This window comes from Saimiri boliviensis, chromosome 2 (assembly GCF_048565385.1).
Source record: "Saimiri boliviensis isolate mSaiBol1 chromosome 2, mSaiBol1.pri, whole genome shotgun sequence".
Taxonomy (NCBI): domain Eukaryota; kingdom Metazoa; phylum Chordata; class Mammalia; order Primates; family Cebidae; genus Saimiri; species Saimiri boliviensis.
Window position 1 is genome coordinate 74,233,228 of NC_133450.1, and position 124,938 is coordinate 74,358,165.

The following is a 124,938-nucleotide window of genomic DNA, read 5'->3' on the forward strand; positions in this document are numbered from 1 at the left end:
GGCCTTTATTTATCTAGCTCAAAGTATACACTATCACAATCTTGTTACTCCTTTTACTAAAATAGTTCAAATCAGTGTTTTTACCACACTATCAAAAAGTTCTATTTCTTTTTGTCTCCCCACATCAGAGTGGTTGGATAGAAGGTAGAAACAGGCCGGGAGTCACAGGCTCCCAGCTCTAAACCGTGCCAGGGCAGGAGGATGGCTCCAGGTCTCACGGGGGCACGTTCTACAGAAAATAGACATAGCTGCCAGGCCCAGGACAGAAAGCAGACATTCCAGTCCATCTCCAAAAAGCAGCGCAAACGCCCCCACAGTATGAGAAGTAAACACCTCCACCGCTCTGCAGTCATGCGTTTTGTTTTCTTTAAGAAAAAAAAAATCAGTAGTATGTATCTTGTTTCCTCAAGTTTCAAGAAAAAAAAATGAAAGGTCACTTTTTTCTCTTTAAACACTGGTGTGTAGCTAGTAACTTGGATAAGAAGGTGCCCCCAACAAAACGTGCTCAGCATGTTCTGGGCCAGGATGGGCCCGGCTGCCTGGCTGAGGCGAGAAAGGAGACCGTCCGTCACAGTGGACACTGAAGCTGAGTGCCAGTGCTGCGGCCAGCTTCACCATCGAGACTGAGCCTTTGAAATGGGGAGGGGGCATCTGAAAGGGCACCCCCACTGGGGGCTTTCAGAGCTAGGAGTCACCCTGAGCTGCAGTGTCCCCAGGGTTCCCCCGTGGGAGGCCCCATCTGACTCTCTACAGCCCACGGTGCTCTGCAACTGCCACCTGTCCTCAGGCATATGGCATCACTACTGCTGGCCTTTAAAATCAGCTATTAATTTGAGATGTGACTGTCACTGACAGAGTTCTGTCCTGAAAAGCCATCCCAGTGCCATGTTGGCTCAGGGGGCACCAGCTTTGTGCTGTCTCCGTAACAGGCAGGAGGGTTCTCAAAGCAACATTCCACTGATCCCTGGACGCCACTGCAGCATTAAGGACAGGGTCCGTCCCCTTGAGGGGAAAGGTGGCTTCAAGGCTGTTCTCTGGACCTGTTTGCAGGACATCCACAGGTACCAGGAGCCCATACTTATTGCTTATTTCAGTGGTGGCCAAGCCAACCTGACCCAAACATGACGCACATGGGTTCCCAGACTTGGCTCCCACTCATAATTGACCCACACTCCTTGGGCTGCTCTGCTCTTCATTAGACGCCAAGACCCAGAAGGGCCTCTGCCCAGCTGTCCACGTGGGCAAGAATCACTGGGTACAATGACCAGCAGGTGTTCACCCAACTTCACATGTACACCCCTGGTGACCAGGAGAGCACCACCTGACCGGGGCACCCTCCTTCCCAAAGAGCCTCCTGGTGACAGCCACATCAGGAGCGCCATACCATCCCATCACCAGCGCCCACTCACTGCCCCCCGCCCCGGGCTAAGATGGGGGGGTGTGAGCTTTCCCCTGAGAGCAAATGGGCAGCGAGAACTGCTCAGAATGGAGCCGCCGGCTAGGGAGAGGGACAGGGTAGCCACCTCCCTCCTGCCTGCATCCCCAGCCTCAGGCCTGCGGGAGACCAGCTGGGTAGGAAGACAGCCTCTTTGGGCTCTTCAGGTCGGGCTCTGAGCACCCCTGGAAGAGCAAGGGAGTCTGACGAGGACCTGGTGAGGTCCTGGACTCGAGCCAGGGCTGCTCACAGCAGCATGCGGAGGTGGGGAGTGGCCTGTCCCCGCTGCAGCTCTAGGATCTCACCTGTCATGTGCCACACATCACTTACCCCACTAGGCCTTATTTTCCTCACGCAAAATTTTCTATTGCACTTGACAGTTTATACATGGTCATTTACAGGAAGAGCTCACTTGATCCCCAGAATCCTGTGAGGAGGGCCTTATGCTGCCCATTTAACAGCTGAGGACACGGGCTCAGAGCGGGGACGCAACTGTGCGCCCGCAGCGAGGACGGCTCCACCCGGCCCGCCCTTGGCCTCCCCAGCAGGTGGGCCAGCGGCTCACATGCCCCCAGTGAGGACCCCTGCCCTGTGTCACTGGATGGCCTGGAGCCATAAGCAAGGCTGAAAAGAACCTCAGAGACCTGTTTCCACCAGGGGCCCAGAGAGGCTGCGTGAACTGCTAAAGGTCACACCGCAAACTAAAGCCAGGACCAGACCAGGCCTCCTTCCCAAAAAGAGCAGAACTCTCATCTGCAACCCAGACGGCTCTGTCCACAGGGACCCAGGGTGCAGCCAGTCCCTGGGGGAGGCCACAGCCAACCAGAGCCCCAGCTGAGGCCTAGCACTGCCCACCAGGAGAATCCCATGTGGCTCAGCCCGGAAGCTCCCCCCAGGCCCTTCGTCATGTAAACCACAGAAAGGGGCATGCCTCAGGCATGGGGCAGGAGGAACCCAAAAAGGGGGCGGCCTGGACAGGGTGATGGGGGACACCGCAGAGACTGTGTGTGTTGGGGGACAGGGTGGCGGAAGACACTGCAGAGACTGTGTTGGGGGAGGGGGGTGACCGCCAAAAGCAAGGAGCAGCTGGCACGGGGTAGCTGGGGATGGATCTCCAGGTGTGAGGGGACCCTGAGCTCCAGGGCTGAGGGTCACAGAAAGGGCCCAGGGCAGCCTCCAGCCAGCCACGGACACAGTGAGCACCCTTGTCCACGGTGCCGGGGACTCAGTGCTGGGTGGGCCTGGGGCCAGGCCACGGCAGGTGGGCGAGAAGTGCTGCCACCTGCAGCAAGACCCAGGTAGTGGTGGTCTCCGTCCAGTGGGGGTGGCAGCCAGGAGAAGAGGGTTTGATGAGTGGCCCCTCCATCCCAGGCGGGACACAGGAGCCTGGACGGCCCCTGAGCTGGATCTCAGAGGCAGCCTGCGGCCTCTTGCTCATGGAGCCCAGGGCCCGGGGCCCGGAGGGAGCGAGGCATCCAGGCCGATCTGCTGTAGCTCCGGTCGCAGCGTCTCGTCTTCCCAGGTTGCTGGTGTGTGAGGTGGAGATGGCAGCCTGGGCCAGGGTGGGCAGCGTCCTATGTACAATTCACCACAGAGAAAGAAGACGGGCTCGGCCGGAGGTCCTGCAGTAGCTGGGGCCAGAGACTCCCCCTGGGGACCCCCAGTGGGGCCAGTCCACGTCCACACAAGAGTGGCCCTACAAAGGCCCCTTGAACTGGTTCCCAGACAGGTGCTGCCGTATGGAGGGCTTGGAGCTGGCCGCGTCTCCCAGCTTTCTCCAGACGACCTGTGGAGGGGAGCAGGATGTGAGGGGCTCGCCCACGTCCACGCCCCAGCTGTGCACACCTGCCGCCTCATCACTGCAGAACTGCCACGTCCTCAGAGCCATGGGGCCAGGAGGGACACGGAGGCCACTGCAGACCCAGAGACACCCACGCCAGGTTTTTGCACGCCACCCTCACTATCAGGCCTTGCAACTGTCCAGCGGGTCCACGGGCCCCACCAGGTGATGCGGGGAGGGCTGCACAGGTCAGAGCTCCCGTCCCACCCCCATAAGCCCTGGGCTCAGACCCCATGAAACCCCTTCCCCGACGGCCCCTTCCCCGACGGCTCCTGCCAGCACCCAAGGAGACCACCGATGGTGCCCAGCTGGGTGGGGCACTGGGCTCTCCTGGGTAGCCCCAGCCTGGCAGGCCGGAGGGTTCCACCTGGACCTCCTGCTCTGAGCACCACCTGCCCAGCTGGCAGCCACAGGCAGCACCGGCAAGCTGGGAGGCCCAGGGGCCAGACACCCAGGAACATCCGGGGCAAACAAGACCAGTCCCAGGGAGTAGGGGGCTCCGGCTCTAACCCAAACCCCGGGCATGGTGCTCCTGGGGAGGGCAGATCTGCAGACTAGGGGCCCTCTGGGAGGGGCGGGGGCAGCGAGGTGACGACTGGCTGGGGCTCGCAGTGCCTCCAAAGCCATCCCGCTGTGGCCGAGCATTCGAGAAGCAGAGTCCCACTCAGGGAAGGGTGTGGCCATGCTGGGTGGCCCTGGGCGCCCTCCCAGTGCCAGGCCTCGCCCCCCCCCCCGGAAGCCTCACGTTGCACATCTCGCGAACGATGGCCTTCTCTTTCTCACTCAGGTCCTCCTCGCAGCTGTCCTGGAGCTGCCGGTCCAGGTTCTCATGCACCTCCAGGACCTGAAGGAAATAGGCCTCAGGGTCAGAGGCCGCCGGCAGACTTTGGGCAAGCCGCCTGGTCCCTGAGCCTCAGCCTCCCCGCTGCAAACCAAAGCTAAGGACCCTGAGCTGCGGGGACCCTGGAGACAAGCATGGAAAACACTGAGGGGCAGGTCACCTCCTCAGCCTGCTGACGTGTGGATGCCCAAGGGAAGCAGCTCGTGGCTGGGCCACCTGCGGGGAGGGAGACAGGCAGGGCAGGGACAACCCTCAGACAGGTGGACTCACTCCAACCCAGGGCCCGCTGGAGACAACGTGAGGGGGTGGGAGTATGTGTGCGCATGTCTGTGCACACATGAGATGTCTTGGGGCCCGAGAATGGGGACTGTGCTCAGGTGTACACAGCCTGGAGAAACCGGAGCCCATCGGACCCGCTCACCGGGGCCTGGGAGACCTGAGCTTGGTTCCAGCCCCACTCCTGCCCCTAACTCTGGCTTAGTGGGGCGCCTGCCCTCCCAACCCCAGGCCTCAGTCTTGCTAGCTGCAGTGGCTCAGGGGTGGCAGACAGGTAACACTTATGACTGCCACCTCAGTTCTGCCCTCACAGTGCTCCAGGCAGCCATGGTCACCCAGCCACCCATACACAGATGAAAGCCCCCACCCCTGCCACATGGATGCCCCCAGGTACAAAGGTCCCACAGTCCCATGGCACACCCAGAATCCGGGGCTCCTGAGTGAGCGGGTCGTCGCCCTCACCTTCATGGCGTGCACGACAGCCTCCGGCTTCTGTCCTGCAGGGCTGTAGCTGGCAGAGGAGGGTGAGGGCAGCTCAGGTACAGGGCAGGCTGGGCCCTGGGGGAGGGAATCACAACTCAGCTCACCCTGGCCGGCTCCCACGTGGTGACCACAGGCATGACCAGTGGCTCAAGAAGGCACTGATTCTCAGGGGCCAGGGCCCAGGCGGAAGGAAAAGGGGACGGAGTGAGGCAGAGGAGGCGGGTGTGAGCACAGAGCCCCAAGGAGCCCACAGCCCCACCTGCCAGTCCTGCCACCAGGTCTTTGCAGATCAAATGGTCCGACAGTACAGAGGCAAAAGGGGTGGTCTGGGGTCCACCCACACCTCTTGGGCTCCCCTACAGCCTCCCACAGATAAGACCAAGTTCAGCCCAGGGAGGGCAAGTAACCCTAATCGCAGCAAGACCAGGAAGGTTTGGACTCAACCATGGCACCTGAATCCAAAGTCCCTTCCCCTTCCCACCCTGGTGCCGCTGTGGGCAAGGCCAGCTCCACTCTGAGCACCCCAGGGCCCTGTCTCCTGCTGCTACCTCCCAGCCCTGTGGGATGAATTGGCTGCCAGGTGCCCGGCTCCCACATTAGGCCTTGGGGAGGGGACCCAGCCTCTGTCAGACAATGTCTGTCTACCCAGGAGCAGGCGATCCCACCCTCAGCTTCCTGCCTGCAAGGGTCCATGTGGCTGGGAAGCCAAGCGCAGGGCTTCTGCTTCCGGCTGCAGTGGGGACCACGGGGGGCCAACAGGAACTAGGAGGTTGCCAGATGCTGGGACAGGCTTACGGGGAACTTACAAGTGCCCAAAGCCAGATAGAAAACCCCCAGCGGTGCCCTGTGGGCAGGAAGGGAACAGGAAGCGGGCTTTGCATTAGTCTTCAGGGCTCCCCACTCTGGCAATCCTTGGGCCAACCCTGGCAGCTGAGTCTGCTACCCTCTCTGTAAATGGGGCCTGGATGACACCTCCCAACAGCCTCGAAGGCTCAGGGAGCTGGGCTGGAATCCCGCCTGCCCAGGCCTGGATCAGGGGCCACCTAACACTGCAGGGCTGGGAACCTCCTGCCAGCCTGGCAGCTGACCCCTGGGGCCTTCCCCGCCCACCTTGGCCAGGACCTGCTCCCAGGGCTCTGCAGGCTGACCTGCTCCTGCCTCCAGTCGGACACCAGGCCCCACCCCTGAGGCTCGGGGGCCTGGGAGCTGCCACCTCCGGAGGCCTCCCCAGAGCACTGGAGTCTAGGAAAGCATCACGGAGTTGGGCCCAGCCCATGCTGAGACTCAGTTTCCTTGTCTGGACAACAGAAGGGGTTCTCTGCCCCAGGTTGTGTGCAGACCCCTAACTCCAGCCCAGGCTGTCAGGTCTCTGTGGTGTGGGGACCCAACAGGGATGCCGGGGTTCCCACTGGGGCAGTGCAAGGGGGTGGTGCCCCAACCTGACATAGAAGGTGGCACTCCCCATGCTGGCCAGCAGGGGGCGCCAGTCACACACATACACGGCCCTGAGAAACCCAGGCACCCGCACCTGCCTGCACCTTCCCCTACAGAACACAGTCCATGTGCCAGCCGGCCCCTGGCACCTCTGGCCTTATGACCCCATCTGCATCAGGCCCCTGGGCTGCCTGTCCCGTTACAGCCCCCAGCTCCAGGAGGCTGGGATTTCTGCAGCACAGGCAGGAGGGAAGCCAGGAGTGTGGGGGTGGGGCAGTACAAGCTGCCCCTCTCCTGCCTGCCTCACTGGGCAGTGGTGGGTGCCAGCAAGGGCGTGGGCCTGGGATGGTGAAAGTGACAGCTGAAGTAGACAAAGTCCCAGTGTTACCTCCAGGGCCTTCCCGGGGTGCAGGGGCCCCTTCTGCACTGGAAGTCAGCCCCCTCGGGCCACACACACCTCCCACTGACTAGGTGCCCACTTAGGGTGGCAGTGCCCACCGAGTGCTTGCTACACTGCTCCAGGCGGGCGCCATCTTTCTACACATCCAAACATGCCCTTTTTCTTTTTTTTTTTTTTTTTTTTTTGAGACAGAATCTCACTCTATCACCCAGGCTGAAGTGCAGTGGCACAATCTCAGCTCACTGCAGCCTCGACCTCCCAGTCTCAGGCAATCTTCCCACCTCAGCCTCCAGAGCAGCTGGGACCACAGGTGCACACCACCATGCCCAGCTAATTTTTGTATTTTTTGTAGAAACGGGGTTTCATCAGGCTGGTCTTGAACTCCTGGACTCAAGCAATCCTCCTACCTTGGTTTCCCAAAGTGATGGGATTAGAGGTGTGAGCCACTGTGCCTGGCCTAGGTGCCCACTTTACAGATGAAGAGAGTGAGGCTAAGAGAATGGCTTGCCCAAGACCAAACAGCTTATAAACAATGGGGCTGGGCCTTGAACTCAAGTCTGTGGGACTCCCGAGCTGGTGCCCAAAATGAGGATACCAGCGTGCACCAGAGAGAACTGAAAATATACATCCATAAAATACCTGTCCCCAAATGCTCAGAACACCATTCATGCGAGCCCAACATGAAAACAATTCAAATGTGCAGCAAGGAATGAAGGAAGTGCTCTATCCATACGAGCAAACAGTGTGAACAGAGCGAACAGCCGTGAAATGCAATGAGACCAAGGCAGGGTACCTGTGGCTGGACCCTGAGAACAAGATCCGGAGTGAAAGAAGCCAGACACGAAAGGCCACACGTCATGCGACTCCATTTATATGAAATAACCAGGATAGGCAAATCCGTGGAGACAGAAAGCACCAACCAACCAGTGGCTGGGAGGAAGAGGGATGGGCGTGACTGCCAATGGGTACAGGGGTGATGAAAATGTTCTATTGTGAATGTCCTCCCACCTCCCAGCCTCCACTGGGGGCCAGCCTGGGCACCTGCCCTGACAGCCAGCGGTAGGAGGGTAAGGGTAGCAGTGGGCAGGGAGGGGGTACCCACCCCACAGAGTCACCTGCTTTAGCCAGGGACCCTTTTTGGCATGCCCTCACAATGCCCATGAGCCACAGGGAGCCTTAAAGGAGACCTGCCCGGGTCTGGAAGGGCCCAAGTCCCAGGCAGTGTCTGAACCCAGAGAGGGCCCTCCCCGGCCAATCCCCTCACTCTCCCCGGGGGTCCGAGTGACCGACGTGGGCTCTCCAAGGCCCACAAGGGCCCAGTGCCCTGTGAGCACTGCACGAGGCCCGGCCCCTGGGCCGCTAGCACTGTCCCCTCCAAGGCAGCTGCTTCTGCAGCTTTCGTGGCAGCCCCTCCCACGAGGCACCTTGACCTTCAATAATCACTCTTGGGGGCCTTCCCACCAATCAACCCCGATCCTGCCCCCTGCACCTCAGTTTATAACCCGGCCTCCCAGCCTCATGGAGCAGAGACCCCTGCACGGCCCCATGTTGGGCCCTGACCTCTAGGCACGCACAGGCACTAATACACACTCACCAGAGGGGCTGACCATCTACCCCACCCCTATGGGCCTCAATTCCTCCTCTCCAAAGTGAGGGACAGCCCCTCATGCACAGGGCCATCTAGAGGAAAAAAGGAGGTAAGGGGCATGAAGCCCCTCCCAAGGCTGCCTCCTCCAGGAAGCCTCCCCGAATACTCTGGAACTCTGACGGCATATTATCAGTACTGTGAGGCCCTGAGGCTGGGCCCATGCACAGGGTGTGCTCTCCGAGGCCTGCAGGGCGACAGTGTCTGGCAGGCCCAGTGCACATGACAGCTGTGCTTGCACAGAACTTCCCAACCTGCAGGCCGCACAGAGGGGAGGACTGCGGGTCACAGCACCGAGTCACTGAGAGCTGCTCTAACTCCCAGCCACAAGCTGAATGCATTCGAGGCCCGGGGTATGAAGGCTAAGGAGCCAGCCCCGTGGGGGCATCACTTGGCTTTTCAGAGCTCTTCATTCTGAAGCATTAGCCTCATTCAGCCACAGGACTCCTGGATAAATACTTGGAATATCGGCCATCGGCAGGCTTTGCTGCCTGCACAGGCTCAGCAGCTGCACTCCTGGAGGAAGTGGAAGAGCTGCAGAGAGAGATCGCAGAGCCAGCAGCCAGCACTGAGGTCCAGCCAGCTCTGCAGGGGGGCTGAGGTCAGCCTTGCGGGCGAGGGGTGAAGGGGAGAGAGGAGGAAGGGGTACAGCTGCTATGGGTGCACACGCTGCCCAAGAAGCACCTCCACACGGCTCTGCAGGTGCCGCAAGGACAGCCAGCGCTTTCTGAGCAGTAGCGACTCGCCCGCCAGGGCTCCCCCAGGCGGAAGCCCCACAACAAGGTGAGGCCCTCATGCGGGCAGAGCAAGTGGACCTGGACTCCCACTGCTTCCCTCCCACTGCCATCACATCCATCCACGGGGCGCAGCCCCAAGCTAGGGTCCACTTCCCGGGAGCTGGCTCCATGTCGCCTGTCCCATTCCCTCCCGGGCAGGTCAGCCAGGTTATTGGTTATTTCGTGGCAGAATCCACAAACCTGAGCCCCAAGCTCCAGGGCTGGCTGGGCACCGTCTCCCCGCTGTAGCCAGGGAGTGGCATAGACTAATGAGCTGCTCAGAGGGGCAGTGGCTGGGCACGGGCAGCCTTGCGCATGTGGCCTCTGGACACTGCCCCGAACCTCCTGCAGTCACCCTACTTGGGCCTCCACCTCTTAACTGCCACGCTGAGCAGGACGCAGGGACACAGGGCCTCAGACCGGGGCTGAAGTCAGGCACCCAGATCCTCATGCCCCCAGGCAGGTCACTGGCCCGCCTGAGCCTCAGCCCCTCATCAGGAACACAAGGGCTTCTTTGGAGCACACACTCACATTCTGCAGGGAGTCCTGGTAGGAGGGTGGCAGGGACGCGAGCTGGGACTCCGAGTGGTAGGGCGAGAAGCCTTTCCGCAGCGTGCGGAACTCTCCAGAGCCGGCCTGCTGCAGGGGAGAGAGGAAAAGGGGTTAGAGGGAGGGCCAGGCTGAGTTGGCCAAGGGCCCTGGGCACGGCTCCTTATGCCAGCAGGGTCTGCTCAAAGGCACAGCCTCAGAGGACCCCTCTACCCTCCCCTCCACTCCCCTGATTCTTCCCCCCAGCCAGAATCAATAGATCTTCGCTCTCCCCAGCTCAAATCTCAGCAATTCACTCTCCAATGTGACTTCATAAACATGTGTTGGACAGCTGAATAAACAGAATGAATGAATGAAGGAGAGCCAGTGAGAGCAAGTCAGGATAGCACTCTCCCACCGCTAGGCCCACCCTGGCTCCTCCACTCTGACATCCTGCCCTTGGGTCCCCGCATAGATGGCACTGTTCACAGGCCTGGGCCAGCCACCTGCAGCACCCAGGGCCACATCCACAGGCAAGGCCTCCCACCTCCCATGGCTCGGGACTCTCTAGGGAGGCTCTGCCCAGGCTGCCTCTGCCTTGGACAGGGAGCTCCTGAAGCAGGTCCTGGATGTGGCCTCTGAATCCCTAAAAACTCATGCAAGCTGGGGTTGTAAACTACTGCCCTGCACACAGGAGGGAGGGAGAGAGGGAGGGAGGATTGGCCTCAGCCCTTGGCTCAAGAGCAAAGCAAATACCCCCAACCCCCAGGAGCTGGGGCTGGGAGCTGGGACCAGGAGCCAGGATGAACAGGTCCCATGAAACTTCTCAGTGTGTGAAGGTCAGTCCCGCAGTGACCCTCCCCTGGCCTAGCCCAGCAGAAGGCCTTTCTTTCTGTACCACAAAGGGGTTTTGGGTGTTTCTGGCCCAAACAGCCTTTTCTTTTTCAAAGGAGAGAAAAGGGCTGCGCAGATAAAACCAGCGGAATGTCCCATAAATCAGCAGGCTGTAGAGTTACCCAAACAAAGTTTGGGGGCAGAGGAGGCCCAGGATGGGGCTGGGCTGGGGCGGAGGCAGGGAGGGTGGGACAGGCTGCAGCCATGTCTGGGTCCCAGTTCCACTCACCGGCCCCCGGTCTGGCCATGAAAGACCCCCCGACATATCCTGCTTGCCTCCCTCAAAAGCTGGACCTGGCCCTGCACTTCTCACAAGCCCCAGTCTCACTAAGGCCAGCTCTGTGTTCCCCCAGCCCCATCAGAGCCCTGGCCAGGCCCCCCACCCGGGCTGGGAGGTCTCAAGAGCTTGGCTCAAGGGCCAGCAAACAGCCATGTCCTGCAGGGGGTGGGGCGTGAGGAGGGGAGCGAATGCTCTATTACCAGCTCCCACGGAGGTCTGCAGAGCTAAGGCAGGAGAGCAGGGATCCGGCCAGTCTCTCCCTCATTAAATCGACATCACCCTCCAGACACCTGTCAGCCAGGGTAGTCGGGCACTGGAGGCTGGGGCTGCTTCCTGGGTCCCCGGGAGGACCTGGTTGTGGTCTTAGGTCAGGGAGGGCACAGGGGAGAGGGAAGCAGGAACCAATCTTCCTGCAGGCCCCCGAAGTGTGCTGGGTTTTAGATGCCCCTGGCGAGCATCGAAAAGGGGTCTCAGCACAAAGGGGGCCTTGGGCACAGCCCTGAACCATCAAATGGGACTGCCACACCCCTGACCTCCGCATTAGTCCTGGCTGACCCTGCCTAGGTTAACCAGAGGCACTCAAAGGCCCCAGCTGGGGGTCAGATCAAGGAAAGCCCCACACCCACCCACCAGGTACCAAAAAGAGGAAGAGGTCCAGCACTCACTCGCCATCCCCCAACATGAGTGTCCCGTCCCCACTAGAGCCACCCATGCTTCCCTGGGTCACCTCTCCTGAGGGAAGTACCCTAGCTCCACTTAAGGGCAAAAATTCCTAACCACTTGATTTTCTTGTAAGAGAGTTACAAAATCCTCTCCAATGGAGAATCCATTCTAAGCAGGCACACACTCTGAATGTGTGCATAAACACACACACACACAGTGACTCCTCTGGGCCATGGAGCCAGGAAGGGAACACCTAGGATTGGAACCACTGCCCTGCCCTCCAGCTGGCCCTGTCCTGCCCTGCCCAGCATCCAGATTCTGTTTGGACTCAGGCGTCCCTTCCTCCACATCCTCTCTGGCCCTCAACCAATGGGCTCCTACGTGCTGTTACTGAAAACTGAAAACGTGGGTTTGTGCTGCCATCCCCTCCCCTCCCCCAGACAATTTCCCTGGGAGGAGGCGTGTGTGCGTGGGCATGAGGGAGGGTTTTAATTAGCTGCACGCAATTCGCAATTCCCACCCTTGCCTTCGGTGAGCCTCTATAAACATTTGCATGTCCATAGAACTTTATTAGTAAGCCACAAAGCCAGGCAGGAAAAACGCACAATCTCTCATTAAGGGGCAATGTGACCAATGACGCATCAAATGAGTAACCATTATTGCACTTAAATCCAAATTAAAAATCCTTCTATGAGCCACGTCGCTCCCTTTGCAGAATGAGACTCCCTAGGATTTCACCGAGGAGCAGAAGCAGGAGCTGAAATCACCTGCTGGGCTTGGTCTGCCCACAGAGAAGAGCTCACAGCTAAGGAAGGCGCTGGCCCTTTTGGGCGGGTGGGAGCGGGGAGGGAAGGGTCTGCTGCCGCTCCCCAGAAACACCCGCCTGCCCAGAGTCTCCCTCAGGACCCAGGGAGAAGGGATCTTAATATGAAGAGCTGCCCACTTAGAGCTGGAACAAGATTTCCCAGATCCTAACATGGCAGGGCCCAGCTGTGCAAACACTCAGCATGGCCCCTTCCACCCCGGCCTGGACCAATCCCCGTCACCCACTTCTAGGGCTTCCAGAGGGCAGCACAAGTGTCCTGGACCAGGGAGGAAGAGACCCAGGTCACAGGGACCCCGTTTCCACTGGGGCCCGGGGTTCAGGCCACCCCCAGCCTGTATCTGGGGCCTTCACTGCAACCCTGTCCCACTCGGGGCCCGGTGGGGACTCACTGGGGAAACGCCAGGTGTCCTGCCACCCTCTCCGGGCCTCTGTGATGCCCCCAGCCTCCTCCACAGCAGGCGCACCCAGTCCTTCACCTTCCTGACTCCCCAGGAATTCCTGCCTGCAAAGCTGCAGGACTATGTGGGGTCACCCCTAGGATGCACTGTCAGGGGGGTGCTGAACAGAAGAGGATGACGACAGAGCCCGCCCCTGCCTGCCCACCTGAGGCTGCTCGTTTGGGAGGGAAGCGTGGGGCACTGCGGGTAGGAAGCCCTGTTCAGGGCTCTGCTCTAGGGAGCTGCTCTCACCTGGCTTCCTGCTCCCAAAGAGCCCTCAAATGTGCCTTCTGCTGCATGGGTTATATGTCCAAGAGGCACACACAGAGCAGCTCCTGTGTGCCAGGCGTAGTGCTGTGCCCCCTCAGGGAGGCAGCAGCAAAAGGGGAGTGAGGGCTGGAGGTGGGGGAGGGTGGAGGCAGGCACCAAAGAGGGGGTGCCCTGTGTCCCCACATGGGCAGTCTGCAAGTGACCGCTCAGACCACCAGACTCAGAGCCCCAGGCTGACTGGCACAGAATGCCCTAGGAAGGAGTCTCCTTGGAGGGACCATCTGGCATGGCTCTGGACCAGTCTCTTAGTGCTCAGTGCAGGATGGGTGGGCACCTAACAGGGCACTGGGCACCTGCGGGGCTCTTCCTTCCTCAGCGCCCTCCAGGATGCCTGACTGGTGAGCATGGGCCCTTGGCACCATGTGGCACAGCACAGCTCGGCTCAACTGGACAGCCAGGTGCAGCCAGGGCCAGAACCACCACGAACAGCAAGGCAGTCACATCCCTACCCCCCTCCCAAATGTAGGTCACGCCAGGGCTCAGGAAGAGGAGCCCAGCACAGGCCTTCCTCAGCCCCGACTCTCCTGGGTCAGGTGCCCTCCTGCTTCTGGTCCAAGAGGGCTCCAGGGGGTCTGTCACAGAGGCTGGTTTTACCGCAGCTGAAGAGCTGGAAGGTGCCGTTGGCAGGGAGGAGCCTCCGTCCACCCTCAGAGCGATGGGAACCCGGGCAGGAAAAAGCCACGTGCACCCAGGCCCTGTGCAGCTCCTGCAGGCACTAACAGCGCCTCTGCCCTGAATGTGTGCTGAGGTGGTCTCCAGAGCCCCGTGATCACCCTGCAGTCCCCAGGCTGGGACTGGGGCCAGGCTGGAGGACAGGGAGCTGGAGAGAGCACAGTTCGCATTTCCCGCCAATCCCACTCCCACAGATGAACCATCATCCCAGGGGCTACAGAGGCGAGAGGTAAGACCCAAGGGCAAGGCCAGGGCTCAGTGACCAACCCGTCCCCAAGAGCTGGCAACCTCCCTCCATGAAGAGGAAGCACTGTGGGAGCTCCCAAGGTCGGTCGATGACACGTAATCCATGGTCTGGGTGCTGAGTAATAAACCCAGGGCCTAAGCACCCTGTCAGGCTGCAACTGCCAGCCAGGAAGTGCTGGAAGATGGCACACTCTGAGCTGGCTGGGCTGGGGGACCCATCTGGAAGCAGAGGCTCCCATGCATGACTTGGAGAGATCATTCTCCCACCAGGGACCCCAGCAGTTCCAGGGGCAGCTGGGACCACAGCCTGGCCTGGGCTCCACCGTCCTGCTCCAGACTAAAGCCCATTGAGATCTCAGCTGTCATTCATCCTCGAAGGGAGAACGCGGGGAAAGCAAAAGGTGCCATGGGGGCGGGCACGATAGGGCAGGGGACAGGGCGGGCAGGATAGGGCAGGGGACAGGACTATGCAGCGCAGCGGCCTCCACAGAAAACAGGCCTCAACCTGACCCCACGGGGATCTGCACCAGAGTTGTTCCCATGAGGGCAGGCAGGAGGTTCATGTCCACATGCCAGTCAGTTGTGCCTGCGGGCGGCTGCAGAAAGGGGCGGAACTTGGCACTGTGGAATGCTGTAGGTTTACCATCCATGTGGCTGGACAGGTGTGGTTCACCTCCCAACCCAAGCCCAGGGCTGGCACACAGTTGGTCGCTGGTTCTCAAATGGAGGTTACTCTGCCCCCAGAGGACAGCTCACAGTGTCTACAGACACTTTTGGTGTCAGCTTGGGCATGGGGTGGAAGAGACCTGCAGCACAGGTATTCTGGGGTGGGCAGTCTCAGGACTGGGAGAAGGGGACAGAGATGAGACCGTGTGGGTGTCCTGAGAGCTGGCAGAAGAGTGGCTGGTGCCTGAAGGGCCTGGCTTCCCGGGGCTCAGAGCTGGGCACAGGTGCGGGCTGAGTTCACCCAGTGGCTCCCCTGCCCCAGGCCCTGTCCAGCAGGGATCTGGCTTAGTCCAGGGAGCCTGGCATGGTGACTCTTGCTGGCCCTTGGGAATGTGCAACCCATGCAGAACCCTCAGCCCAGCACCCACCCGGCTCAGCAGCCCCGGAGACCTTCTCAAGGACGTGGGCAGCTTCCCGCTGGGAGCCACAGCTGAGTGGGCATGTGGGCCCTGGCCTCATCTCCACCACTAACTCATGTAGCCTTGGCAAGCCTCTCCGCCCTCCACGGACTGCAGGGGCCTTACTTCAAAGTGGGGAAGAGCACCAGCCCTGCTACCCTCTGGAGGTGGGAGGGCCCTGGGCACCTGGCGAGGTGCGTGAGAGGGGCCTGCACGATGGGGAGCCCTGGGGAGGTGGTCGCTCATGACTCTCTTGCTATTATTTTGCAAAGCTGGAAGTTTTGCCAGTAATGCCAGCTCAGAGAGAGGGCAGATCCCAAGAAGACTCCGAAGGTAGAGTCAGCACAGCCTGGGAAGGAAGTACTCCCAGGAAAGAATGGGGGGGTGCTGGGGAGTAGGGGACAGAGCACACAGCAGCACACAGCACTCAAAGCAGCCTCCAGGCCCCCACAAACACCACTGCAAACACCCCTCCCTCCAGACAGCTCTACCTGAAGCCAGCTTCTCGGGCGGCCATAGGGGCGGGGCAGCTGGAAGGAAGGAGAACAGTGTCAGGTGGCAAATGCCAACCATGCCCATCACTCTGTCCAGTGCCCTCCCTGGACAGCTATCAGCCCAAAGCCAGAAGGACCCCAGCAGAGCCGGAGTGGTTTCCCACACCGAAGGCCAGGGTTGGGACTCACCAAGGCGACTCCCAGGAGCTCCGTGTCTTCAGAAAGTCCAGATTCGCCAAGGACTCACTGAGCAGCAGCCATGCCCCTGGCACTGCGTCCTTAGGAGCACCCCAACGCCCACACCAGGTGGAGCCACCCTATGTACCCCGCTACCCTCCCAGGGAAAAGCAACCCCGTGAGAGGCCCTGGGATGGGATGCTCCGGCCTGGAAGCACCCCAAGACCCCCGCAGCTCAGAGAGGCCAGGGTGAGGATGCACGCCCTACCTGGCCCCTGCTGTAGCCTCTGCAAGGTTGCTCACAAGAGCTACATAGTCACACCAACTGGACTGACTTTCTTTTTTCCTTTGTTGTTTTGTTTGGTTGGTTGGGTTTTTTTTTTTTTTTTTTTTTTTTTTTTGGAGATGGAGTGTGGCTCTTGTCGCCCAGGCTGGAGTACAGTGGCACGATCTTGGCTCACCACAAGCTCTGCCTCCCAGGTTCAAGCAATTCTCGTGCCTCAGTCTCCCAAGTAGCTGCGATTACAGGCGCCTGCCACCACACCTGGCTGATTTTGTATTTTTAGTAGAGATGAGGTTTCTCCATGTAGGTCAGGCTGGACTCAAACTCCCAACCTCAGGTGATCTGCTCGCCTTGGCCTCCCAAAGTGCTGGGATTACAGTTGTGAGCCATTGTGCCCGGCCTTTTTTTTTTCTTTTAATTTTGAGAGAAATCATTTGTGGGGGCGGGGGACAACACACACTGGGGCGTGTTGGGGGCATGGGAAGGGAGGGCATCAGGAAGAAGAGCTCATGCATGCTGGGCTTAATACCTGCATGAGAGGCTGATCGGTGCAGCAAAACCATGGCACGCGTTTACTTACGAAACAAACCTGCATGTCGTGCACACATACCACGAACTCAAAATACAAGTTGATGGGCGAAAAAAAGGAAAATAAAAAAGAACAAAGGGGCTGCTGCTTCAGTTTAGAGTCCAGAGACATCTTCCCAGTCTGTGCTCAGATCAGGCAGTGGAGATGAAAGGTGTGCCAGGTGTGGCCGATGTCACTTACCCACGGCTGGCACTGCTACTCCTAGTCCCATGTAACTTCACACCCTAAATCCCATTTTTCAAACTTGGGTGTATGCACCACTCAGGGCCATGTGGCCTGTGACTGACGAGGTAACACGCAGACCAGGTCTTGGCTGCCCTCCTGTCCGGGTCCCTCTGCAGACCCATTACTTGTCCTAGTGAGGTGAGTGAGGGACAGACCTGTGCGAGGCTTTGGGGGGGTTCAGTTTTGGTTTTTTGGTATTTTTTGAGATGGAGTCTCACTCTGTCTCCCAGGCTGGTGTGCAGTGGTGCGATCCCAGCTCACTACAACCCCCGCCTCCTGGGTTATAGCCATTCTCATGCCTCAGCCTCCCAAGTAGCTGGGATTACAGGTGCCAGCCACCACGCCCACCTAATTTGTTTTTATTTTTTAGTAGAGACAAGGTTTTACCATGTTGGCCAGGCTGGTCTGGAACTCCAGACCTCAGGTGATCCACCCACGAATACAAATTCAGCAGCCCTGCGGTCCTCCCACAGTGCTAAGATTACAGGCCGGAACCACTGTGCCCGGCCGAGGGGTACAGATTTGCAAAACCCCAATCTCACCTTGGCTGAGTAAGCCAGAGCAGCTCCTCAACTTTCCAGGCCTCTGTCTGTTTCCACATAAGCTGGGGTCAGGCGGAGGGGGACCGGAGGCTATGGCTGGCCCACAGGGGACAGGCAAGATCACGGAGGCTAAGCCACCACCCTTACCGCTGGCCACTCCGACTCCCAGTACTTTCCACAGTTTGCCTTTCCATCCTCTGAACAATGTATGTGGCAGACACCATTAGTGTCCCCATTTTGCAGAGGGGAAAACTGAGGTGCAGAGAAGTTAAGTGACCTGTCCAGTGCCACTCAGCTGCACCAGTGAGACTTGAACCAGGCCCTCTGGCACTAGAGTCCTGTGCGTGGCCTGTCAGCCCTGGAGATTCTCCCCCAACGTCTGGCTCACGGTAGATGCTCCTTACGCTGCTGGCGCTAGGCACAGAGGTGGAATTTCCCGTCTTCATTCTGCCCATGTTGTGAGACTGACCATCTGTTCATCGGCTGGAAGGTTGGAAAGAGGGGGTTTCCTCCCTGGGCGAGGGAGAGGCTGGACTGACTCTGAGGTTCAACTAAGGAAGCACTTAAAATCCTCCAGAGACCCAGAGACTGCACTGCCCATGACAAAGGTGACAGGGGCAAGGCGGCCAACCCCAGATGGCAAACACGCAGAGCAGGGAAGGGCTTGGAACATGCTACCAAGGCATGGAAACACTGACCAACAGAGATGCCCATGTGGGCCACCGTGAGCTAGCATTTCCAGAGGAACCCAGGCTCAGGACAGCCCGTCCTCCTCGGGACACAGGAAACAGAACTGAAACATTAGCCATGGGTTGAGACGGTGGCAGATCAATCCTCTTTCCCCCAGCCTCAGTGGGCTCAGAACTCAAAGAACAAAGAGCACTCGTTCCCTCGGGGATGGGCCAGGCCCAAGCGGCAGCAGAGGGCACATGGTCAGCCAGACCTTGAAAGCTCCAAGGCCCTTGGGACCACCTGGGGTGCTTCCCAGGGGCCACATCACACTGTGCTGGCATCACCATCACCCGGTCTCCCAGGTAAGGACACTGAGGCGTTGGGAGATAGAGGATTTCACCTGAAGCCACATAGCAGGTGAGCGCTGGAGCAGGGGTATTGCTTTACAGAAGAGCCTGTCTACAAGCAGAGGAGAGAGGCCTCAGAAGGAGCCAGCCCTGCCGATGCCTTGATCTCAGACTTCCAGCCTCCAGGACAGTGAGGAAAGCAATTTCTGTGGTTTACGGCCCCCAGTCTGTGCAACTCTGTTATGGCAGCCCCAGCAGACGAATACAAAATCCACATCAGGAAATCCACCTCCATCCAGACCTCAGTTTCCCCATCTGTGCCTGCTGTGAATTCTGGGTCACTTTCAGCAGCCCTGTAGTACATGGAAGACCAAGGGAGAGGTGGGCACAGGGGTGAAGAGGAGGAGGGTGGGCGGGGGCCTTTTATTCACCAGCCGGGACCCAGTCTTGCGCCCCAAGCCAGCCCTCTGGCCTAGGGAAAGAGAACATTAGGAGCGCGCCTTGCTCTTTTGTAAAGCTGCCTTTTTGGCGCACAATGGAGGCTGCATTTATCAGCCCAGCAGGGGAGTTAACAAGAAGCCCCAGCGTCAATTATAGCCGCCCCCAGCCCAGCCTGGCTGGGCACAGAGAATCCACAGGAAAAATAATAACGCACACGGAGTCTTGAGATGAATCATCACGGAGAAAGCAGCTGTGTTGATGAAATTTTAAAGCCAACATGAGAAAGAAAATACGAACAGCAATACAGTAATTGAGTCTGTGAACATGCTGGCACATTTTTAATTAAAGCTATTTTGGAGTTAAACAGAGGCCACGGGCGGAGGGGTGGGACCATGGGGAGTGGGAATCCGGGGAGGCTCCCCACCCTTCCACCCAAACCCCAAAGCCACGTCACCTTATGATATTCCAGAGAAGAGCATTCTTCTCTCCTGCTTTTCAGCGACAGGAAGAGTCCCTGCTTTGCGCAGAGGTGGGGGTTTCTGTACAACTTGATTTCCCTAACAAGATTTAAATGTCAGAATCACAGAATCTCACAAGCCAGAGTCCATGAGGCTTAGGACAGCATCTCATTCAAGGCTGCAATCTCTCTCTTCAAGATTCCCAAACATGGTCACCCAGCCATCTCTTGATTATCTCCAAAAATGGCACCCTCACTACCTGCTGAAGCCCTCCCTTGGTTAAGCGGGCCTTCCTCATTCCGAATAAGAACAGCCTCCCCTCTAAGCCTTGGAGACTGGACAGGGGTCAGCGACAGGCTCCCCAAGGCACATCCACCCAGTTCCACCATGCTGAGCACTGGAGACACAGATGTGACACTCAGATCCTGCAGCCCTGTCCTGGAGAAGATGACAGTCCAACAGGGGTGGGGGCCAGGGTCCACGAGGGTGGGTCTGGACACCCTGTCAGCAAAGGTGCACAGCCTGGGGACAGAGAGAGCTCACAGCAAGCCTGTGGGTGGTCAGGGAGGGCTGCAGACAGGAGGCCAGGAGGACGGAGACTAAGTCAACCCCATCTTCCCGGCGCCTCCCTGAACATGGGGCCGCCAGTCTCCTCATGGGCAGTGCCCTGCCACGAGCTCTCTTCACCTCCCCTATTCTTCAGGGGCCTCTCTGTGCATGTGGGTCCTGCGGGCTGGGCAAAGTGGTCAGGCAGGAACAAGGGTGAGACTGGCAGCTCCCTGAGGGCAGGCCTCTCCCTGGCCAGCCCTGCATCCCCAGGGCCACATATCTAGTAGGTTGTCAGTTACGCACTGAATGAATGAGTGCCCACTTCTCAGATGGCAAACAGAGGCCTGGGAGAGAAAGTGGCTTAAGGATCCACATAAAGCTGGTGTCACTGAAGCTACCTCAGGAATCCCAATGCAAAGGTGGGCTTGAGACCCACACTGCTGCCGAGAGCCACGGCCCCACTGCTGCCGAGAGCCAGGGCCCCACTGCTGCCGAGAGCCAGGGCCCCGCCTTCACCCGGTCTTTCCGTCTCTCTCTCCTGCTTGGCTCAGAACAGCACTGCCCTCCTCCACGGCCAGCAGGAGCCCTGCCCAAGATCCCGGTTCCTCTGGTTCTTCTTTTTTTTTTTGAGGTGGAGTCTTGCTCTGTCACCCAGGCTGGAATGCAGTGGTACAATCTCAGCTCGCTGCAACCTCCACCTCCTGGGTTCAAGCGATTCTCCTGCCTCAGCCTCCCAAGTAGCTGGGATTAAAGGCACGTGCCACCATCCCAGGCTAATTTTTGTGTTTTAGTAGAGACAGGCTTCATTGTGCGGCCCAGGCTGGTCTCAAACTCCTGACCTCAAGTGATCCACCCACCTCAACCCCACAAAGGGCTGGGATTACAGATGTGAGCCACCAGGCCTGGCCGTGGCTCCTCTGGTTCTGCTGATGCCATGGGCTCTGGGGATGCCACCAGCTCCTAGAGCTTTTGTTGTGAGGCTCAAGGCCCTCCACTGCAGTGTGGCGACAGGGGCAGGAGACCACACAAGCACCAGGGGCCGAAGCCCCTCGCAGCACAGAGCTGCCCCTTTCAGGATGCTGGGTGTGTCCTGACACCACTTGCTGGGAGCCCGGGGTCCAGACCTCTGCCTGCTGCAGACGCCATGCTGAGGAAGAAGCTAGGGGTGCCACACAGAGACACAAGAGACACAACCACACGCCACACAGAGACACAAGCTCCTTCAGCCACCACTCCAGCAGCACGGCCTCACTGGGCTTCATCTGGGGAGAAAGCAAATTTCTGCTAAAGAAACGAAACACCTGAACTCCTCTGCACTGGATGATCTCTGAGTTCCGCACCCTGGTTTTATGTAGCAACATGCAGACAAAAGCAGGTTTCTGTTCTTAAAACCCTGTCCAACCGCCTGCAGCCAGCAAGCCTGTGTCCAGGCAAGGGCCAGCAGCTCCCCAGCCATCAGGGTCTCATGTTGGTACCCTGCAGGCCTGGCTCAGGGATGGGGATGTGAACAGAGCCCTGCTGCTACCCCCAGGGAGCAGGTCGGAGCAGGCCTGGGAGGGAGGGGGTCCTGGGCAGATCCAGCTCCTCCACGCTGGGGCTCAAGGCTGAAGCTCTCATCCGCCTCCACCTGTGCACAGGTAGGCTCAGGGCAGGTAGACATAGCTATGGTGGAAGCCCGAGCTTCGGCCACCCGAGCGTGGTCCTGACCCTCGTTCTGCAGAGCAGAAGCCACCTGCCAGCACCTGGAGGCAGGACTCCCTCGCCTACACACTTCGTGGGATGCTTTCCAAAGCAAAGGTCCCTGAGCCACGACCTTCCCCTGGTGTCACTTCTGCCTGCCGCTCCCACAGCCCACCCCACACACCCTCCTTAGCAACCGCCACGGCCCCGCCAGGCCCACATGGAAGGTTTACGTCTAGGGAGCCCCGCTCCACAGGCAGGTGAGACCCCAGCCCCGCCTGCCCCCACCTGCCCCCAGCAGCCCTGTGAAGCCAGCACCGCCTGTGGCCAAAGCCCTTCGCCATAGAACACCTGACAGCAAGGCATGAAATGACAAAAGCCAGCCTTGCAATTCAGAGCCTGGCTATGCGCTTGAGCATGTGTGGTGGGGGTGGGGGTGGAGGAGAGTTTGGAAGAAGCCGGATGAGGACGTGTACTCTCCTGAGTCCCGCCAGGCCCTGGGAACCTACCCCACATGGCCCACGCAGGGATGAAATGTGGGGATGACGTCCGTGGAAGCCGTGCTCCCTGCTGGGGCCGTAAGCCTCCCAGCAGCTGCCCAGTGGGCAGAGAGGGTGCCGTGGAATTCCTGAGCCAGGCAGTCAGCACCAAGCCTGGCTTGGTCACCTAGCAACGGGGCCAGGCAGCTGAGCCATCCCTGGGGTTGGTTCCCAGAGAAACGCTTTGGGTATCCCAGCCCGGCCACCCATAGCCCAGTGGGGAGAGCAGGGAGAGGGAGACTGGGATGAAGCCGGGGATGGGCCCAAGGGGTCGGAAGCTGAGCAGCTTGAGGGGTTGCCAAGCCAGCTAGACCCCAACACCCAAGCATGGCTGCCCACAGCCTCCTCTCAGCAGCCCCCACGCCTGCCCCACCTGCAGCAGGGAAAGCCCTTGTCCCGGCAGTCACAGGTCCCCTCCACACTCCAGTCACACTGAAGAGGCACAGCCCCTCACCCAACACTACCTCCCCCTGCAGCCAACGCCTCCCTGCTGTGCCCTTGCTGCTAGACTCTGCACAGGGGTAGCAGCCTCATCTGTCTGTGGGCAGGGCCAGGCCGAGGAGGGAGCAGGGGACCCCAGCCCAGGGAGGAACCAGCCAGTGAATCCAGCATGGCAAAGGCGGGAGGCTTCTGTGTGAGCCTGCCCCATCTCCTGCCTGGATCTGCCTGTCTGCTAGAGGAGTGAAGCAGCCCATTTCTTCACCAGCCGGATGTTGTCCCCAGGCAGCCCCCAAGGAGTTTGAATACTGGGTAGTCAGCCTGGAGGGCTGGAGGGAGGGCAGCCCAGAGGCATGGGAGCCAGGGATAGGCCCCTGACCCCACTTTCCAGGAGGTGACGGGGAGGGCATGGGTCCCAAGGGGAATGGTGCCCCGGGTGAGCTGGAGGGGTGGCGCTGGGACGCGGTCCTCAGGGCAACGCCACCCGCAGCTGGCCTACCTGTGCGAGGAGCTTGTCACCCTCCAGCAGCCTGACTTTGGTCTCCAGTTGCCTGATGTAGGTGGACGAGGGATCTGGAAGGATATGAGAGAAAGGGGGACATCAGACTCCAGCAGACTCCACCCCAGTGCACCACCCCGACTGGCCCCAGGGCCGGCCTGGAAAGTTTGGGTCTGAGGAGTCCCAACCTCAGCCAGGTGAGACCCCAGCCCTGACTGCCCTTGCCCGCCCTGGGGAAACAGCACAGCCTGCAGCCAAATCACCACCCCCAACCCGGCCCCACCATAGAGCATCAGACACCAACACACAACACACACAGGCCAGCCTTGCAGGACCCGCCCGCTACCCTCGCCAGGGGCCTCTCAGCTATTGTCAGAACCTTCAGGACCCATAGAAAGGTAAGGGGGTGGCTTCGCCAGCCTGCCCTGGAGCAATTCCTTCAGCTTCCAAGACGCTGAAGGCTCAAATGGAGCTCTCATAAGCACAGCCAGGCCGCAGCCCACCTCAGGGTCAGGGTCAGGGAGCCCCCTCCCCTACACCGTGGGGAAACAGGCTCCTGAACTTGCGGACTAGAATCAGCATCTGGATCCTTCAGTCCACCTGGCCTGATTGCCCAGGAGCTTCTCACAAGCAAAGTGTACCCATAGCATATGCCACAAGTGAGCGGCCACCTTCCCCACAGGACAGTTGGGCGCCCCCGAAAGACACCTCGTGGACCCCCCTCCCCCAGTCACATGTCACCAGGTTCCGAACTCAGGCCTATCGAGGCCCATCCGTGCAGACCATGGCTGCAGAGTGAAATTCACCACCCTCACCACACTGACCCTGCTTTCCAGTCACCCAGGAAAACAGGGAAAGATCCTGTCCCCACGCCCAGCCATCCCATCCCCCTGGTCCTGCCAGGTGAGACCCTAGCCAGGATGCCCAGGGCAAACCCTCAGGGCAGAGGGCTGGAGGAAGGGAGGGAAGGCAGGATCGGGACCCAGACCATGGGGGTGCCGGAAGACTACTCAGCAACAGCAGGTTTGGGAGGCAGAGGCAGGGGGGCAGCAAGGCCTGTCCCAAGCACCCCTGTGAGCAACGAAGACACCTGGTAAGGGATGGGCTATTAATGCCAGAGATCACCTGGCCCAGATGCAAGCCCAGACCCCATCTACCCCGATGGCTGTCCGCCCACCGGCCCACCCTACAACAGAACACAGGGTCTTCCCAGGTTCATGCCGCCGACCCTCAATCGCAGAAGCAGAGACATCAGCCCCTTTGACCACACACAGCCAGCTCTCGCCCTCATGACCACCTCAGGGCCAGGGATGGACTCTGCAGGTTGTTAGCATGCCTGGCCAGGCGAGGGCTTTGGTGCTGCCGGGGACAAGCCAGGACCACTGTGCCAACCACAGGACCAACGAAGCGTCTGTCTGCCCCAGCATGCCAATAACGGGATGCTCGGGAGCCCCCTACTCAGCCCTGGACCGGGCCCAGAGCCCAGCAGAGCCACTGACCCAGCCATGGGCAGGAGCAGGTACTGCAGCCCTGGCTGGCCGCACTCACTGTTGGGAACAGCGTGAACCAGCCTCCCCTCCTCCTCCAGCCCAGTCACCTCCCAGGAATGTGGGGCCTTCTAGAGAGGCGAGAAGGGCAGGGCGAGAAGGGCAGGGCAGCTCCCCAGCCAGGCCCAGCCTCCCCATTCTGCCAGGCAAGCCACTCCTCCCCTCAGGTGACCTCAGGGCCTCACACCTCACCAGCCCTGGTCCTGCCCTCCCTGGCCTCAGTTTACTCATCACTCTAGCAACCCTGACAAGCAGTTCCCATCCCCACCCCAAGCAAAGAGGTGTGGCGGGAAGAGGCCTCAGCATTCAGGGTGTGCTGGTCCCTCTAAGCATGGGAGATGGGCTCCCCAAACCTTCAGGTCCTATACCTTACCCACAGGAGGGCTCCCTGGAACAGCAGCTGGGAAGCAGTGACCAAGTAAACGGCAGAGATGTCTCCAGCTCCCTCACCTGCCAGAGCTAGGAAAAGAACGCTCAGTGACTGCAGACCAATGTGTGGTCTCCCCTGGGTGGAGTCGGGGGGGAGGGGTACCCACCGTGCCATGTGGGATGCATGGTACCCGCTGCATCTGGTGCCTTGCAAAGGACAAGAGGCCTCCGTTCTCATTTTCAGATGCAGAGGCCATGGGGAACAAAGCGTCCCCACCACCAGCAGTGAGCCTTCCAGCCCCTCTCCCCACCACGCAGGCCTACCCCACGGGTCAGGTTTTAGCCCCTTTGAGCACACACAGCGTGTTTCTGGCTGCCCCAGGCAGAGCTGACAGCCCCAGCCTTGGAGAGAAGCTGGCAGAGATTCAGAAAGACGACGCCGTTCCGGTTACGCTGCTGTCCTCAAGGCTCTCTGCAGCCAGTCCTCAGGCACAGGCACAGATGCAGGGGTGCTGCCCGCCACAGCACCCCATGGGACGAGGAGGACCCAGCCACTGTGTGTGACCAACAGCCCAAGACAGGCACTAACGTGTTCTCTGAGCTTCACGGACGCAGAACCATACAGGAGGTGGGTACACTTTCAGCCCACCTGCCCGGCTCTTCCAGTTCCCACAGGGTGAGCAAGGGCTCCCAGTGCTTGCCTCTCGGTTCACCCACAATCGGAGGAGGAGGCTGAAACCCGAGTCCACAGCAGTCCCATCAGCCTCTGCACCCTTGCTGGGTGCCCCTGCTCCTATCTGAGCAGTCTGCCCCCTCAGACACAACCGGGGTACCTCCCAGGAAGGGTTAAAGACACCGATCAGGCTGGCACATGGCATCAGGAGAAGGGACGCCGACAGGCCATCCCACAGTCACAGCAATGCCCCACAGGCCTACAGCTAGCACCTCACCTCAGGGCCCACAGGCCACCATCCTCCCCATAGGACCACCTGTAGGCACAGACAGGAGGCCACACCCATAGCCCCAGACCAAGGAGCTGCCCCTGACAAACCCATCTGTCCAGGTTGACTCCAAACCCCAAGCAGCTACGCAGAACAAAACACGCTGTAGACCACCAGCATCTGTTGGGTTTTTCTTTAAATTTTAAAATAACAATCTAACAGCCTTAAAAATATTTTAGACCATCAAGTAATTCCAACGGAATCTATTCTAAAGAATTAATTCTAAGCTGGGCATGGTGGCTCACACCTGTAATCCCAGCACCTTAGGAGGCTCAGGTGGGCAGATCACCTAAGGTCAGGAGTTCGAGACCAGCCTGGCCAACATGGTGAAACCCCATCTCTACTAAAAATGTAAAATTAGCTGAGCATGGTGGCAGGCACCTGTAATCCCCAGCTATTTAGGAGGCTGAAGCAGGAGAATTGTTTGAACCCAGGAGGCAGAGTTTGCAGTGAGCCGAGATCACGCCATTGCACTCCAGCTTGGGCGACAGAGCGAGACTCCATCTCAAAAAAAAAAAAGAATCGGGCCAGGTGCGGTGGCTCACGCCTGTAATCCCAGCACTTTGGGAGGCCGAGGCGGGTGGATCACGAGGTCAGGAGATCGAGACCATCCTGGTCAACATGGTGAAACCCCGTCTCTACTAAAAATACAAAACATTAGCCGGGCATGGTGGCGCGTGCCTGTAATCCCAGCTACTCAGGAGGCTGAGGCAGGAGAATTGCCTGAACCCAGGAGGCGGAGGTTGTGGTGAGCCGAGATCACACCATTGCACTCCAGCCTGGGTAACAAGAGCGAAACTCCGTCTCAAAAAAAAAAGAATTAATTCTAATGATGAAGAAAGCAGACTGTTAGAGTGGCCAAAACTGGAAATAACTATTTGTCCAACAACAGCTGAGGGTTCCACCCTATCATCATTAAAATGTTTAAAAAGAGTCTGTCTCCTAAACAATATGGAGAACACTTAAAATGCCAGTGGAAAGAACTGGACACAGAATGACACGTGCAACGGCTGGGACGATTAAAAATACCGACGCACTGACACGAATTCAAGAAGAAAGTCGACAGGAATGCTGACTGTGAGTGGCCCAGATGAGGGAACCAGTGGGTTTTTATTTGTTCACATCATTTCTCATTAATTTTCAAATAACGTACTTCTAATCTAGTTCTAAAATCCTCCTTTCAGAAAAAAAGAATGGCGGGGCACAGTGGCTCACGCCTGTAATCTCAGCACTTCGGGAGGCCAAGGCGGGCAGATCACCTAAGGTCAACAACGTTCAAACCAGCCTGGCCAACACGGTGAAACCCCATCCCCTACTAAAAATATAAAAATCATCCAGGCATGGTGGTGGGCACCTGTAATCCCAGCTACTCGGATGGCTGAGGCAGGAGAATTGCTTGAACCCAGGAGGTGGAGGTTGCAGTAAGCTGAGATCACGCCACTGTACTCTAGCCTGCGAAACAGAGCAAGACTCTTAAAAAAAAAAAAAAATAGGAGAATGGATTAAACTCTTGCACCTTCACATTACATGCATGGCCACCCACTGAAGCAACTGACATTTTAAACCCACCACCTCGACCCTCTTCCCGAATTCTGCTCCCTAGACTGGCTCTCCAGGCTGCCAGGAGCCAGCAAACCAGCATCTGTCACCCTGGGGTCAGGAGTAGGCACCCTACAGACAGGAAGAACAAGAGTGATCTGGGCCCTCCCAGGCGAGGGCTGAAGGGCAGGAGACCCCGGGAAGGGCCAGCTCCCAGGGAGGACAATCCTTCCCAGCAGCCTCAAAATTCATGATCCTGCTGGGCGCCTGCAAGCCCCAGTCTCTAGGAGATGAGCGTGTAATTAAATTAATCCCAGGGTTTACAGTAATGAGCGCTGGAGCCACAGGGGAGGGGACTTCATTTCCCAGCTTGGTTGCCTGCACGCAAAATGAGGGAGGCGACCCTAGGCTGGCCTGGCCAAGGGGTCCCCTAACCCATCTGGGGGCCATCGGACCAATTCTGGGGGATTCCTAATCCAACTGCCAACCAGGGAGGAGGGTGTCTCCCTACAATGTTGTTGTGTCCAGGAGCCAGACCTGAGCCCTCACCCCACCCTCTCCATGGATCCTTGGCTCCCATGAGGAGGGGGAGGGGGAAGCCGTGCAGCACAGAGGTGGGAGCCACAGCCTGCAGGTCCGCCAAGCCCTCCCCACCAGCCCTGTGCCAGCTGCATTCCAGGCACCCTGCGCTGGGTCCTGCCACTGGGTCCAAGGCTAACTGGCCTTCTGGGAAGCTGTGAGGCAGGGGGTGGGTGGTATTGCTCCCCCTGGCCTGGTTTTCACCCTGGCAAGATGATGTCACCTCACCTTCCCTCAGACTTTGCTGTATCCATCTGGGGGTCAGAAGCCTCATCCCATCACCTCCCTAACCTTCCTTTCCTCGCTCAGCACTTGGCACACAGTCAGCACTCAGAAAAGTCTGCAGCCCTAACAGGAACTCACCCTGCTGGGTGGGTCAAATCAGTCCCTGGAGGGACCTGTTCTTAGCTGCCTCCCCGGCCCCATCCCACCAGCTCCCACCATCTCCCACCAGCAGGAGTAGCTTCCGTGAGCTCCTCAGGAGTGCTCAGCCATGCATGCGACACAGCACTGCACACCCCGAGCCGGGGAACCACAGGCAAGGAGCTGCTGAGGCCGCAGGGGGCAGAGCGTCTGGGGCTCCAGGCACACGCTCCGTGCATCTGACTGCAGCGCCTGACGCTCCTGTCTCACACACGCCTCCCCATGGTCTTATATCTCAGGTTGGGTGCAGACTCAAGATGAGGAATCAACTTCACATGGCTTATGTGGGAGGCAACCCCAGGAAGCCCAGATAGAGGGGTGAAGAAGGGAGGCAGGGAAGGAAAGAAGCCAGTGGAAGGGGATTCCATCCTGCCAGTGAGCTCTAGGGCTCAGAGTCACCCCACCTGTCCAACGGCTCGCTGGGGGGTTATTAGTACCCTGGCACTGCCCAAGGGGAAAATGGACAGCAAGGGCTCCTGGGCAGAGCTGCAGGTGCTGGCAGGCGACACAGCCATGGGCTCAAAGCAGGAAGTGCTTCAGGGATCAGCGCCAGGCATCAGCAGTGTCTGCAACCGCTCAGGAAAAAATACGGTTTATCCTCTCTCCATAGGAGGAAGTGGGGGCTGGGGGTGAGGGAGCTGCAGTGACACACAGGGACACATGGTGACACGTCGTGACACACGGAGCCTGACTCTCCAGCTGCTGTGCACCCTCCCCAGGTCCCCACCAGCCCAGCCTCCCTTCCAGCCCCTCCCCCTGCGCAAGGCCCTACAGCATGGCCTCCCAGCGCTGGTCACTTTCTGCAAGGTCTGGGTACAGGCAGACTTGTGGCAGGTCATTAGCAGGAGACTGGCCACTCCAAGCCGCAGGCCTCCATCGGGGCTCATGCCCAGCAGCTCCATGGGACCTACACCAGACGGGTGACATTTCTGCTGTGTGGCGCAGCCGCTTGGCTGATTAAATCCCCTTCTCCTTCCACTTCATTAACAGGGGTCAGCTGCAGCCTCAGGGCTGGTGGCTCCATGGGGTGGAAGGGCCTCATTAAACAAACGTCCCTCCCACCAAGTGCAGAAACAGGTGCAAAGGTACACCAAGTACTGAAGGCAGGGCAGGGCCAGGGAGAACCGGGCTCCAGGTCTTAAGCCAATGCTCTTGGTACCATCAACTGCAGGGAGCTCCAAGCACCAGGGATGCGGACGGATATGCAGATTCCAGGAAAACACATCCATGACCACACGCATCTACCGAGCAGTAAGAGTGTGCCTTATACCCATTAGTGCCCAGTACTGCTCACTGTGAGGCAGGTGACCAGGCCCGTTTACAGAGGAAGAAACCAAGGGTCAGGGAGGCAAAGTGGCAGCCACAGACCCAGGGAGTGGCAGCCCCGAGGCTCTGGGTAGCAGCCGGCCTCCTCTTCCCAGGCAGTCCTCCCCATCCTCCAGCTCAGCACCACTCATGCTGGGCTGGAGGCAACAGAAGGGCCACACTGGCCACTCGTCCTGCAGCACCCCATGCTACCCACAGGCACTAGCCCTTGGCCATTGCTTCATCCCAAGATAGCCACCGCCAGCATGCCAGGCCCAGCTGGTCCTACGGCCGCAGGTTCCTGGCCGCCCTGCACCTCTGATGCATGAACACTCCCGGGTTTCTCCCCGAAAGGCCTGGGGCACTCTGTGGGTTCACCAGAGAGCCTTGTGAGCTTAGCCGGCAGAACCTGGGATGGCCCCATCTTCTCAAGGGACTTGGGAGACACTGAAACCCCAGGCCTGCCTACTCCCTGGATCCCAGCATCCAAAGGGTTGCCAAAGGAAGGGAATTCTTCTAGAGCAGAGAGAATCCTCTCATCTAATACTAAAAGGAGTTATCGATTTCATGAAAGTCCAGGCTACCAGTGGGGTGGTGAGTTCCCCATCACAGCGGGAGAGAAAGCAGGGACCAAATAGTCTCTGTTGGGGCAGAAGCCTCTGGAACAACGAAGGTTCCCAGTTTGGCACAAGAAGCTGCTTACCTACCCCAGGGCCAGAAGGGCTAACTCTGCTTCCCCAGTCCCCACGGGAACTGGTCAGGCAGAACAAAGGAAAAAAGGAATTCTCAGAGTGGGTGAGTCTGCCCAAGGTCACAAAGCCAGACACCCATAGGACCAGCGGGGGTGGGGGGTGGAGTGGGGCAGTGTATTATTGGTCAAGGCACATCCCTTCCTCTGAGGGACCCTCAGCCTAATGAAGGAGCTGCAAGAATAACCACATCTACTGCAAGGCAAAGAGTGGACTAAGAAGTGCAGCCCAGAGGAGAGGGGCAGAGAGCAGGGGTATGCTGACCTGGAGAAATCAGGGTGTCCTTCCTAAAGGAGGTGACACTCAAGGCGAGGACTGAAGAGCAAGCAGGACTCTGACAGACAGATTGTGAGGATGGGGGAGACGAAAGGCACATCTGAGCTGAGGGCACAGCCTGGGCAAAGGCAGGGAGGTGGAGCCACGACAGGTCCCGGTGCACCCGTGCTGCACCCCTGAGCCTCAGTGGCTGTGCCAATCCCAGCTGACACCAACTCATGGAAGGCATCAGAGCTCTGGGAGGGGCAGGCTGAATGTGAAACGGGCATTACTTATGGATGAAGGCAAGAGGGCTGGCAAGGGGCATCGGGTTCCTGGGAGGATACCTTTTGGTGGTGGCTGCGTGGAGCAAGGCGAGCCTCAGTGCCCACAGCCCACAAATGGGCATGCAGGGTGTTGCAGATGGAAGCAGCTGGCTGCAAGCTTAGCGATGCCTTCCAGTGCCCCAGGCATGGGAAAGAGTTCTCCCATCCACATGGGGCATAAAGAAGAGAACCATCTTCCCCATTCACACACATGCTGAGTACCCACCATATGCCAGCAAACACTGAGTATGCACAACCTCATCACACCAAGCTGATGAGGACATCCTGCTACTGCCACCGCTGTGTCATTGACAAGGTGCCTCAGACTCAGTGATGTCAGGCAGCAAGGCCAGGGCCACCTAGTGGGAACCTTGCAGGGCTGGGATTTGAACCTGGGTCTGTCTACAGCCAAGGCTCTTTCCATCTAACTTGCAGCTTCCACACCAGCCCTGGAATTCCAGTGCACTGGCCCTGGGCCTCTCAGGATATCATCACCATGGTTATCAGGACTGCTCCTGCTAAGCTTTGCCTGGCAAGGAGGCACAGCAACTTTCACCTACTCCCCCCACAAAGAGATCGAGGTTCTGAGGGGCTTCATAACCACTCAGTCACAGAACTTACAAAAACAGAGCTGGCAGGGTGTGGCTCACACCTGTAACCCCAGCACTTTGGGAGGCCGAGGCAGAAGGATCACCTGAGGACAGGAGTTCAAGACCAGCCTGACCAACATGGAGAAACCCCATCTCTACTAAAAATACAAAAGTAGCCGAGTATAGTGGTGCATCCCTGTAATCCCAGCTACTCGGGAAGCTGAGGCAGGAGAATCACTTGAACCCAGGAGGCGGAGGTTGTGGTGAGCCGAGATCACGCCCTTGGGCAACAAAAGTGAAATTCCATCTCGAAAACAAACAAACAAATAAAACGAGGACTAAAATCTGAAGGATGTAAGGGGTGTGTGTGTGTGTGTGTGTGTGTGTGTGTGTGTGTGTGTTCCCACAGCCAGGTCTCTTCCAGACAACCCACCAAGGCAGGGGATGGGTTCTGGGAGACTGCCTGACTCCCCTCCTCTCCCAGAGCAGAAATTCTCTTCACCACATAAGGTGACTTTCAGGTCCCAGGTTCCAGGAAGCGTCACTGTGAACTCGATGACCCTTGACCCATCTCTCCTCCGCAACCTCCCCTCCAAGGGCACCAGATAAGCCCCCAGCCCCAGATGTGAAAAGACTTGATGTGAGTGAGGTTTTCAGTCTGCGCCAAAGACCCCCCAGCTTCTGAGGCTCGCCAGGTCACACATGGCCTGCAGGCTGGCACCAGCCCCTCCTGAGATCCACCTCCACACCTGGAGACGCAGGATCATGGGAACTTAATGTCCCACCTCGCGGGTGTGTGCAAAAACAGAGCTGCCATGACCGGAGCCCCACCCTCTCCATCTCACACTCCCACAGCCAGATTAGAAATTACACATGCCAAGGACACCCTTCCCAGTGCCTACGGGAGAACGAAGTAGGTAGAGAAGAGGAAAACGGATGGCTGCCCTAATGAGAATGAAATCTCCTGGTGCTGGCCGGTCAGCCTTCCCTGATGAGTGCACGTCTGTCCTCTCGGTGCCATCTGTCCCCTCGTGGGCTGCTCTGCTCTGGGCTGGGGACTGCCACATATCAACTGCCTGCTTCTCCCTAGCTTCAGGGGCCACTGAGCACCCAGCATTTAATTCCAGGAAAAGCCACAAGGCTTCCCAAGGGCACTGAAATCTGGAGGGAGCTGCTGAATGGGAAGGCCGGCTCTGACTCCACTCATCTAAAACGTGCCCTACTTTGGATCTGCCTGGGAGTCCCCAGGGTTCTCCATCCGCTGCTGGGGAAGCCTGACAAGCCAAATGAAAACAGTGTAATTGCTTCAACTATGGGAACAAGGAGACAAGAATTCCTTCCCTGTGCCTTCCATGTCTGCGCGCATCTGGAAATTGACCCGTGCGTGTACTGGGGATGGCGCAGGTGTCGGCACTGCTAATGCCCATCACACCCCCACCCCCACCAACCCCAATTTCACTGTTAAGGTTGGGAATCAGTGACAGATCTGGACTGCGTGCAGAGATCAGTGAGTCCTGCCCGGGAGAGACATCTCACCACACAGCAGCCACATCACATTCAGTCTGCGGTTCCCAGCACCAGACTGAAAGGTACACCCTCCTGGCTCCCTGGAGAGCTTTTAAAATCTGATCTCTTCCCCTGAGATAACTGAATTGGACTCTCTAGAGAAGGGACCTGGGCATCACTCTGCATCTTAAACACCCTGTGGATGATTCTAACACACAGCTCTGTGGCCACTGTTCCAATCGTTTAGCTCCTGGCCTCCCCCTGCGAGGGACCCTGCACACTCCTGCCCCTGAGTATTAATTAGTGGAGCTGAACTCTGAGCAAATGCAAGCTAGAGGGATTATGATGCAACTAATCGCGCAGGACTGAAGTCTGCAGGGAGGGGAGAATAAACAATCTTTATCAAGACCCAGAATGCAGGAGCCAAGCCTCTCGGTAACTTAAAGGGGAGACCTTTGCTGGCTTCAGGAGAAAGTGCATGGGGGTTGCTTTCATCACTACTTGTCAACCAAATCTCCACCAAGTGCCAGGCTCTGTAGGAGAAGCTAGGGGGCCAGGATGACGCCCTCCGCCCACAGTTCTGCCCCAGAACCCGCTTTCAGCAGAGTTGGTAAGAACAGTGGGGAGGCATGGGAGGGGTGGGACATCTCAGCCACGTGCAGAGATGGGAGGTGCAGCAGGTGGAGGCGGCAGACGAAGCAGGGAAATCCAGGCGTGGCTGGGTCACCACAGTACTGGAAGAGCGGCCGGCCGGGGAGAAGGAACTTCATCTGCGGTGAGTGGCAGCAGTGAGAATCCAAAGTCCTGCAGCGAGAGAAGGAGGGGGCTCTGGGCGGTTCCATCTGGCAGCAGCAACACATCTGGTGAGGACTGAAAACAAGAATCAATCCTCACCAGCCAGGTGGTAGGATTCCTATGGCAATGGGAGTTCAGAGAAGACAGCCCTATGTGAACCAGACTCTACAGGGAAGATAACACAGCCATGTGGAAGGGCAAGGTAGATTCCAGAAAAGACCCACACGCATGGTATATGGCCAGGGTGATGGCGGGGAAGGAACGGAGTGCTTTGTGAATGGGGCTGCAGCCGCAACCAGCTGTCCACTCAAAAAACAGTAAAACTCCATCTCAGCCTCACACCACATACAGAAAGCCATTCCAGGTAGGTCAGAGAGTTGTATGTGAAAAACTATTTTGAGCAGGCACAGTGGCTCAGGCCTGTAATCCCAGCATTTTGGGAGGCCAATGTGGGAGGATCGCTTGAGCCCAAGAGTTCAAGACCAGCCTCAGTAACATAGCAAGACCCCATTGCGATTGTTTTTTGTTGTGTTTTTTTTTTTTAAATTTTAAACTTGGGCTTTTCTGAGGTCAGGGATGGTGGCACATGCTTGTAGTCTCAGCTACAGGAGGCTGAGATGGGAGGATCACTTAAAGCTAGGAGTTCTAAGCTGTGGTGTGTGATGATCACGCCTGTGAATAGCCACTGCACCTCAGCCTGGGCGACGTAGCAAGCTCCCATCTCTAAAAATGAAAAGTAATAAAATTATAAAAACGGCAAACTTTTCTTATACTACAGGAAAGAAGTGAGACACCAAGAATCACATGTCGTATGTTTCTATTTTTATGAAGTGTCCAGAATAGGTGGATTCATAAGGGACGAAGTGGATGAATGGTTTCCAGGGGCTGGTACAGGCAAGGAGGGGACAAGGGGTGACTGCTAATGGAAATGGGGTTCCTTTCTGGGGCGACTAAAATGATCTGGAATTAGAGTGGTGATGAGTGTGCGACTCTGTGACTATACTGAAAACCACTGGATTGGTCAGGCGTAGTGGCTGACGCCTGTAATCCCAGCACTTTGGGAGGTCGAGGCAGTCGGATCATCTGAGGTCAGGAGTTTGAGACCAGCCTGGCCAATGTGGCAAAACCCCATGTCTACTAAAAATACAAAAATTAGCCAGGCATGGTGGCTTGCGCCTGTAGTCCCAGCTACTTGGGAGGCTGAAGCAGGAGAATTGCTTGAACTCAGGAGGCAGAGGTTGCAGTGAGCTGAGATCACGCCGTTGCATTCCAGCCTGGGTGACAGAGCAAGACTCTGTCTCCGAAGGAAAAAAAAAAAAAAAAAAAAAAAAAAAAAAACCATGGGACTGCATACTTTCATATATACGTGTGTGTATATGTATATATACACTCTGAAGTCTGCAGGGAGGGGAGAATAAACAATCTTTACCAAGATCCAGAATGCAGGAGCCAAGCCTCTCGGTAACTTAAAGGGGAGAACTTTGCTGGCTTCAGGAGAAAGTACATGGGGGTTGCTTTCATCACTACTTGTCAACCAAATCTCCACCAAGTGCCAGGCTCTGTAGGAGGAGTTGGAGGGCCAGGATGATGCCCTCCGCCCACAGTTCTGCCCCAGAACCCGCTTTCAGCAGAGTTGGTAAGAACAGTGGGGAGGCATGGGAGAGGTGGACATCTCAGCCATGTGCAGAGATGGGAGGTGCAGCAGGTACACACACACATATACATATAACACATGTTTGGTTTGTGAATTATATCTCCATAAAGCTATTATTTTAAAACACAGAGAATGTATAAAAATAAAAACTTGAGCTTTCAGGTACAAAAGGATTTCTTCATCAAGGAACCAAAATAACAAACCATGAAGGGAAAGAATGTCAAACCCAACTATGTGAGTATCACAAACCCTGCCAGACAGCAGATAGGTGGCAGAGTTGGGTGACAGGCTGCCACCCGGGAGAAGCTATGAGTGATCCCTTCCCAGACAAAGGATTAGACACAGAATCCCTAACATCTCATGGAAATCCATGAGACGGGGCGGAGGTCTAGGAAGAGGTGAACCACAAAAGATGAAGCCTGGGTGGCCAGGAAGTGTGAGGAGACGCCCAGCCACAAGTGTCATCAAGGAAACGGCAGTTCCAACAATGAGATGCCACTGGATTGGCGGACACTACAAAGTGGTCATGCTGTGTGACGGCGCGCACATGAGAAGGGCCGGACAGGGGATACTGATCATCGGCGCGGTTGATCAGACGCAGCCTGGCGTGGTTTCCTACAGCTGAAGATGCTCACACCCTTGAGAAAGCCCAACGAGACAGGCACAAGACCATGTCTGCCAACACCAGCCGTACCAGTGAAAAACTGTAAACCACCCAAATGTCCTCCCCAGGAGACCAGATACACTGTGGTTTAACCCAACAATGAAATACTGTAGCAAGATAAACAGGAGCAAACTAGAGCCAGGCAGAAAGGCACGCCCCTGTGGTCCTAGCTACTCGGGAGGCTGAGGCGGGAGGTGTGCTGGAGCCCAGGAGTTTGAGTCAAGCCTGGGCAATCTAAAAAGACCATCTCTAAAAAGTAAAAGCAAAAAAAAACAAAACAAAAAGATGAACCAAATACAGTCACACCTATCCATAGGAATACATCTCAAAAACACGGTGATGATGGGGAGCCAGTCACCAAGGGACACGCAGTGCAATGCCATTTCTATAAAGTCTGAAAACCTGCAAAACATCCTCACATTGTTAGAGGCTTGCCAGGCAGAAGAAATTTTTAAAAACTGCACGAGAATGCTGAGCTCCAGCTTCTGGGCCGCAGCGCTCTCTGGGAAAAGCAGGGGGAGGGAGGAGGATAACACACGGGGTGCCTCCGCTCCACCTGCCAAGCTTGATTTCTTAAAAGGCAAAGATCTGAAGCTAAAATGCTTTATTGCTGACAATGTGATAAAGGCGGGCTGCAGAGTAATCTTGGTCTCATTATTCTCCAAGCTCATTGCTTTTTATATATTTCTTAATAAGCAGCAAGTTAAAGGAAGAAAGTCTGGGCGGCACAACAGCCGTTCTAGAAAAGATGCTGGAAACTCCTGATGTCCTACTGTCCCCTCCCCAGGTCCCCATTCCCGGGCTGCATATGGAAACCCCACAGACATTCCCAGCAGTGACCTCCCAGCCACTGAGAGCCCCGGGGAGATGAGGGGTTCACAGGGTCTGGCTGGAAAGCAGGAAGTCGCCTAGCGGTAGGAAGCCACCTACCAGCACACAGTGGCCAGAGTAGGCCTCCTCTTTGCCCCAACCTGCTCTGTGACCTCGGACAAGCCCCTTCCCTTTCCCAGGCCCCAGATAAATGAGGGCAGGAGGCCCAGACAACTCAGGACTCAGAAGGCAGGACAGGAACACGAATGGGTCTCCCACTAGACAGTGTCCCCGAAATTAGGCAGAGCAGTGTGGACACGCCCGGTTAGAAGCGAGATAGACTCAGTTTGAGGATAGCAAATTGGGCTTCCCGTGTTTCACATAAAACTAACAGCAGGGTGATTGTTGACCAAAATGGCCATCAACAAGCCCAGCTTAATGATGCCATCCTCCCAGAGATCCTGGGGAGGACGCATTCTTCAAGCCGTGGAGAAGGACCAGCTCCTTTCATGCACAGGGCATGTTGCAAGAGGAGATAATTGGTGCTGAGCAATGCAAACACCACAAGCTGTGAGCCCGTGAGGGCCGCTGTGATTTCTGTTCAGAAGAGGCAGTGTAGCATGGTGGAAGAAACTGGGTCAGGAGTACCAGCCCTGGCAGCACTCTCCATGCCACACTGGGCCTTAGCTTCCCCAAATGACAACATAAGGGCTTTGTTCTGGATAAAGTTCTCAGCCTAGGCTTGTGAACCATAGTCAGCAGAATAACCACCCCTCAAACATGCCCCTAATTCCCAGGATCTGTGAATGGTACCTGACCTGGCAAAAGGGACTTTGCAGATGAGATTAAGGTTATGGGAACTCAAAACGAGGAGAGCAGTCTGGATTATCCAGGTGGGCCCAATCTAACTGAATGAATGTTTAAAAACAGAGAGCCGGCCGGGCGCGGTGTCTCAAGCCTGTAATCCCAGCACTTTGGGAGGCCGAGGCGGGTGGATCATGAGGTCAAGAGATCGAGACCATCCCGGTCAACATGGTGAAACCCCGTCTCTACTAAAAATACAAAAAATTAGCTGGGCATGGTGGCACGTGCCTGTAATCCCAGCTACTCAGGAGGCTGAGACAGGAGAATTGCCTGAACCCAGGAGGCGGAGGTTGCGGTGAGCCAAGATCGCGCCATTGCACTCCAGCCTGGGTAACAAGAGTGAAACTCTGTCTCAAAAAAAAAAAAAAAAAAAGAGAGCCTTTCCCCGCTGAGCTCAGAGGGAGATGTGGCCATGGTGGGATAGCCAGTGTGCAGATAAGCGAGTGAATGAGCAGGTGAATGAGCAGGTGAGTGTGCGGGTGAGTGAGCAGGTGAGTGTGCAGGTGAGTAGGTGAGTGTGCAGGTGAGTGTGCAGGTGAATGAGCAGGTGAGTGTGCAGGTGAGCAGGTGAGTGTGCAGGTGTGCGGGTGAATGAACAGGTGAGTGTGCAGGTGAACAGGTGAGTGTGCAGGTGAGCAGGTGAATGAGCAGGTGAGTGTGAAGCTGAGCGTGCAGGTGAGTGTGCAGATAAGCAGGTGAGTGTGCAGGTGAATGAGCAGGTGAGTGCAGGTGAGCAGGTGAGTGTGCAGGTGAGTGAGCAGGTGAATGAGCAGGTGAGTGTGCAGATGAGCAGGTGAATGAGCAGGTGAGTGTGCAGGTGAACAGGTGAATGAGCAGGTTAGTGTGCAGATAGGCGGGTGAATGAGCAGGTGAGTGTGCAGGCAAACGTGCAGATGAGCAGGTGAATGAGCAGGTGAGTGTGAAGGTGAGCAGGAAGGTGAGTGTGCAGTGCAGATAAGCAGGTGAGTGTGCAGGTGAGTGTGCAGATGAGCAGGTGAGCGTGAAAGTAAGCAATCAGGTGAGTGTGCAGATAAGCAGGTGAATGAGCAGGTGAGTGTGCAGGTGAGGGTGCTGGCTGTGAAGATAGGAAAGGGCAGAAGCTGGAAAGGCAGGAAAGTGGGCTCTCCCCTCTGGCCTCTGGAAGGGAACGCAGCCCTGCTGACACTTCGATTTTGGCACTTCTGACCTTCAGCACTGTAAGAGAATAAATTTGTGTTGCTTAGGCCACCAAGGTTGTAGTCACGTGTGACAGCAGCCATAGGAAACCAACACAAAAACTAAAAGTCATGGCTGTGTGACTTTAGGTTACCTGCTTAGCCACTTGGAGCCTTGGTTTCACTTAAAAATGAGATAAAAACCCAACCTTGGGAGGCTGCAGTGCAGACTAGGAGAGGATCAGCTCTGGAAGCCCTGACACAGGGCCAGGACTTGGCAGATGCTTCACAAAAACTGCCCTGTCCTCACACTGCTCACACTCTGACTGTCCACCCTTGATGGGAAGGAAGGGAAAGCTGAGGCCTGCAAGCTGCCCTCTGAGCTGAGATACCAGCACCAGCTGACCGTGGGGACAGCAGTACCATGCCAGGTCTGGGGTGCCCAGGCCACATTCCTCCTCCCTCGCATGACTGCTCACCCAGGCCCAGCTCGACCAAGCCACTGGCACCAGCCTCCATCACCAATCCAGCAAAGGCCAGCACATCACTGCCAGCGCTACCCAATGTGCGCATTCACACTGCAAAGTGACCTGAAGCCAATGTGGTATCATTCACACAGCACACGGCCTCTTCTCTAAAGTGGAGGTTTTGTAGAGCATGAAGTACTGGAACCATGAACTGGGTGTGACATAGTGACAAACTAAGGTCTGGGCTGGCTGCATGTGTTGGGCAGGAGTGTCTCTGCCCAAGCCTCGGTGTCCCCTCAGTCCAGTAGGGCTAGGTCAGACTCTCCAGACCCCCCCAAAGGGCCATGCCCCTGAAAGTGCCCTTCTGGAGACGCTCTCCAGACCCCCCCAAAGGCCATGCCCATGACAGTGCCCTTCTGGAGAGGCTTGGCCAGTTGCAGGTGCTGACACTGACGGCGCTGTTGGTGTCTGAGGTGCAGGAGGGGGTGCCAAGCCAACCAGGCCCTCCCTGTCCTGTCACCGGGTCATGGCTCAGCTGCCAACAATCCATAGGCCAGACTGCCTTTTTCCCCAGTAAATGCAGCTGGAATCATCGCCCTTTGGACCCAAGGTTCTCCCCACAAGGGGGCCACAAGCTTCCAGGGCTCAAGGGTCATCTGCTCGCCTTGGGCAAGGCTTGGAAAACTTGTGCTTCCTGTATGGCTCTTGGCACGATGACATCACTGGATGGCCTAAAATAGGACTGACAGGCCAGGGACTTGGTTACCAGGCCACTGGCCTGGGGGTGTGGCCCTCCATAGGACAAGGACCTGAGGGTCCCCTGGCAGAGCCAGACAGAAGGTAGAAGAGGCCTGGGGTCAGCTGGGCCTCTCTGTAATCACAGAAACACTTGTCTCACATCACAGCTGTGTGACCATGCACCAGTGACTGACCATCTCTGAACCTCTCATATTCTCATCTGTAAATGGAAGGATGAGGCCCCCTCACTGGGCTACTGAGAGGATGCTGGAAGGATTCCAGAACACCAGGCCTGATCACTGTAGCTCAGGACATGGGGAAAGGAATGTCACAATCTTCTTGCAGGCCCTTCCAAAGTCTTCACAAGCACCAACTCTGGGTTCAAATCCCACATGGGCCACTAATTCCCTGTGTGGCTCTTGCATACGTGGCATCCCTCAGCCTTGGCAGCGCCTCTGTGAAGGGAGGCTGTTCAATGACTGCATGCCGAGCCCCCAAGGGCACAGATGAGAAGCCCCTCACAGAAGCCCAGGGCTGGGCTGAGCACCTGAGGGCGGGGACAGGGCAAGGACCCGGGGCTGAGGGAGGGTCCATCCACAGGAACAGTTCCCCTGGGCTATGCTGGGGACAGTACCCTCTGCCCATGACCTCCAGAGATGGGCTCAAACTTGGGGGACAGAGGAACCAGGGTCCTGCCTCTCCCATCCCAGGACGCCACCAATGCTGCACTCCGGGAAAGTGCAGGTGGCAGGAGGGACAGGACTGAGTCTTGCTGTCAGAGCTGCTGCAGCTCCTCTCCCCGCCACCCAGTGTGGTCGTGATCTGCTTGCTCCGTGATCTGTCTACACTGCTTTTCTGCCTGAACCCTCCAGAGCCACCCACCCTAGCTTCAGTCCCCTCACCCCATGCCCTCAGCCTGTACCCTCAGCTCCAGTAACTGAAGGGGACTGTGACCATCCCAATACACAGGCTCCTCCAGGGCACTTCTAACCAAGTCCGTCGTGTCTAGGGAGATACAACCCCGCCCAGCCTTGGCCACCATGGCAGGCAAGGCCTTCGCCTGAGTGTGCCCGCCTGGCACAGTAGCAAGGCCTGGCACTGGAGTGTGCATGCCCCTCTGCAGGCTCCTGCAGGGCTGCATCTGGCACGGCGTGATCTGCAGCCTCAGCGTCATGGCAGGCAGGCGGGGATTACGGCACACTGGCACCCCGCACATCACCGCATGCTGCCTGAGCAGGTGACAGCAAGAACCATTAGCCTTGCCATCAAATGAGGACCCTGGCCAATGGGAAGCAAGCATCCGCTGACCCAGGCCTGACCTGGTCCCTACGCAGGCTCAAGCTCCTCTTCTCGGGCCACTCCAGCCTTTCTGCAGGATCAACACCCAACGGGGCTTTCGGAGAAGCAAACAGGCATGCCTGAAGTCCCGCCGTGAAGCTCGTCATCATAAAGGGGGCAAGGGGCACCCACAGCAAGGGGCGTAGAGTCCACAATTCCTGGTCCTACCATCTCCTTGCTGTGTGACTCTGAGCAGGTTTCTTTCCCTCTCTGGGTCCCAGAACGCCTCTCTGTACAATAAGAGAGTTGAGAGCTTCCAAGGACCCTGTTGGCACAGGTGAGCAGAGATGGACACAGGCCCATGGAGGCCTCAGGTTTGGTGCCTGCCCACAAGACTGTGTTTGTTTAAGAAAGATACAAGCAAGAACAGACTTGAAGGTCAGGGGAGAGCCAGTGCCAGGATGAGGTCAATGTTTGGTTACTAATGAGAACAAACAGGCCTCAGTCCTGCAGAGGATGGGCCTTGCTGGAAGTGAGGCAGGCAGGGCAGGGTGCTGGGGAGCCTCCCTCTGTGTCATCACACCCACAGGTGAGAGGTGACAGTCCAGCTGCTGAGAACCGCCCCACTGCCAACTCCTAGTCTCAGCAGGGGGGATGGCACGGGACCTTAGAGCCTCATGGGATGGGACAAGTGGGCCTTAAAGGTCAGCCTGTCCCTACCTATCCTACCAGCAGGGCGACCTTAGGACTTTAGGGTGTCTGCTGGCTTGTCCAAGGTTACAGGTCAAGTGAGTGGCATGGCCAGGGTGACGGCAAGTACCTTGGCCCCGCCCACGGCCATCCTACAAGTACACACACTGTGGCCTTCAAATCTCTTCTCCTCCCCAGCACACGGCCAGTTTTTCTCCCAGGCCAAGTGGCAATAATGATAAGAGCCAGGGATTACAGCCCTGTTGGATGAAATAAAAATCCTTGACTCCACGCTGATAAAAAAGCATCCATACACAGGTCACTGAGGGAGAAGAGAAGCTGCCCTCTCAGGAGAAGGCCAAGTACTAAGCGTGGAAGGAGGTGGAAGGACGGGAGAGGTCAGAAAATCAGTGTCGCCGCCAACAGACAGTTAATCAGCGGAGGATGAGACAAGTGCGTGTCTGTCTGATAGAGATCAAGACATCTGCCTGTCTCCAAGGGCCTCCGGCAAACCAGTTACAATTTACAGAGATGTGAACACTCAGCTTACAATGGGGGACCCTCCTAACCCGAGTGATCAAGTTTACACCCTAAGACACACACCTCAGATGCTCCTGATCAGACACAAGTGTCTTGTGGGCTGTTCTTACCCAAAACGCATAGCCTGAACCTAATGACACAGAAACATCAGACAGCCCGATCGGCTGATCTTCCACCAAAAATCCGGTCTGTACCGTCAGTGCCGTTCGAAAAACGTCAACGTCAAAGAAAGATTGAGACGCAGTTTCAAATAAAGGAAAGCTAAACGGAGAATGGACCACATGTGATCCTGCATTAGAAAATAGTCACTCAGGCCAGGTGCTGTGGCTCACCCAGCACTGAGACGCCAGGGAGTAAGGATCACTTGAGCCCAGGAGTTCAAGACCTGCCTGGGCAACAGAGCAATGTCCCATCTCTACAGAACATTTTTTAAATTAGCCAGGCTTGGTGGTGTGTGCCTGTAGTCCCAGGTACTTGGGAGGCTGAGGTGGGAAGATCGCTTGAGCCCTGGTGAGGTTGCAGTGAAATACAATCACACCACTGCACTCCAGCCTGAACCATAGAATGAGACCCTGTCTCTTAAAAAAAAAAAAAAAAATTGCTCTAGAGCATCATATTGAGGTAAGTGTTAATAGTATCAATGTTAAAAGTTCTAATACTGATCACTGCGCTATCACTATGTTACATTAAAGTTCTCACTTTTTTTTGAGACAGGGTCTCACATTGTTGCCCAGGCTGGAGTGCAGCAGTATGATCATGGCTCCCTTGAAACCCTGAACTCCCAGGCTCAAGCAGTCCTCCCACCTCAGCCTATCAAAGAGCTGGAACCACTGACATACATCACCACACCCAGCTAATTTTTATTTTTACCTTTTTGTAGCAACAGGGTCTCACTCAGGGTCTTACTGAGGCTGATCTCAAACTCCTGGCCTCAACCAATCCGCCCACCTCAGCCTCCCAAAGTTCTCGGATTACAGGCGTGAGCCCCTGTGCCTTTTCTTAAGAAATCTGTACCAAGGTGTTTCATGTGAAAGGGGTGTGTTAACTCTAACTTCTCTAAAATAGTTCAGAAAAAAAAAAAAAGGCTGAGAGAGAGAATGACAAGCAGTGAGGCCAAATAAGTTGGCAAATCGAAATGAAAAATGAATGCTATGCCAGCACCTTTTGTACATTCTTGCCACTTTTCTCTAAGTTTGAACGTATTTCAAAGGAAAAGAAAAACCTTCACCTCCATTTATAGAACCACGTGGGAGGTGTTATGCTAAGCACTTTACCTCTGTTACCTTCTCAGATCCTCACAGTAACCTTCAGAGAATAATGCAATTATTCCTGTTGAAAAGTGGGGAAACTGAGGCTCACAGAGATGTAGATACTCACTTAAGATCACAAAGCAGAAAATACCGTAGCCGGGATTTGAACCCAAAGCTCTTCCCCAAGGCTCAGGCTCTCATTCACCAGGCCAGCGCACGTGGTCTCAGAGATCATCTACCAGGTACAGCCCAGGCTGTTCTGGGCTGGAGGAAGTCAAGGGCACCTGAGGGAACTCCTCAGCCACTGCCTGGCTCGCTCTGTGACCCTGGACAGGTGAGCTCACCCATCTCCCTGTCTGTGCCATTTCCTCATCTGGAAACAAGGGGGTCATCTAGGGCCCATCTTTAAACCTCTGCCAGGCCCAAGGCAGAGGCTGTGTCTGGCTCTTCACCAAGTCACTTGTGGGCCCAGCAGAGGTGAAGGCAGGCTGGAAGGAGACAATGGCTCAGAGAAGGAATGCCCAGGGTACAGGTGGCTCACACACGCCTACCCCAGTGGTGTTCCTCAGAGATGCCTCCAATAGAATGCACCCCAGGCAGCCTTTCCTAATTCCCTCTCCAAATGAGGGCTCCCGAAGTCCAGGGGGAGGGTGAGACGTTCTCTTCAATGACTAGCCAAGAACCATGTTTCTCTCGTCAATGCTTAAGAAAGATCCACTTAAGAAGGAAGGGCCAGGAGCAGTGTTCATGCCTGTAATCCCAGCACTTTGGGAGGCTGAGGTGGGCAGATCACTTGAGGTGAGGACTTTGAGGCCATCCTGGTCAACATGGTGAAATCCCGTCTCTACTGAAAATACAAAACTTAGTGAGGCGTGGTAGCGCACACCTGTAATCCCAGCTACTCAAGAGGCTGAGGCACGAGGATTGCTTGAACCGAGGAGGCAGAGGCTGCAGTAAGCCAAGGTCGTGCCACTGCACTCCAACCTGGGTTACAGAGTAAGTCTGCCTCAAAAAAAAAAAAAAAACAGAAACAATCACTATTTTAGTCCAAACCCTTCCAAACATAATGTAAAATAGCTGAAAGGACACAATATCACAGAAGAAAGCATATGTGCAGTTTAATCTTCGAAGGCAAAAAAATCAACCAGGTCCACTTCAGCTGCCTACTTAAGTCAATTCTGGAACCCTGGGCAAACTGCCCCAGTTTCTCAGGGTCTCCCTGAAACCACCAGATTCCCAGTGTGGACAGACGGCAGAGAACTCAGACTCGTGAGAGCCACTGGCCTTCAGCATCTGCCCAACAGCAGACGAGTCACTCCACCTCCCTGCCACCTACCATAGCGGGCCAAGTAGTGTCCTTCTAAATTTATGTCCACCCAGAACCAGGAAGAGGTATGAGGAAGGGACACGCATGTCACTGCATGGCAGGCAAGTGCCAGGCCCTCTCGAGCCTTATATTTGGAAATAAGGTCTTTGCATGTATAGTGAAGGTAAGGTCCAGAGGAGATTACACCGTATTAGGATGGCCCTAAATCCAATGACTGCACGTGAGGTCAGGAGTTCCAGACCAGCCTGGCCAACATGGTGAAACCCCGCCTCTACTGAAAATACAAAAATTAGCTGGACATGGTGGCAGGCACCTATAAACCCAGCTACTCAGGAGGCTGAAGCAGAAGAATCGCTTGAACCCAGGAGGTGGAAGTTGCAGGGACCCAAGATTGCGCCACTGTACTCTAGCCTGGGTCACAGAGCAAGATTCCATCTCAAAAATAATAATAATAATTAAAAATAAATAAATAAATCCAATGATTGGTGTCCTTATAAGAGACAGAAAAGGGCACATGAAAACAGAGGAGGTCGAGTGGAAACAAAGGCAGAGATGGGAGAGGTGGGGCCACAAGCCAAGGAACACCAGGAGTCATCAGCAGCTGGACGAGGCAAGGAGGGTGATGTGGTATGAATCTGAGTTCCCACCCAAATCTCATGTTAAATGTATCCCCAGTGCAGGAGGTGGGGCCTGGAGGGAGGTGACTGGATGGGGGGTAGTTTCTGTTGGTTCAGTGCCACTCCCCCTAGTGCTGTTCTTGTGATACAGTTCCTCTGTGCTCTGATTGTTTAGTGTGTGGTGCCCCCGCCCCTTTCTCCTGCTTCCCCTTTGCCTTCCACTATGATTGTACGTTTCCTGAGGCCGCCCCAGAAGCTGAGCAAGTGCTGCCACACTTCCTGGACAGCCTGCAAAACTGTGAGCCAATTAAACCTCTTCTGTTTATAAATTATTCTGTCTCAGGTATTTCTTTACAGCAATGCAAGAACAGCCAAATACAGAGGGGTTCTCCCGAGAGCCTCCAGAAGGAACTGGCCCTACTGACACCTTGACTTCGAACTTCTGGCCTCCAAAAATGTGAGAGAACAAATTTCTGTTGTTTTAAGACCCCTAGGGTTTCCCACGTGATCGTTTGCTGTGGCTGCCATCACAAAGGACCATCACAATGTGGCCATTCCCCTGTGGCCACGAGAAGCCTGGGCCGAGCAACTGGACAGTTCCCCTGCCTCCCTCATTTTCCCCAAGCCAGGGTTGTACTTGCAAGGGGTGGGGGGGCAGGAAGCGGGGAGGGACTCCCCTGCTCCCTTCGGCAGAATCCACAACCCCTGAGAGCCAAAGCTCCACCCTCGAGGCATGAGGGGTGCCTGCTGCCACGAGCCCCCAGGCCTCCCGACAGGCCACATGGCCATGGCAGCCCTGGCCTCCTGGGACCCAAGGCCAGGAGGGAAACTCTGGAAGGTCAGATGTCAAAAATGCCACCAGACCCAAGTTTAGCCAGGGAGACCCAGTCTCCAGAGACACAGTCCCTAGGGACCAGCTGGCACCTGGTCACTCCAGGAACATAGCATCTGTTCCTACAAACCCATGTCACTGAGAGTGGACAGCTCGTGACCAGTGGGCCGGCATGTGGCTCAGCAGGGGTGGGTGCCTGGGCACCTGCCCAGCTATCCTCCAGGCCCATACTTGCTCTCCCTCCAGGAGACACCTGCCAGGCAGCCCCTCCCCCATTGGAAAATCAGGTCATAAATCAGCATCACTGTCCTTCATTGGGCACCAGGGTGGGCGCCGTGCGTGGCTCCTGGCTCAGACCTTGCAGGACCTGCTCTGTGCTGCAAGCAGCCAGACCCTCCATCCCCGAGTTTGTAGAGAAGGAAACAGCCCCCAGGGGCCCAGGTGCGAACCACAGCCACCCAGAGCCCCATCAGCTCCGCTGGGTACCCCCAGTCAACTGGTGTGGAGGGAGCCCCACACTTGAGCCCTGCCTCCTCAGCTTCAGGGGCTTCTGGGACTCCCCCACCGGGCCATTATCTCCCTCCCTGGTGACCTGGAAGCTCGACCCAGACCTTGGGCTGAGGAGCTCCCGGCAGGGGCCTGGAGGGAGGCTCCAAAATCACAGCCTGCAGCCCTGAGGATGCCCAGCCCCTGCCCTGCCCCAAACCCACAGGCCCCAGGGCCTGCCCCTCATCACACCAAGACCACCCAGGGACTTTGGGGGCTGTCAAGACTATTCCAATCTACCCCCACATCCCAGCCAACAGTCAGCTCACCGCAAACCCTGCCTGGGCCTGAACCACAGCCAGGTGGGAGAGGCACTCAGACAACACAGGCCCCTCCTCCTGAGTCCAGAGGAGCCTCCCTTCCTCCCACCTCGGTGGGGCAGGAGCGAGGCCTGGGCCCTATGGAAGGGGTGTGCCCACTCCCCATCCAGTGACAACCTCAAGTACTGGGGTGGCTCAGGAAGCAGGAGCACCTGAGGGTAACGTTCCCACAGCAGGGGCTGCTATGGTGGGTGGATTTGGATCTGAGCACTGGGCAACGCAGCATGAGCTTGGGCCAGCAACTCTGGCAACAAAACTGCTGGTGACACTCCCTTCCCCCAGCTGGGAAGATCTGGCCCAAGGAAGACACAAGGGGCTGGCAGGGCCAGGGACAGGCTTCTTTTTTTTTTTTTTTTTTTTTTTTTTTGAGAGGGAGTCTTGCTCTGTTGCCTAGGCTGGAGTGCAGTGGCGTGATCTCGGCTCACTGCAACCTCTGATTAGAGCCCAGAGGTCCCCAGCCATCCCACAGGCAGGCAGACCCAGGCACCCGTGCTTATCAGGTGCCTCCTCCCTGCTGGGCCTTAGAGTCACAGACACGGCCTCGGGCCTGCCCCGAGGCTCACAGGAGCAAAGGGGAGGGAAGCCATGGAGACACACCTGGACACATATCCCCAAGGGCCCACTGTGCCAGGGTGGGTAGGATGCTCTCTGCCCAGGACCCTGGCCAGGCCCAGCCATGATCCATGTTCCTGGGACCTCTGGGCTCCCTCCATGTGGCATGGCAGAGCCTCATGGCATTGGCAGCCCAGCCACAGCTGCACATAGCCAGGGCACGGACCGGCCTCACACATTCCTGCTTTTCAGAAAAAGCAACCTTGGCCAGGATGGGGAGTGTGCTCAGCTGGTCACCCAGGCACAGTGCACAGTGTGCTCGGCTGGCACACCCAGTTCAGTGCCTGAACTCACAAGCTTCAGACACTATGCCTGGCACGCATGAAGCTTGGTAAACGTGGAAAGGGGGCGGAGGAGGGATGCCAAGTCGGGGGTAGGGAGAGGGCCTTAGGCTTTGGAACCCAGCTGTGAAAGAATCCCTGTGCTGCAGCGTTGGTGAGATTAAATGAAACTCCACTCGGTAGGAAACAGTACCGAGAGGGCCTGGCACTCGCCTGCCATACAGTGACATGTGTGTCCCCTCCTTCCTCATCCCTCTTCCTGGGCTCCCCACGCAAGGACCTCGGTGCAGGCCACTGACTGGACCACTTGCTTCCTTCAGCTCCACCCATTCACAGAAATGCCCAGTGGGGCACCCAGCTCAGTGTTACCCCATGGGTGAGGACACGATGACATTGTCACCGCCCTCATCTTCTAGGAGAAGGCCACCCTTCCACAAAACAAAAGCACAACCAGGCAGAAGACAGCAACGCCCTCCAGCAGACTGACCCCTGCCTCCGGGCCTGTGCAGATCCCCTGGCTGCCTGGAGGGGCCTAGGTCCTGCTCCCCACTTTGTCTCTGCCCATGACCTTGGCCCCTGCCACTCCCTCCTCTGGCACCCCTGAGGGCAGTGGCCAGCCAGTTTCACCCTTCTGCCTCCACAAGCCTAACCGCAGTGGCTGCGCAGTGCCGCAGAGCTAGAGCACAATGCTACACGATCACTGAGGGACAGCAATGCGCCACTGGGCATCAGGCACACAGTGCATGAGAGGGACACGGCCAGCCTGGATGTACAGGCACCAATACCATGCTCCTGAGGAAGGGCAGCTGGCCACAGCCACACAGGGCCAGAGCGGGGGTCTGAAGCAGGCTGCCCCTCACAGGAGGTGATATCCGGAGTTGGCCTGGCCTCCAAGTGGAACAAAACTTCATGCAGCACAGGGAACCACCCCCCACACCTGAGAGAGGAGTGTGCCCCGAAGATTCTCACAGAAACAGGAGGCCACAAAGGAGCCACCTCCTTCTCCATCCCTCCTGCACACCTCACCCTCACACACACATGCATGCCAGCACATACACATGTGTACACATTTATGCACACACCCACATGTACACACAAAGGCACACTCCCAGAAACATCCACCATGTGCATATGCACACACACACCCTCATGCGTGATGAGTGTGACTGGCATACTCAACCTCATGCCTGCAAGTGAGTAAGCAGCCCGTTTTCCTGCAGGATAAATTTCCAGCCCACATGTACACAGATGGTGGGATTGCTGGTTGAAGGGGACATGCCTTTGCAATTGTCTAGAAATTACCACACACACACTCACATGCATACACACACGCAGGTATGTGCACACTCACACACTCACTCTGTCTCTCCAGGTTCTCAGCATTGAGGAAAGAGTACTGAGCTGGGGAGCAAGGGAGCAGTCCAGGGGTCATTTATTTTAATTATTAAAACAACAGCCACTTACTCTCAAGCCGTCTATAATGCCACTTAATTACCTGGTACATAAAACTGCCTTTGCATCTTAGCTGAGTAATAAATCAGCTCAGAACCAGAGTTTAGAGCATCCTAGCTGAAGATCCTGGAAGGGTAGAGGGCCATCCTTTGCCCCCTCCACTCCCCAGCCCAAGAAGCAATAAAACAGATGCCTCAGCCATGGCAGGGACCGGGTGCGCCGGGAGGCCAGGCATCCTCCCTCCTGCTTCTCTGTCCACTCCTCGGGCCTGGGCCCCTGCCCTGCCGGGTTCCATCCTTTGTGTGGTCAACAATAGCCCCGCCAGATGGCGCGGTGTGGGGAGCAGCCTCTACAAGCCAATTGCTCATGCTGTCGGGACCCAGCGGGGCTGTGGGCAGAAGACCTGGGAAACTGGCCCAAGCCACGCCCCCATCACCCTGCTCTGACCACCTTCTGCTCCTGACCTCCCAGGCACAGGTGGCTTCTAGCACAACTGGGCCATCTGGGAGTAATTTGTGCAGGTACATCCTCCAAAGTGGGAGCCGGCAGAAGCGCCAGGTAATAAGGTGGTCACTCTGCGTCTGCAAGATACAGGAGGAAATGGGAGGGTGAAAGAGCCGGCAGGGAGATGTCGGGCACCATGCTTCCCAAGAGGCTGGCAGAAGGCAGCGGCATGGCACTCGCCAGCCGGCAGACATAAATCACCCACTCCCGTGGGCCGTGCTGGTCTCCGTGTGCCAGCATCCCCAGTGTGCCTCTCTGTGGGGACCTGCGAAATAGCACAGGCAGGAGCAGATTCGCTGTGCCTTTCCTGGGCACGAGCCAGACAAGCCAGTAGAGTCTGCCCTCTGAGCACCACCCCAAGGGCATGTGGGGCAGGGGGTGGGTGCAAGTCCTTGGCAATGGACCCCAGGGCTGTTCCCAGACTTGGCTATTTTGAGCATCGCTTCAAGTAAGTAGGCTGTGCACGGGCCGCCTGCAAGTGTGTAAGCAGCCTGTCTTCCTGCAGGATAAATTTCCAGCCCACATGTACGCAGGTGGTAGGATGGCTGGTGAAAGGGGACATGCCTTTGCAATTGTCTAGAAATTACCAGATTACCCTCCACAGAGGCTGGACCTCACTCCCATTAGCCATGGAAGAGAGCACCATCTCTCCACAGAAGTTTCTTGTTTTGTTCTTAATTCTGTGCAGTGAAGGAAACAGGCAAGTGGAGACCTCTTAGCACCCACTGCTGCATCCTTGCTGCTCACTGGTCCTGACACCCAAGAAGCACCTGGGTCTTGTGCCCTCCCCATTGCACCCTCCCCAGACCCACAAGATGGAAGAGGGCGGAGAAGCCTGCAGCAGCAAGGCCCAGCTGACTCCAGGACATGCCCCTCATGCCTGGCCCTACCTTACAGCATGTTAGGGTTTTACACCAGGAGGAGTGAGTCAGCACTTTTCTAAAGCCTCTTCCTCCATGGAGCCTTCCTGGATTGCCCTACTAAGTTGTGCGACACCGTTTTTCTGTCCTTGGCACCAGCACCTCTAGTTCTTTTTGATTCTATCCCATCTTGTGATGTCTCTGCCACCTGACTCTGAGCCCCGAGGGCAGTCCCCAGCTGGCCAGCGTGTGCAACCCCAAGGGCCCGTCATGAGAATCAGGAGGCTGACACAGTACGGGCTGCTGGCTCCTGCCCAGGAACAGCATGGCGAATCTGCTCCTGCCTGCACCTTCCCAGTGGCGAGAAGTATCTGGCTGGGGCAATCAGGAGCTGAGGCAGTACTTCTGGTTCGCCCAGGCCCATCTCACAACAGCAGGAACAGCATCCAGCCTTTTAAGTCCCCTTGGCGACCATCCAAATTAAATTTTCCTTACAGAAGACTAGGAACCCAGCCAACCTCAGCCTTCTGGACAGACTGAGTTCAGCTTAGAGGGACACAGGACGCGGGTGGGGAGGGCGCAGGGACAAGTGCAGAGAGAACGCTCACTGGGGAACGCGCACTCGTCTGGGGAAGCTCCAGAAGGTGCAGGATCTGCTTGGCAGCAGCGGTCCCTGAAAGCAAACAACCACCTTCCAAGGAGAAGGGGAAGCAAACCCCCTCCCAGCAGCCCGTGGCCTCTGACCACGCAGTCAGGCGGCTGTACTCAGCTTTTAGCCATGGGCCACTGAGCTCACTGTCCCCCAACTGGTTTTGCCACCAAAAGCTGCTGAAGCTAAAGCATGGCCACTTAGGGATGATGGGACTCGGCCCTGTTCTTGGGGTCTCTGTACCCCACGCCCCTGCATTAATTCCGGCTGCCCCTCTGACCTCCCACAGCCCATCCCGGGCACAGTCCTCTCCTCCACCACCCCTGTGGGGCTCAGCTCTGAGCAGCCCCTCCCACATCATGGAAGTCTAGCCTCCGGTGCAGAGGAAATGCCAGGGCTGGCACCCCTGGCATGCAATGCCTGGCACAATGCAAAGAAGGGAAGGACAAGGAGGAGAGGCTTCAATCCTTCCCATAAAAGAAAGACAACCTAGAACCCTCTACAAGAGATCATCTAAAACCTGAGTAGTACTAGCCTGGACAAATTCAAGTTCTATGATAACTGGAAGCCTAAAAATGAGGTTGGTCACATGCTCCAGGTGCATGAACCCAGGGGTAGAGTGTATCTGTATGATTCATGCAGCCAGGAGGGAGGCTGGAAGGTGGGCGGGCTGCGCGGGCAGTCGGGAAGAGCTGCTTCCTCTCTCCCTGGTGCAGGTGGATACGGAAGGACACCAGCCCCCACTCTGCCTACCTAATAACTCGTTGCCTGGCTGTTGAGTTCATGGAATAGTCTATAGTGGACATCCCAACCCAAGCAGAAAGACTCCAGAACAGCAACAAACACAAATGAGTTTCCAGAAGGCCAGGCCAGGGAAGAGGGCAGGGAGACCCCAGAGAATAGGCAGGATGATACACAGGCGCATGCCAGCAGCCCCCACCAAGGCAAGGGAAGGCGGCTTTTAGCCGAGGGGCTCTTGCACCTAGCTGCTCCAGCCCTGAGCCCAGAGGCACAGTGAGCTGTTATAATGCAGCATCAGAATGTCCTGGGCACCGCTGACCATGAGGCCGGTTGATGGAGACAACTCTGACAGCAAACAGACGACTTTACAGACAGTTGCCGGAGACTAGGGAGGAGGCTGCAAGAGGTTCTGTGCCCTCTTGGCTCTACGTGCCGGAATCTCTACGCTCCAGAATCACGCTGAATGCTTCTCGAAAAGGAACCTGGTCTTTCCTGACCACCCACTCAGTGGACAACTCACTGCTGCCAGTCAGCATCACTGCCAATGTCTTGTGGGCATTTACCATGTGCCAGGCACAGAGCCAAGCACACTGCATGGATCATCTCAGCAGACAAAGTAAGCACTATCAGTGCCCTGTTTTACAGGTGGGGAAACCAAGGCTCTGGATAGTGCTGTAAATTACGCACCTCACCCAGAATGGTGCCTGCTAGCCTGAGATTCTGAATCCAGAGCTGAGCAGCTCAGAGCTGGGATCTTCATCGATACACCCCTGGCTTCCCACCTCCCCTCCCCTCTATCTGGGGAGGCAGGGCTCACACTGGCCTGCAGGTTCACACTGGTCCGCAGAGCTCACACTGGCCCACAGGTTCACACTGGCCCGCAGAGCTCACATTGGCCCGCAGAGCTCACATTGGCCCGCAGGTTCACACTGGCCCGCAGAGCTCACATTGGCCCGCAGGGATTTGCAAAGCTCACACTGGCCCGCAGGTTCACACTGGCCCACAGAGCTCACACTGGCACGCAGGTTCACAATGGCCCGCAGGTTCACACTGGCCTGCAGAGCTCACACTGGCACGCAGGTTCACACTGGCCCGCAGAGCTCACACTGGCCCGCAGGTTCACTCTGGCCCGCAGGTTCACACTGGCCCGCAGAGCTCACACTGGCACGCAGGTTCACACTGGCCCGCAGAGCTCACACTGGCCCGCAGGTTCACACTGGCCTGCAGGTTCACACTGGCCCGCAGAGCTCACACTGGCCAGCAGGTTCACTCTGGCCCGCAGGTTCACACTGGCCTGCAGGATCACTCTGGCCCGCAGGTTCACTCTGGCCTGCAGTGTGTGCAAGGTGCCAAGGTCCCTCGGCTCCCCTGGTCTCAACTGCCTGGCCCCATGAACTCTGCACTCATTTACAGTAGGGCGGCCTCATGGACTCTGTCTGGGCAGGCACTACCTCCTGCCAGGAACCTGCTACCCTGAAAAGGCCTGCGGGCAAACTCTGCCCTACGTCCACTGGCCACCTTGGCACCTGGGCAGCATTTGGCACAAAGCACCCCATCAGGTGGTCCCTCTTCACAAGGGGGCCTGCGGGAGGCAGGCAGCAGGGGGCTCTCAGGGACCAACGCCTTGGACACCTCACTTCTGCACCCTCCACTAAAGGGAAGGGGCCCAGATGGCTTCCACCCTCATGGTAGCAGAGGAGACAGCAGGCTGGAACATCTCCGGGCAGTCTGCTGTGCCCTGGCCTCCTGAGGTGAGGGTACTACTGTGAGACCCCATACACCCAGAAAACCAGAAGGCAGCACTCAAGCCTGAAGAGTGCCCGAAACCCTCTGCCCTTTCAAAGCCAAGCCAAGAGCTGCCCAAGTCCCCAAGCTGTCCAGGCGTGGATCTCCTCCACCTCGGCCCACCTCTGGGCCTCACAGCCTTGCTTCCTCATTTGTGAGATGGGAAGTGGTCCCATCCCGATTCTCACCTACACTGATAGAGGAGGACGCGATGAGTGCACAGGAGCGTCTGGGAGAGCAGGTTCGTCCCACACATTCACAAGTCACCCTCCAGCCTCGCTTTAGCCGGGCAAGTCACCCTCCAGCCTCGCTTTAGCCGGGCACGGTCTACACACTGTGACAACGATGTGGCCACATGGGGCAGACTCACAGGAACACAGCAGACGGGGCTTTGGGTCTCACCAGAGGGTCATAGGCAGAACAGAAGTTTTTTGGGTGAATGAGGTGGGGTGTGATAGCCAGGGCAGTGCCAAGACCTCACCAGGCAACTGCAGGTTCCTCCAGAGCTTGGTAAGGCTGCATTCTCACCAGCAGGAGGGACCCCTGGCCCCAACAGGCCAGGTGCAGCAGATAAAACTCATCTTCAGATGGGGCAGGAGGCCAGGCGCGGCGGCTCACACCTGTGATCCCAGCACTTTGGGAGGCCGAGGCAGGAGGATCACTTGAGGTCGTGAGTTCCAGATTAACCTTGCCAACATGGTGAAACTCATTCCTACTAAAAATACAAAATTAGCCAGGCATGTTGGCACATGCCTGTAATCCCAGCTCCTTGGGAGGCTGAGGCAGGAGAATCGCTTGAACCCAGGAGGCGGAGGTTGCAGTGAGCCAAGATCGCCCAACTGCACTCTAGCCTGGGAGTCCAGAGTGAGATTGTCTCAAAAAATAATAATAACTATAAAAGATGGGGCAGGTGGCCTCCAGGGCATGTCCCCAGGGCTCCCCGCTTCCCTGTTCTCCATGCGTGAATTTGCTCCCCAACACGGGGCCCCTGGGACCTGGGGCCACTAGACCAGGTCCCATTCAAATGGGCAGCTGCACCAGCCTGAGCCCCTCCTGCCTCTCTGCCTAAAGGGGCCAGGCCAGCCTGGGACCAGTGCCCTGGAGTCTCTGCGTCTAGACCTGCTTCAGCTCCTGGGCATTTAACCATTTCTTCCGGGGATGGGGGGCCAGTCTTGTGTATTTGGAGTCTCCCGCAGCTGTCAGAGTGCCAGCATCTTTGTGTGGCTGTGGCACCCTGAGTGATGCAGGTCCCCGGCCCCAAGGCGGCAAGTTGGAGACAGGCGTACAGGGCTGGAGTGGTGGGGCTCCAGGTACCTGGCCCCTCCTGACTCCTCCTACCTCCTTGGCCTTCCTCTCTCAGAACCTCTGCCCGAGGCATCTCTCAGGGCACATCCCACCTCCCCAGCTTCCTTGGGGGTGGGGAGCATGTCCTTGCACACCCAGAAGACAGCACGCCCACATGCCACAGGCCAGCCTGCATGAGAACACAAGGACCCCACTCAGGAAAGATATGGCTGTGGGACCCAGTGCCAACCCGAGGGGGCTGCAGAGGAGCTAATGGGGGCAACAGGGCAAGACCCTCTGGGAGGACGCGGCTGGGCCTCCCTCGGGGCAGGAGGGCAAGAGGGCAGGACCGCCGGGCCGCACATCCCGCAAACGTGAGGATTACTTCAAATTGCTTTATTATGAGTGGTCTGGCCCACAGCCAGACACAGGCTCTAAGAAAAGGGCAGATAAAACGTGACTTCAGTCAACCTCTGCCAGACCGTCAACAAAGCAGGGAGTCAGCATGTCACAGACAGAACAGGAAACGTGACGAGGGGATGCTCCAGCAGGCTTCTGCGGGGTCCTCTCGTCACCTCGCCTTGAACATGGGTTCTAGAGGCAGGAGGAACTTCTCTCTCCTGGAAGGGCTGGCGCCTGGCACAGCCCCAGGTCCATGGCTGGCTGAGGATTCCCGGGGACCCAGGAGGGCTCACTGCAGAGAGAGGTAGCTGCTAAGAGGGACATCAAATCCCAACTCCTGGCCTGTGTCCTCACTGTCCACTGATCCCCGTCCCCACACCCAGCCACAGCAATATCCATCTTGAACCAAAGATTAAAGCAGCAAGGCCCACATCGACCCATCTCTATGAAGGAAGATGTAAATCCTCCCAACTCCCGGGGGCAGTCCTCCAGGACGAAGGCAGACAACGAGGAACCAGGAAGTGGAATCGTACGACATGGGGCTCTGGTTTCTGAAGCGTTGATGTCCCCAAAACAAACAGGCTCCTGGGCCAGTGAGATGTGTGCTCAGCTGCACCAGAGAGTATTCCAAAGGGTTCCCTGGACGTCCACGCCTGGGTCCCAGCTCCGCCAGGCTGCCCTGCCCCACGGAAGCACCCACCACTGTCTGGGGACTAACATTTACGGCTGGCCTGGGGCAGGGACCAAACCCACAGCCACAAAAGTCACCTACCCAGGAAGGCTTTGAAAAGACAAGAGACAGTGAGTGACTCGACAGTCCCAGGCCACAAAGCCAGGCCACTCCAGTGCCAGGAGCTGAGCCCAGGCACATCCGGCCTCAAACCGGATCCTACACCGCCCCAGGCGACTGCATCAGGGCAGACACTGTCAGTTCTCTGCACCCCTGCTTCCCTCCACCACGTCACACACCCACATTTCAGGTGCAATGCTCCAAGGTGGCGCAGGGAGGGATTGAGACCCAGGCAGGACTCACTTGGAACATCTGCAGATGCTGGAGGCTGGAAAGATCTGTGGGAGGCTAAGGCGGGAGGACAGCTTGAGCCCAGGAGGTCAAGGCTGTAGTGAGCTATGATAGTGCCACTGTATTCTAGCCTGGGTGACACAGCAAGACACTGTCTCAAAAAAAAAAAAAAAGGAAAGAAAAGAAAAAAGAGTCTGGAGCCCAGGCCCAGCGTTACCCCGAATGGCTCGCAGCTGGGCAGGACACGAACCTGTGGGGACAGGGAGGGCTCCAAGAAGTAAGTGGGGCTTGAAATGTGCCCTCCTCAGACCAAATCACCCCTGCCAGGCAGGGGCATCCACTCGTGGCCTTCACATCTGTTCCGAGCGCCTCACACACCTCATCCCATCCAGCCCTCATTGCGGCCCTGCAATATGGAAAGTTCTAGCATCTCCCCGCTTTACCCCTGAGGAAAGAGATGCGGAGAGGTTCACCAAGCCCAGGGCCACATGCTGGGGCCACGAGCCAGGCCCTGGGATCCTGGACAGGACTTTCCCTCCCACTAGGCTCAGGATGGTCAGGACAGTGGGGAAGGTGCTGACCTCAGACAGCCTGGCAGCACCTGTTTGCCCGGCCCCTGCCACACCCGACCCTTCCACACAGAACGACTGACCCTACTCTGTGGATGAGGAGCTCCGGCAGAGCCCAGATGACAGGGGCTGGGGGCTGGTCCTCAGGTGCTCCTTTTTGGGGGTTGGGAGACAGCAGGAGAGGGTCACAAGAGGGTGTGGGGTCAGGGCTATAACCCTCCAGGCCAGGCAGGAGACACAAAATGCATTCCAGGACCTCGAGAGGTCACACCAGATTCGCCTTATCTAGAGATTCACCTCCCGGGCAGAAGAGAAAGTCTGGAGCTCACAGGCCCTCGAAGCTTTGGAGGAGGAGCAGAAAGACCCAGACCTGCACACAAATGGCAGGGCATCAGCAGAAAAGAAGAGCGGAGGGTGGTTCCAGGAAACGGAAAGGGGCCTCCTTCCCTCCAAGGGGGCAGGGGAAGGTGACCCATCCCGTCTTCCAGATCCGATGAGAGGCTTCTCCAACTCACAGCCGGCACAAAGCCAGCCCTGCCACCCCTGCCTGTGCCCCAGTGGCCCCACCTGCCAGGGGCACTCCTTCTCCAGCAGACCACCCCACCCTCATGGGAAGGAGGCTGTGGAGACAAAGGAGGAGGAGGACAAAGGCAGCCCAGTGAGGGGCCAGCCAGAGATGGGGACACGGGGGAGGGGCTGGGAGACACCAAGTGCCTTCCGGAACCAACACGCAGGACTCCGCCCTGGACCTCACAAACCCCACGCGCTCCCCCCAACCCCCGGCCATCTCCCCAAGGCCTGACTGCCAGAGCTACTGGAACAACTGCAGCCACAGCAGCAGCAGTAATAATTACAATAATGGCTACCAAGTTACAATAAACCCTCAGCTCCAGCTGCTGTGATGACCAAGTGCCTTTTGGGCGTGCAGCTGGCAACTGTGCACAGCCACGCTGTACTGGAAGGCTGAGACGCAGACCGGAGAAGGAAGTAGAGTCACAGGCCCACAAGCAGCAGCACTGGGCGCCCCTGGCCGGGAGGCTCAGCCACGTCTGCAGGGGAGCAGGCGGGCCCCTCCACCACCCGAAAGACGGTCACGGATGCTCAACGTGCTTTGTGGCATCTCAGATGCTTTTCTTCCCCACTGTTTGCAGGAAGATTTACAATACTAGCAACTCCCTGGAGAAAAATAGTGGATGGGAAATGGAATCACAGGCACAGAGTAATTTGTGGCCTGTCCAGGGCCTTTGCCAACGCAAATATTTCAGGCAGGCAGATGCCTGTTGGGATGCCCCCTGTGACAGGGAGCCTGTCTCCCATGAGCTGATCAGAACAACAAATCCCACCTGCTCCTTTCCTTCCTGCTTTCTGGCACCTCTTGGCACGTGGGTGGCCTGGAACATCACACCTATCCAGCCTCCTGTCCCCTTTAGTTTGGCCTGGAAGGGGAAGGAATTGGAGGGGACCAGGGGTAAGCATGTGGGCTACCGAGCTGGGGACTGCCTGCTGTAGGCACCCGCCTACGGGGCATCTCAGAGCATGAGGCCCGGAGCTCCCAACCCTAACAGAGCACCTGGAAGTCTCTGGAAGGCAGAGGCAAGGGTCAGATTCCCCATATGTCCTCCCAAGCCTGAGGGGTCAAATTCACAGGGTTCTGGTCCCTAGAGGGACCTCCAGGGTGGGCTTCAGTGGCCCTGGCCCCAGCAGAGTTAGTGAATGGCCAGGCTGTGGCCCTCCCCGAGACCCTCCATCTTCAAGGGGCAGCTGGGTCTTTTCATGTCATCACTGCCACCTCCGCCTCCCTACTTTCCCAAGGAAACTGGAAGCTGTGGCATGTGGCCTTCCTCACAGGACACTGCCCGGGCTGCCGGCTGGTGTCCAGCCTGCAATCCCAGCTCCCACCCCTACCCCAAGCCCCTGCTCCACAGAAAAGCCAGAGGGCCTCAGAAGTGTAAATGATCAGATCACACCTCCGCCAAGCTTAAGATAAAACCCCAACCCCAGTAGCTCCTCCTTCCCTGCCCTCCGGTCACCAGACTCCAGCCACAGGGCCTGGTCAGCTCTGGGAAAGCTGTCACATCTGCCCTTTGCTGGAAACCTTCCAGGGACAACAGCTCCTTATCATCCAAGCCCCAGGTGACCTGGCCCCTCCTTAAGAGGCCTCCCCTGCCACCATCTGTTTTCTGCTCTTCCTAGCACTCACCAGGATATGAAACTATCCCGTCCATGGATTTGTTTGCTGGTTTATCTGTCTCCCCAAGGAGACTTCTGTCTGTCTTGCTCATGGAAGTATCCCAGGAGCATGGAAATGGAGCCTGGTGTGCAATAGATGCTCAATGAATGGCTGAGGAAGGAATGTCTGCCCCAAGTCCCAGACCCTGGCTTCACTGCCTACAAGACAGGATGGCAGCCGTCTCAGGGCAGAAGGCACCCTGGTGACCACAGGCGACGCCATAGATGAAGGCAGAGGACAGAGCCTAGTGCCAAAGATGAGAGGGGACAAGTGAAGCCTCGGCTGTTTCCAGAGGCTCAGACCAGGCAGGGACTCCAGCATGTGGCTGCCCGGGCACCACTTCATTTCCCCGGTGCCCCAGAGTCCCCGCCGGGCCTGCTGCTCAGCTGTCCAGCATCACGCAGCCTCCCACCTAGAGCAAACAGGACCTCCAAGTGCTCCCTGCAGGGGACTGAGCCGTGGGTGGCCAGGACTCTAGCAGGAACCCTCAGAGAGCTGGCTCTGCCTGGTGCATGGGTGGGGGTGCTCCAGCAGTTTCAGAAGCTGCTCCCAGGCCCCAATTTTCCCAATCCCCTTAGAAGAGTGTTCTTCTGAGCTCCACTGAAGGTCATTGAGTCTCAAATGGAAGCACAGAACCCTCAGCCATCACCCAAGACTTGCAGGAAAACCAGCTGAGGCCACACCTTTGAGGTCCGGTGCCCCTTCCCTGCCCTGGGCCTCAGTCTCCCCATGGAGGCACTGGCTACCCAGAGCCTTGCTGATGGCAGGCAGTCACTCGAAAGGCAGCCCCGGCCTGGATGCTCTGGCTCAAAGGACAGGGTGCAGCCAGATGCCAAGACTTTCCTCCAGGGCAGGGGCCCGCAGCTGCAGAGCTTGGCTCTAAATGATGCCAACCTCCCTGCTCTGTATAGCCCTGGGGTAGCCCTGCAGTCCTCATGACACAAGGCAGGGATGCTGCTGTTGGGTGGCATGGCAGCCCTCCAGGAGATGCACCCCTGACAACCCACCCAGCCCCTCCACACCTGCCCCACAGAAGCCTGGTTAGAACGCATGGCATCGCTCCTCCAGCCTCCAAGCACTCCAGGGCCGCCATGCAAGTGAGGGGCATCCACCAGGGCCTCCCACAGCGTCCCTTGGTGGAATTCTCCTTGTCTCATCAATTCATCTCATCCTGGGATGCAAAGGGTGGTCAAGGACTGCCCCGTTCATGAGTTGCCATTTGCACTGGCATTTGGATCTTGATAGAACGTCCTCATTGACAGGAGGGCTTGGCATGCATGCCAGGGACACGCAGGAGTTAAACTCTGAGACAGGAGAGCTGCTCTCTTGCTTCTGCCATGCCCGCCCAGCCTCCGGAGCAAGCCCGTGTGCTGGAAGCTGCCACCCAGCTGTGCTCTCTGACCTGCCACCTGCCCTCGGCACCAGCAAGACCTCGGCCTCCCCCAGGGAAGTGGCAAAGAAGCGAACACTGCTCTGGGGACTTTTTTGTCTGGCAGAAACAATTAGATCTGATCCTCGCTGGAATCCTTCCTGGATTGGAGGGCACTGGGCTGCTCTCAGTGGCGGCTCACTCTCCCCCCACCAGGCCCCAACGCACCCCATACGCTCCGCTTACCCTCCCACATGTTCCCTTCACCCTATCCCCACTCGATCCTCCCAGGCTGAGGCACAGGGAACCCTGCCAAGTTCAATCTAGACCTTGGGCAGGGAGGCCATAAAGCTGAGGGAGGTGGGGAGCTCCCGGCCTGAGAGCAGGGGAGGCAGGGGGCCCGCTCGGAATTTAGGGAATGCAGGGAGATAAGCAGCCAGCAGGGAGGAGAGGCAGTGGTGCTGATGGCATCAGCCTGCTGGACAGGGGCTTCATCAGCACCATCTGATTTGCTTGGTCCTTGTACCTGCCAGCCGGGCCAGGTGTCCTGACCACTCACAACTATGACCCAGGCACATTTCTGAACCTGCTTCCACATCTGCAAAAGGGACTGGTGGAGGGCCTACAGGGGATTCTAGGAGGCCAGGGGCCAGGTCCCCACCCAGGGACTGGCGGCGGAAGCTGCTGAGTGGGACGCTGGCCACCCTATGGATCATCCCCAGAGTTGTACCCACAGACCCTGAGAATCCAGTGAGTGGTCAAGGTCACAAGGCAAATGCCTTCAAGGAGGGGCAGAAAGGCTTCCCGGAGAGTCAAGACTACAGCCAGAGGGTGGCCTTCTGGAAGGAGGGTTGGTCCCAGCCTCCACTGGGATGGTCAGGGTACCCTTCCTTCCTGATAACTGGCACTGGCCCCAGGATCCGGCCCTGTTCCACCTGAGTTCCTATACATAGGAGGCTTCTGCAGGGTGAGGCCATGTCCTGACCCTCAGCCAGAGCAGAGGATTAGGATGCTTAGTAAGCATTAGCGATTGGTGCCAGGGGAGAGGCAAGGCCCTCCGGAGCCTGGGAGAGGCCCGACTCATGAGCATGGCTCCTGGGTCCCCTCTGCCACCAGGGCCCCAGCTGCCTCTGTCTGCCATCAAGAGCTCAGCTGGCACCAGCGCCCAGCAATCACTCAGCGAGCCTTACCCCCTTCTGTTGGTAATGCACCTCGAAGGGTTGCCAGGAGGACCCGCTGAGAAAGGAAGACAACTCTCTCAAGAGCTGAAAACACTACAAAAATGCAAGCTGCCAACACCAGAGAGAATCACCCACAAACATCTGTGCCCACTAACTTTCTTCCCCTTAAACGGACAACAGGGTGGCAGCCCGGTGGGCTGCTGGGGGCCCTGTATGAATCGTGCTCTGTGCACAGCAGGCCTGCGCGTGCCGGGCTTGCAGGGATGAGCAAGGATGAGCAGGCCATGAGGTCACCGCTCTTCAGGCTTCTACCAGCCTGCCTTGAGCCACCAGGGCCATCACCAGCTGTCAGAGATAAAACAAGACAAGTGTGGAGCTGGCTTCCAGAGCAAGGGGCCCACCCAGGGACACCCAGGCTGGAAACTGGAGCAATACTACACAGACTGACCTCCACAGACCACCTGTGTTTCACAGCGGCCTACCGGGGGCAGGGGTGGACATCAGGACTCCAAATCACCTACCACGCCAAATCACACATGTGGGCAGAGACGACACCCCTCCACTCCCTTCCAGAACTTGAGCTGCAACAGAAAGCCCAGGGAAAACCCACTGCTATGACCACCCCACTCCTCCAAACCTCACCGGTCTGTGCCTCTCTGATGGGGGTGGCTCACACTAATGACTGCTTCTCCCTCCATCCCCAGAGTAGCCACAATCCCACAAAGAGGGCCAGGGTACATCCAAGGCATAAACACACCACAGGTTGAACTGTGGCACTGGGTGAGGATTTTAGGAGCCCTTAAGTTAAACTCAGAGCATGGCTGCTATGCACACAGGCCTCCCGAAGCCCACCCTCTGACCCCATCTAAAACCCAGGGCCACCGCAAAGGTGGTCCCAAGTGTCCCCAGGCCACACAGCTTAAGGTACCTCTTCCTGCTCCAACATGCAGGACCAAGCTGGCCCGAGAGAAGGACTGAGTCCCTGCGAGCAGCAGCTTCCAGGAGCCCCACCCTCACTTCTGCCTGGAGACTCGTGACCTGTCATCCCCCAGGATGGGATGGTGCTGTCCATGCACTTCTCCTGAACTGGCCTGTGGGACCTGCTTCTCTCGCCCTGCAGCTGAGCCTCTGAGAACCTGTGAGGCCCAGGGAGTCTGCACAGGGATGCCAGGGGCAGGCGGGAGGCAAATGGCTGCAGAGCTCCCCGACACCTGCCCCAACCCCCCAGCCTTCCCTTTCCCACCAAACTTGGTGGCATCCTGGCTCCTGACTAGGGCTGCCTGGAGAGCAGCAAACAATCACATGACCTCTTTCCAGGTTTACAATCTTCCTACCCCACAGCACCCTGGGGATTCAGAGGGTGGAACAGACTGTCAGTCACTCTACAGGGAAGTGGGGGCACGGAGAGGGTAAGCCACATGGCCAAGATGGCACAGCAAGGCAGCACTCTCTCCGGGTCTCCCTGGATGCCTTCAGCACAGCTCCTACCCACACCCACTGTTGAGTCTCCCTCACCCCCAGGCTGCCTGGAGCCACCGCAGACACCAGTGAACACCACGCCCAGGACCCCTGCCCTCCCCTCCCTGATCAGTCCCACAGCTGGCTGGAGGCCTGGGGAATCAGAGCAGACATCTCTGGGGGCAGGGCTGCGCGGAGCTGGGCCAATTCAAACCTCAGAAAACAACACCCCTGGGCTCGGCTCCTTTCTGGTTCCAAGTACGCATCTTACTCCTCACTCCCCTTCCCAGGCAGCCTGCCCACAGCGTTTAATAAACACACACTGAATAAGCAACCACCTCACTACCATTTAAGAACCTACTGCATGCCACTGCGCGCCTCTGATTTGCACAGCTCTGCAGGAGCGTCCCTGAGCCCACCTAGCAGCTGAGGAGACCGAGGCTCAGACAGGGGAGATGGTGTGTTCAGCAAGTGGGAAGCAGACGCGGAGTCACACTGGGCTCCCCAGGCCCAGGGGAGGGTGCGTGGGACAGGCAGGAAGGCCGAGGGTAACTCCATGTCTGCCACCCACTTTCTGGGCACGCCGTCTCACCTCTCCAAGCCTCGGTCTCCAGCTGATAGGTGGGCTCGGGGAAACACTCCTGCAGTGAGCCGGGCCTGAGGTGGGGAGCTGGGGAGCTGAGGAACTGCACTTGGGAATGTCCGGGATAGAGTAGGAAGGAGTGAGGTGCATGTCTCCACGCCCATAGAGCCTGTCCTGAATCCCCATCTGTGTGTGTGTGTACACACCTCCATGCCCACACAGCCTGTCCTGAATTCCCCATCTGTGTGTGTGTGTGTGTGTGTGTGTGTACACATCTCCACGCCCATACAGCCCATCCTGAATCCCCATCAGTGTGTGACTGTGTGTGTGTACATATTTCCATGCCCATACAGCCCGTCCTGAATCCCCATCTGTGTGTGTGTGTCTGTGTGTGTGTCTGAGTGTGTACACATCTCCACAACCATACAGCCCATCCTGAATCCCCATCAGCGTGTGTGTGTACACACCTCCACACCCACAGCCCATCCTGAATCCCCATCAGTGTGTGTACACATCTCCACACCCATACAGTCCATCCTGAATCCCCATCAGTGTGTGTGTGTGTGTGTGTACACATCTCCACGCCCATACAGCCCATCCTGAATCCCCAGTGTGTGTGTGTGTACACATCTCCACGCCCATACAGCCCACAGCTGTGTCCTCCGTCATGCAGTAGGTTCTTAAATGGTAGTGATGTGGTTGCTTATTCACTGTGTTTGTTACTCCCATCACTGTGTGTGTGAGTGTGCACCGTGTCTCGAGACCCACATGGCCTGCACCTATGTCCTGTCACTGTGTGTGTGAGTGTGTGTGTGTCCCCACAGCCTGCACGCTCCTCCTGGTCATGTTCAATGGTTTAAAAGCATCCCTCCCTGCTGCTTCTATTTTTGCTCTTGACCTTTAGTGAAATGCTCACAACTGCTGGGCTGTTGGCACAGCGGTGAGTTCATCACGTGTAATCGGGAGAGAGGACAGTTTTATTTCCTTTAATACAAGTGCTGTTGCCCCAGCCCCTTTCCAAGAACAGAGCTGACTTCTCTCAGCGCTCCTCTAAGGTGAGGATGTAACAACCTGCTGGAAGGTGTGACTGTGCTGTGGAAGACTCTAGGTGACAGGTGGATGTGGTCTGTGTCACCCTGCTGGTACTGACACACTCCCTGCCCCGCTCCCATCCCCAAGTACTGCTAGGGCGTGGAGGAGGGTGCTCTCTTGCCAACACTTCGGGCTGAGAACCCTCTCCATTGCTCATGAAACCCCTCTTGCAGGTGAGGAAACTGAGTCACAGAGCCCGAAGGAGCTGCTCAGGTCACACTATGGAGGCCTGTCTGACCCAGGCAGCCCCGAGCCCAGAAGTGCCCACCTGGGGACACACACAGTCCCCTGGGCTCCTGAGTGCCTTTTCCCTGTGAGATGACATCGGGGATACTCCTGTCCTGGGGCTGAAGTTCCACCAAACAAGCCAGAGAAGTGGCAGGGCTGCCCCCACAGGCATGGTCCTGGACACAGTGTCCCTGTGGTGTTCCATCCACACCTGGAACCTGCTCTGCCGGTGGAGGTGGAGAAGTGTGAGAGGGGGCAGAGAGACTCAGTGTGACTCCGAGTCTGCTGTGGGCTCAGGGATACTCACACAGTGCGTGGGGCCTGCAGGGGAGCTGGCAGGGGCCTGGAGTTGGGGGCTCCCCCTGCCCTGTCCTCCCCTCCCTGGTCCTCCTGCCCAGATCCCAGGGTGCGCGTTCCCCACTGCCCTACTGACTGACTGGCTCCCGACTCTTCCTGGAGCCTTCTCCAGGGCCCAGCCCCAGACAGTCCAGGCAAGAAACCCAGAAGGAAGAGGAGGGGCCGGAAAGGTGAGGACTAGATTCAGGATTGAGGTGAGGCACACATGGCCTGGGGAAGGCAGGGGCAGGTCTGGGCAGTCCAGGGCAGCAGAAGAGAGGCACCCACATGCCAGCTCCTGCCTGCCTTCACCTTTCCCAATTCCTTCCCCATCCCACTCAGGAGCAGGGGTAGGGGAACCCATCCCACTAATGAAGAAACTGAGGCACACATGGCTGTTGGTTGTTAGGCTGTCTACCAGAGGCCACCCAGGTGGCCTACCCCGCCCACTGCCATCTGGCTCAGTCCCAAGGCTCTGGACTCTTGGCCAGGGTAGGGCACTAATGACCTAGCAGCGGGCCACAGTGACAAACCCCACATACCCTACATAGCCCACATACCCTGGAGTGAGTCACTTGGGCAGGGCTGGCCCCTTTGTCTTGGCCTCACATTCCTGGACAGTAGACACCTTCCAGGAACTCGGTCAGCAAGGTGGCTGGAGCTGCTGAGACAGACAGCCAGCCGGCCTGGCCCCTGGCGCTCCCAGAGGAAGGAGAGGCTGGGCGACTCACATGTGACCCCGGAGCTCGGCACACCCGGCCCTTGGTGTCAAGCCTCCCTGCCCTACTGAGGTTGGCCCCAGCCCCCGCCAGCCACTCCCAGGGACACAGCCCACATGCACAGTGGGTGACAGACCAGCTAAGATACAGCACTGTCCTAAGAGCTCAAGATAGAGACTGCCATTAACACAGCCCAGCCCAGACAGAAGCACACCTCCAAGAGTCACTGTGAGTACAGTGGAGGAGGCAGGAGGGGTTTCTGGACACAGAGAGATACACGGGACTTCCCCAGTGAGGCCAGGAGGGGAAGCGGGTATGGGGCGGGGTGGGGGGCAACTGGAGATGGAGAAGACAGACAGAGAAAGCGCGGAGGTGCAGAAACGCCTGGGTAACGCTGCTAAGGTACTGCCACTCATGGCCGGGTGCAGTGGCTCACGCCTACAATCCCAGCACTTTGGAAGTCCCGTTTGAGGTCAGGAGATCGAGACCAGCCTGGCCAACATGGTAAAACCCCGCCTCCACTAAAATCACAAAAATTAGCCGGGCGTGGTGGCAGGCGCCTGTAGTCCCAGTTACTTGGGAGGCTGAGGCAGGAGAATGGCTTGAATCCAGGAGGCAGAGGTTGCAGTGAGCCGAGATCGCCCAACTACACTCTAGCCTGGGCGATAGAGCAAGACTCTGTCTCAAAAAAAAAAAAAAAAAAGAACTTCCACTCATCTCCTTGCAAAAGACATGGGAAAGGAGTGTGGCAAAGGCATCCGAGCCAGATCACAGGGCTCAGTGCAGGGTAGGGGCTGTGTTTCAGGAAGAACATTCCAAAAGGACAGAGGAGACCATCCCCGAGCCAGGGAGGCCAGCTGGGAGGCTGATCCCACGATCACTGAAGCAAAGGGGAGGAGACGGAAGGTGAAACCCCACCATCAGCACTGGAGAAGGAGTGGCAGGTGTGCCCAGTGCCACCCTTCCCTGGCCAAGGTCACACCTATGCTCAATGGGGCTTTCCAGGGCAAAGACCTGAGTAAGGCAGGGTGGGCAGGGCCTGGTCAACCCGGAGCCCCATGAGCAGACCACCAACTACGCCACACCAAGCTGCTCAGACCCACTGGGTGCTGGACCCCGCCTGCAAAGAACGCAGCCCCTGAAGATCAACGTGGAAGAGAACTTCTACCTTCTGGGACAGTGCTGTCAGGCAGGACAGAGTACGGAGCCTCAGACCAGGGGTCTGGCCTCAATCCCCCTCCTCCATGGAGTGCTCTTGGCTACCCCACGGTGGGCGGAAACCCAGTGGCCAGTGCAGAGCTGCTGCCTGGCCTGGGGCATCCGAGACCCCTGCCTGGGCCGCTGCACAATCGCTCTCTTTGTTCTCCGGCTCCCCATTGTCTGCAATTCTCTCGCCTGCCTGCGCCAGGTCAAAGGAGGATTTCCAGGGGGATTTCTCAATGGACTCACAGGGAAACATCCTGTCCACAGGACCCGCTGCTCGGGACCTTCCTTGAAAGGCCACAAAGCAGGATGGGGGCCGACAACCCTTTGTAAATGGCCCCAAATGTGAGCAGCTATTTTAAACTGAGCCATCTTTGGTCTGCGGGGTAGATAAGGAGCTGGTCAGAAAGGTCGTTCAGTCTTAAAAACTAAAATCTGTGTCTTCCCATGACTGACCATGACTGATGCAGTCACGGCAAGTCACTTCCCTCTGTGAACCGTCTTTGGCTCCTCCCAACAAGCCTGTGAAGGATGTCAGAGTGTGTCGCACTTCCCCAAGGGGAAGCTGAGGCTTGGGAAACTGAGGCACATCCCCTTATGTGGCCTAGTCTAGGCTGTTTCAGACACACATCCCTGTGTTCGTTCAGGATCGGCCATCTCAGGTGGCCACATCTAGCAGGGGCGGAGGGATGCTGGCAGAGGCCTGTGTGATTCCAAGCCTGTCCCCTCCTGACATGGAAGAGGGTGCCATGCCTGGCCCCCAATCACTGTCAGAAAGGGCTAGGCACAGGCTAGCAGACACAGCTGCACTTCTGACGACGACCACCCTGAGGTCTCTGAGGGGACATCCACACCATGGAACAAGCAAACAGCCACCTCACATGAGGTGTACAAAGAACAGTCAGTGATGTGACAAGATCTTCTCCACCTGCGCATGTAAAAAGAGTTGGGATCCAAAATGATAGGAATACCATGTGGCAAAATGTTCCTGAAAATGGATGCCTTGCCTACGGCCACACGACCGTGAATGCACCTGATCTTGGCTGGAAATGGATGCCTTGGACAGGATCCTGAACAGAAAAAAGTGTTAGGTTGGCTGGGCATGGTCGTTTACAACTTAATCTCAGGACTTTGGGAGGCCAAGGCGGGTGGATCACCTTGGGTCAGGAGTTCGAGACCGGCCTGGCCAACATGATGAAACCCCATCTGTACTAAAAATACAAATTAGCCAAGTGTGTTCCATGGTGCATGCCTGTGATCCAAGCTACTTGGGAGGCTGAGGCAGGAGAATTGCGCTTGAAACCAGTGGGCGGAGGCTGCAGTGAGCTGAGATTTACACTCCAGCTGGGTGGCAGAACAAGCCTCCATCTCAAAAAAAGGGAAAAAAAAGGAAAAACTAGGGAAATCTGAATGAAGAATGGACTCTAATTGATGCCAATCAATACGGATTCATTCACTGTGATGAACACACGAGACCAGCTAAGAAGTTAATAGGGGACACTGGGCGCAGAGTTTATGGAAACTCTCTGTACCATCGCCTTGATTTTTCCACAAATTTAAAATCTGCCATAGCCTGTTCCGAGTGCAGTGGGATTTACAACTAACCGATCAGAGCCAGTTACAGATTTCTTTGTTCCTTCTCCACTCCCACCATTTTGCTTGACTAGCCTTTAAAAACATCCTTTTTTAAAGCCTTTAAAAAAATTAAACTCAAAATTTTTTAAAAAGAAAAACTGCTCTAAAAAACAAACTTGATTTTTAAAGTGTATATAACTGGCCAGGCCTGGTGGCACACACCTGAAATCCTAGCACTTTGGGAGGCCAAGGCAAGTGGATTGCCTGAGGTCACGAATTCACGACCAGCCTAAGGAAGTGAAACCTCTTCTCTACTAAATACAAAACATTAGCTGGGCGTGGTGGTGCATGCCTGTAATCCGAGCTACTTGGGAGACTGAGGCAGGAGAATTGCTTGTACCCAGGAGGCAGAGGTTGCCGTGAGCCGAGATCGCACCATCGTACTCCAGCCTGGGCAACAAGAGTGAAACCGTCTTAAAAAAAAAAAAAAAAAAAAGGTGTGTATAACTAACACACACATGCGATGAGATCTCATAAAATGCCGCACACACAGAGAAATGAGCGCACGTAAAAGGCAGGTGCAATCTGAGCTCAGGTCTGCAGTCCAGCCTGCTGCGCCGTGCCACCATCATGGGCTTGGCTTGGGGAATGCACTCTTTACTTGAGATGTCACCCCTGGGGGAAGCTGGGGGAATGATACACAGGAGCCCTTTGTACTACTTTTACAACTTTCTTTTTCTTCTTTGTAAAGAAGGAGGATCACCATGTTGCTTAGGCTAGCCTCCAACTCCTGGGCTCAAGCAATCCTCCTGCCTTAGCCTCCCAAGCAGCTGTGACTACAGGCACGCATAACCGTGCCTGACTTACTTTTGCAACTTCTTGTGAGGGTAGGATTAGAGATTATTTTAAATCGTGATTTTGAACATTACAGTATCTTCCAAGCATTTCCACCATGAGCAATGGATTATTTAGCAGTGAGGGGACACTGGGCACAGATTGGGCAGCTGCAGTCCAGCCTGGGCCACAGAGTGAGACCCTGTCCCCTCCACCCCCAAAAAGGAAGAACTGCCTCCATACCACACCTGTTTGGCCCTCCCATGGGAAGTGAGCGCTGCCACAGAGGACTCCACCCCTACCCCTCCCCACACACAGAAGGGCCAACTCAGAGACACCAGGCCCCATCTGTCTCCCAAGCACCGGCAAGCATGGCATAGCCTGGGTGGTGGGGACGTGACCATCAGCAGGCACCAGAGGCACAGTCCCCTCTGCCACAAATGCCCCTCACAGGCAGCAGCACTGCTGAAGGTGGCCCAGCCTGGAGTGGAAAAGGTCTGGGGAGCTGAATCACCTCTACCTACGCAGGCGGGAAACTGAGGCGCGGGGTGGGGGGGCACTTGTCTGAGCACCACACTAAGGAACTCACTAGAATATGCTAGAGTGGGGGCATGGATGGGGTACATGTGACATGCCATAGACTCGGGGGCTCTGCTTCCCATCCGCACGTTTCCCACACTCAGGCAACCCCGAGGGTTCCTCCTCCTGAAGCCCTTTCATGATAAACGCATCCATTTTTAGAAAGAAGCCTCTTTAATGAGGCATCATTTCCAGATGCCAACTCATCACTGTCGCACATTAGTCTCTTCCTGACTGAGCCACTGGAAACATGGACAGCAGCAATGTGTCGGCGGGGACCCCCAGCCAGCTCCTCTGCTCCACCGGCCACCCCTTCTACCCTATGCCTACCACTGTCCATCAAGACCCCCTTGCAGAGGGAACCCCTACCTATGGCACACCCCAAATCCTGCCAGGCAGCCTCAGGGCTGGGCTACCACAGCCAAGCCCACAGCCACAGGTGGCACTCCCGTTCTCACAGAGGGCCTCTGCCCTCCTACCCGGGGCCTACTTGCTTCTGGGGCTGAGAGTGGAAGGGACATCCCAACAGAGCAACGGCCAAGGTCCCAGCCAGGCCCTCCAGCCCCTAGAGGCCCACCCCCATCCTGAGGTTCTGAGCAGTCTCTGCAAGGAGCACTCCCTCTTCCTCCCAAGCCCTCACCACCCCAGGTCTGCCAGAGGTCTCACACGACCCTGGGGCATTAAAAGGATCAAACCTCAGGATAGAGAAGCTGGGTGCGGACACATGATCCCAGGCCGTCCCTGCCTCAGGAGAACCCCAGGTTCAGAGCAGGATGAGTCTCTGCGGCCTGTCCCTCCAAGGCCTTCCTCAACATCCTCGCAGGGCAATTAACCATCAGCTAAAGCTCTCGGAGCCTCCTGACCAAAAAACCGCTCAGTGCCTGAAGTTGGTAGTCAGAACTCAGTCTCATTTAAGGCCTCTGGGAGAGATTTTGTTTAGAAAGAAAAGCTGAGAACGGTGTACATGGGTTTATTCCACCCCGCTGTGGGACGGCCCCAGAGAGCTCTAAGCCAAGGGTCTGCCTCTCAGGGGACAAAGACCTTCCAAGGCCCCCAGCTAGCCTGTCCCTCACAGCCCCTTGGCAAGGTCAGTCACCCACCCACTTCTGGATCACTCTGCCTCATTCATTGTTTCCAACTGGGAAAGGCCATGGGCCTGGTGTGGGGGAGAGGCCCGAGCACCTGGGGACAGCCACGGTCTCAGGAGGCAGGCTGGCCAAGCAGGGATCCAGGAGCAGAACCCTGCACAGCATGTGCCTGAGGACCTCTGCGCCCCCACGCTGCGGGGGGCTGGCTCTACCTCTCCCACAGGCTCATCCCTGGGCACTAAGACGGGCACAGTAGGCAGGGGGTTACTCTAGCCTGGAGCCCCCACATCACAGCCAGTCACAGAAATGTCTGCTACACAAGTAACAGAGCCACGCTGTCCTGGCCAGCTTCGGCGTCCCTGTTCTCGTGGATAATGTGGCAAGCCCCAGCCCAGCACCCTCCAGTCTCCCCTTGGCCCTCCCAGCTTGCCTGTGCCTGCCACCCCTCATCTGAGTCCCCTTCCCTGCCCCCAGGCCGGCACAGGCCTCCTGGGCCAGATGCCCCATTGGGTCTGTCATCCCCACTTCCTCCAGCTGCCAATCAGCAAACCAACAAGGGACGGGCAGGGCCGACTGGGGAGACGGGCATCTCAGCAGAACATGAGAGTCCCCCTCGGGGCAGCCTTTCCCGCCACAAAGGGATGCCGAGTTCACCCCGCTTGGGGTGCAGTGGGCATGGAGGTACACCAGCACCCTTCTGAGTAAACATCGGCGAGGACACCCACCCAGGGTGGCTCTTCAGCCAGGCCAGTCTGTCCTGTGCACAACTGCCTTCTCCTCACCCCAGGCCCCCAGCCCCCGGGTGCTCCCAAGCCTGCCATTTCCAGAGGCCAATGCCAGTCAACACCTGTATATTTAGCCAGAGAAAAGGGAGGGGGAGCCCAGGGACCCATCCAAAAGTCACCAGAGGCCTGGTGTGGGAGTACGAAGATCAACGTTGCAATTCAAAAGAAAATGACATTTTTCCCATTTTTATTCTGTTCCTGCTGGCAATGGCGCTGCCCCAAGAAGCCTGAGGGGGCAAGCTGGGGAAGGGAAGCCCGGCGCAGGCGGTGGCAAAGATTTCCCCGGCTGCCCTTTCTGGTCTAGGGGTCAGGTCGTTCCCCCACCCGGCTAAGCGCTTACAAAGAAAGGTCCTGAAGTGAGAGACCAGTGCACTGTGGATCTTCACAGCCCCAAGCAGCAGGAATATCCACAAAAGCCTCCAAACGTACGGATTCTACTAAAGGGTGAGAAGAGGCCAGGCTAGGAGCAGACCTGGGCCAGGCTGACAAAAAGGATGGCCTGGGCTCCTAGAACTTTCCCAAGTTCCTCCAGAGTCTCCCAGTACCATGGATCTGATCCAACTGCTTCACCTCACAGATAGGTAAACTGAGACCTAGGAAGACTGGTCAGAGACAGAGGCAGAAAGAAAATAATCAGGAGGAAGAAGTCCAGGAAGCAGATGTTTACATGAAAACATCCACCCAACCCTAAAGCCCTCGTATAAACAAAAACAGCTTCAGGAAAGAGGTCCAAGCAGTGTCAACAGAGTGAGTGCTGAGGAAAAGGACAGTGGCTAGGGGTGGGCACGGAGCCACAGCCTGGAACTGCCGGACCACAGACGCCGCCAGGACGGCAGGGTGCCCAGGGCACCTGGCACCAGAGGAACACTCGGATTTTACTCGACTCTATGCCTTGTGTTCTGTGTGGAGTTTCCTGACCATGAACGTGTATTCGGCTGCTCTATCTTTACTTTTTAAAGGCTTCAGGCAGGAGCCTCACCAACCTTCTTACCTGGATTCTTCATCTTTCCTGTGTCATGAACCACTTTGGGCTTTGATTAAAGCTGAGGTCCCTAATCTAGGAAAAATGCATGAGTGCACAGTAATTTTGGGGGTTCAGGGGTCCCACTTAAGGAGTCCACTGAGGATGCACCGGCTGATGGGTTGCAGAGACCGCTGTCCACGTGACCAGTGTAGAGAGGAGGGCAGGCTGCTCAGACGCAGCAGGGGCTGCTATGGAGCCATGGGCAGCCCTGAGCTGGCCCAGGTATCTACCTCCTGTCATGACCCCCAAAATAAAGCAATAGCCAGGATGATCATGCCGCTGCCTACACCCCTGCCAGCACCCAGGGGTTGCAAAAGCCCAAGCGACCCCTCCACTACAGCCACATTTGCGCATTTGCTGCAGGCAGGAAGGCAGACACCAGGGATGGCTGCTCTCCCGCTGCCTCCCTCCTGCTCAGAGTTTGGGTTGCACCAAAACAAGGCGTCTTTTCATCCACGGTTCCCACAACATTTCAGCGCCACACACTGCAGAGCGGATCACGTTGCCCACACCGTACCAGCACACACAGGGGACAAGCTTTTAACTCAGTGGAGAGGGATTAGAGGCTCCGCAGATCAGAGCAGCCCTGGGGTGGGGACGCCAGCAAAGGGTAAGGAGCTTCCCAAGGGCCTCCTGACCCCTCCTGGGATCCATCAAACTCCCAGGCTTGGGGACCACTCTCCAGGGTGGGGGCACCTGCAGGAGGGCAGGCAGCATCCCAAGGGCGTCCTGGCCACACTCTCTGCACTGCTCCATCCAATCTGTCAGCAGAAAGAATGGGACAGGGCAGAGGCTGAAGCAGGCAGAGGCACTGGCGGCAGGCTCACCAGAAACCCTTGGCCTACACGGACAGCTCAGCAAAAGAGGGGCAGCAGGAGAACGGAAGGCTGATGGGTTGTCTGGGGTACTGGGGCCTCCAGGGCCATTGACATCAGAGATCCCCTTGCCTGCCACGGCTCCCCCCACCTTCAACACTACCATTGCATTTCCAGAAAAAGGCAGTTTAGAAAGGTCTTTCTTCCTGGTGGTCTAGTGGCTTAAAAAAGAAAAAAAAAAAAAAAAATAGAAGGGGCTTTCATGTGACCTTCCCAATCCACAAGGTCAGAGAAGCCTCTGTTTACGGATGAAGCCAGAGTGCCAGCCAAGTCCTAGCAGGGGACAGGCTGGGAGCTAGGCTTGGGTCAGTGTGACCCAGGTCCAGCCACTGTGCGCTGTTGCTGTGATCACATTGATGTCACCCTGACGCTCCCCCCGCCCCAACATACCAGAGGCTCGGCAGGTCACAACAGGAGAGCACCATGAAACTGCAGTGAGCAGGGGCCAAGCCCAGAGCCAGAGCCTCAGCTGCAGTGCTAATGGCCTCATCTACCAGGGACAGCCAGAGTAATGGCCAGCAGCTGGACACGTGGCTCATTTAACCCCAAGAGGTGCCTGCCTGCCACAGACGCTGCCAAGGGGAGACAGCAGCACAGAGGGCAGGAGGGGAGGACGCTCAAAGCCCTAATGACAAGGCCAGGGCAGTCTGCAGCCTCCCTGGGAGGGAGGGGGTGCCTCACTGGCCGGTAGCCAATCTGCCACCACCCCACCAGTTTAAAAGCCACGCTCTTTGTTTTCTGATCCTGAGGCTTTGTGGCCTCATTTCAAGAACAAGGTGCTGGTGGCTGGGAACAGTTGCCTGGGCTCTGCCGGGGAGAACCCTGGAGATGTGCAGCCCTCTCTGGGCTTAGGTTTCCTGCCCAGACACATGGGCCCCCACATGTGCCCGCTCAAGGCTACCAGCCTCTCCTGCGTGGGCAGGCCTGGCACCCATGGCTGCAGGGCATCCTCCAAGAGCCTGGCCTGGGGCTGCAGAGGCTCCCACAGCTCCCATGGATGCTGAGTGCAGAGGGCTGCAGCTCCCACATCCTGTAGCCCAGCCACCTCCAAAAGCTGCCCTGCACCTCAGAGGAAGGGCAGGATTTCAGTCCATGCAGGAGGCAGGATGGGGCGGGGGTTGGGGGAGGGGTCATCTGAGGTCCTGCCATGTGCCTTCTATGCGGCAAGTGGTCATGCGGCCACAACTCCAGGCAGGGTGGTAAAGCACTGTAGCTCACGGGGAGGTGGCAGGAAGCCCTGACTCCACGCTCAGGGATCAGGTTCCTTTTCTTTTTCTCTCTTTTTTTTTTGAGATACAGTTTTGCTCTTGTTGCCCAGGCTGGAGTACAATGGCACAATCTCAGCTCATGGCAACCTCCACCTCCCAGATTCAAGCAACTCTCCTGCTTCAGCCTCCCAAGTAGCTGGGATTACAGGCATGCATCACCACGCCCAGCTAATTTTGTATTTTTTGGAGAGTTTCACTGTGTTATCCAGGCTGGTCTCAAACTCCTGACCTCAGGTAATACACCTGCCTCAGCCTCCCAAAGTGCTGAGATGACAGGCATGAGCCACTGAGCCCCACCAGGTGTCAGGTTTCTTTCTGTGGACAAGTAGGAGTCGCACAGCCCAGGGAAGAATCGTCTAGACCAGCACTGCCCAGCAGAATTCTCTCAATGATGGCAGTTTCCTTGTCTCGCTGTCAGCAGGGTGCCAGCCTGTGCGAAGGCAGGGTGGTTGATGCAGCTGCATGTCACTTAATTGTAACGAAAGCGAACTGAAGCCTCCACACGTGGCTAGTGGACAGCACTCAAGACTTCGAGCCAGGAAACCTTGCCTGGGAGGCACTGTGGGTTAGGCAGGCGAACAGAAGAGTGCAGGGGAGTGAGGAAGGGGCCCAAACCCAGAAGACACAAGGTGAACAGTGACCAGTAGCAATCTGGACACCTGAGCCTCAAGGCCAAGGAGATACTCAGCTCAGCCCAGCCCCGGACCATGGGTTTTCCCCAGGGCAAGAGGAGCTGGAGAGAGTGCTGGAAGTTGCTCAGGAAGGTCCTAGGTGACCAGCACCACCCCCTTCTAGAAGACAAGCCAGGGGGACACCCAATGCCACCAGGAAGTTGGGATGAGAAGAGGCTGCGGGGCACAGCCACAGCCACCATTCCCAGGGTTTGGGACTGCCCAGGCCAAGGAGCAAACATAGGGAAGGAGGTAGCCTCAGTCTCTAGGGTTTCTCCCCTGGTGAAGGGGGAAGGCGGAGGGGCACAGCAGTAGACGGGAGGGGGTCTGTGTGGCTTTGGTCCAGGAAACGTGGGCCTGTTTTCGGGGAAGGAGCCAGAGGACAGACGCAAAAGGAACAAGAGAAAGGAAACAATGGTGCGGGGGGGTCCCACAGGAGGGGCTGGGCCAAGGCTCAGGAGAAGAGGGGAGCCTTCCTCTGCCGGCCAGGACAGAAGGCGCTGAAAGAGGGAGAAATTCGCTTCTTCATTTTCTGGGGTAATGGTGGGTTGGTGGGTGGGGGGAGCGTCCCAATGTCCCAGCGGCCACTGAGAGATATTAAGCAGCCGGGAAACGGAGCCTTGGCGCAGGCAGTGTGGCCGGAACCTGCTACAAAGAGCCACTCCCAGAGCGGGCTCATTAGGGAGCCAGGCCGGTGCCGCACGCGGGGACAGGCGGGCGCATTCAGGGCCCCACACAATCAGGCCCTTGTGGCGGGCGGGGGAGCACCACTCAAGGGAGCCTGTGATTCCTAGACAAGAGCGGGCCTCTTTCTTGCCTTACAACCTGGGAGCCAACGGAAAGACAGATTTGGGAAGACAAAGAGATGCCTCCCCTGACAATGGATGGTCTATTTTTGGAAATGGGTCGACTCTTCTCCGTAGCTGCTGTTTCGGTGCCACCGGCCCTGCCTGCATCTGTCCCCTTCAAAACAGCCTAAAAAGGCCTCCACCTCACCTGCCCAGCCTGCGAAAGAGGGTGGCGAAGGCAGCCGCCTCCATGGGGATGCCTGGCAGTTGATTCGAGCTCCTGGGGTGGGGAGGTAGGGGTGCAAACTGGGTGTGTCCAGGGCCCAAAGCAGCATTCCACGGCCTCGCCAAAGCCATCTCCCCGGCATCCGTGCAGCACAGGTCAGCGAGGGGGCAACAGGCAGGCCCGTTTACCCCTCACTGCTAACAGGAACTGACACCGGCCTCCCAACCCTGGCCAGCAGGCCCTGTGGTGCCCAGTGTGGGCACACCCTCGCCCCTGGCTGGCCTGCTGGCAGGGCCCATGGCTGCTCTCTGGGATCCTGGCTCTGGCCACTCAGCAGAACCCCCAGAGCCTTCACAGCCTCCAATGACACCAGGACCAACTGCGCCCATCTCTGGGGCTGGGCACAGGCACTGGTATTTTTTAAAGTTCCCCAAGTGACAGCTAATATACAGCCACAGTTAGGAACGACTGGGAAAAGCCAAAATGTATCGATTTTAGCAATTATTCAGGGGAAATGGGGAAGGTGGAATTGCACACATCACCACCCTCTTGGGGAGCTCTGATTTTGCTGGGGGGCGGAAGTAGCTTATTTAACTTGGTGCCAAATGCACAAATGAGAAAAGAAAGGCAGGTGGCCAAAGTGGGTCAACCACTAACTGGCACCTGGTCAATGCCTCCAGGACGCTTCACTCCAACACTGACTGGGCATCACAACAACATTCTCGACAGGGAGAGAGACAGGACAGCAAGTGGAAGAACCTCGAGTCCAGGAACAAGCAGCCTTGTCCCCAGCAAACCTGCATCAGGATCGAAGCTCAACGTTCTCCTCTTACACTAAACCCAGTCTGAGTCCTTCAAGCAGAGGCAATCAGAGAGGGGAGGCAGGTACTTCTGCTGGGGTCCTGCAGGAGGGCAGGCGGCCTGGGCAGGGGTCTCGGTCTCAAACAGTGCTTAAGCGGGTCACCACCTCCAGGCCCCACAGTGGTACCCATGTGGTCACAGGCAGCCATACCATCCCCACCTGCCCCAAGGCAAGGACCAACCACCAGGCAGCAGACAAAACCCGGGCTGCGGGGATAGGAAGAGAATCCCCAGGAATATAAAGAGCTGGCTCAGGGGACCACAGAGTGACCAGCAGGAGGCAGGATGGGCAGGGGAGGCCACCCCTTCCTTGGCCTCAGCCCACCCAAGCTTCCCATTTTACAGATAACTGCAAAAATGAGGGCCCAGGGAGAAGAATGGACTTACATGTGGTTGGGTCTCAAGTGGGCTGAGCCGCTGGTTCTGTCTGGATTGTCCAATCCACAGAACAGTGGTAATCTCCCAAGACCCCCAGGCAGGGAGCATGTCAGCTGACAAGGCCACTCTGGCCCAGCAGGTGATATGTCTGCATATGTATCAGGTAGGGAACAAGGGAAACAAAGATAGAGAGAGACTATAAAAAGGTTACAGTTTCTAACAGGACTTCTAATGGGTAACTCTGGGTCCCCTTGGAAAAGTCCATCAGAAAGGGTTAGAGCTGGAACTGCCAACACTCCGAAGGAAAGCCCAACCCGGGGACTTCAGGGACAGCAGAAGGGGTTTCCAAGACCTCACCTGCCCTGGCCCTGCTCACTGCCCCAACCCTTGTCCTGAGTCCCCACTCATCCATCACCCCAGCTGAGCCCGAGGTGCAGACAAATGCCCACTGCATGCCTTTGCTCGGCTGTTTGTTTTGAGACAAGTCTTGCTCTATGGCCCAGCCTGGAGTGCAGTGGCGCGATGGCTGACTGCAACCTCCGCCTCCCAGGTTCAAGCGATTCTCCTGCCTCAGCCTGCCGAGTAGCTGGGATTACAGGCACATGCTACCACACCCGGCTAATTTCTGTATTTTTAGTAGAGACGGTGTTTTGCTATGTTGGCCAGGCTGGTCTTGAACTCCTGGCCTCAGGTGATCTGCCCAGCTCAGCTGTTCTTTCTGTGAAGCCTGGTCTCCCTTTCACCTCTCTTCTGCTTTTACTAACTCCATCTTCAAGGCCCACCTCAACTCCCAATTCAGTCACCCCTCCTCCGAGCTCCCAGCATACCAGAAGAGGTTAAAAGCCCAACCTGGGCACTTCCGTGGAGAGAAAGTGGCATGATGAATAATCACCCCCACAAGGCAGGGGAATCGGGACACGCCAGCTGGCACAGGCTCCGGGGTTAGCTGGACTGGAGCCCCTGGCCCGGACCAGCCCCATCCCGCCCCTGCTGTGACTTGCCTCACCACCCTGGGCTTGCTCCTTAGAGGAAATGGGGACCCCATTGGAAACTAGCAACTGTTACGGGAGACAAGCAAGAAAAAACCCAGCTGTTCTCAGCATAGTGCCAGGCACACGTTTGGTTCCATCCAAAAGACTTGGCGAACCTGCCACTCTGTGCCAAGGCTGGGAATCAAAAGGACCAGAGCCCCAGGCTCATAAACTCCCAGATGGACAGACAGTAACGGCAGAGGGCCCCAGGCAGGCAGGGAGGGGTCTGGCACCCATGTGGCTGGCCCTGGGCAGGTCCCTGTCTTTCTCAAGTCTCTTAGTGCCTTAGGACTACGTGATGTTTGCACAGGGGTTTCCGGCTCTCCCAGGCATGGAGAGATGGTATCTACTCTCAGATACCATCAGCTGCAGATACACAGTCTACTCAAGAGCTTTTCCGGGGCAGAGAGGGGAAGATCCGAAAGCAAATGTGCACTTGGGCTCTGAGACACGCCCCACATTACAACCGGGAAGGGAAAATGCCCAGCTTTGAATTGAGGAAATGGCAGAATGTCTCTGCCGTTGAGGAATCAGGAAGAAGGAAAGGGAATCAAACCCTCACTTCCTCCATCCACATTAAGTAAACGATGCTCCACACCTCTGTTTGAACAGCATACGTAAGGCAAACCCAAGGACACACAGGCAATCAATACAATCCTGCTCCCTGCTTCTTTCTGCCCTGCTCCCCCAAGAGGTGAAGGTCCCCGGTGAGCTGCTGAAGACCAGGCACCCATCCCCAGGTGACCCGGCTCCAGGCTTGCCCAGAACCCTCTGTGTGGGGGGACAGGGGATGTGTGAGTGACCAATCCTGGGTGCCTGCTTAAGGGAGGGGGGCCATTCCTAACATCTTGTGATCAAAGAAGCATCAAGTCCCTTCAGTAGACAAGTTTCTTCCTCGGTCCCCAAGCCTTTGGGGATGCCACTAGGGTCTCTTGCTATCATGTAGCAGGGAGATGAGAATTTTCAACCCCAGAGCGGTTCCTGACTGGATCCCAGACGCTGATCCCAAGCACCCTAGTGGTAGGGGAGGCAGTGGGGGGGCGGGCAGCATCAGTGCTGGGGATGGAGGGTAGGACCGCACAGCAGCCACCTGGGAACACCAGCATCTCCCACAGACACTGTCCTGCCTGAGCCCACTCAAGTGCTCATGACGCCTGCCCTAGAGGTCAGAGGTCATGAGAAGGCAACAGCTGGAAGCAGGACTTTGGAGCAGGCTCGCCAGGTCTGGAACCTACAGAGAAGGTTCTGTCCTGTGGCCACTCTCCTGGCCAGGACCCTCCTCCCGAGAGAGGCCCTCAGCTTCTGCCCCTGCTACCCTCAGGCCAGCCCAGCCCACACCACAACGGTCAACAGAGTGATGCCCCAGAACCACCACCCCACAAGCCAGACTCCAGGAATCACTGCGCAGGGGGCACTCTGACCTCAGAGGCAGTCTGAGTGAATGCTCAGTGAAGTCCGCTGACGCTTCTCTTCCTCCTAAGAGCAAATTACCTCACTTAACTGGGAGGTCAAGTCCCGCTTCCTGCCTGGCTGACAACCCAGCCCTGCCCTCCCACCTCCGACAATTCTCAACCAGATTCCCAGAGCTGTCTGGGGTATCCACAAGTCCCACCCTCAGTGGATTCAGGAGTGCCCCTTCTGAGCGTCCACACACCCTCCCCTGGCACAGCGCTCCCCAGCCCGGGAGGCAACACAGTCCACGGGGGCCATCTTGCTTGTAGACACTGACGTCTGAAAAGCTGGGACGCTGGGGTCTGCCCTGTGGGGCTGCACACAGCACGAGCCCCACTAAGGGCTATCTCCCCACATCCATCCTGGGTCCACCCTGCAGGCCCCAGGTTCTCAATGCCATGCTCCAGACCTCACTTCCAGGCTTCAGCCGTTCTTACTCCTGCCTGGAATGCCGGCTCCCTCAACTAGACCAGGACTCAACTGGCTCTGCCCCTAGACTGGCACAAGCGTGTGACAGTGGATGTCCCCCGCCCACCCAGAGGAGGCAGATCTGCAGAGTCCAGGAAATTATGAAAGGACATGGAACCCATCCTTTAAGGGCCAGTTCTAGGATCAAGGCCTTGTCAGCCTCAGGATACAGATGAATAACTGAGGCTTAGAGGTTCAGGAAGCTGCCGCGGTCATAAAGCAGGTTGCAAGGCCAAGATTCAGCCAGGGCTTTCTGACCCTGGAGCCAGAGCACTAACCAGAGGGCCACACTGCCCCGGCATGCCCAGTGCCGAGTGCTGCAGGGAGAGAAAGGGGCTTCACACATCAGGAGCTGCCACACCGCACAGGCTACACCTATCATTCATTACACACTCTCCTCCCTCAACACAAAGGCTGGTAACATTTTCCCACTTTGCAGATGAGAAAGCAGAGGCCCGTGGAGGCTCAGGAACTTCCCTAACAGATTGCCAATTCTCTGCACAAATGAAGGCCACAGGCATGGATTGGAAAATCCCCATGGGTGGAAAACGGATTAAGAGCAATCACTGATTTCCTTGCGTATCACGTGCTGGGCTGGGAACTCGGAGCCCGGTCTGAGCAAGAGCGCTGGTATGGTGACCACTGCGGTGGGAAGCCAGCCTCACGAAGAGAAGCGAGGGGAGGAGGCACAGCCCCCGAAGGCTTCATCCCTCCTTCATGCCAGGACACAGGGAGGTAGGAATGAAGCCCAGGGCCTGGCGTCCTGGGAGGAGGTGCCCTGTGGCAGAGGTCACCACTCCCCTGGAACTCCCTGGGCAGTGGGCACAGGGTCACAGGCTCAGAACTCTGACACAGGGACCCAAGACACAACCCAGGCCCCCCTCCAGCCCCACAGGACCCAGAGCAAGTCACTGCACCACCACTGCAAGCCCCAGTTTCCCCACCTAAAATACAGAGATGCTGAGGTCTCCCTCCTGGGACCATTTGGAAGCTCTGAACAGAATGGCGTTGGGACTGGGACGCTCTTTGTGGCAAACTGCGAAGCGCTCAGCACAGCTCACCCACCCCTGGGTCATCTGCCTGGGAGCCTCTCAAGGCCAGCCCTCCTTTTTGAGGCCCAGCATCCTAAGGCCATTGATGGATCCCTTGGGACAGGCTGGGGAAGGAGGGGGAAAAGCTTACCTGACCCACCCCATTGTCTTCACTGACCTTTGCTCCTGGGCCTGGCTGGGTTTAGGAAAAGCGGCCTTATTAGTGAAGCTGCTGCACAGAAAAGCCCTATTCAGAGTCAGCATGCTCCGTCTTTTTCTAAAGGCCCAGACCACCCTGTTCCATCCTCCCTCTTAAACCAACAAAAACAACAGCAAGAGAACAAACCTGTCCCATTTTGAGAAGCTCAAAACGTTAGTCCAAACTTTAAAACGTAAATGGGGCTCAGCCACAGGCTTGGCAGAAGTTCTGGTTCCTCTGTGCTGCTGAAGGGGAGTGGGCCGTGGAAGGGAGGTAATTCGGGGAGGGGAGCAATCGCCTGGGGATGGGCGGGAGGGGGGCTTGATGCCTGTGGTGGGCACACGGGACAGGGGAGGGGCAGGTAGAAAAAGAACTGAAATTTGTTTGGTTTGAAAATCCTATCAGTTCATGAAGGAGAACTTGACTTTCTGGTGTCTGGGGTTCCCCTGCCTCAGTGTGCCACACTAGATTAGAGCATAGCACACCCTAGTCCCAAGTCCAGCCAGCCCCAACCAGACCTCTATCAAAGGTAGCCAAGGCCAAGTGCAGTGGCTCACGTCTGTAATGTCAGCACTTTGGGAGGCCCAGGCAGGAGAGTCGCTTGAGCCCAGGTGTTCGAGACCAACGTGGGCAACATAGTGAGACCCTGTCTCTACAAAAAATACAAAAATTAGCTGGGCACGGTGGCACATGCCTGTCATCCCAGTAGCTTCAGGAAGCTGAGGCAAGAGCATTACTGGGAGGTTAAGGCTGCAGCGAACCATGACAGTGTCACTGCACTCTAGTGTGGGTGACAAGTGAGACCCTGTCTCAAAAAAAAAAGCCAGCCAAGGAGAAAAGCCTATTTGCATGTGCATACCCAGGCCTGCCAGGCCAGCGTCAGCCAGGGCTGCCTTGCATACAGATGGGCCACCTCCCACCTCAGCCACTGGAGTCCTCCCAGGGCACCCAGCAGGGCTGCAACTGCCACCAGCTCCCCAGAAAGGACAGCAGGGCCACTTTCCCCACTAGCTCATCAGCAAATGTGGCCACACAAGGGGCTCAGATGCAAAATTCAGGTGAGCTGTCTAAACAGCCAGCAGTTTTGAAGAGGAAACCAAGGTCTGTTGGGTGAACCCCCAAGGACTGTACAGCAGGCGAAACCTACTGTGTGTAGATCCTGACCACACTCAACCTTGTGTAGATAATGTGGCACTGTGGGTTCTGTCCACCTTACAGAAGAGGCGCAGGGTGGGGCTTGGCCAGTTAATAACTGGCCCAATATACAAGGAGGAGCTGAGATTCAGACTCAAGTCAACCTTGGCCTCTGGGTAATGGGGTTATCAGCCATCTGCTCAGTGGCCACCGATAAGGAAGTGACACTTCCCATCATGGGAGAAAGAGGGCAAACCTGGGTCAGGAATCAAGAATAGGGAGTCACCAGTGTCCCCTGATTAACAGTAACAGCAAACATGACAACAGGCTAAAAGCACAACAGGTTTAGACCCATGCCCTGAACGGGAGATGATCCCGGCAGCAAACTCACCCGGGATAGACACTGCCAGTAAGCCATCTTCCCAGGCAAGACTAGGAAGCCCTCTAAGCCTTGCTTGCCTGTAAAATGGGGACAATACTGCTTCCCCAGGGTTCCTGCGAGGAACTAAGACCAAGCATAGAAGGTGCAAGCCTGGTGTGTGACCCCACTTTAGACACCACCTGGACACAGACCCATTATCTCCCTCAGCTCAGGGGCAATCTTTGCTCAACTTAAAGCTATACATCTCAGAATAGAAAAGCCCACTTTCACTAGGCAAGGTGGCTCATGCCTCTAATCACAGCTACTCAGGAGGCTGAGCTGGGAGGATCACTTAAGCCTGGGAGGTTAAGGCTGTAGTGAGCCATGAGTGTGCCACTGTACTCCAGCCTGGGTGACAGAGTGACACCCTAGCTTGAAAAAAAAGGCAAACAGGAAAAGCTCGGTTTCTAAGAGAAGGACCTTTCCTGGTTTCCAAGCATTCTATTTATATCAGTGGGACAACCTCTCAAGGCCACACAAGGCTTTAAGAAACAAAACTCCATAAGAATTCCTTCTGTAACTGAAATTTGTAATAATAATGCTGAATTTTCATTTTACCCCAAAGCAAAGGTTTGCTGCCACATCTGCAGCAGTCCTGTGCTAAGCGGACCTGGGAGAGGATGAGTTCTGTGGAAAACCCTACACTTCACCCCCCCACCAGCCCCCAGTGGGGCAGAAAACTCAGTCCAGCCTGGTCCTTCACTCCTGCATTATTCACTCCCGCAGCTGTCTCACGCTGAGCCAGGCTGAGCCAGATCAGGTGCATCTCCTGGCCCAAAACACAACGGAGCCTTTCCTGCAAGTAGGCTCTGAACACTCCGGCCCTCCAGTGTCCTGCAGAGAGGCACTCTCGCCAAGTGTCATTGATGACGCAGCTAAAAACCAGAAACATTTCATTTTCCAGCCATGAGACTGCAGCAATTTGCTCCTTTGTACTGCACTTGGGGAAACTGAGGCCCAGATAACTGACTCTTCAAAAGGATGGCGAGGTCAAGGAGACTGAGATGCTCTAAACAGCTCCAACAGATTAAACCACCAGACTCTGCGCTAGTCACACTGACCTGAAGCAGCCCACAGTGGGAGCTGGGGGGTGGATACAGTGTTACAAAGAGAAACCTGAGTTGTAGCCATAGATTGCTAATCAGTAACAAAATATCCCTCTAAACCCAGTCCTGCCCTGAACCTACAGACCCAGGATGGTAAATAAAGGAAAAATATGCTGCACTGCCCCCTGCCCCAGCTCCACGGGTATGGTTCCCACCCCAGTCCCCACCCCAACACGCCTGCAGAGGCCACTTGGCCACCAAACCAAGGAGAAAGCAGCCCTCCCCAGCTCAGGCTGAGGGGTGCTGGGGAGGGTAGACACTTTGTCTGAATTAGGAAAGGCTTTAAAGGGAACCAGAAAGGACTATTGATCCCCACGATCAGGCAAAAAGTTCAGGCAGCTGCAACTACCACCGGAACTAGAAGCCAAGCTACCAAAAGTGTGAAGATCAGGGAGGCCCCAGCTCCTCCGCAGGGACCAGAAAGCCGGCAGGCAGGCAGCAGCAGGACTGGTCAGGGGGCTGGGAGGGGGCGCAGGCTGCAGGATCCCACAGCCCCAAGCTGGGGCCACCCTCTGCACTGGGTGCAGCAGGAACATGGGCGTGGAAAACAGCCGCTGAGTTTTCCAGAAGCCAAAGGTCCTCCCACCCACACATACCCTGGTCGCAGACGACCACGGCACTTCCTGTAAGGCGATCAACAGTTTACAAATCCCTTCAGAAGGTTTATCTCCGCCTCAAACCCACGAGGCAGAGGTCATCATCTCCATTTTACAGACAAAGAAACTGAGGGACACAGAGGAGAAAAGCTAGGATCCGTTCCAAATACATCTCCCTCGGAAAAGTCTTAGAGCCTTGGCTGAGAAAGGTCTTGGGACCAGAAGGGCAGAATTTATGGCAAACCAGAAAGGTTCTTCGCCCCAGGCCTTTTCCCAGCTGCCGCCGAGTCTCAAGGCGGCTGCCTGTGCTCCTTCCCAATCCCCACGCCTTACTGCAGAACTCCAGTCACTGCGCACACGTGGACACTGTTTGGTTTGGAGGACACCTGTTGCTGTAAGAGGGGAAATTCACTTGCGCTCAAGGGGCCTTGTATTCTTTTCTGTTTAGAACTTCCCGCTGCTGGGCAAGGATTTCTAAGGCTGGGATGAAGTGCCCACCCCTAGCCCAGCAGTGCCAGACGCTAATTTTAGCAACTATGCCTGAGAGAAACTTTTCTGGGACCGGACCGGCTGCAGGTTCTGAGCTGAACAGAAACACGCTTCACCACTGGACTGGCCCACCACCGCCCAAAGCCGAACTTCGGGTGGGTGAGGGATCCCCTGGCCCAGGAACCATGACAGCTGCAGGAGGGGTCTGGAGTGCCGGCTGCACGAGTGGGACCGCCGGAAACCACCTCCTCTCGTCACCCCTGGGCCCAGCCTTCATCGCAGGCTGGGGAAGGGGCTGCACCCCGGGAAACCCGCGCCGCCTGGCCCTTGCAGTCCTTACCGTGCAGGCCGTTGGGGATGCTGCGGTGGTGCGGCGGCGCCGACAGGTCGTCCAGGGACCGACGTGTGGCTCCTGCCTTGCCGTCGGGGGCCTTGTGCGGCCCGGGGGGCAGCAGCGGGGGTGGGACGTGGTGGTGGTGGTCGGGGCTGCCGCCGCTGCCCGCGCTGGACGTACTGCTGCCGTCGCCCACGTCGCGGGCTCCCGCGCCCGGCGCGCCACCCGCCAGGGGCCCGCTCAGGCTGGCCTGGCTGTCGATGGAGCTGCGGGAGCCGGCGCCGCCGCCGCTGCCGCTCCCTCCGCCGCCTGCGCCCCCCGCCGCCGCCAGTGCCGCGCGCTCCTCGTCCAGCAGCAGCACCAGCTCCTTGAGCTCCAGGTTTTCGCGCAGCAGGGCCTCCTGGCGCGCCTCGAGCTCGCGCAGCTTCTGCTGCGAGCGGGCCACCTCGTGCCACACGGCGCCGGCCGCGTGGCGCCCGAAGCGCTGCCACTCGCGCGCCAGCTTGCGCCCCTTCTGCCGGTCGTCGTCGAGGAAGCAACAGAGCTCGCGCAGTTCCTGGTTGTCGTCCTGCAGCCGCTGGTTCACGTCCTTGAGGCCGCGGATCTCCAGCAGGTGCTGCTGCAGCCGCCGGTTCACGTCGCGCATCAGGCCGCCGTGCTCCAGCATGAGGCCCACCTTCTCGCCCTCCGCGCGCCGCAGCCGCCGCGCCAGCTCCTCCTTGCTCCAGCGCAGCAGCTCCTCGTCCGGCACCTGGCTCAGCTCCTCCGACGCCGCCGCCGCCGTCGCCGCGGGCTTCGCCATGGCGGGGCCGTCACCGCAGCATCGCCCTCGCCCTCGCCCGGCCGGCGCTCCCCGCGCCGGGGCTCCGCTGGGCCGGTCCGCGCGCGGGCGGGGGGCGGCCGGGGGCGCGTGCGGCCCGCCCCACGCCGCCTCGCGCGCCCTCTCGCCGCGACCGCCGGGGCTGCCCGGGATCCCGCGCGCCTCGGGGCTGAGCGAGCGGAGGCGGCTGCTGCGTCGGCGGCCGAGGTGCCGGGCGCTCTCCCGGCTGTGGCGAGGCAGGCGGAGGCCCGCCCCCGGCCCCGCTCCCGGAGCCCCCGCCGCCCCGCCCACTGCGGGCGGGGAGTGGGCGGGGATCTAAGGCCCGACCCCGCCCCCCAGGGCGACAGGGAAGCCGAGCCCGTCGTCCCCCCGCGCGGTGCGCCCGCCCGGCCGGCGCCCTCTCAGAGGCGCGTTCCGGCTGCGGTCCCGCCCTCCAGCCCGTGCGATTGGGCCGCTCCGGGGGTGTGCTGGAGGGGCGGGGCGCGAGCGGGGGAGCCGCGGCAGTGGTACGGTCCATCTGCGGGGTTTCCGATCCCCGCCCGCAGCCGGCTCCCGGCGGTTCAAGTTTCTGCGCCCGAAGGACGCGGCCTTGGCCAATCCCAGGGCTACAGGGCGCTTTTAAAATGCAGGTACGGCTGCGGGGAGGGGGACGGTGGGAAAGGTAGGGCCGGGCTTCCCTTAAAGGCGACGCGCGGAAATGGCAGTCGAGCCCCCTCCCCGGCCCGCGTCCCCCGCCCTCCTCCCTCTCCCCAGATAAACAAATACCCACGATCTGGGCGACGGCGCCCCTTCTCCCTCCCGGGGGCACCAGAGTTCAGGGCAGCCTGAGACACCGCGAACAATAGGACTGTGACTCGGGGGTCGCTCTCCCCGGCGGCAGGACGGCTCTTTGTCCCCTTCCCTGCCCCCAGGCTCCTCCGCCCCGGTCTCCACCCGGGTCCCCTGCCGGAGCGCGCGGCGGGGCTGTGTCTCCACTCACAGCCCAGGACTGAGCCGACCTCCGGCGTCCTCGCCCCGACAGGGCCAGGGCCTTGCCAGCCGCGTCCCGCAGCGCGGTCCGTACTCTCTGCCCCGATGGAGCTAGGGCTCCGGGAACCTCCCCCTGCCCGGAGCGGCGCTTGGAGCCCCACTCCCCCTCCTCCCACTCGACCGCTAAGTCCCTGGGATTCGGGAGATAATCTGCGATTCGCGAGGTGGAAACCACTGGGAAGGGTGGGAAGGTCTCCCACTCGGACCTGAAAGCCGGGTTCCGGGGGCGCCGAGCCGACCTCAGAACTCCCTCCCCACCGGCGGCCTCGCCGGACCCCCGGGCTTCCCACTGCCTGTAAGTCTGTGTTGTTTTCCTCTGGTCCCCAAAGCGCTTTTACGGCGCGTCTGCCGCCAGCGGGCTGAGGGGGTGTCCCTCCCCCGGAACCTGCAACGAGATCAAACCCGCGCACGCGACAGTGAGCGGCCCACGGCCTGGAGCGCGCGCCCGCGCAGCAGCTGATGCCCCATTTACAGTTGCTAAGCCGTTCATTCAGCTGTGTACTCGACGCCTACTCGCCGCCGGGCCTGCTTCGGCCCCGGGGGATTCTGCAGGGCTCGGGACAGCAAAGGCCCCTGCCCTCTGCGGGGAACTTGGCGTCCTGGGAGCAGGAGGGGGAGAAGACAGACGAACTAGATCACGAGGAGACTGCCCTATGTGTTGTGCGGGGAATTCAGTCGAACCGCTGCCACAGAAAGCATAATCAGTTACGTTAGATCCAGCGGTCAGGGAGGGATTCAGAAGGCACATCTAAGCTGAAGTCTGATTGGGAAGGTATAAAGATAAGGGGAAGGGGAAGCCAGGTGGCGGGAACAGCCAGTGCAAGGCCCTAAGGCTGACCTGTTAGGGTCCTGTTCCAGCGGGCCCTTGGGGCTGGGGGTGGGCCAGGGAAGAGGCGTGAGAGATGAGGTCAGAGGTCATAAGGGCCAGATCATGATTCCAAGGCTTGCTGAGGAGGCAGTGGGGGTTTTAGCAGAGAAGCAACATGACCTGGTTTATCTTTTTTTTTTTTTTTTTTTTTTTTGGAGATGGAGTCTTGCTCTGTCCCCAGGCTGGAGTGCAATGGCAAGGTCTCCACTCACTGCAACCTCTGCCTCCTGGGTTCAAACGATTCTCCTGCCTCAGCCTTCCCAGTAGCTGGGACTACAGGTGCCCACTACCATGCCTGGCTAATTTTTAGTAGAGATGGGGTTTCACCATACTGGCCAGGCTGGTATCTTTTTTTTTTTTTTTTTTTTTTTTTTTTTTTTTTTTTTGAGACGGAGTTTCACTCTTGTTACCCAGGCTGGAGTGCAATGGCGCGATCTCGGCTCACCGCAACCTCCGCCTCCTGGGTTCAAGCAATTCTCCTGCCTCAGCCTCCTGAGTAGCTGGGATTACAGGCACGTGCCACCATGCCCAGCTAATTTTTTTGTATTTTTAGTAGAGACGGGGTTTCACCATGTTGACCAGGATGGTCTCGATCTCTCGACCTCGTGATCCACCCGCCTCAGCCTCCCAAAGTGCTGGGATTACAGGCGTGAGCCACCGCGCCCGGCTCAGGATGGTATCTTAACTCCTGACATTGTGATCCTCCTGCCTCGGCCTCCCAAAGTAGTGGGATTACAGGCATGAGCCACCACACCCGGCCTGGTCTGCCTTTTAAGAGGCTCACACTGGCTCATTCGTGGAGAAGAGATGGGGGGACTATATAGAGAGGTCCAGATTCAGTATCTCGTCTCTCACCTGCTCTACACTCGCCCCTCTCCATACAGATGGTCAGGAGAGGGTGGTGGGGAGAGGATGGGCAGAGCACAGCTTCCAGGGTTAAACCCAGAGGTGCTGAGGGTCTCCCAGGCTCTGCCAAAGTGAACCAGTCCCTGAGGGGAGGGGACATCCTCCCCACTGAGGCACTGCTCTGCTGGCCCAGCACAGCTCAGTTTGGGTTTAGAAACGGAAGGACTTTCAGCTTCTGCGGTGGGGAGCTGAGGGTCTGTCTTTATCTCCAGGAAGCCAGATTAACTTCAAGGAGCTCCTTGCAGGCCCCCTGCAGAATGAAACCTGTACGCAGAGTTGCTCCTGGGAGATCGAAGGGTAAAACGCTGAGTACACCAAAGGAAAAACCCACCGGCTCACCAGGAAAGTTGCTGAGACAGCAATGTGCTTGGTGAGAAGCCCCTCCCCATCCGTGCTTGGCCCCAGGTGGTTCCTGGAGCTTCTTATCTCTGCCCCCTGATCCTCCAGGGCTGGCAGCTTCCGCTGAACTTCCAAGAAAAAAACGAAGCCTCTATCTAGATGGGGTTTGTTTGCATCATGTACAGGCTGTGTGAACCAAGGACCAAGATTCCCCTGTGGAGTCTTGATAGCTTTGCTCACATCCTCAGGGTAGAACAAAGACAAGGTGCTAGTGGTGGTGTCACTGGGTGGCTTAATGGGGGTCTCTCTGCTTCCCACACCTGGGCTGGGAATTCTTGGGCAGAACAGCATAGGACAGAGGCGAGAGGCCCAGGGCTGAAACAGGGTCCTGAAGGCAAAGGGGCTCCCTAGGCCAGAGCCCCATCCCTGAGGGCTCATATCTCAGCGTCCAGCAGTGGGTGCCACGTCCCCTATGGCACTCAGCCCAGCAGAACCAGGATCCCCAAATCCCAAAATATCATGTGACTGCCTTGTGTTTTGTTGTTGTTGTTGTTGTTTTGTTTCTTGTTTTTTTTTTGTTTGTTTGTTTTTTGGGTTTTTTGTTTTGTTTTGTTTTTTGTTTTTGAGACAGGATCTCACTCTGTCTCTCTGGCTAGAGTGCAGTGGCACAATCTGGCTCAACCTCCAGGCCCAAGAGATCCTCTCGCCTCAGCCTCCTGAGTAACTGGGAGCACCACTATGCCTGGCTAATTTCCGCCCCCCCCCCCCACCCGCCGTAGAGACAGGATCTGTTTCCCAGGCTGGTCTCAAACTCCTGGGGGGAACAAGTGATCCAATCCTCCTGCCTCAATGACTTTACATTTTAAGCCCCTTGGTCATGACAACTCTGCTTTGTTATGAAAACAGTAAAAGCAAATCATGGTGCTCTGACACAGTCATACTCTATATGCGCAGGAAAAGTCATTGTGAGTCTTTTAAAAAATAAAGGTGCCTCACCAACATTCCCCCCACGCCCCTTTTTAAAGAATCTCCCAAGATGTGTGTGTTCATTTAGAGCCACATGCATTTGTGAGAGCCAGCTGGGGCTGAGACCAGGTATGCTAACACGTGGTAGATGCTAACACGTGGTAGACAAAATACTCCAAAGCCTAGGGTCCGTAGGGGGCTGCTGGTGCAAGCTGGTGACAAGCAGAGTGTGCCCCCCACTTTCAGCGGGAATAGGCTTCTTTATTATTTTATTTGGCTGGGGCTCTGAGCTCCAACCCCAGAGGCGGTACCATTTGGTGTTTGCTGAGTGAATGTCAGACCTCTCAGTGTATGACAGATTGAGTTTGAGGCCTTCATTTTGAAGGTGAGGAAAACAGAGCCCCAGAAGGGAGATGCCTGGCCCAAGATCACTTTCATTCATTAGCTCACTGAACATAGACGAAATCTATGAATATATATGCATTTATGCACAAACGCATTTAAATTGGCATGTATATACGCATTGCAATGCATTGTGGTAAGTATTGCAAACGAGAATGTGCAGGAACACATCATTACAGAGTTTCTCAGGCACTGGGAGTAGCTCCCTAGAGGAGCTGAATCTTGAAGGAGTTTGTCATATTGTGGGTGGGGAGGACGCGCCAGGTGGAGTAAACAGTACAAGCAAAGGCTAGAGGTGAGCAGGGGAAGGGTGTGGAGAGACGCAGTCACACATCTGGGGTGTCCAGGAGGGAACAGCAGGGTAGGGTAAGTCAGGAAGAGGCTGAGCGATGGAGCTGGGTGGAGAAGGGGGTCGTAAGCCTCAGAAGGAAGCTGGGCCTTTCCCTGGGGGCTCTGATAGCTAACAATAATAGCGATGACAACAACAATGACCAGCACCACCTGCCACTTATCCTGGACCCAGTAAATGCCAAGGATTCTAACCTGCCCTCTTGGGAGGGTTATAATATACCCGTGTAAAGTGTCATTAGCCCTTCGAGGATTGAATGTGGGTTCTTGTCGGCTTGGTTGTTTGCCCCCACAAAGCTCAGGTCACTGGGCGTGAACTTACAGGCAGTGTTCAGAGGCTTGTGGACACTCACGGACTCTGGTGTGGCCAACAGTGTTTGGTGGTAGCTGAATCTGTTTTGGGACAGTGAGGGGATAGCAGCTGGGCACATCTGGGCCAGACTATGAGGTATCATCCTGAAAGGCTACCCGGCAGCAAGAAGCCAACGTCCACTGAAAAGTGGTTAAGTGTCACTAATATGGACAGCATTGACTGCACCCTTTCTAGGTACCCAGCATGTGCTAGAGTTTCACAGATGGTCTCACTGAATCCTCACTGATGCGGTAAGAACCCTCTATTCCCATTTTACAGAGTAGGAAACTGAGGCTCACACAGGCTAAGTCACTTGCCCAAGGTCACATGGCTAGCAAGTGGCTGAACCCGGATTTGAACCCAGGACCATCTGAGCTCAGGAGCATACCTGACCCCATAGACTACTCTCTCCCTTACCTCAGTTTCCCTTCTCAAGGAGGAGGAATGGAAGGGATGCTCTGTGATGTCTCTACTGCTGTGACTCTGGTTCTGTGACGCTGGGTGTCTCAAGGTGCTTAAACCCATTTCCTGCCACATTTCCACATTATGACCAAGCCTCAGTGGCTCTGGCGCCTCTGGATGGCACCTGTGGTCAGAGCTTTCCGGCTCTTTCTGCTGATAGATCACTGCATGTCATTACCTCAGTCTCCCGGCAACTCCATCACTGTCTTGCTGGGTGACCCTAGACTAGTCCTTTACCCTCTCAGAGCCCCAGTTTTCTCATCCAAGCCTTCCTTGACAAAGCTAGTGTGAAGCACCTGGCAGAGCTCATGCAAAGTTCCGGGGAAGGGAGCCGTGCTTCCTCTCCCATCCACTGCACCAGGACTCTTCCCATGAGGATATTTATACCCATTTTCCAGAGGCAAACACTGAGGTCCAGTGAAACAGGATTGTCCAGGAAACCCCATGCTTGCCCCTGGCAGACTGGGCTACAAAGGATTCTGAGTATGGCCCTGGGCTGCCACCTTCTTCCTTTTCAGGTGGGTCCAGCCCAGAATATAGGGATACTCAAGAACACAGACTTGAGTGGTCATGTGTCTCAACTCCCACATTTATAGTGGGGAGACTACATGAAGCTGGGACTACCAGTTTGCCTAGATGTTGGGCCTCTGGGAGCAGCAGTGAGAGGGCGAGGGGAGGATGGGTTCCTTCACTGCCACAGTTAACCCGTGTTCCTTTCTGGAGCTCAGGAATTCTGCCCTGCACAGGACGGCTGCCTAGAACCGCTGATGTTACAGGGCCCCGGGTGAAGCCGAAGCCCAAAGGGCCTCACATGTTGGCAAAAAGCCTCAAGTATAAGCTGATGGCAGTGGGGAGCCACAGGAAGGCTTAGAGCAGAGGAGAGATCTGGCCGGACTTGCGTGTGATTAGAGAGCATCCAACAGGAGGTTTCAGGGGACGGTCCACTGAGGCCAGCAGACAGCGAGAAGGCTTTGAAGCCAGGCAGGCCAGAGCCAAGTGGGAATAGAAATAAAGAGACGGATGGGGGCTGTCAGCATCTGAACCACTCCCTTTCCATGACTTCCCAGCCAGAGCCATGGAAATTCTCCCCCTCCCGCTTCAGCTGCCGACATCTCCTCACACCATCACCTGATGGAGCAAGCCAAGAGGGAGCCTCAACATGCAGGGGAAACTGAGTCAGGGGAGTTCTTCACAGGGCTGGCTATCACTTCAATGCACTTAATATTACTGTTACGATGAACTGGTTCATATTACAAAGAACACTGAGAAACATATGCCTGGGAGCCCACTGCCCAGACTAAAGAATCACTACTTCTGCTTTTGATGCTCCTGCAGTCCCTCCTGGTCACAGGTCCTGGCCTTCCCTGACCCCAGGGTATCCAGGAATCTCAATGATGTGTTGGTAATTCCTGCGCTTTCAGCTTACCATATTTCTCCCTTATAAAATAGTGTTTGGACAGGGCATGGTGGTTCACGCCTGTAATCCCAGCACTTTAGGAGGCCAAGGTAGGTAGATTACTTGAGGTCAGGAGTTTGAGGCCAGCCTGGCCAACATAGCAAAACCCCCATCTCCACCAGAAATACAAAAATGAGCTGAGTGTGGTGGCAGGTACCTGTAATCCCAGCTACTCAGGAGGCTGAGGCAGGAGAGTGGGTTGAACCTGGGAGGCAGAGGTTGCAGTGAGCAGAGATCACACCACTGCACTCCAGCCTGGATGACAGAGCAAGAGTCCATCTCAAAAAAAAAAAAAAAAAAAAAGATAATGTGTCCGTGCACAGTGGCTCACACCTGTAATCCCAGCACTTTGGGAGGCCAAGGTGGGAGGATCATGAGGTCAAGAGATGGAGACCATCCTGGTCAACATGGTGAAACCCTGTCGCTACTAAAAATACGAAAATTAGCTGGGCGTGGTGGCACGAGCCTGGAATCCCAGCTACTCAGGAGGCTGAGGCAGGAGAACCACTCGAACCCGGGAGGTGGAAGTTGCAGTAAGCCAAGATTGCACCACTGCACTCCAACCTGGTGACAAAGCAAGACACCATCTCAAAAAAAAAAAGAAGCGGGGGTGGGGGGAAGATAATGTTTGATTTTGCATGCTTTGAACTCTGTCTTAGGGCATGATACTTCATGTGTTCATTTGCAGTATGCTTCTGCACTCACTGGGCTGGCACATGTAGCTGGAGTTCATTCATTTTCATAGGCCTCTAGCAAGATTGCTCACCCTCAGCATGGTTGTGAGGGGCTGTCCTGTGCACTGCAGGGTGTCCACCAGCAGCCCTGGCGTGCACCCATTCCATGGAAGTAGCACTCCTACCCCCATGTTTAAAAACTAAAAATATTTTCATACATGACGAATTGCACTTGGCTAAGAAACATTGCACGCATATTTTACCTTTACTTTTCTCCTGTTGAAGGACATTTGTTTGGTGATGTCTGAGGTTGTCACTCTGGTTGGCAAAGTTGCTTGTACTTTCCTTAACCAGCTTTGTCTTTCTTTTCTTTCTTTCTTTTTTTTTGAGATGGGGTCTCGCTCCCCCAGGCTGGAGTGCAATGGCATGGTCTCAGCTCATTGCAACCTCCGCCTCCCAGGTTCAAGCAATTGTCCTCCCTCAGCCTCCTGAGTAGCTGGGATTACAGGTGTGTGCCAACACACCCAGCTAATTTTTGTATTTTTATAGAGATGGGGTTTCACCCTGTTGGCCAGGCTGATCTTGAACTCCTGACCTCAGGTGATCCGCCCACCTCGGCCTCCCAAAGTGCTGGGATTACAGGTGTGAGCCACCGCACCTGGCCTGCTTTGTCTTTCTTGAGGCTCTGTATGAGTTCATTCTCACCTGCTGTGAAGAAATACCAACACTGGATAATTTACAAAAGAAAAAGATTTGATTGACTCAGTTCCACATCGTGGGGAAGCCTCAGAAAACTTAACAGTTACAGTGGCAGGAGAGAGAACAAGAGCCCAGCGAGGGGGAGAGCCCCTTAGAAAACCATCAGATCTCGTGAGAACTCACTAACTATAAGGGAAGCCACCCCTATGATTCAACTACCTCCACCTTGCCCACCCTTGATACGTGGGGATTACTACAATTCAAGGTGAGATGAGGCGGGACAGCCAGATCATATCAGGCTCTCAGAGCACAAGAGAAGCCCAGGCCAAATTTCATACTGGAGTTGCCCCAAGCATTAGGAAGAAAAACCAGAAGAAGAGGAAGCAGCACAGCAGCTTTACTCACGGGATTTAATTGAAGTGTTTGTATTAATCAAAGTGATGCTTTCACACGTACACAAATACAATGCAACATGATTTATGCTACTTATAAGATAATTACGGGGTTTACGTCAAGTGACAAGTTCCAGGCCCCAGACACATGGTCTTTCTTCTAGCCCAGCTGTGTGCTTCTGAAACTTGCTCCATTGTGCTGGGAGTGGGGAGGCTCAAGCCCACGAGTGATGTGGGGGTGTTTCTGCCTCCTCCCCAGCTGTGCACTCCTGGAGGATTAAGCCTCATTTTCCTCTGGGACCCTCAGTGCCTGGCCCCAGGGGTGCCCTAGGACATCCTGCAACTGCCCCCTCTGGATGAGGTACCTCCAGCACCCCCGGCCCCCAGCCTCTGAATGGCATGCATGGTACTGCCCTAGGCCTGAGGCCTACAACCCAGAACCACCCCACCTGGCCCTGCCCTGCCCTGCCCTGCCCACCACAGAGATCTGAGACCAATCTCCTCCGGTGCCTGAATATTTCATGTAGTGAGGGTGGAATGAGTCGCAAAGACCTTAATTGTTAATGTGGCTTCTGCTGGCTGCAGGCCCGGCCCTCCCAGCCCACTCCTGTGTGATACAACAGCAGTAAAAGTAATTTCTTGTGCACCCCAGGCCTTTTCATGACCTGCCCTGGGTGAGGCTGGACTGAGATGGAGTTGTCCCAGGAGCCTCATGTGGCCAGAGAGAAGTGGTGACATGAGTAACTATAGCAACCAGACCAGGACGCCCACTGTTCCCCCATGCCAAACTTCTTTTTGTTTTTTAGTTGTTTTTTTCTTTTAAATAAGCCTTATAATTTTATCTTTGAAACTCCATGCATGTGGGTTTTTAAAATTTTATTTTAGACAGAGTCTCACTCTGTCACCCAGGCTGGCGTGCAGTGAAGCCATCTCAACTCACTACAGCATCAACCTCCTGGGCTCAAGCAGTTCTCCCACTTCAGCCTCCTGAATATCTAGGACTGCAGGTGCACAACCCCATACCCAGCTAATTTTTATATTTTTTGTAGAGGCTGGTCTGGAACTCCTGGGCTCAAGCAATCCGCCACCTCAGTCTCCCCAAGTGCTGGGATTATAGGTGTGAGCCACCTCACCAAGCCGGAATGTGTTTTTAAATTTAAGGTTCTAGGCCAGGCACAGTGATTCACACCTGTAATCCCGGCACTTGGAGAGGCTGAGGTGGGCAGATCACTTGAGGTCAGGAGTTCGAGACCAGCCTGGCTAACATGGTGAAACCCCATCTCTACTAGAAATACAAAAAAATTAGCTGGGCGCGGTGGTGCAAGCCTATAATCCCAGCTACCTCCAGAGGCTGAGGCAGGAGAATCACTTGAACCCAAGAGCGGGAGGTTGCAGTGAGCCAAGATCATACCATTGCATTCCAGCCTGGGTGACAGAGCGAGACTCCATCTCAAAAATAAACAAATAAATAAAATTTAAAGTTCCCAGCATAGAGCCTGGGATGTTTGTTCAATGAATAAATGATGAAGGAGGAAGCTGAGTTAAGTAGAAAAACCCCTTACCACACAGTGAGGTGGGAGGGGCCGTTCTCCTTGGGGAAGGACTGAGTCCTTGAGTGCGCCAGAGCCCAGAGTATTCCTGAGCGTCTAAAAACTGAACTGAAGAGCCAAGCCTTCTCTCAAGAGCAGCTTGCCCAGCTCAGCCCCAACCCCAGGACACAGAACTCTGCCACGAGGAAGCTCCATCTCAGCACCCTGGACTCACAGAACCCCTGTGGGCAAATCAAGGCCCAAGAGGCAGCTGGTCAGGCTCTCGGAGCAAGGGCAGCAGGTCAGCCCCAGGGCTCTCAGACCCAGCCACCCTTAGAATCACCAGGAAGTGTGTGAAATGCAGATGCTCGGGTCCCACCCCCGACCAAGCCCATCAGAATCTCGGGAGACGGTGATTTAGCAACCAGAGCTGCTCTGGGCTACATGAGGTACATGTTTGCTGGCATCAGGCTGAGCTAGAAGGAGACACCCCTCTTGCTGTGGGGCACACCCCTCCCCAAGTATCTGACATAGAGATCTTTCTCTAAGGTTATCCAGATTCCCCAGATAATCCTCAGATGTGCTACTTGGAATACATATATCTAGTGACGGGGAAGGGGACTGACTAGGGTTTCCGGAGTTCAGGATAGTGTTCGCTTAATGCCCCGATTTTTTGCCCCATATCTAATGGGATAAAATGAAAGGAAAGAAAGTAATGAAGATATAAAATCCAACAATTCTCTGGGACTCATGGACACAAGTCTCCCAATAAAAAAGGCCAGCAGACAAGTGAAAAAAAAGACCATATTTGGCACATGATTGCAAAACTTCACAACACCAGGGGTGAGAAAATCCTCAAACCATGCTGGGTAGAGTGCAGAGAAAGGAACCAGAATAATGTTGACATTCTCAACAGCAAGTCCAGAAACTAGAAGGTCATGGAGCAATGTCTCAACATTCTGAAGGAAAACTATTTTAGTACTGATGCAGTCCAGTGGGAGGGTAGAGTGAGACATTTTCCAATTTAAAAAAATGAAAAATTATTTTCCAGACATCCTTTCTCTAAAATTAGGACTTAAACCAAGAAATAAGACATGAAGGCCGGGCGTGGTGGCTCAAACCTGTAATACCAGCACTTTGGGAGGCCAAAGGTGGTGGATTGCTTGAGCTCAGGAGTTCAAGACCAGCCTGGGCAACATGGGGAAACCCATCTCTACAAATAATTTAAAAATTAAGCTGGGTGCAGTGGCTCATATCTGTAATCGCAGCATTTTGGGAGGCTGAGGCAGGTGGATCACAAGGTCATGGGTTCGAGACCAGCCTGACCAACATGGTGAAACCCCGTTTCTTAAAATAAAATTAAAAAATTTGGCCAGGCCTGATGCATGCCAGTGGTCCCAGCTACTCGGGAGGCTGAGGTGAGAGGATCACTTTAGCCTGGGAGGTTGAAACCACAGTGAGCTGTGATTGCACCACTGCACCCAGTGCCTGGGTGACAGAGTGAGACCCTGTGTCAGAAGGAAAGAAAAGAAAAGAAAGGAAGAAGACAGAGAGAGGGGAAAGGGAGAAAGGAAAAGAAGGAAGGAAGGGAGGGAGGGAGGAAGAGAGGGAGGGAGAAAGAAAGAAAAGAAAAGAGGCCGGGCACAGCGGCTCACGCCTGTAATTCCAGCACTTTGGGAGGCCGAGGCAGGAGTTCAAGACCAGCCTGGCCAACATGGCGAAATCCCATCCCTACTAAAAATACAAAAAATTAGCTGGGCTTGGTGGTGCACTCCTGTAATCCTGGCTACTTGGAAGGCTGAGGCAGGAGAATTGCTTAAACCTGTGAGGCAGAGGTTGCAGTGAGCCAAGATTGTGCCACTGCACTCTAGCCTGGGCTACAGAGAGAGACTCCATCTCAAAAAAAAAAAGGGAGAGAGAGAAAAGAAACAAGACATGAGATTCAGACAACAGGGAAAGGGAAGCCCAGGGTGAGGGCTTCGAAGACAGAAGCAATCAATGCAGATGGAACGGGAGGCTCCCAGAGGAGCTGCCCAAGCTCCTGGATTCCCTGGGGGGCTTAGCTGTTTGGAGAGGAGTATTAGAGCTCTGTAAAACTTTGGTGAAAAGCCCAGAAAAAAAAACTAGCAAGGAGGCAATTATTAATCCCCAGGGAAACCCAGAAGTCGTACAAGGAAGGAAATCCAATCATAGTCTGTAGCAGGGCTCAGCCGGCCATAATGTTTATATAGAGTCACATGCTGCTTCATCACATTTCGGTCAGGGTCACATACACCACGGTGGTCCCATCAGAGACTATTGTGTTCTTACTGTACTTTTACTATGTTTAGACACACAAATTCTTGCCATTGTGTTACAGTTTCCTACAATATTCAGTACAGGCACATGCTGTACAGATTTGTAGCCTAGCAGCAATAGGCTAGACCATCTGGCCTGGGTGCATAGGGGGCTATCCCCTCTAGGATAGTACGCTCCGTGACAAGGACAACATTACCTGATGATGCATTTCCCAGACCATATCCCTGTGGTTAAGTGACACACGACTGTAACATGTCAACAATACTAATTTCACCAAAAATTCTGATGTAGCCACATTGGGAGGATGGGAGAGGAGATCTGTGGGGGGAGGGAGGGGTGGGGACGTAAGTGGCCTGAAGCTTCCTGTCTGTAAGAGAAAGGCAAGCGAGAGTGTCTCAAGTCAATAAAGAACAGGACAAGTGTGCTGTTTTCAAATATAGAGAAAAGTTGCCTTTGGGAAGTAGGAATTGGGTGGAGAAAGAGAAGGCAGGGACTTTTTTTCCCTCTCTCTCTCTTTCTCTCTGTGTGTGTGTGTGTGTGTGTGTGTGTGTGTCTGTGTCTGTGTTTTTAATAAGCCTTATAGTTTTATGTTTGAAACTCTATGCATGTGTTTTGAAATTTAAAAAAAAAAAAAAAAGCCTAGCATTGAACCTCTCTTTGCAACAATGGAAGCTAGAGGGCCACAGCACAATCAACTGCCTTTAAAATCTGGGGGAAAAGGATTTCCTGCCTGATTGCAGGTCCCCAGGAAGGATCAACCTTGCAAACCTTGCACAAATGCAGGGCCTCAAAATGCAATTTAAGTTTAAATAGACCATAACGACTGTGCACCTTCTAGGAAGCTTTGGTTGCAAATGCTGCCATGCGAGATGAGAACAACCAGGGAGTGGGCAATCGCCCAGGAGGAAGGATCCTTCCAGGGGCAGGGGGGACAGAAACGTAGCACCAGAGCAGAAGATGGGGAGCTTAGGGCAAAAGGGAGTAGATCGCAGACTGTCAGGGCATTTGACAGGAGCAGCACTCGGTTTCCAGTAGATCAGATGAAAAATTAAGAAGAGACACATGATACCTTGCAAGTTACAAACAGATGCATTCACTCCAGGGCATACGCAAATAAAACTGTGCAAGAAACTGCCACTGACCACTTCCTTTCACGGAATAACATTTACGCAATCATCATCATAAAACCCTTGACCAGCTGTTAACTTAGAAATGCATAAAGCCCTCTAGAGAGGCTGAGGGAGGGGAGGCGGCAGTGGGAGGGTTTCAGAGAGCTGAAGCCTCATCTGTCACCATGAGAAAGGAACAGAAATGTCTAGAACTGAAAAATCAAGAAATAGCAACGTAAACATCTTATGAGAAATGTGGAGACTGCAAAGCCAGAAAGAACAACTAAATGTGGAAACGGGTTGCTCTGGGGAGTGGGAAAAGGAGGAGGAAACAGGCAACCATCTCATTTCCTTGCAGGCATCTTCGTGTTACTGGATTGTGTTTACCCTAAGTGCCTGCATTATTTTATTTACAATATAAACATAATTTATTAAAATAGTGATAACCTAGCTCTGGGCTGTGGCATGTGAAACACGTAAGGAAGGTCAGGAATGTTCCCTGCTGGGAGCCCCCAGAGCAGACCCTCATCAGCAACCCTCCAGGCCCGGCCGCCCTGCTGGAGAAGGAAGCCTGGTCAGCCCGGTTCCCCAGTCATTTCCAGTTTGCAAAGCACTCTCTGGGCTCTTCCCTCCTCCCATCCTTCCAACAAGCCTGCAAGGTGGGCAAGGATGACTGTGCCCATTTTACCTACAGAAGCTGGGGCTCGGGCATGTGTTGGGGGTCTGTAGCAGATATATCCCACGGCAGGTATGCCAGTGAAGGCAGGCAGAGGACACAAGAGCAAGAGACAGGCAGTCCCAGCTGGAATTTCAGAGCAGGGAGGTACCCTGCCTGGTCCAGGGGCTCCGAGCAGGGTGGCTGCAAACCCTTCCCTTGACTGTACAACGTGTTCTTAGTCACACATCCTACCCTCAGTGTCTGTCAGAGGGAGCCCTTCTCCAAGCAGGTGGGGGTGCCCTGGAGAGGGGACACCACTAGCTACCAAAGAGGAAGGGCTGGCACCAATGGGGGCTGCACAAAGACTACACATCTTTGGAATCCCAGAACTCTGTCCTGGACGCCCACAGGAGAGCTAGTCTGGGAGGTGGCCAGGCTGCCTAGCGGACCATGGAAGGTCCACCTGGGCTGAGGAGCACTGAACTGGTCTGATCCTAGAGAACACTTGGAGATACTGAGGCCCGTTAGGAGGGACTCACCCAAGGAGTGAAACGCCCAGCTCCCCCACGGACCCCACACTTAGGTCTCTTTGCCTCATGGTCACCAGGAGGTAACTGAGCTTTGGCTTCCAAGTCCCCGCTGTAGCCTGATGTTCCTAAAGCCTCCATCTCCAGCCCTGACCTGTGCAAACAGCCACTGCCTGACATCCACGCTGGCCTCACTCCCACCCCCAGCTGAAAACCTAACAGTGTCAGCAGGGCCTCTGCCTGACTTTTCCCTCTTTCTCCAAGATTCTCTGGAACTCATCTCAGCTGCTTCCTTCAGGTGCCTCCCCTTCATGGGGTCCTTCCCAATGCCTAGGCCATGTGGGCACAGAGCAGGGACTAAGACACCCGAGGAACACTGCTGGCTCTTGGGGACCCAGGGAGGAAAGGATTGGGGGGGTGCTAGCACATCTAGTGTAGGGGGCTGGCCACGTGTACCTCTCCTCTCCAAAGAGGCCGGTGCAGGCCCCGGCTGGGCAGGGGAGCATGGAGAAGCCCTGCAGAAACCTCCTGCCAGGACTGGGCACAGCTCTGGGTACTGGTATGTACTCAAAGCAGCCTGTGTGGGCTGGAGACAGGGGCTGTGTCATTTGTAATTGGTAGCAGAGCCTCACCGAGCCTCACCATGATCTCACTATCCCTCCCAGCACCCTGGGGGCCAGCCCTGGTGCTGGGGCCATTTTACAGATGCACAACTAAGACAGAGTTTAAATAAATGCATCCTTGAAGCGGCATTGTAAGCAGGGTTTCTCACACCTGCGTGACGAAGACTCAGTGGGACTCTTGCTTGCCAGGTCCCCTGCCTAGAGATTGGAGCCACCCGCTCTGAGTTCTGGAACTGCTGTTTGCCAGTATCAGGGTGCGGGTCAGGCTGGGACGTCCAGGACCCCCAGAGAGCTAAGCCAGGACCTCCCAGCCCCCGTCCCCCATCCTCCCTATTTGCCCAATTTCACAACCAGGTGATATTCAGCTCAGCCGTGGTGCGCGGCTGCTCCCGCTGTTGGGCACGGTTCTATTATACAGAACTCCTATGGGGACGTGTTTGTGCACAGCTTTGCTTTCCTGTTGGATTGTTTCCTTGGGACAAGTTCCCAGAAGTGGGATTCCCAAGTGGAAGGAGGGATATTTTCCCATCCCTGATCCACATTCTTAACAGAGGCTGGCCCCAGGATGAGGATCCGGCCTTTCTCTGGCTTCAAGGAGGGGCAGCAGGCAATCACTGCCTGGCACTTCCGGAGGAAAATGACAGCCCTGTCCCCTTCCTGTAAGAGCTAATTACGGCTGGATGCGTTCCGGCTGTCAGGGCAGTGAGGGCCCAGGTGACTCAATGCCATCTTTCTGAGACCCGCCTGGATTGCTCAGCCAGCCGGTGATGGATTTTTCTCTGTGGAGATCACAGGAAACAAGAAAAGTGTTCCTCAGCTCCCCAGGGAGGCAGGTCTGTCAGCAGTTTTGGGAAAGGAGGCCTTGAAACCCAGTGGCAGATAATCCCTCTGCCCTTCCAGATAACAAAGGGCTTCTGGCCTCTGGCCCCTCCAACCTGCTGGACAGGAACCTCCCCTCTACCCCCACCCCCAGCCCTGACCTGGGCCTCTTACAGGGAGTAACCTCCCCCTTCTTCCTCCCCACCCCCCCACTACATCCAGGTCAGGGCCCCCCCCCATCCACCCGTTGAGGGGCACAGGAGGAGGGGTGCCCAGGCTCCTCTTCAAGGAAGCCCCTCCCTCTCCCCAGGCATCAGCCCTTCCTAGCTATCACCACTCAGGTGGGGGAGGGGGTCAGGAGGAGTGAGTGAAGGAGGGGCAGGGGGCATTGTGAGAGAGTGACTTGTGGGCAGTGGCCTCCCCCTTCCCACAGGAAGGAAGGGCTCTGGGCAGCTGCCTGGGCACAAGGGCCACTCGCCCTCTGCCTGCAGAATATAGCAGGGTCAGGCCTCTGGGCAGGGCTCATCTCTGGAGCACTCTGGTCTGTTTTCTCTGGTGACACTCTCTGAAGGAGTAGTGGAAGTCAGACCTGGAGGTCGACCCTGCCACTGCCACCAGCTCGCTTCCCCATGAGGCTGCTGATTCTCCAAAGGCAGGACTGGGGTCTGCCTTGTCCCAGGCTCAAGGTAGTGAGTTCCCTGTCCCTGGAGATGAACAAGCTAAGAGAACATGAGCATCTGGCAGAGGTATAGAGGAAGTGTTTACTGTGAGTACCCACCTTAGGTCACCAGCTGACCACGACTTGCCTGCTCTTTATGTCATACCCACTTTATTTTTTTCTTTTTTTGAGACAGGGTCTTGTTCTGTCACCCAGACTGAAATGCAGTGGTGCAACCTCAGCTCACTGTAATCTTGACCTCCCTGGCTCAAGCCAACCTCCCACCTCAGCTTCTCAAGTAGCTGGGACTACCATGCCTGGCTGAGTTTTGTATTTTTTGTAGAGATGGGGTCTCACTATGTTGCTCAGGCTAGTCTTGAACTCCTGGGCTCAAACGATAGTTCACTGCAGGCATAGAAGCCACCCTCTGTCCTCACCACCCCACTGCAGCTGTTCAGCTGGTGATGGCCCTCTCTGGTCTTGAGGCAACTGGGATGTCTGTTCCTGGGTGGGACAGGGTTTTTTTTTTGTTGTTGTTGTTGTTTTTTGAGACTGAGCTTTGCTCTTGTTGCCCAGGCTGGAGTGCAATGGTGCATCTCGGCTCACTACCAACCTCCACCTCCCGGGTCCAAGTGGTTCGCCTGCTTCAGCCTCCCAAGTAGCTGGGATTACAGGCATGTGCCACCATGCCAGGCTAATTTTGCATTTTTAGTGGAGTCGGGGTTTCTCCATGTTGGTGAGGTTGGTCTTGAACTCCCGACCTCAGGTGATTTGCCCGCCCCGGCCTCCCACAGCGCTGGGATCACAGGTGTGAGCCGCCACACCCTGCCGGCTTTTATGCGGGTTACAGCAACCCCAGCTGTTGTGACTGGGCACAGGAGCCTCACAGTCATGCTGGCTTAGCGCCATCTTGGTGCAGGAGCACTGGCTGTCTCCTCTCGAGGACTCCTCCAGGTCAGGACACCAATCCAGGACCCGCTGACCACAGATGCTTTTAGAGAAGCTTCTGTGGGCAGGCCTGGCAAACAGATCTCTCCATCTCAGCCTCAGAGGATTCACTTTTTTTTTTTTTTTTTTTGAAACAAAGTCTTGCTCTGCCGCCCAGGCTGGAGTGCAGTGGCGTGATCTCAGCTCTCTGCAACCTCTGCCTCCTGGGTCCAAGCGATTCTCCTCCCAGGTAGCTGGGATTACAGGCATGTAGCACCATGCCTGGCTAATTTTTTGAATTTTTAGTAGAGACGGGGTTTCACTGTGTTAACCAGGATGGTCTCAATCCCTGACCTCATGATCCATCCGCCTCAGCCTCCCGAAGTGCTGGGATTACAGGCATGAGCCATTGTGTCTGGCCTGCGAATTCACTTTTTAAACACAATTCCGGAGGCAAGGGGAAAAAAAGACCTTGCCATCAGCTTGTCAGTTTAGTTTGTGCAATTGACCTTTTGCACCTGAAGGCAGGCTATTCTCGTTCTCCCTGTTCAGTTCCCTTCTGCTGGTTTCAGTTTCTGTTTCCACCTGCTGAGGTTTCTGGAAATGTGTAATGTTCTCATGGGACATTGCCATTGGCGCATCTGATAAACTCTAATGGCTCCATCCAGACTTGATTGAAACAGGCAGGAATAAAGGTAGAGACCCGTGGCCCATGCTTAGAGACCCTTTAATTCTAGGTTGCACTGATTTACAGAGCGTTGCCCCTGGGTGCTCTGTCCAGGGAGTCATGGCCTCTCATTGCCCTGCTCTCCAGCCTGCAATTTCCATTCTGCCCAAATGACAGCATGAAGAGCTTGCTCCTCAGACAACTGTCACTGTCACATGGCTGTGTGACATGGTGCTTTCTTTGGCACTGAAACCCTGTCCTTCTTCCTCACCTGACTGACTCATGCCAGGACACAGGTTTGTGAAGCTCTTTCCCATGCTCCCCCAAACTGTCGGGCCCCCACCAAACCCCAGAGTCCACAATCATGGTAGCAACGTACTGGGCTGGCCCTGTCTGCCTGCCTGCTTGGCCACAGCTTCCACCAGGGGGTCCTGTGTTCCCCACACCCAAGCCAGGGTGGACCCCCTGCAGAGGCAGCACTGTGCTGTTGAAAGAGCCCAGGCCCGGGGTCAGCCAGGTTTGGGCAAATGGTTGAACCTCTCTGAGCCCCACCTTCCTCGTTTGTAAAATGGGGATGGTCACCACATTACAGGGTGGTAGTGAGGATCACAGGCCAAGAGCATAAAGCACTCAGCATGCTGTGGACTGAATGAATGAGCTTCCATCGCCGTCATCAATTTCACAGCCTACCTGGGAGGAAGACAGAGACAGCGCTAAGTGTGGGAAACAAGACCCATGTGCTGTGGAACTGCCAGGAAGGGCAGCGATTCTGACTGGGGAGCTGGGAAGGCGTCACTGCAGAGACGCGTGCGCTGAGCCTGAAAGGGGGTGCCCATTCCTCTAGGCAGCAGAGCTGGGGAAGAGCATCCTAGGAAGAAAGCCATGCAGGCCCATGCTAAGTTCCCCACAGCCCCGCCAGCACCAGCTTTTGTCCTTTTATTGGTGTGTGTGATTCAGTAGAAGTGTAATGGTGCCTGGGAGCTGCCTGCAACTTTGAATACCTGTTACCCTTTAAGGCTGGCTCTGAGAGAACCCCAATTCCTTAAGGTATGAGTCCAGGGAAAGGACTCTCCATTAGCATGAGATTACAAAATGAACTCAGCCCAGGAGTATTTGGGTGAGTTTTGGGAAGTGGCACGGTTGAGATGACAATAGACACTTTTTTTTTTTTTTGAGGCAGGGTCTCGCTCTGTCCCCCAGGTTGGAGTGCAGTGGTACAGTGACAGCTCACTGTAGCCTCAACCTCCGGGGCTCAAGTGATCCTCCCGCCTCAGCCTCCCAAGTAGTTGGGATTACAAAAGTGCACCACCACACCTGGCTGATTTTATGTTGGTCTGTTTTTTGTAGAGACAGGATCTTGCTATGTTGCCCAGGCTGGTCTCTAACTCCTGATCTCAAGCGACCCTCCAGCCCCAGCCTTCCCAAGTGCTGAGATGACAGGTGTGAACCACCACACCCGGCCCTGATAGACACCCTTGAAGGAAGAGGAGGCAGAGACCCCTGCCTGCAGCAGGCAGCACCAGACTCCCCTCCAGAAGCTGCTGCTCCTGAGATTTGAGGAGCTCAGGGAGGTTTTCCTAGCGGGCGCCCCAAGGCCAGCCCGACGAGCTGCCTAGGTGTCTCATCCCCCTTCTGGAGACAAGGGCCTCTATTAAAATGTAAATATTTTGTCTAGAAGAGGGAACACTTTGCTTTGTTTTTGAGGGGAAAGGAAGATGGAAACTTACTTTACTTGAGTACCTACTATGTGCCAAGCATGAAATGGGCACCTCTCACATTGCCTTTGAGTCCTCAAGGCAGCCGGCCCAGGCGGGGGAGCTACTCACCCCTGCAGGTGAGAGAATGGAAACTCTGAAGGGCCTGAGGTCTGAGGAGCGCTTGGCAGACCAGGATGGGAACCAGAGCTGACTCTCCACCCTCACTCCCGCCGCAGCGCTCGGCGGCTTCTCCTCCTCCCTGGCTGTGGCTCCCTCGAGTGTGACATGACCTACTGCAGGGTTTTGGGGCACTGGGGCCTGGGTTCGGGAGCAGACCTGCTGGCAACCAGCATTGTGGCCTGAGCAGTCATGTCGCGTCTCTGGTGTGTCCTCATCTGTGGATGGGTCGGCAGCAGCACTGACCCCGCGGGGTTATGGTGGGGACAGAAGGAGCCACAAAGGCCACGACACAGACCCAAGCCAGGGCTCAGGAAGGGGCAAGACTGCGTCGTCTTTTTACCAACTCCCACGTGGTCAGGCATTTACAGCCCCAGCTCCCAACCCAGGCATACCCCACCCCTTCCCCGACCTTGACAGCAGCAGAAGTGGGATCCACCTCCCTGTCCCCCATCCTGGGATCTGAGGATGTGAGGACAGAGCAGGCAGCGGCCCAAGCAGTTGGCCTGCGAGTGAGCGTGCGTTTGTTCGTGGGGCCTAGCGACCCCTGCAGGCCACTGACGCCTCCTGCCCCTCCGCTCACCACTCACAGCAACTGTGATTCCCCAGTCTCTTCCCCAGGATCCTCCTTCAGGGAACCACACAGTGGCCAAATTCAGAAGCCCTACTTGAATCACTGCCCTTTTGCCCTCTCCAAGGCCGGAAGCAAGCCCTTGCCTGCAGCATGCCTCAGTCACCCCGTCTGTAAAGTGGGCAACCCATCAAATTCCCATCTCCCTGAGAGTCATCTGGAGAAGTAATGAGTGTGTGACCTCATGAAAATTGCACAGTGCTTGCCATGCAACGTGGGTAAGCCACTGCCCAGGGCTGTCATTACAGGAGGTGAAACAGTGCGTGGGCTGATTACTGACGAGCGGTGCAGCCACAGGGAGCTTTCATCATGGGTTCCCTCAGGAGGCCAGGTGGGCCAGCTCTGAACACACACAGTGCTGCGGGGCCTGCCTTCCTGTGGCTGCCGCTTAGGCACCAACCCAGGCCGGGGTGGCCAGAACCCCACCTGAGCAGCCCCGTGAGCAGCCCCTGAGGCAGGCGGGAACCAAGGCATCTGAGCAACCTCCTCTGATCTGCAGAGAAGGAAGCTAGGGTGTAGCAGGGGCAAGTCACTGGCCTAAGGTCCCACAGCCAAGGGGTGGCTGGGAGGTGCAGCCAGGTCTGCCTGGCACAGAGTCTGATCTCCTGACCACGACGCCAAGCTGGTTATTATGGTCACCACAATAGAATACTGATAATAGTCGTCGTAATTATGAATATTGTGGAGGGCTGTTCTCCAGGCAGACAGGTCTGGGTTGCTGTGTCACCGGGGCCTGGTGGCTGACCAGTGTCCACAACGAGGCAGGTCCTGTCCAGACTCGCGCTAGGAGAATGCTGGGGATGGCAGGCTGAGCCTACCCTGCAGCCTGGGGCCTCACCCCACCCTCCATCCAGTGCTGGGCATGGGCGGCCTCTCCAATGCCCATCTGCCCCAGAGGCCTCTGGTGATGGATAGAGTGGAGATTCACAGATGTGAACATTAAACATTCAACCAGAGGCACTCACCACTTCTGTCAAACAGTACCCCATGCCAGCCAAGAACTTTTAGTTTCAAAGGCTCCTGCACGGACCCAGGGCCCAGACTGCCAGAGCTGAAGCCCGGTGCTTGTGCCCACTCCTCGCATGAAAGTGGGCTGCCCACTTTACAGACGGCGTGACTGAGGCATGCAGCAAGTAAGACTCCCCACAAGTTGCTCTGTTTCCCCATCTGCATAACAGTGCAAAATTCAAAGTCATTGTGAGAATTAAGTGAGCCACACCTGAGTCTGCCCATATCCATGCTCAAGGAACCTCTGCACTGTTATCCCTTCAGGTGGGCGCAGCCAGAGGAGCGGCCGGCCTGATGCTGGAGGAGTCACCAAGAGATGGCTGAGACTGACTTTGACCCTACAAGAGTGGGTGGCCTCTCGGGTAGTAAAAGTGTGGCTGCTGCGGCCGAGACATTCCTGTGACCCCAGCAGGCATTTGCTGTGGGCTGGTGAAACCAGAGAGCTTGCTAGCTGTGGGGATACAGGGCTGTGTGTGTGTGTGTGTGTGTGTGTGTGTGTGTGTGTGTGTGTGTGTCTGCATGTGATCCCAGGGCTCTGAGGCTGCAGGGAGCCTGCCAAACAGGTTCCCAGCTTTCCTGCGCCCATCAGGATTCCAGCTGCATCTTGTTCTGCCCTGTCCTGCCAGCCCGGACTGTGGGGAGGATGTGGAAACCGTCCGGACTGTTCCTGGCCTGCAGGACACAGCCCATCCAGCTACCCCCACTCTGGGATCGGAGGCCAAGGCCACAGTCTGGCGATCAGGGAGTCCAGTGCCTGGGTCAGCCCCAAGCTGGCCCTGTGAGCTCCCAACAGGATGAGTGCCCAGACTGCGGTTTGCCTGAAAGGGGTGGCTCTGTAGGCACAGGCCTGAGAAGGGCCAGGTAATTTCTTTCTGCTGTCTGAGGCAGTATTCCAGGTCCTGGGCATCTGGGGCATGGCCAGGATTCCTCTCTCCCTGATGTCTGCCCTGCACCTAGGTGACACAACACAGGGCTCAGGGGCTAGCCTGCTGGGCCTGCAGGCTCCTCTGCACTCCCCTCTTCTGGCTCACTGAATCTGCTCCTCCCTGCAGATCCTGATGCAGGGCTTATCCCTGGGGGGATATTGGGGCAGTGAGGAAGGGAGTGATATGTCACTGAATGGCTCAGGATAGGGAGAGCACCAGGGACTGTGTGTGACATGGAGTTAGTGCTAACCAGGACACTTGAGCCTGAGTCTGTCAGAGCCCAGAGCCAGAGCTCTCACTCATAATGCCATACCACCTCTTTCATCCATCCATCTATGCATCCATCCATCCACCCACCCACCCATCCATTCATCCACCTATCTGTCCCTCTCTCCATTCATTACTCTTCTATCTTCCCATCCATCCATCCACCCACACATCCATCCATCTACCCACACATCCATCCATCCATCCATCCATCCATCCACTCACCCACCTACCTTCCCATTCATCCATCCAGCTTTCTGCCCCTCTATGCATCCACCTACTCTTTCATCTTCCCATCCATCTATCCATCCATCTGCCTTTCCATCCATCCATCCATCCATCCATCCATCCATCCATTCATCCATCCATCCAACCATCCATCCATCCATCCATCCATCCATCCATCCATTCATCCATCCATCCAACCATCCATCCATCTGTTCATTGATCTGCCCGTCTATCTGCCCATCCATCTGTCCATCTATCCATCTGCCCTTGTTTGGATTTCTTCATTCAGTACCCATCTCCTAAACCCCTAGTGGATGCCAGGTTCTGTGCCAGGTGCCAGGGTGCCAGGGATGACTGAGGAGAGGTCCTGACACTCATTCAGGCTAGAGAGACAGGTCTGGGCATTGTTTCAGTGGCACATGTGGTAACAAGTGCTCTGGGAGGACAGCCCAGGAAGCTGGGGTAGTGCAACTGCAAGAGGCAGGAAAGTGTTGCTGAAACCCAGGTAAGCTGGGCTTGGCCAGAGAACACAGTGAGTTGGGGGAAGCATCGGAACAGGCCTTGAGAGCTGGAAAGGAAGTCACCAGGCAAAAAGGGGGGAACTGTTCAAGGCAGCCCAGACAGAGGCAGCGGCACACGTAAACGCAGGACAGAGAAGGTGCATTTGGAGACAGCAAATGGACAGAGCAGAGTCAGTGAGGTCAGGACGGGCTGGGAGGAGAGGGCAGGAAAGCCCCGGAGGAGAAGGGGCTGGGGCTGGAATGCCAGGCCAAGGGTCTGCACCTGATTCTTTTTTTTTTTTTTTTTTGAGACGGAGTTTCCCTCTTGTTACCCAGGCTGGAGTGCAATAGCGCTATCTCGGCTCACCGCAACCTCTGCCTCCTGGGTTCAGGCAATTCTCCTGCCTCAGCCTCCTGAGTAGCTGGGACTACAGGCATGCACCACCATGCCCAGCTAATTTTTTGTATTTTTAGTAGAGACGGGGTTTCACCATGTTGACCAGGATGGTCTCGATCTCTTGACCTCGTGATCCACCCGCCTCGGCCTCCCAAAGTACTGGGATTACAGGCGTGAGCCACCGCGCCCAGCCCAATGCACCTGATTCTTTAGGTGGTGGGAGAGGGGGCTGTCAGGCAGGGAAGATGTATGATCAGTTTGGCAGTTCTAGAGGGGGATGGATTGGAGGAGGCAGGCCATGAGGGACTGCTGTGATGGGCCAGATGACCAGTGTCCGCGGGAGGACTGAGGCCCAGAGAGAGGCAAGACCTGCCAAGGTCCCACAGAGAGTGCTCCTAGGCAGTCGGAAGCCCAGGTCCGCAAGTAGCATGGCAAAGGGCCCAGGCGCTGAGGCCATGGGACTGGTTGGGGCAGGAATGCCGTGACTTTGTGTGTGGGAAGTCTCTTCCTTTCTGTCCTCTCTGAATGAGAGTAACACCAGTGGCCTGAGGTCAGGAGTTCAAGACCAGCCTGACCAAAATGGTGAAATCCCATCTCTACTAAAAATACAAAACATTATCCAGGCATGGTGGTGGACACCTGTAATCCCAGCTGCTCAGGAGGCCGAGGCAGGAGAATGGCTTGAACCCGAGAGGCAGAGGTTGCAGTGATTCGAGATCACACAATCTTACTCCAGCCTGGGCAACAAGAGTGAAACTCCAACGCAAGAAAGGAAAGGAAGAGAGAGAGAGAAAGAGAGAGAGAGAGAGAGAGAGAGAGAGAGAGAGAGAGAGAAAATACCAACAAGGCAACAAGGTTTAGTAAACATGTTATTTTTTTTTCCTTTTCTCGGGAGGCGAGTGGGGGTCACAGGTGACCCCAGCTTTTTGTCCTCAAACTCCTGGAGCTCTCCCCTCCTGCCTGCCTGAGGTGGCACCGTCCAGTGGTCCCTTACAGCTTCCTGTGTGGCCTCAGGTCCCTTCCCCTCTCAGGCCTCAGTTTCCCTGTGGCTTCATAGAGCCAGCCGTATCTGCTCTGCTCACCGTGAAGGATGGCAGGAGGACAGAAGACGAGGTAGTGCTTCTGGAAATTCGAGATGCCAAGTCCAAGCCCAGGTGCCTCCTTGCCTCCAAGGAGCCTCCCCTGTTATCCTGGTCACCACGGCGCTGCGCTGCGGCCGCCAGCAAGACCGGCAGCACCAAGGAGCCCCCTGGTGGCCTGAGGAGTTGCTGCAGCCACACTGGCCCAGGCACGTCCTTCCCAGGCACTGGCTGATGTAGGCCCTTTCTTGGGGACCAAGACCACATGCAGGCACTGCGCTGGGTCCCAGACCAAGGAAACACCATCTCCTGGCAGCCCCGTGAGGTGGGCATTTCCCCACTTTATACCTGTGCACACCTCCAGGGGACTGTTGCGCACCCTCAGGCTGCTGGACAGCCACAGGCTGGACTATGCTGCCAACACTCGGCGAAATAAGCAAGAGGCAGAACATAAATAAAATATGACATGAATATGTATTTACCTTAAAAATAAAGACCAAGTATGCTGGTGCAGGCACAGGCTGTCTCTGGAGGATTACATAAGAGACTGGCATCACTCTGGGTTTTCTGGAAGGCTACCTGGGAAGCGGGGGTGTGGGCTGGGGCATAGAGTAGGAGGGACCCATGTTCACTGGATTTCGTTTTGGACTTTCTGATTATTTATTTATTTATTTATATTTTGAGACAGAGTCTCCCTCTGTCACCCAGGCTGGAGTGCAGCAGTGCGATCTCGGCTCACCGCAACCTCTGCCTCCTGGGTTCAAGCAATTCTCCTGCCTCAGCCTCCCAAGTAGCTGGGATTGCAGGCACGTGCCACCATGCCCAGCTTTTTTTTTTTTTTTTTTTTTGTATTTTTAGTAGAGATGAGGTTTCATCACATTGTCTAGGCTGGTCTTAAACCCTTGACCTGGGGTAATCCACCTGCCTTGGCCTCCCAAGTGCTGGGATTACAGGCATGAGCCACTGCATCCAGCCCTTTCTGATTTTTGAACTATATAAAAGTATTGTCTGTACTTAAAAATACACTAAAGATTTAAGAAGTCATAGACTCAGGCTCAGGGATAGAAAGCAGTGTGGAAGCATCCTCATTTTCCCCTCAGTTACAGCAGAACTGACAGGAGGCTGCTGGGCCGTATTTACTTGCCTGCCTCCAGTGACAGGGTGCTCACCCCTTAAGTGGCCAGCTTCTGGTGTAGAAAGACGCTCCCTCTATTAGTGGAGATGCATCATCCTGGTTTCTACCCACTTCCTGACATAACCCAGTGGGAGTCTGTAGGATCGCTAGTACTGGCCGAGCCCCCACCGGGTGTCAGTGGCTCTGGATTCAGCCCCTGAGGAGCTCGGTGTCCAGCTTTTGGGATCTCAGCACGGGGCAGGACACTGAGTCCATATGGTGGAAGCTGCAGCCAATGCAGGACCCGCCCCCACTGCACACTGGGCAGGCAGTGGTGTGCAACAATAGGGAGGAAGCCCCTGGTCCATCCCGGTCCCTGTCATTCCCTTGCATTTTGTCATCTGACTCCGCTTCCTCCGTCAGCCTTTACAGAAGGGCCTTGGCCCCCGATGTGGGATGCTCACACCCTTGCAGTGAGTGTGCTCATTGGCTGCATCTGGCTGGGCCTCAGCCAGCCTAGATGCCGGCTCAGCATCCCTGAGCCTCAGTTTTCTGATCTGTAAGATAGGGGTTCACAACCGGACTTACCCTGGAAGTGGCTGTGAGGGGACAGCGGTGTGATAGGCACTGTGGGGTGTGGCGGGAGCCCGGGAGGTGGTGGAGGAGCAGGGTCCACCACCCAAGGCCACGGCCAGCATGTGGCATGTGGGTCTCAGGAACAAGACGTGTGGCCTCCCGGTCACATGGATGCCGCATTAGTTGGCTAGGGCTGCTGTACCTGCAGACATTGATTCTCTCACAGTTCTGGAGGTTGGAAGTCCAAGATCAAGGTGTCCACAGCAATGGTTCTTCCTTCTGAGGCTACGAGGTGGAGATTCTGTCCCCTCTCTCTCTCCTGGGCTCCAGGGGCTGGCAATCCTGATGTTCCTGGGCCGGTGGAAGCATCACTGGATCCCAGCCTTCACCTGCACATGGCCTTCTCTCTGCACGCATGTCCTCTGTCCACATGTCCCCTTCTGATAAGACCCCACTCCTACTGGATTAGGACGCACCCTAGTGACCTCGCCTTAACTAATTCCATCTTCAGTGGCTCCAATTTCTTTTTCTTTTTTTTCTTCTTTTTTTGAGATAGATTCTCACTCTGTCACCCAGGCTGGAGTGCAGTAGCGTAATCTTGGCTCACTGCAACCTCCGCCTCCCAAGTTCAAGTGATTCTCGTGCCCTAGCCTCCCAGGTAGCTGGGACCACAGGCTCCTGCCACCATGCTGGGCTAATTTTTGTATTTTTAGTAGAGACTAGGTTTCACCATATTGGCCAGGCTGGCCTTGAACTCCTGACCTCAGGTGATCTGCCCGCCTCAGCCTCTCAAAGTGCTAGGATTACAGGCGTGAGCCACTGTGCCTGACCTGGCTCCATTTTCAAATACAGTCACCTTCTGGGGTGCTGGAGTCAAGGCTTCCACATACGAACTTTGGGGAGACAGTTCAGCTCGTAACTGATCCCCTGCAGTTCTGGCCCAACCCCACCTAGACATGGGAGTCACTTTTGCTCTCTGGGCCTCAATTCCTCATGTGGAAACTGGGGCATGTGGGGTTGGACTAGCCATGCTCTGAGGATCCTTTCCGCTCGGAAGTTGTAGGGATCCTCTGTGATCCTCTGAGCCGGAGCCTTGCTCTGTTGGCCAGGCTGGAGTGCAGTGGTGCCATCTCAGCTCACTGAAACCTCTGCCTCGGGGTTTAAGCAATTCTCCTGCCTCAGCCTCCTGAGTAGCTGGGATTACAGGTGTGCATCACCATGTCTGGCCTCCAACTCTGCCCTCCCTAGGGTCCAAAGGGATCTCTCCTGCCTTGGGCCTTGACTGTCCTACTGCTCAAAGTGCCCTGGAGCCCCTCCTCTGGCTCCAAGCCCATGCCCCAGACCACCTGGGATGAGGGGTGGGGCTCTAAGTGCAAGGCCAGCTCAGGAAGATTCGCTTGGGAGGGGCCTTGGACAGAGTCTGGGAGTAAGGCTGGGAGTGAGCATGGGACGGGGCCAGCAGGGGTGAGACCAGACCACCACCAGCATCCGGCCTGTCTTCCAGACACAACCTGCCTGACCTGTGTTCTGGATCTTGCACTAGTCTCTGTCATCCATCTGCAGCTGCTGACCCCAGGCAGAGGAGGAAGAAGGAGCAGGGGTCACTTTGCACACGTGGGCAGGTGCCTGTGTGCTTCTGAGAATCCCAGCCCCTTGCTTGCACTGGGGTAGATCTTAAACGTTATTCAGGCCCTAGCACGAATTTCTTTCTTTCTTTTTTTTTTTAGAAGAAGAGAGAAAGAAAGAATAATAGAAAAAAAAGAATGAGGAGAGGAAGAAAGAGGAAGAGGAAGAGGGAGAGAGAACGGGGGTGTTGCTTTATTGCCCGGGCTAGAATGCAGTCTAAAAATGGGTATGCCTGTAATTGTGCTTAATAATAGGGACATTAAAAAAATGAGGGAAGAAAATAACTAACAAGCAGCCAACCAATATTTCACTTAAACCTGTAAATAGGTGTGATGTGATAAGAGTGTATATTTTGTGTATTTAAAGTGGAGAGTTCTATAAATGTTAATTAAGTCTACTTGTTCCAGATCTGAGTTCAAGTCCTGGATATCGTTGTTAACTTTCTGTCTCATTGATCTGTCTAATATTGATGTTGAAGTCTCTCACTATTATTATGTGGGAGTCTAAGTCTCTTTATAAGTCTTATATATCTGGCTATTCCTGTATTGGGTGCGTATATATTTAGGATCTTTAGCTCTTCTTGTTACATTGATCCTTTTATCATTATGTAATATCCTTTGATTCTTTTGATCTTTGTTGCTTTAAAGGCTATTTTATCAGCAAAAATTGCAACTCCTGCTTTTTATTTACTTATTTATTTTTGCTCTCCATTTGGTTGGTAAATCTTTCTCCATCGGCTTGTTTTGAGTCTTTGTGTATCTTTGAGATATGTGAGATGGGTCTGGATTCTGGATGCAGCATACCGATGGGTCTTGGCTTTTTTTTTTTTTTTTTTTTTTTTTTTTTGCCTGTCTGTGTCTTTGGATGGGGGAATTTCGTCTATTTAAATTTAGAATTAATAATAATATATATGAGTTTAATATTGGCATTTAATGTTAGCTGGCTGTTTTGCCCATTAGTTGATGTAAATTCTTCATTATGTTGATGCTCTTTATTTTTTGCTATTTTTTCAGAAAGGCTGAGACTGGTTGTTCGTTTCTATGTGTAGTGGTTCTTTCAGAAGCTCTTGTAAAGCAGGCCTGGTGTTGATGAAATCTCTGAGTGCTTGCTTGTTCACAAAAGATTTTATTTTTCCTTTGCTTATGAAGCTTAGTTTGGCTGGATGTAAAATTCTGAGTTGAAAGTTCTTTTCTTTAAGGATGTTGAATATTGGTCCCCACTCTCTTCTGGCTTGTAGGGTTTCTGCTGAGAGATCTGCTGTAAGTCTGATAGGCTTCCCTTTATGGGTAACCTGACCTTTCTGGCTGCCCTCAGTATGTTCTCTTTCATTTCAACCCTCATGAATCTGATAATTATGTGCCTTGAGGTTGGTCTTCTTGAGAAATATCTTTGGGGTGTTCTCTGTATTACCTGGAGTTGAATATTTTCCTGCCTTGCTAGGTTGGGAAAGTTTTCCTGAATAATATTGTGAAGCATATTTTCCAGCTTGGATTCATTCTCTTCATCACATTCAGGTACACCTATCAAACGTAGATTAGGTCTTTTCACATAGTCCCATATTTCTTGGAGACTTTGCTCGTTCCTTTTTATCCTTTTTTCTCTAATCTTGTCTTCTCGTTTTATTTCATTAAGTTGGTCTTCGACCTCTGATATCTTTTCTTCTGCTTGATCAATTCGGCTGTTAAAACTTGTGCATACTTCGCAAAGTTCTCGTGTTGTGTTTTTCAGCTCCATTCATTCACTTACATTCCTCTCTAAATTGTGTATGCTTGTTAACATTTCGTCAAACCTTTTTTCAAAGTTCTTAGTTTCTTTGCATTGGGTTAGAACAAGTTCTTTTAATTCACAGAAGTTTCTTCTCATCCACCTTTTAAAGCCTGCTTCTGTTAATGGAACACACTCGTTCTCCATCAATTCTTGTTCCACGTGTGGCTTGAGGGAAGAGTCTCTGCTTCTGGAGCCACCGGGCACTGGGTTCAAATCCTGACCCTTCCACTCTGTGACCGGAATATGACTCGCTGTTGTCACTTCTCTGTGCTTCAGCATCTTCATCTGCATGTGGTGGGGAATGATCGGCCGGGTGCTGGGTGCGAGTGGGAAGAGATGTCATGGAGGCTGAAGAACACTTGCCCCGGAGTCCAGGCAGGACCACTGGAGACTCAGAGATACCTGGGGAGACCTGGGGTGGAGTTCCCTTGGCACATGGGCGGGGTTGGGGCAGCATCTGGGAAAAGATGACCTCCTGGTCCACGTGGTCCCACTGGGACCTGGTGCTGCCGTGAGGCCCACATGACGTGGCACAGACAAGGATCTTAGCCAGTTGTGGGTCCCTAAGAAATGCCCATTTCTGTCTTTTGTTTTTTCCCTTTTCCAAGTTTAAATTTTAAAATAGATGTTTTGAAGAGAGACCAGCAGATTGTCAAGCAGGCAGGACTTCAGGGACAGTCTGAGCTGCTTTTTGGTGATTTGCAAGATCTGCAGACGGTGTCACTGCGCAGAGCGGAGTCCCAGACAGCAGCTAAATGGAGTGAATTGCCCTTCAGCGTAGCCAAATCTCCGACACCAGATGGGGCGGAAAGGAGGAAGTCACAAAAAGAAAAGCGCAGGAAGAGGCCAGGCGTGGTGGCGCGCGCCCGTAACCTCAGCGCCTTGGGAGGCTGAGGGGAGAGAACTGCTTGAGCCCAGGAGTTTGAGAGCAGCCTGAGCAACATAATAAGACCCATCACTACAAAAAATAAAAAATTAGCTGGGTGTGGTGGTGCATGCCTGTAGTCCCAGCTACTCGGGAGGCTGAGGCAGGAGGATTGCTTGAGTCTGGGAGGTTAAGGCTGCAGTGACCTGTGATTGCACCACTGCACTCCAGCCTGGATGACACAGAAGGACTCTTCTCAAAAAAAAAAAGAAAAGAAAAAAAGAAAAAAGAAAAATGTGGCAAGAGGCCAGCACAATGGCTCATGCCTATAATCCTAGCACTTTGGGAGGCCAAGGCAGACAGATCACTTGAGGTCAGGAATATGAAATCAGCCTGGCCAACAGGGTGAAGCCCATCTCTCCTAAAAAAAAATAAATAAATAAACAAAAAAATGAAAAAAATTAGCTGGGATGACGGCAGGTGCCTGTAATGCCAGCTACTTGGGAAGTTGAGGCAGGAGAATCGCTGGAACCCGAGAGGTGGAGGTTGCAGTGAGCCGAGAGTGTGCCACTGCACTCCAGCCTGTGCAACAGAGCGAGACTCTGTCTCAAAAAAGAAAGAAAAGTATGGCAAGAGATCATTTATACAAAGTTTAAGAACATGCCAGATGCTGCTCGGTGTTCTCTGAAGAGCCTGCACACAGCCACCTTCAAGAGAACATTCCCTGAGCAGAGGAAAAGGTTCTGAGGCTGACATGAGGGTGTGGTGTTGGGAGCCCACTGGGTCTGTAATAGCTCCTGTTTATTGAGCACATACTACATGCCAGGCACTCTTCCAATGGCCTCATTGATTACCTCCATTTAACAGATGAGTAAACCAAGGCCCAGAGATGTCAAGTGCCCTGTCTAAGGCTGCACAGTTAGTAAGTTGCAGAGCCAGAGCTCGAACCCACCACTCTTTGTGACCAACCCATATTGCCTCTCACACTGCGGCACACATTTCTTCATGTTCAGGGAAGATTTCAGACACCTGAAGGAAGCGTGGTCAAACACTAGCATAGCTGAAGTCTGGTGGTGTGTTCTTGGGTGTTCCTTCTTCTATTCTTGGTAATTTTCCATAAGAATATTTACAAGGGCCGGCTCTGGCCTGAGGCCTCTGCTGGCCCCGGGCCCCTTGCCTGGCCATGATCCATATCACACAGGTATGCCGGCTGCCAGGGTGGCAGAGCAACAACCCACTCACTCCCCAGCACTCACAAGATGGGTCCTGGCACATTCTCCTGCTGCAGCTAAGAGTGGCAGAGGAGGCCTGGGCCCTGGAGGGAACGGATTCACCAACACCTTGACTGTTCTCCTCGAGACAGCGGGGACAGGCGGCCTGTCGGGGAGGAGGCTGCCTGAGGCCTTCCCAGTCTTTCTGAAGAAGGGACTTAAAGCCATGGAATTAGCAGAGCCCAGTCTGCGGGAGCTGATGTGTTGCTGCCCACATCCACCCAGTCTGGCCAGAGAGGCGCTGGGTGTCCACTGGCCCGTGTGCCCTGGTTGTGGCAGCCGATGGTGCCTGCTGGGTTCCTGGAAATGTGGGCAATGCTCCTGGACCCCACGCCCTATGCCCCAGAGGGGCCAGCAAAGGCGTGATCTCACCTCTTCCCCACTCCCACTTAAGAGATAGGGAAACGAAGTTTGGTTGAGGGCGAGTCCTGCATGGGGGAGTTGAAGCAGGGCCGGGCAGCTCCGTTGTGCCAGGCAGCCTCTGTGGGCCCTGAATCATTTGCTGAAGAAAACTAGGAGACTTCTAAGACCCAGGTCTGGCTTCTGAAGCTGTGTTTCCATCCGATGTATCATGAGGCATCTTTGGCCCAAAAGACTAGCTGAGTCTGCTACCCTGGTGGCGCACACCCCACACGCCACGCTATACCACTTCATGTGTAGTGTGATAACCCTTAAAACAGAATTTCCAGTTCCTTCCTCCCATCTCATGACATTGCCATCATCTATTTCATTCATTCATGTGCTGTAACCACCCAGAACATTGAATTTCTGACCTATATCATCTTCTTTCTCTTTGAAGAACTTTCTTTCTTTTTTTTTTTTTTTTGAGATAGAGTATCACTCTCTCACCCAGGCTAGAGTACAATGGCACAATCTCAGTTCACTGCCTCTTAAGTTCAAGCAATTTTCCTGTCTCAGCCTCCCTAGTAGCTAGGATTACAGGCGCCCACCACCATGCCCAGCTAATTTTTGTATTTTTAGTAGAGAGGGGGTTTCACCGTGTTGGAAAGGTTGGTCTCGAACGTCTGACCTCAGCTGATCCAACCATCTTGGCCTCCCAAAGTGCTGGGATTACAGGTATGAACCACCGCACCCAGCCTGAAGAACTTCTTTTAATGTGTTGTTTTTTTTTTTTTGGTAGGGAGATCTGCTGGTGATTAATTTCTTCCACTGCTTTTCTGGGAAAACCTTCACTTTTTTTTCACTCCTGAAGGATAATTTCACCAGATCTAAACTCCTGTTGATGGGTTTTTATTCTCTCTTTCTCTCTCCCACCACTTTATTTCACCCTACTCTCTCTTGATTGCCTGGGTTCTAATGGTAAGTTTGCTGCAATTCTTCTCCTAGTTCTTCTTTAGGTAAGGTATTTTTCCCCCTCTGGCTTCTCTCAAGGTTTTTACTCATCTTCGCTTATCTGCAATTTGCATAGGATATGCCTCGCTGTCAATTTTTGGTATTTTTCCTGCTTATGCCTCTTAGATTCCTGGATCTGCTGTTTCATATCTATCATGAGTTTCAGAAAATTCTTAGCCATTTTTTAATTTTTTCCAGATGGAGTCTAGCTCTGCGGCCCAGGCTGGAGTGCAGTGGTGCGATCTTGGCTCACTGCAACCTCTGCCTCCTGCGTTCAACTGATTCTCCTGCCTCAGCCTCCCAAGTAGCTGAAATGACAGGTGCCCATCCCTATGCCCAGCTAATTTTTGCAGTTTTAGTAGAGACAGAGTTTCACCATGTTGGCCAGGCTGGTCTGGAACTCCTGGCCTCAGGTAATCCACCCACCTCGGCCTCCGATGGTGCTGGGATTACAGGCAAGAGCCCGCCCTTTTAGCCATCTTTACTTCAAATATTTCTTCACCTCCTTTTTCTCTTTCTCATTTTCCAGTTATCTATATTTATATTTTTTCGAATTGTTCCACAGTCCTTGGATGTTCTGTTGTTTGTTTTTGTAACTTCTGTTTTTCTCTGTTTATCAGTTTGGGAAGTTGCTGTTGGTGCATCGTAAAGCGCGCTGACGTTCTCGGCAGTCTCGGTCTACTCATGCTCGCCAAAGGCATTTTTATTTGTTACGGTGTTTCTGATTCTTAATATATCTTTTAATTTTTTTTCTTAAAGTGGACCTCTCTCTGTGTCTACAACCCATTTGTCCTTGCCAGTGTCCTTGTAAATACTCAGAGATGTTTGTTCTTGATGTTGTCAACTTCTTCCACCAGAGCCCCTAACGTATTAGTCATGCTTATTCTAAATCTCATGTCAGCATCTGTGTCATGCTCCAGGCTCCCTCTGATGCTCCTTCTGACTGTGACTTTTCTTATCTTTTTTCATGCCTTGTTGTTTTTCTGGCGAGCCAGCCAGGATGTACTAGATAATAGGAACCTAGGTAAGTAGGTCTGAGGGTGAGGATTTACGTTTCTCTGGCTGGGGCTGGGCTGTGTTTGACGTCTTCTGTGGCTGTAGGAGCCCAAACCTCATGGCTATTGCCCAGGCTGTGTCACTTCTGCCTCCGTACACCCATCTGGAGCCCTGTGTTGATGTGTGACTATCATCCAGTTCTGAGTCCCAGCTGGGAAGCAGGGGCCATTGTAGGTGCCCTCCCTGGGGCTGTGTACCCTCTGACTCCATCCTGGCTCTGCCTGTGCCCAGCTCTCTGTGCAAGCAGCCCCTGCAGGCTGCATGCCCCACCCTAGCAGCCCCCTGCTAGCTTCAGCCAGTGAAAAGCACAGGTGGGAGTTGGAGGGGAGGTGGCAGGGAAAAGCCGGGGTATCCCCCTGCTCTGTCTGCGAAGAATCTCTGACAGTGGCTGTCTCCAGTTCTGGCCAGACAGGCTGTGTGAGGGTCCAGCTTTGACAAGGTGACCATAGCTCCTTGGTTCCTGCAGCAGCTCCTGCTCTCCCTGTAACGAGGATCTAGGGATTGTTCCTACTGTGGCTGATCTCAAGGTTACTTCACTGACCACTGTATGGCTTTTTAGCCTCTTTGGCTTCAGTTCTCTGCATTAAATTCCCCGTGTTTCAAATACTCAGTGATGTCTGGTTTCGTGCAGAGACCCTGACCCTTAGATTGCACCTGTTCAGGCCAGAGCCACTGACCTCTGTGTGCTCCATCCCTGAAGCCTCTAATCCACCCCCAGCTCTGCCAGGAGCGTGTGCCCAAGGACAGACCTGGTTCCCCAGGACAGTCCAAAGAGACCTGCAGAAAATGGATGTGTACGTTGGGGCCCATGAAGATGGAGTAGGAGCTCACTGGACAGAGAAGAGGAGGAAGGGCACTCCAGGGAGGAGCAAATGCTGAGGTACGCTTGGGAAAATGCCAGGGTGGCTTTGGTGCTGTGAGATTCTGGGGTAGGTGAAACAGTGTGTGTGTGTCTGTGTGTGTGTGTGTGTGTCTGTGTGTGTCTGTGTGTGTGTCTGTGTGTGTCTGTGTGTGCATGTCTGTGTGTGTGTCTCTGTGTGTGTGTCTGTGTGTGTCTGTGTGTATGTGTCTGTCTCTGTGTGTCTGTGTGTGTCTGTCTGTGTGTGTGCCTGTGTGTGTGTGTCTGTGTGTATGTCTGTGTGTCTTTGTGTGTATGTCTCTGTGTGTCTGTGTGTGTGTCTGTGTGTGTGTGTGTATGTCTGTGTGTGTCTTTGTGTGTATGTGTCTCTGTGTGTGTGTGTCTCTGTGTGTGTCTGTGTGTGTGTGTCTTTGTGTGTATGTGTCTATCTCTGTGTGTGTGTC

General features: G+C 55.8%; 1 protein-coding gene and 1 long non-coding RNA gene across 4 annotated transcripts; one reads left to right on the top strand and one right to left on the bottom strand.

Moving 5' to 3' along the window:
• Positions 1–3,131: 3,131 nt before the first annotated feature.
• CCDC85C (coiled-coil domain containing 85C) lies at positions 3,132–88,658 on the bottom strand. 2 transcript variants are annotated; one of them, XM_010339639.3, is made up of 7 exons: positions 87,577–88,658; positions 23,064–23,137; positions 15,622–15,660; positions 9,662–9,769; positions 4,855–4,950; positions 4,021–4,119; positions 3,132–3,221 (listed from the first exon to the last, which is right to left on the bottom strand). In XM_010339639.3, the coding sequence occupies exons 1-7, from the start codon at positions 88,370–88,372 to the stop codon at positions 3,132–3,134; spliced, it is 1,302 nt and encodes a 433-aa protein (XP_010337941.2). In that variant the 5' UTR covers positions 88,373–88,658. The 2 variants fall into 2 exon arrangements, with proteins under 2 accessions (XP_010337941.2, XP_039325087.1); XM_039469153.2 differs by lacking the exon at positions 15,622–15,660 and having other exon boundaries at positions 87,577–88,656.
• An 18-nt stretch (positions 88,659–88,676) lies between these two features.
• LOC141583594 (uncharacterized) lies at positions 88,677–109,803 on the top strand. 2 transcript variants are annotated; one of them, XR_012516257.1, is made up of 3 exons: positions 88,677–89,019; positions 91,406–91,563; positions 108,446–109,803. It is a non-coding gene; the product is annotated as an uncharacterized LOC141583594 (long non-coding RNA). The 2 variants fall into 2 exon arrangements; XR_012516258.1 differs by lacking the exon at positions 108,446–109,803 and adding an exon at positions 92,164–101,420.
• Positions 109,804–124,938: the final 15,135 nt, after the last annotated feature.

Coding starts and splice junctions, on each gene's coding strand:
- CCDC85C (XM_010339639.3), bottom strand. CDS start 88,372: ATGGCGAAGCCCGCGGCGACGGCGGCGGCGGCGTCGGAGGAGCTGAGC. Junction 4,951..9,661: donor ACCAGGACTCCCTGCAGAAT/GTGAGTGTGTGC, acceptor TCCCTCCCCCAG/GGCCCAGCCTGCCCTGTACC. Junction 3,222..4,020: donor TCGTTCGCGAGATGTGCAAC/GTGAGGCTTCCG, acceptor TCCCCTCCACAG/GTCGTCTGGAGAAAGCTGGG.